Raw genomic sequence first — 137,610 nt, forward strand, 5'->3', positions numbered from 1 at the left:
AGTGCAGAAGGACTTTGGTCCATCCTGCCTCTGCTGGCTCTTTTAAAGAGCTATCCAATCAGTCTTGCTCCTGTGCACCCCCGCCCTCATTTGCCCATAGCTCGGCATATTAAGTTCCTTCAAGTGTCTATAGGGTTGCTGCTTCCAGCACATTTTTCAGGCAGTGAATTCCAGATCATGATAGCTCAGACATTGTGTCCACTCGGTCTGAGTGCTTGTTTGCCAATTACATTAGCAGAAACGATAACGGAACTATTTCTAATGCAGACCCTTAAAAAAAAAGGACTTCAGAGTATAGGTGTTCATGACTGTACTTTGCTCTCATATAGAATTCAGTTATTTTGCTTCTAGGTTCTAATTTTGCTTTTGAACAAGGCACAGAGGCCAAGTTAATGTTACCTTTGTCCTACGTGCTGCAGAATGCTTAAAGATTTTTGATTGTGTGTAACGCAGGTCATTTTTGAGTTGACTTTGTGTTTGTGACCAAGCCCCACAATGATTTATTAGGGCAGGTAACCAAAAGCTTGGCCAAAGAGGTAGGTTTTCAGGAGCATCTTAAAGGAGGAAAGCAAGGGAGAGGTTTAGAGAGGGAATTCCAGAGTTTTGGGCAGAGGCAGCTGAAGGCTCAGCACTGATAGTGGAATGATTAAACACTGAGATACTTGAGAGCCCAGATTTGGAGGATTGCAAAAATCTTGGAGGGTTCTATGGCTGGAGGGGGGATGGAGGGCCACGGATGGATTTGAAAACGAGGAAGAAAATTTTAAAATTGAGGCATTGCTTCACCAGGAGCCAGTATAGGTCAGTGAGCACAAGTGATAGGTGAATGGGACTTGGTGAATGTTTGGACATGGGTAACTGAGTGCCGGGTGACCTCAAGTTTATAGACAGTAAAAAGTGGGAGGCTGGCCAGGAGTTTGTTGGAACAGTCAAGTCTAAGGTAAGAAAGGCATGGAGAAGGGCTTCAGCAACTGGTGAGCTGAGGCTGGAAGGGAGTTGGATGGTGTTCAGAGTTGGAAGTAGGCTGTTTGGTGATGGTGCAAATATGTGGTTCAAATATTCGCTTAATCAGTTAATGTAGCCTAAACTTGTGACCATTGAATATTTTAGTGCCTGGAAATGTTTTTGTTGGAACACAGGTTAAAATGGACCTTTTTTGTTTTGAGTTTTGATAAAAGTAAACATAGCTGGTCTATATAGACTTTTCCTTTAAAAATAATTGGCAAAGGCACAATGGGCCAATTGGCTGCCCTCTGTGCTGGATCATTCAAAGATGTTGATCCTGTGATAATCCTTTTTATGTTAATGCAACCTTGAGGTGAATATATTAATCAAAATTTATATTGCATGTGATGCCATCTTGGATTTTTTCATGATTATAGATGGGAGCAGTTGATGGACATAAATAAAGTAGTTGTGTTCAGCGCACATTTCAGATTAACATATGCATTTTGATGCCCAATTTGAAGTATCAGCAATATGATGAGCCATGCCGATATGTTTGGCTTATGTGACTGCGCATTATAAAATATATGCAGCTCCTCTGTATGGATTGTTCATGTAGCTAGCTTGCCCTGATCACAGCCTGACATGTACCTCCTGTGGTTGAGGTAGAATGTTGGTAATGTGCAGCTCCCTATCAATGCTGTTTAGCAAGTTGCCAGAATCTATGTGGCACAATCACAGGAACAACTTGGACTGGGCTGGTTCAGGTAGCTGAGTGAGAGGAGATACAGCAGTGTAGCAAGCCTCAGTCACTCTATGGAGCTAGCTTTGATATGATTCTTAATAAGTTATTCATTTATTGAAATTCTGCCAATGTTTTCCATAATATGATGACTTGTCAAAGGTGCAGTAAGAGATGGAATTATGCCCTCAGTCTGCCATTGTGGTCAGAGATTTTTTGTGTTCTGAAGAAAGAGTCAGCATCTCTATACTCTCCTCTCAACCAGTGCCTCTTATTCCCAATATCATCCTGTGAATCTCTTCTCCTTGGTCCTGACATCCTTCCTAAAGAAAGGCATCCAAACAGAGCAACATATTTGCACTGTGACTTAATGAATGATTTGTATCAATGCAGTATTGTAACTAAGGATTTGTATAGGTTCAGCATTACTACTTATTGTTTGCATTAGTGCTCTATGCCCATATTTAATACCCCATGTGCTTTTTAAAACAGTCTTACCAATCTGTCACTCCAGTGAAAGGTTTTTTTTTACCTGAACCCTCTGCTACTTTTCAAGTTTTGCCCCTTTAGAGTATATATCCTCCCTATTCTTCTTTGTAAAACATATCACTTCATGTTTTTCTACATTTTGTTTTGTAAGATATTTATCTGCCTGACTGGCTGAGGTCTCAGTATCTTCCGGAAATTGATTACAATCCTCTTCAATTAACCACATTTTTTATTTGTGTGACATCTGAAAATTTTGATATTCATCACTAAATCCCCAAGTTCAGGTTATTGATATATGTATAATGAGAAGAGGAATGGTCCCAACGCTGACCCTTGGGATATACCACTGCTTGCTTAGATGAAATACTAGCATTGTCACAGCTTACAGCATACATACTGAAAATTTGCTGATGGTTAAATTACTATTCTTCTGGTTTTTGCTTTCAGTTTGGGTGATACTGTTTCATTTTTAGTACATTGGGGAGCTCTGTACCTTACAACAGCTTAGCTTGGCATGAATGTGGCTTTTGTTCATTATTACGGGTATGCTAAGACCCAAAAATCTTACGCATTATGTTTCTGAAATGAAAGGTAACTTTCATGAAATGAAAGGTAAACAGAATTACAGAAAATTTAATGTTTAGATTGACTTTTTGATACTATTATGTGTTTAGCGACACCAGGAGATTTTGTTTTCAGTGGCCTGTTGTAGAATGTGGTGCTATAAATGTGCTTCATTAAGATACTAAATCTGATTTGTTGTTTGATGTAAGATGAATACACAAACTTGCCAGTGTTTGTTTGGACAGGTAGTGAAGGAACCAACAGGCTCCTGAACAAGTTATTGTAACCCTCCTGGATGTTCACAAAAGCCTATTCTCAGATACCGAGACAAGTTCAGTTTGGTGTAGTCCACAAGTGCTTTCTTTCTTCCAGTTTCTGATTGCAAAATGGAAAGAAAAGGTCAATAGGCATTAACGTACCTTTAATGGTTTTTGGTTCTTAAGAAGAGGTCCTGGAGAAGGTGCAAAAAAGTTTTACCAGGATGATACCAGAACTGAAAGGACATAGCTAACACACAATATTGAACAGGCTTGGGGCAATTTTCTCTAGAAAAGAGGAGGCTGAGGGCTGACCTGATAGCTATTTAAGATTATGAAGGGCTTTGATAAGAGTTCACTTAGAGAAGATGTTTCCACTTGCAAGCAAGATCAAGACTGTGGGTCATAAATATAAGAGACCCACAAATAAATCCAATAGGAAATTCAGGAGAAATTACTTTACTCAGAAACTGGTGAGAATGTGGACTTCCAAAGGGAATAGTTTAGGCAAATAGTGTAGATGTATTTAAGGGGAATCTGAAATGAGAGGGAAAGGGATGGAAGAACGAAGTAGCGTGGGAGGGGATTCATGTGGAGCATAAACACCAGTACAGACCAGTTGGATGAAATGGCCTTTTGCTGAGCTGTAAATACGATGTAATAAGGTAACCCTAAATTCTGCTGGAAAAACTCAGCAGGCCTGACAGCACCTGTGGAGAGAAAGGCAGAGTTAACAGTTAAAGTATTAACGAGTCAATAGAAGAAGAGTCATACGGACTCGAAACGTTAATTCTGTCTTTCTCTCCACAGATGCTGTCAGACCTGCTGAGTTTTTCCAGCAGTTTTTGTTTTTGTTCCAGATTTCCAGCATTCGCAGTATTTTGCCCTTAACACTAAATTTTGTCTTAGATAAACTGATTTCATATGAAGTTATGTAAATATATGCATACTGTACTGCAAAATAAGAAATTGGATGCCAAACAAACATGATTTGAATTCAGCTTAAGTTGTAATGTTGTAAAGATATGTGCCCCAAATCTCATTAAATATCTATTGATGTTTTTTCCTGTTGCCTGCTAATGGAGGAGTAAGATGTAAAAATAAAATAAGGCTATAATTATAGTATAGGTTGCCTAATTGCGGTGTAAATACAAACTCTGAAACCCTAAGCTAGTATTTGTTTTCTGTTTTTTTTAAGTCAATGCTACATTGAGTTTGATTCACTTTCTGGTTGTTTCAGTTTGCCTGGTACTGAAACAGCGTAAGGCAACTTGTTTAAAAGAGGTACACAGCTCTTTAAGCTTGTAATCTAGACCAGCGAATCACTTGCATCCTCTATGTCTTCCCTTTCACGTGTGGCATTCACTTGTGTTCATTCACTCTCCCTAGATTTGCATTTGCTGTGGGATGCTTGTGAAGTTGGGATTGTGATTTTTCTCCCTGTCCATCAGCAATAAAATGAGTTAATGGCAAAGCAGAGTGAACTGAAATAGCCAGGTGGTAATTCCCTGCTGAAAGACAATTTATATAAATAACTTAAACCGAGACACAAAGGGGGTAATAAAGTTTGCTGATGGTAGCAAATATGAGGGCATGGTAAACTGTGGGTAAGAGTGAAAGATTGTGGGAGGACAGACTGGTTAGTGGGGTGAATGGGTATATGGCAGATGCAGAGAAATATTAGTCAATACATTTTGATATAGGGAAAGCATCTATACGAATGGGGAAACCTTGATTTGATTGCAGATACATGTAATTGTAAAGGTGAGAGTGCAAATAGAAAAAGTCAAGTTTAAATGAGATTCGAGATTTTATATTTGCGTCTGTTTGACAATAAGTACAAGGAAGTTTTCCAAGACATTGGTTAACAGCCAATTATAGGAATGCTATGAGATTCATGGAAAATGTAAAGCTTCACAAGAATGACACCTGGGATGAAAGTTGAGGGGGTTGCGGGGAAGCCTAGCTGAAACAGAAAGTTAAGGAGGACCGAATAAGAAATTCTCAGCATTATGACAGGGAAATAGTTTCTGCTGGTTGGTAAATTGAAAACGAGGAAAAAAAATAAAGGAAAATTGGAGCTTTTCTAAATGGGAGACCATTATGACATGGAATGCAATAGCTCGCAGAAAATATAACAACTGGAAGTGGAATCTTGACAAGGATACAAGCAAATGGCATTAGAATGGACAGCTGCAGTTGAATAGGTATCCCCCATATACACATTGGGCTAAATGGCTGTCTTCTGTGCTATATCTTCCGTGATTCTGTTTGAAATCAGGAGCTTACTGTGTGAGGAATGGTTGTCTATATTACTGCTTCCCGTGTTTACCCCCCGCCATCACCACTGCTCCAGCCAGGCATGTTGGAGTGTTTCTGGTAGTGACTCTGAATCAAGCCTCAACTCAATTCAGAACGATACCAGCGCTAAATTGGGAGAACAAGTTTCACAGACTTGCTTTGTATTTCCTTGAATAGATGATCAAGGGGTGATCTAACTGAAGTGTTCTGGATGGTTAAATAATTTGATAGGGTTGGTGGTGAGAAGCTATTCCCTCTGGTGGGGAAGTCCAGAACAAGGGGACATCACCTTAAAATTAGAACAAAGGCTCTTCAGGGTGATGTCAGGAAGCACTTCTTCACACAAAAAGGAGTGAAAATCTGGCACTAGCATTTCTTCATTTTATTTGTTTATTCTCCTCCCCCTCCTCTTCTACTGTCATTACGGACCGAATCTTCCAAAGAGTGGCAATCACCGTTGGATTGCCACTCCGCTTCTACTTTTTTTTACCCAAGCCGGAGCTTCACATTCCTGGCCCAGTCTTCCAAACCAGACCTCTTCAGAACTCACAGCGTACCTGTTCTGGGAGTCCTCCTTCGTTTGGCAGGATTATCAGGGGAAGCCAGGCTACACCACCTTTCTCCAGCACTAGCTGTCTTTGTAAGTCTTCATTCACTAACACAGTGCAAAGCTTTGGGACAGTTAAATAGCTTCTCATGCGTTAGTGAACGGGTGCGAGTGAGGTAAGTGGGTAGGGTGGCGGGGAGGGGGATCAGGAGAGGGGAGGGGAGTATCGGAGGCTCAGGGGAGGGAAGGGGAGTATAGGAGGCTCGGCACGGGGGCGTATCAGCGATTTGGCGGAGGAGTCGGAGGATCGGCGGTGGGGGTGGGTGTTCAATGGGGAGCCAGGGTGTCAGTTGTACAGTTACCCAGGAGTTAGTCATGGTTTTTTTCAGTCCAGTAACTATCTAGGAAAGTGAGTTGGAGGCTTTTTTGGACAGATCCAGACATGGGAATTGCCCATTGGAAGTTGAAACTTCCTGGATAATTCCCGCGGAATCCTTGCATTGTGACCTCTGAGGGGTAAGTCCCAAGGTACGACCATCCGGAGGTTGGAAGATCTGGGCCTGCATAATAGAAAGCTTGTTTTCTCATGTCCTTTCACATTTTAATTCCAATATACAAGTCCATTCTTCATTGAAGAAAGTTAATGTACTTTATTATCTCAGTCTCTTCATCGGCAGTTTTTATCTTCTGCCCTTTGTGCTGCAAATTTTCTGTGTTTCGATCCAAACATCATAATGGAAAGCAGAATTTTTTTTTGCTAATCATGGCATTTTCCTCCATGTAAATTTTTCATAATCAGAATTATTTATAGACTTGAGGCCTATTAATAAACATCACTTTTTTTTCTTCTCTGCCGATGCTGCCAGACCTGCTGAGTTTTTCCAGGTAATTCTGTTTTTGTTTTGGATTTCCAGCATCCGCAGTCCGCAGTAGTTTTTTGTTTTTAATCACTTAAATCTCCTCATTCAAATGTCGGATGTGAGCAATGCCATCGGAGACCCACCAATATTTTGAAAGCGTGACTTACATTTTTGAAGTGTGACCAAGTTTGACACCCTATGAATGGGCCAAAACTTTTTTTTTAAATTCTAGAGGTAGATCTGTGTAGAGCATGGCAACAGCATCTAGATACCTGTATACAGTAAGTAGATTCGGAGATTTGAATTTCAGATGGACCCTGACCGGTAGCTGAAATAAATTATTTCATATCCTTGCATATGGTATTAAATTTGGAATATAATTTTAAAATTGATGCTGCTGTCGGTTTCCTATGGTGAATGTAAGGGCCATTTCATTGTCCTTCACTAAGTCCCTTTGTTCAAACATAATACTGGAAAATAAATTTTATTTGGAGAAAAATTAAAGAAAAATCAGGGTCCCTAGACCCAACTAAGTTTCATTTTAGCTGTCAGTTGAAGCAAAATTACAATCAAGGGAAAGCTGTAACTCCAAGATAAGTTTGTGATTTTTGATTGAGTTGCTTTGTCTTTCTGTCTGTACAGCTCGGTGCCTTGTTGGGATGCCCTTCTGCAATGGCTTCAAGTCATAGCTCCCCAGCGGTGCTTCGACCAAGCAGCAGCGATGGAAAATTCAAAAAAGAAATGGACCCATCTAAAAAACCCTTCAAAGCTGTTCGATCATTGCCCGATGTCTGTCCCAAGGAACCAACAGGTAACCCAATTTTAGTTCTGATTTTTCCCTTCGCTGTCTCCAGTGTCTATTTGCCATGAATGCTCACTCAGAACCATATAGGTAATTTGGGGTACTCTGATGTTGGGAATTCCAGGCGTAAACCTGTTATGTTTCACAGAAATTTTAAAAAAGCATATGAAGGAAGGTGACATAGATCGTTTAAGTGAGTGGGCAAAGATCTGGCAAATGGAGTATAATGTGGGCAAATGTGAAATTGTCCATTTTGGCAGGAAGAATTAAAAAGAAGCTTATTATCTAAATGGTGAGAAGTTGCAGAGCTCTTGAGATTCAGGGGGATCTGGGTGTCCTAGTGCATGAATCACAAAAGGTTAGTATGCAGGTACAGCAAGTAATTAGGAAAGCTAATAGAATGTTATGGGTTATTGTGAGGGGAATTGATTACAAAAGGAGGGAGGTTATGCTTCAGTTGTACAGGGCATTGGTGAGACCACATCTGGAGTATTGTGTACAGTACTGGTCTCCATATTTAAAGAAAGCTGTAAATGTATTAGAAGCAGCTCAAAGAAGGTTTATTAGACAAATACCAGAAATGGGCAGGTTGTCTTGTGAGGAAAAGCTGGACAGGTTAGGCTTGTATCCACTGGAATTTAGAAGAATAAGAGGTGACTTAATTGAAACCTTTAAGATCTTGAGGGGTCTTGACAGGGTGGATGTAGAGAGGATGTTTCCTCTTGTCGGAGAACCTACAACTAGGGGGGTCACTGTTTAAAAATAAGGAGTCGCCCATTTAAGGCAGAGATAAGGGTTATGAGCCTTTGGAACTCTCTTCCTCAAAAGGCGGTGGAAGCAGAGTCTTTGGCTATTTTTAAGGCAGATGTGATATATTCTTGATTAACAAGGGGGTGAAAGGTTATTGGAGGTAGGTGGGAATGTGGAGTTGAGGTTACAATCGGATTAGCCATGATATTATTGAATGGCGGAGCAGGCTCGAGGGGCCGAGTGGCCTACTCCTGCTCCTAATTCATATGTATGTTCGTATGATAGGGGAATTGGAATAAGGGGACATCTGTTTCTGAGCTGGCACAGGACATCTGTTTCTGAGCAGGATCAACCTACTAAGCTGTAAAATTCAATGTATCGTTGGCTCTTTCAAAGAGCCAGCACAGGCACAATGGGCTGAATGGCAGCCTCCTGCACTATTATTCTATTCTGGTAATTTGTAGGTACTTAAAAATACAGCACTGCCCATGGCTATTCCATAAGCTTTCTTTGTGTAATTTATGTGGACTTACACTGAAGGAATCTATGTTCTTGAAATTCTGCAGTGAAGAAACCTTGAGAATTTAGATTAAATATTCATTTTTAATTAGCAGTCTTACTGATTTGAATCTATTGCTGTGTTTGCCAAGATTGGAAATTGCTCTAAAATTGACCCATGTTCGGTCTCATTCAATATAATTGAACTTGAACATGATACTGTAAACCAATCTGACCTTAGCCATGAGTTTGTAACCGTAGGTTGCCATGCCAGTACCTCTATTATATTTGCAGCCAGATGTATTACTTCTGTACTACTTATGTACTACATCTAGGAACAGTCTGACTGAGAGATCTGGTTATACCATCTGCACACTAACAGAGTGCCTACCTCTGTTAAAGCTGAAACAATTTTTAATCCATTATGATAGAAGTGCCTTCAATTAAAATTAGCTGATGGTGCGCAAGCACGAATATTTTCATTGTCAATATGACACTGTTCTAGTTTAGAGGTGTGTTCAGTGCTCATTAGTTTACAAATATTGTAATAACCCCAGTGAGACACACAATTCAATAATTTCTGATAAAGTAACTTGTATCCATTCCTTTGCACCAGTGTTGTTGCCTTCTATTTTAGTGCGTCCCAACATCAGATCCAATGTCATTTGCATAGGCCAGTTGAAAGGACCCAATTTGCATTCTTGCTTCAAATAAGCCTGCCTGTTCCCAGAGGAATGGTATAGTATGGGAAGCAAACGTGCTTTGAAGTGTGGGTGCAGCTTTCTTGTTAAAGTGCAATAATAGCTCCCATTTCTGATGGTGTCTTTATGTAGTGTTATTCAAATTCTTTACTGCTATCATTTGAGCAATGTATTCTGTCTTTCCAGGAGACTCTAGCAGCTTATGTGATAGTCCATCAGTGGTGGCAGATCAGCATAGGTGGACTGTTTATCATTCCAAAGTGAACCTTCCAGCAGCGTTGAATGACCCCAGATTGTCCAAAAGGGAATCTGATTTCTTCACAAAAACATGGGGACTGGATTTTATGGAGACCGAAGTTATGCCTTCCTTCTACCTCCCACCAATCACCAAGGAACACTTTGCATCCTATCTACAGGATATGACTTCTGTAAGGATTGGTAGAAGATAAACGTTACTTCAGCTTTTTGCAACACTTGCAGGAGAATTTTTCTCATTTTAAACATTACCATATTTTTAATCATCAGTTATTCGTAATCCACATCCTCCTGAATCATCCTTTTATAACTCTTTCTGAAAAGCCGTATATTTGATAAAAGTTGTAGGATGTTAATGAAGGCAGCTTGCTTGGCAGAATTGAACTCCATGATTCTTTTGAGCAATTCAAGTCCTAAGCCAAAAAAACAACTAAATATTTTTATTACCCTGTACAGTATTTCAATAATTTAAGTTTTGAGCATTGTTTCTTGCAATTGTTAAACCTCATTTAATGTGATTCTCATTCCTAGCGACAAAAGATTCATGAGAAGTGCAAGAAAACATGCCCGCTTAAGGATGGACTACACCAAACACTCGCACCTGTTGTACACAGCCATGGTGAGAACATGTCAATTCGATTTCTTTGTAAAATGTTTGAAAAAATCAGGACATTTGCTTTTCATGGCTGTGAATTCACTGTTTTTGCAAGTAAGCATTGAGCTGTAGAAAAGAGAGATAAATTTGAGTTGTCAGCTATGTTAGACCAGGGGTTGAAAATCCTTTTCAGGATAGCTGTAGTTTTATTTTGTTGTATATTACAACATAATGATTTTTAGAAATTTGTGAGGCATCCTGATTACATATTATGCAGACCATATCAAAATTAATTGAAATGTCAGCTTATGTTTAAATGCAGCAAGTTAAAGAAAGGCGTAATCTGGGAAAGTGTTTTGTTCATTCCTGACACAGGCTGATCTTTTGTTTAATTCTTGGACAGCTGCCTGTGCTGCACCCGGCAACTGGGAATAGGCAGGCTTATTTGAAGCAAGAATGCAAATTGGGTCCTTTCAACTGGTCTGCTGTTTTCAGTTTTTCTGCATGATATTCGTGCAATCCCAGTTACTATTTGATCTGTTTCAGCTGCTCTCTGAGCCAGTGCTTTTATTTCCACCCCCTCCCAATTATAGCATTTTTCTATTAAACCTGATTTCTCCTTTATAAAACACCCTGCATCAAACATGATTTATGGCCCCCAGTTGACTTGTGTTTCTCTCTTGTTTCCCTTTAAAACATATTTCTGTTTCTTCTCCCGTTTGCTTAACTCATTGTATGTGCTTAACTCGTTGCATGGGTTTTAAACTAAATAGAGGGGGTGAGGGTTCTGGAAAGGGGAAATGTAGGCTTACAAAGCAAAAGGATATGGCAGCATCGCAGGACAGGTATTTAGGTAATGATACACAGAGTGTGTGTGACAGAAAGGGACAGGGTGTACAAACGTTAAAAAAAAAAACAGCAGCAAATAGGGCCAAAGGGGGAAAAATTGGTAAAAAGCCAAACTTAATGCCTGTTTACTTAAATGCACATAATGTTCGGAACAAAATAAATGAATTAACAACACAAATAGAGGTTAATGGGTATGATCTTATAGCCATTATGGTTACAAGGAGATCAAAGCTGGGAACTAAATATTCAGGGTCATGTGACTTTTCGAAAGGGCAGGCAGGAAGGAAAGGCTGGTGGGGTAGTTTTGTTAGTACAAGATGGAATAAGTACGATAGCAAGAAATGATCTTGGATCGGAAGATGTAGAATCCATTGGGTGGAGGTAAGAAATAACAAGAGGAAGATGACACTGGTGAGAATTTTCTATAGCTCCCTAACTGTAGCTATATTTAGGACAGAGAATAAATCAGGAGATAATGAGGGTATGTAAAAAAGGCAGTACATTAATCATGGGTGACTTTAATCTTCATGTAGATTGGAAAAATCAAATTGGCAGAGGTAGCCACGAGCAAGAATTCAAAGAGTGTATTCGGGACAGTTTCCTAGAACAATATGTTGTGGATCCAACCAGGGATCAGGCTATTTTGGATCTGGTAATGTGTAATAAAACAGGTTTAATAAATGATCTCAGAGTAAAAGATCCCCTAGAAAACAGTGACCATAACATGGTAGAATTTAGCATTCAGTTTGAGAGGGAGAAACTTGGGTTGGAAACAACTGTGCTGAACTTAAATAAGGGTAATTACAAAGGATTGGGGGCAAAGTTGGCTGGAGTGGACTGAGAAAGGATTTTAGCAGAAAAGATGGTTGATGAACAATGGCAGACCTTGAAGAAAATAGTTCATGACTGACAACAAGATATACCCCAGTGAGGAAGAAGGATTCTACGAAGGGGATAAACCAAGCATGGTTAACCAAGGAAGTTAAGGATAGTATCAAATTGAAAGAAAAATATATAATGTGGCAAAGATTAGTGGTAAGCCAGAGGATTGGGAAAGTTTTAAAAACCAACAAAAGATGACCAAAAAATAATAAAGCAGAAGAAAATAAACTTTGATGGAAAACTAGCAGTAAAAACGGACAGTAAGAGCTTCTTTAAATATATAGAAAGGAAGAGAGAGGCCAAAGTGAATGTAGACCCCTTAGAGAATGAGGCTGAGGAAATAATAGGGAACCAGGAAATGGCAGAGGAATTGAATTAATACTTTGCATCAGCCTTCACGGTAGAAGACACTAATACCATTCCAAAAACACTAAATAATCAAGGGGCAAAAGTACCAGGGAAACTAATGGGGCTAAAGGCTGATAGGTTTCCTGGACCTGATGGGTTGCATCCTAAGATATTAAAGGAAGTAGCTACAAAGATAATGGATGCACTGGTATTAATCTTCCAAGAATCCTTAGATTCTGGAAACTTCCCAGAGGATTGGAAAATTGCCAGTGTAACACCCTTATTTAAGGGAGGAAGACAAAAAAACATAACTATAGGCCAGTTAGCTTAACATCCGTCATTGGGAAAATGTTAGAGTATTATAAAGGATGTAATAGCAGAGAGCATTTAGAACTGCATAATATAATCAGAGTCAGCATGGCTTCATGAAGGGGAAGTCACACCTGACAAATTTATTAGAATTCGTTGAGAAGGTAACAAGTAGGATAGATAAAGGGGAACCAAAGATGTAATATATTTGGATTTCCAAAAGGCGTTCCTTAAGGTACTGCACATAAGGCTACTTAATAAGATAAGAGGCCATGGTGTTGAGGGTAGTATATTAGCATGGATAGAGGATTGGCTAGCTAATAGAAGACAGAGTTGGGATCAGGGGGGCATTTTCAGGAACGCAACCTCCAACTAGTGGAGTGCCACAGGGATCAGTGCTTGGGCCACAATTATTTACAATATATATGAATGACTTAGATGAGGGAAGTGAATGTACTATCACTAAGTTTGTGGATGACACACAAATAGTTGGGAAGGCAAGTGGTGAGGATGACAAAGAGTCAAATGGACAGGTTAAGTGAGTGGGCAAAAACTTGGCAGATGGAATATAATGTGGGAAAATGTGAGGTTATGCACTTGGCAGGAAGAATAGAGGAGCTGAATATTATTTAACTGGAGGAAGACTGCAGAAAGCTGCAGCACAGAGGGATTTGGGGTCCTTGTGCATGAATCACAAAAAGCTACCATACATTTCAGCAGGTAATAGGGAAGGCAAATGGAGTGTTGGCCTTTATTTCAAAGGGAATGGAGTATAAAATAGGGAAGTCTTGCTAAAACAAGGCACTAGTTAGACCACACCTAGAATACTGTGAACAGTTTTGGTCCCCTTATCTAAAGAAAGATTTATTGGCATTGGAGGCAGTCCAGAGAAGGTTCACTAGGTTGATTCCGGATATGGAAGGATTTTCTTATGAGGAGAGGTTGAGTAGGTTGGGCTTGTACACATTGGAGTTTAGAAGAATGAGAGGTGACCTTATTGAAACATATAAGATTCTTAGGCGGCTTGACAGGGTAGATGCTGAGAGGTTGTTTCCCCTTGTGGGAGAGTCTAGAACCATAATCTCAGAGTAAGGGGTCGCTCATTTAAGACAGAGGAGGAGGAATTTCTTCTCTGAGAGTTGTTAATCTGTGGAATCCTTTACCGCAGAGGGCTGTGGAGGCTGGGTCGTTAAGTATATTCGAGGCTGAGATAGACAGATTTTCAATCAGTAAGGGAATCAAGGGTAATGGGGAAAAGTCAGGAAAATGGAATTGAGGATTATCAGATCAGCCATGATCTCATTGAATGGCGGAGCAGACTTGATTGGCCAAATGGCCTACTTCTGCTCTGACGTCTTATCATCTTTCTTTCACCTGTTTGCCTGAAGTTTAATTTCACTTAGGGCAGAATTTTACAGCCCCTCCCGCCAGTGGGATTTTCCAGTCCGGACGAAGTCAATGGACTTTTGAACGGCTCGCTGCATTTTCTGGCTCTGCCCCTGTAAAATTCTGCCCTTAGTACTACTGTCATGATATTTCTTGTTCCCTTTGAACTGTTGGTCCCTCAAGATTTATATATTAGATAAGCTTTCCATTCATTTTAACTTTCCTCCATTGTTCCCTTTGACCTTGATTTGCTTCTAAATTTAAACCACTGTACTTAAACCTCTGTGATAGTGATCTGCACTGTCATAGCCACCTTTCCCACACCCCTTGCAATGGCTATGTTTAAAATGGGCTGGAACAAAAACAAAAATACCTGGAAAAACTCAGCAGGTCTGGCAGCATCTGCGGAGAGGAACACAGTTAACGTTTCGAGTCCGAATGACCCTTCAACAGAACTAAGTAAAAATAGAAGAGAGGTGAAATATAAGCTGGTTTAAGGGTGGGGGGACGGTGGGACAAGAAGAGCTGGATAGAGGGCCAGTGATAGATGGAGATAACCAAAAGATGTTACAGACAAAAGGACAAAGACGTGTTGAAGGTGGTGATATTATCTAAAGGAATGTGCTAATTAAGGGTAGAAAGCAGGACAAGCAAGGTACAGATAGTCCTAGTGGGGGTAGGGTGGGGTGAAGGAATCGAAAAAGGCTAAAAGGTAGAGATAAAACAATGGATGGAAATACATTTAAAAATAATGAAAATAGATGGGAAAAGGAAAATCTATGTAAATTATTGGGGGAAAAAAGAGGGGGAATCGGAAAGGGCGTGGGGATGGGGGAGAGAGTTCATGATCTAAAATTGTTGAACTCAATATTCAGACCGGAAGGCTGTAAAGTGCCTAGTCGGAAGATGAGGTGCTGTTCCTCCGGTTTGCGTTGAGCTTCACTAGAACATTGCAGCAGGCCAAGGATAGACATGTGGGCATGAGAGCAGGGTGGAGTGTTGAAATGGCAAGCGACAGGGAGGTCTGGGTAATGCTTGCGGACAGACCGAAGGTGTTCTGCAAAGCGGTCACCCAGTCTGCGTTTGGTCTCTCCAATGTAGAGGAAACCGCATTGGGAGCAACAAATTCAGTAGACTAAATTGAGGGAAATGCAAGTGAAATGCTGCTTCACTTGAAAGGAGTGTTTGGGCCCTTGGACGGTGAGGAGAGGGGAAGTAAAAGGGCAGGTGTTGCACCTTCTGTGGTTGCATGGGAAGGTGCCGTGGGAGGGGGTTGAGGTGTAGGGGGTGATGGAGGAGTGGACCAGGGTGTCCCGGAGGGAACGATCCCTTTGGAATGCCACCGGGGGGGGGGTGAAGGGAAGATGTGTTTGGTGGTGGCATCATGCTGAAGTTGGCGGAAATGGCGGAGGATGATCCTTTGAATGCGGAAGCTGGTGGGGTGATAAGTGAGGACAAGGGGGACCCTATCATGTTTCTGGGAGGGAGAAGAAGGTGTGAGGGCGGATGCGCAGGCGATGGGCCGGACACAGTTGAGGGCCCTGTCAACCACCGTGGGTGGAAAACCTCGGTTAAGGAAGAAGGAGGACATGTCAGAGGAGCTGTTTTTGAAAGTGGCGTCATCAGAACAGATGCGACGGAGGCGAAGGAACTGAGAGAATGGGATGGAGTCTTTACAAGAAGCGGGGTGTGAGGAGCTGTAGTCGAGGTAGCTGTGGGAGTCGGTAGGCTTGTAATGACTATTGGTGGACAGTCTATCACCAGAAATTGAGACAGAGAGGTCAAGGAAGGGGAGGGAAGTGTCAGAGATGGACCATGTGAGGGTGATAGAGGGGTGGAAATTGGAAGCAAAATTGATAAATTTTTCAAGATCCAGACGAGAGCATGAAGCAGCACCGAAGCAATCATCGATGTACTGAAAAAAGAGTTGTGGGAGGTGGCCTGAGTAGGACTGGAACAAGGAATGTTCCACATACCCCATAAAGAGACAGGCATTACTGGGGCCCATGCGGGTACCCATAGCCACACCTTTTATTTGGAGAAAGTGAGAGGAGTTTAAGGAGAAATTGTTCAGTGTGAGAACAAGTTCAGCCAGACGGAGGAGAGTAGTGGTGGATGGGGATTGTTCGGGCCTCCGTTCGAAGAAGAAGCAGAGAGCCATCAGACCATCCCGATGGGGGATGGAGGTGTGGAGGGATTGGATGTCCATGGTGAAGAAGAGGCGGTTGGGGCCAGGGAACTGGAAATTCTTGCTATGATGTACGGTGTCAGAGGAATCACGGATGTAGGTGGGAAGGGACTGGACGAGGGGAGAGAGAATGGAGTCAAGACAGCAAGAAATGAGTTCTGTGGGGCAGGAACAGGCTGACACGGGACAGTCGTGTTTGTGGATTTTGGGTAGGAGGTAGAAGCGGTCCGTCCAAGGTTGGGAGACTATCAGGTTGGAAGCTGTGGAAGGAAGATCTCCAGAGGAGATGAGGTCAGTAACAGTCCTAGAAACAATGGCTTGATGTTGTGGTGGGGTCATGGTCCAGGGGGAGGTAGGAGGAAGTGTCTGCGAGTTGACGGTCAGCCTCTGCAAGGTAGAGGTCAGTGCACCAGACAACAACAGCACCACACTTGTCAGCAGGTTTGATGACAATGTCAGGGTTGGACCTGAGAGAACGAAGTGCAGCAAGTTCAGAGAGGTAGAAGCGGGCCGTCCAAGGTTGGGACACTATCAGGTTGGAAGCTGTGGAAGGAAGATCTCCAGAGGAGATGAGGTCAGTAACAGTCCTAGAAACAATGGCTTGATGTTCAGTGGTGGGGTCATGGTCCAGGGGGAGGTAGGAGGAAGTGTCTGCGAGTTGACGGTCAGCCTCTGCAAGGTAGAGGTCAGTGCGCCAGACAACAACAGCACCACACTTGTCAGCGGGTTTGATGACAATGTCAGGGTTGGACCTGAGAGAACGGAGTGCAGCAAGTTCAGATAGAGACAGGTTAGAGTGGATGAGAGGAGCAGAGAAATTGAGACGACTAATGTCACACCGACAGTTCTCAACGAAAAGATCAAGAGAAGGTAAGAATCCAGAGGGAGGGGTCCAGGTGGAGGGAGAATATTGGAGGTGGGTAAAAGGATCTGTTGAACGGGGAGAGGACTCCTGCCCAAATTTTTTAAAATGGGCTGGTGCTTGTATTGGCTAAAGGACAATGATCATTAACTATTGACATCAGTTCTAAACTTGCTGGTTATAGCAACTTACTCGTTCCCGCCTTTTTAAACTGATTATTGTATAAGTGAAGTGCATGTGAAAAACTGATGCATGTTTTTATAATTATATTTATATTTAACAAAAACCGCACCTTCTTGCAACATAATCGCAGCAGCTGAAATTTAGTACTTTAGTTAGGTGTTAGGTTGTTTAAATTACACAGAATTACATAGAATCTACAGCAGGAAAACTGGCCATTGGGCCCAACTAATCTGTTTCTACTCCACACTAGTCTCCCCCCATTCCATTTACCTACTCTGCCTTTCAGAATATCTTTCTATTCCTTTTCCTCTCATATGCTCATCTAGCTTCCTTTTGAAAGCGTCTTAGACTATTTGTCACAGCCACTTCCTATGGTAAAAAAAAAACAGAATTACCTGGAAAAACTCAGCAGGTCTGGCAGCTTCGGTGGAGAAGAAAAGAGTCGACTTTTCGAGTCCACATGACCCTTCAACAGAACTGTTCAACCAGTTCTGTTGAAGGGTCATGTGGACTCGAAACGTCGACTCTTTTCTTCTCCACCGATGCTGCCAGACCTGCTGAGTTTTTCCAGGTAATTCTGTTTTTGTTTTGGATTTCCAGCATCCGCAGTAGTTTTTTGTTTTTTTCACTTCCTATGGTAGCGAGTTCCACATTCTAAACATCAAATAAAGCAATTTCTCTGAATTTCATGATTGAATTTATTAGTAACTATCTTATATTTATGGCTTTTACCTTATATTTATAGCCCTAGTTTTGGATTCTCCCACAAATGACTCTGGAGCTTGGGGATCTTGGTCAATCTAGGGCCTGTCAGTAAAAAGATTCATTTAGGTAGTTATTTGGAAAGCTGCAGCAGCTGATGGGCGATGAAGATTCCTGCTAAATAATGCTACAACAATATTCCGGCCATTTGTGTTTTTTTTATATTTATTCTTTCATGGGATGTGGGTGTCACTGGCAAGGCCAACAATTGTCGCCCATCCCTAATTGCCCTTGAACTGAGTGGCTTACTTGGCCATTTCAGAGGGCAACCACATTATGGTGGGTCAGGAGTCGCATGTAGGCCAGACCAGGTAAGAACGGCAGATTTCCTTCCCTAAAAGGTATTAGTGAACCGGATGGGTTTATGCAAAAATCGATGATAATTGTCATGGTTACCATCACTAGACTAGCTTTCAATTCCAGATTTCTTTTTTATTTTTATTTAATTTCCATCAGCTGCCATGGTGGGATTTGAACCCACGTCACCAGAGTATTAGCCTGGGACTTTAGCTAGATTACTAGTCAAGTGACATTACCACTACACAACTGTCTCATCTCAAGGTATAAGTTTTATTGTAATAGTAGAGAGAATCTCATTGTTTTGAGAAATCCTTTGTGTGGATTTGGATTACCAGTGAATACATATATTGTGATTTTAATGGAGCTGCATTCATTTCATTGCAGACAGATCAAGAACAGATTTGGATCAAGTACCTAAGGTAACACACAGTATCCAGGACCTCTTTCCATAATGTCCTTTACTTCACTAATATGCAGAAACTGACATGACCAATACATTCCAGATGTGCATTTTATTCCCTTGAAATGACTTTAATAATACCACATTACTGCCACTAGGGCTTTGAAAGAGCAACTACTCACCGCACAGTGAGTGCTTTGCTATAAACAAGTTATATGGTGTTTGGAGGAGAAAAGGAATGATAATTTTTTTAATTGAAGAATATAAGCTGTGTTGCTATTTGATGTCACCTAACATTTAATTTACTTGTGGTCTATAGTTCCCTCACAGCCATTTATTATTTGTTATTTAAACAGAAACTGAACTGTTGGGCTAAAAGATTTTGAAAATGCTTTCTTTATTTATTTTACCTTTCACTTTACAGATATTTCTGAAGTCAGACTTTGCTCTGGAAGATACGCTAACATTTTCTACTGTCTTGCCCTGGTCACATTTCAGTGGCCAACATGGAGCTGGTGGAAAGGGGGCTCGTGATGGCACATCGTCAAGGTTATTGCAAGAAAAGGTATCCAAATCAACAGCTTATGTTTCTTTAGAGAAAATTCTGCCATTCTAGTGCTCTTGTTTTACTTCAGGTATAGTAGTCCGCATCAGCAGAAATTGGTAGTGACCCCCAACTCACCCACTCAGTATAATTAAAAGGTTACTGACCTGAAATGTTAACTCTGTTTCTCTCTCCACAGATGCTGTTTGAACAGCTGAGTATTCTCAGCATTTTCTGTTTTGATTATAGTGGAATGAGCATGCTACTTTTATGTAGAGCTAGCTTAAATGATGCCCCTGTAGTTCAATTTTTGTAAAAAGGTTAATGAAATTCAGTTGCATAATTATATATAAGTGTAGACAGCCGACGAGTTGCCAATCATTAAGGGCTCAGATGATCAAGACACAAAAGTCCTCCCCAATATGCATATTCAACAAAGCATCTAGGGAGTGATTTGAATCTTTTATAAGCCATTGTGCTATCTCATTCAGAAAGTTGATGGAAATGCTATCCAGAAATGGAAACTAAAAGAATGGATTCATTGAGTATTCATAAATTACTTTACGGCCTTTTCTGTTGCCTGTGACAATTCTCATTTGAGAGCAGGTGCAGGACCAATTCCTGGAACTTCCCTCAAGATCAGAACACAGTCTGTTTGACTATAAATTTATAATTCAGGCAACTCTTGGCTCTTGTTCACTGAATTTATTTAGCACTAGGTTTCCTCAGTATGTACTGACCCACCTCTTTGAAGGTCAGGCCTTTGCCTCAAAGTTGGAAGAGGCCCATTTTCATCACCCCCATAACTTGCTATATTACCCAAGTCTTTCGATGTAAAGTGGAAGATGTCCAATATCTGGGAGATTTAAGTTGTACTCTTTGATTATTCATTAGCACAGGTATTTAAAGATTGTAAATTTACATTTCACACCCTCCACCGGAGATCTCACAATTATTTCCAGAATATTTGGAACTAGAAAACTGCACACTAGTCAATCTCCTTGGCAGATGTGAAATCTGTGCTCCAGTAGCTGGTTTAGAGTTGAGGAAGTCCCTTTCTGTCAAAAGTGGAGGATGATGCCTAGGAAAGGCATTTACAGTTACAGATAGAATTGGGACGAGGAATGAAAACCAGCTTGGCAACAATTTAGTGGGAATGACATTGAGACAACAGGAGATGTAAGCTGTGGGTGAAGATTTGGGGCATGAGGGAAGAATGGAAATAAACTCGAGGGATGAGGTTCAGGGCTATATGGCTTGATTAGGAAGGGGAGGAAGAAGTATAGGCTACTAAATAGATGGCCTCCCTCTTGGTGAAAAGGAAGTTTATGAGCTCCTCTTGCTTGTTAGAGCTGAACAGAGAGGAGTTTAAGGAGGCGGTGGATAGTGGGTGAAAAATAAGTACCAGGTAGTTATCTTTTGTCTCCAGGGTGATCCTACAGTAGTGATGGTTGTGGCAAAGGAGAGCATAATACGATCCAATCAGATCTAGTAATAGCTCATCTAGTGTGCCAGACTTGTTCAAGTCTACAATTTCGGACTAAAAGGAGAGAAAGTGGAAGCTAAATCGTTGGTTCGGGTGTAGCTAGCACATTATGTCCAATTTTGGGTGCCCTACTTTAGGAAGGATGTCAAGGCCATCAGTTGAGATTTACTAAAGCTGGGGAGTGAGGGCTTTTTGTTATGAAGAGAGATTGGAGAAGCAGGGAAGGTTAACAGAGCTGATAGAGGTATTCAAAATAATGAGATTCCTAAAATAAATTGAGGAAAGGCGATTAACAGTCCAGGTCTGTTGGTCCCTAAGTCATTAACTAGAGGCAAAAATTTAAGCAGCAGAAAGGGGAAGCTTAGAAGAATTTATTTTCAATGCAGTGGAATATTAAGGCATGGAATATTCTACCAGAAACTGAAGGAGAGTCTGCAATCATTTTTAAAAGGGAACTGGATAGATATTTAAAAAAGAAACATTTGAAAGGGCATGGTATTATTTCAGAGTGCAGTTGTGATGGACCAAATGGCTGCCACCTTGTTGTAAAATTTTATGATTCTAATGGATAATGCATTTTGTTTTGCAGTTAACCCATTATTTGGACATAGTGGAAGTGAATATAGCGCACCAGATTTCTCTCCGTTCTGATGCCTTTTTCCATGCTATGACCTCTCAACATGAATTGCAGGACTACCTCACTAAGACCTCGCAAGCTGTAAAAATGCTTCGTGATAAAATTGCCCAGATTGACAAAGTAATGTGCGAAGGATCTTTGCAAATATTGAGACTTGCTGTGACTAGAAATAACTGTGTAAAAATGTATAATAAACTAAAGTTAATGGCCACCGTTCACCAAACACAGCCTACCGTACAGTTATTGCTGTCCACTTCTGAGTTTGTTGGGGCACTGGACCTTATTGCAACTACACAGGAGGTGCTACAACAGGAGCTTCAAGGGATTCATAGTTTCAGGTAGGTGATGGTACAAAGCTCACTTTTCGATAACCATATTGCATGTATTTTCTGCACACTTGGCTCTTATTATGCTTAGCTCTATTAAAAAGTAAAAATATGAATGCAGGAACTCTGATTTAAAAACAGAAAATGTTGAAAATGCAAAGCAGGGCCATTAGTATTTGAAAGAGAAAGCAGATTAATAGTCCAGGTGAGACCCTTCCCCTAAGAAATTCAGTCCGGCTGGAGAAGCCCCACGATAGAACTTGATTTAAAACTGGAGGGAGGCACCATCAGAGCTCGCAAATTCAGGCAAGCTGATGATGTTCAGAAAGATGCAGCTAATGGATGTAAAAGCCTATTAATGTGTCTATTTTAAAATGCAGGAAAGAGGTGTGGCCATGTATAATGGTCATGCATAGAAGGGAGACAGAAGACTGCTGCCATGGCTCACACCTGATTAAAATTCAGAGGATCAATTGATAGGAATAAGTTTCGATTGAAAATCTGAGGATCGACTCTGGAGGGGGGTAGTTGCTGTCACTTCATAAGGCCTTTGCGTAATAATTCTTTTGGTAAATACAGGAAATAATTTGTTTTTAAGTTGTGCTGTCAAGTCATCATTCTGTGTGAACACATTTAAGTGACCCATGAATTGGGCCCATTTCAACTTTAAGAAAACACTGGCAAGTATTTTTTAGTTCTGCCTCAGGCATTCTTGTGCATATTATTAATGACTACATTGTTACTACAGTGAAACATGGATAACTTTGTGGTAAGCATGTAAGTGTAGAATTTCAGTGCATAGCACCAATTTATTTACTGCTGTTAGCTGGTTTGGAATGTGCCCATGGTGAATAAAACTCGTGAAATTAATGAATTTGCTGTAGATTGGAATGTCATGCTTCATCCAAAGTCAGCTGTATTTGTCTAAGTTTTTTTCTTTAGTAACTGAAATTTCTACTGATTAAAGCAAGATTTTAATCATTTGCATGTTTGAGGCACAGACTGGTGCAGACACTAAAGTACTTGCAAGAACCCATCACAAAACACTAAATTTAATGTTTGCAGAGATGTTGCGTTGCTAGACCTAAAGAGCCTTCCTCTCACAATTATATGGCACCTCAAAGCTATAAATTTACCACATCTCACACCAGCCTCTGCCAAACCCCAGGCCACCCTCCACAATGGTGCACAACCAAAGAATCCCCCCTCTGGGCTCAGCCCCTTTGTTTCAGAACATATAAGTTCAGACATTCTCAGTGTAACCACCACTGGAGTGTGACCTCAACGGGCTGAGAGAGTTTGGTGAGCTGAGAGAATTTGGTGAGGAGGGGAGGGAGGTATTGCTTTGCTTTTTCTAACTTTTTCACCCTGTAGGAATCAATTCTTGCTCTACTTCAGGGGAAGAAGCTAGCTGTTTGGTGAGTATCCGGTAAGTGGTTAAGGTCTATTCTATTCGTAAGATTCAAAATAGTCCAGGAATTTTGGTAACATTAATAGCTACGGAAAAGAAAATAAATAGTTGAATAAAATAATTAAGTAATTAATTAAAGCACAGAAGTATGGCTGGACAGGTGATGTATCATAGCTGCAGCATGTGGGAGCTCCTGGATGCCAGGGTGAACCAGGGTGCAAATGTCTGCAGCTGAGGAGCTACGGCTCAGAGTCATTGAGCTGGAGGCTGAGCTGCGGACAATGCAGCACATCAGGGAGGGGGAAAGTTACCTGGATGCCTTGTACCAGGAGGTGATCACATCCCTTACATAGGGTCTTCTGATTTGGAAGGTGGTCAGGGGACAGGAAGGTGTGACTGCAGATGAGGCAGGCGAGGGGACCCAGGGTGCAGGAGTGTCAGCCTCTGCAATTGTCCAACACGTTTGAGGTTCTTTTTCAGCTTGTTGGATGGGAGAAGGAGCTGCAGAGTCGATGACCTGACTGGCCATGACACTGTGGTACAGGAAGCCATTCAGGTGGGGAAAGCAAAAAGGAATGTTGTGGTGGTAGGGGACAGTATGGTAAGGGGATTGGCACTTTTTTCTGTAGCAAAGAGTGAGTGTGCAGGTGGCTTTATTGCATCACTGGTGCCAGGGTTTGGGACATTTGCTCAGGTCTGGAGAGGAACTTACAGTGGGAGGGGGAGGATCCAGTTGTTGCGGTCCATGTAGGTACTAATAACATAGGCGGGACGAGGAAGGAGGTTCTTCATGGTCAGTATGAGAAGCTGGGCACCAAATTAAAAAGCAGAACCTCAAAGGTAATAATCTCTGGTTTGTTACCTGAGTCATGTGCAAATTGGCATCAGGCAAATAAGGTTAGGTGAAATGAATGTGTGGCTCTAAGACTTGTGTGGTAGAAGTAGGTTCTGGTTTGTGAGGCACTGGCACCAGCACTGGGGAAAGTGGAGGCTGTACCGTTGGGATGGTCTACACCTGAACATTGCTGAAGCTGGTGTTCTAGCGAGCCGCATAACTAGGAAAGTAGAGAGGGTTTTGAACTAAATAGTGAGGGTAAAGGATCAAATTTGGGAAGATGTAGTAAATCAAAGAGTGGAGACAATAATATGGGAAATGATAAACAGAACATGACAGGAAGGGACAGAGTGTACAAATCTAAGAGTAAATCAGCAGAAAAGGCTAGAGGTTACAAAAATAATAAAAGGACAAAACTAAAGGCTCTGTATCTAAATGCACATAGCATTTGAAATAAAACAAATGAACTGATGGTGCAAATAACAGGGCACTTAGAATAATTCAAGACAACTGGGCAGAGTCAACATGATTTTGTGAAAGGGAAACCATGTTTAATTTATTGAAGTTCTTTGAAGAAGTCACATGTGCTGTGGATAAAGGGGAACTAGTGGCTGTTCTGTGCTTAGATTTCCAGAAGGCATTTGATAAGGTGCCACATCAAAGGTTATTGCGGAAAATAAAAGCCACTGGTGTAGGGGGTAACATATTGGCATGGATAGAAGATTGGCTAGCTAACAGGAAACAGAGAATAGGCATAAATGGGTCTTTTTCTGGTTGGTGGGATGTAATGAGTGATGTGCCACAGGGATCAGTGCTGGGTCCTCAACTTATTACAATCTATTTAAGTGACTTGGATGAAAGGACCAAAGGTATGGTTGCTAAATTTGCTGCTGATGCAAAGATAGGTTGGAAAGTAAGTTGTGAAGAGGACTTAAGGAGGCTACAAAGTGACATAGATAGATTAAGTGAGTGGGCAACTATTTGGCGAATGGAGTATAATGTGGGCAAAGATGAAATTGTCCATTTTGGCAGGATGAATAAAAAAGCTTATTATCTAAATGGTAGAGATTGCACAGCTCTGAGGTTCAGAGGGATCTGGGTGTCCGAGTGCATGAATCACAAAAGGTTAGTCTGCAGGTACAGCAAGTAATTAGGAAAGCTAATAGAATGTTGTTGTTTATTGTGAGGGGAATTGACTACAAAAGCAAGGAGGTTATGCTTCAGTTACACAGGGCACTGGTGAGACCATGCCTGGAGTACTGTGTATAGTATTGGTCTCCTTATTTAAGGAAATATGTAAATGCGTTAAAATCAGTTCAGAGAAGGTTCACTATACTAAGGGAATGGTCAGGTTGTCTAATGAGGAAAGATTGGACAGGGTTAGGCTTGTATCCACTGGAGTTTAGAAGATTGAGGCAACTGGATTGAAACCTTTAAGATCCTGAGGGTTCTTGACAGGGTGTACGTGGAGATGATGTTTCCTCTTGTGGGAGAATCTAGAACTAGGCGTCACAGTTTAAAAATAAGGGTTCACCCATTTAAGACAGATGAGAATTTTTTTCTGAGGGCTGTGAGCCTTTGGAACTCTTTCCCTCAAAAACCAGGGGAAGCAGAGTCTCTGCTTTTAAGGCAGAGCTAGATAGATTCTTGATTAACAAGGGGATGAAAGGCTATCATTGAGAATGTGGAGTGGAAGTTACAATTAGATCAGCCATGATCTTATTGAATGGTGGAGCAGGCTTGAGGGGCCGACTCCTTATTCGTATATTCACATGCCAGCAACCCCACCAAAGATGCTATCAAAGCTCAGGACTGCTGCCAGTTGAGCTAAACTCCATTCCCCATACCCTGTTCTGCTAACTATGGACATCTAATTGCATCCAGCACATCTTGTAAACTTTTTTGCTCTGTATGCTCTTTGTTAGTGTATTTTCTATGCTGAATTAAGCATTGTCTGCCATGTTGGCTTGATTGCCGGGCTCGCTGCTAAGCTAGAACATTGAAAAGTATAAGATGAACTCCAGAACGTGAACGTGAAATTTAGATTGATGTTCCAGAGGAATACTGAGGTGCCCTCCCATTAGCCAGATGTTAAACTTGTGACCTTTCCAGTAGGTATTAAAGATGTCATGCTACTACTTGGTTAGTGAGTTTTCTAGGTATCTTCATTAACATTCCTGCCTCAACCGATTAACTGCTTAATTACCATTTTGTTTTTTGTGGGATCTTCCTGTGTGTAATATTTGCTTCCATAATTCACAATAATTAATTTAATTGGTATTTTGAGCTATTGAAAAAACACATGGTAAGCAAATGCAAATTTTTATTTAAAATTGCTGCCAAATAAAATATCAGACAGAATAACTTTTGGATCCAGTATTTTTTTCCAATGCTTCAGGAATTAATTTAAGGAGAGGGGGTAGGTGATATTTTGTGCTAAAATGGACTTGGTTTCCTGACAACATTTCAATGCTGCAATTTCCTGTTCTACATTCTGTCTCGCTACAGCTCTTTACAACTTTAAGAATTATCCCAAAGAACCATTCATTGATCAAGCACCTTGTCACGCCACCAAATCTCCCCCTTGCTGCTTCAGACAGTTTTCTTTGCCTCTTGTGTAGTGCCTTGTAATGTTTCTTTACATTAAACATACTGGGGGGAATGTCCTGATATTCTACATAAATAGATGTGTGTTTCTTACTGAAATAAGGTCGTGAGTGAATGCTCTCCTCTCGCCTTTCATTACTTTCTCCCACTCATTTCTGACGCTGCAGACTTGTGATGGAGGTTGATTCCACGGGCGACTGGGATCTTGTATCTTGTCCAAATGACCATTCTTTATATTTATTGTCAGTAGATTGTTTGACTGGAAGCATCACATCGGAGCCTGATTCTTTTCCCACATTTATGCACTCCTGGCAGGGATTGCTGAATAACAATCAGGATCTCTGGGTGATTTCTGTTTTCCTTCCTTTTTGTCAGATGGGCACTCTGGCCAGTTGTAGCACCCTTAATGCAGGTTAACTCACCATAAATCAGGGATTGAACTTGGTACCTTCCTATATTGTGTGACTCAGTACAATGGACGGTTGAGTATTTGAATTGAGTAGATGTCTTTTAAGGGAGTTATGAGCAGCTGTTTGCAGGAGATGAAGATGTAATCTTGTGTGTGTATGTTTGTACTTTGTTGCTAATCATCTCTCTGTGTTTTTCACCCTTGGGTTGGGTTTTTTAAATTCTCTCATGGGATGTAGAAGTCACTGGCAAGGCCAGCGTTTGTTGCCCATCCCTAATTGGGATTTTATAGGGATTGTTCACTTATTGAATCAGCCACGTTGCTGTGGGACTGGAGTCACATGTAGGCCAGACTAGGTAAGGATGGCAGATTTCCTTCTCTAAAGGGCATTAGTGAACCAGATGGGTTTCCGACAGTCGATGTCAGTTTCATTACTGAGACTAGCTAGTAATCAATTGAATTTAGAATCCGCCAGCTGTCATGGTGGGATTTGAACCCATGTTCCCAGGGCATTAGCCTGAGCTCTAGATTACTAGTCTAGTGACATTACCACTACGCCACCATCTCCCGTTGTAGAGTTTATTTGGAATAAGCGATTCTCTAAAACAAGTCACCTTCCTTAATTTTCTGCATTGTAAATCTTGACTCGGGATTGTACAGCTCAGGAGGAGACCATGTGGCCCTTTGTATTGTGCAGGGCTCTGAAAGCTGTCTGGTAGCAACCCCTGCCTTCCCCCATCTTCTATTTTTTGTTTTTCAAATATTTATGTGCTTTCCTTTTAGGGTTCTACTTTCTATGGGCTATTTTCAAATCCTATAAATCTTCAGATGTGTTTATTTTTGCACCATCAGGAGGTTACTGGTAAATATTAATATCAGACACATCCCTTGCTTCAGTTCCACATTGAGAATTCAGGGATGGGACTGGAAGGCGAGTGCCTTGTTCATGGTCATTGAGGCTGCTGCATCCATAATCATTTCGCTCATCTTACCAATGAAACAGAAAACTGAAATTCTAATAGGTTGTCGAATTCTGTATTTATTGTAAATTTCCTGATTTCTGCCAGTGGTTCTCATAATGGAAGTTTCAGAATGACCAATCAATTCCTTTGTGTCTACTGAAAGCTGCCTCACATCAGCATAGGGTGTATTAAATCTGTACAGGTTTATTGATGTGAATACCCTGTATATCCACTATCTTATAACCTATTATGTACTGCTGAGGGATTACCTTTTAATAGAAACATGATATACCGGTAATAATTTGTAAATTAAATGGACTTGGTTAAATTGTACATCACCCTTTCCAAAAGGCAGCTCACAAACAAAAATTGAAGTTGTGCAGATCATATTTTATTATATTAATTAAATGAGTTATAGACAGGGAGGTTTCTTATATAATTCTCTGGTGAATTTATTTGTGCTTGAGGCATGTTTGTTTCAGAAATATTTCCACACTCGCGTTGGTAAGGTTGCTTTCTTTCCATTTTTCAGGCATCTTGGTTCACAACTGTGTGAGTTGGAAAGACTGATAGATAAAATGATGATAGCAGATTTCGCTACCTATGCTCATAGTGACTTAAATAGACCGCTGGAAGATGACCAATTGTTAGAGGAGGTATGTGAAAGCACGTAATTTAGTTTTACTAAATTCTCCTTGATTTCACAACTAAATGTTTTAAGTCTTCAGTTATATTTCAGAGATTTGACAAAGTAAATGCTTCAGCCTGTTGGATTCCATATCCAGCAAGACTGCTGTGAGGCTGATAGAGTTGCTGAAATGTTTGATCAGGCAACAGCCAGTAATTTGGAGCTGGATTGGCAAACACATGGTGGAAATGTTGGAAAATGGTCAAAATGTCAGCTTTTCATTATAATCATTGCCTTCAAGAAGTGGATGCAGTAGTAAGGATATAATTTACCAGAAAATGCTGATGTAGGGGAGGACAGTTTAAAAGGTTCATAATCTTAGCTACAGACCTTTGTTCATGAAGGTGGGACTGCATTGTATAATTTTGAGAGTCAATAATTTGCAGGTTCTAAAAATAAAATGCCAGAAATAAAATTTTAAAAATCAATACACAGGATAAGGAAAAACCTGCAGTAGTAGTGGAGTTCTTCTGAGGTCAGATTCAAGAGACATTGTCAGGAATGGAGTAGAGGCAGTTTTATTTATTGTATAATTTACTCTCTGTCCGATCTGGGAATGCTTAAAGCTGACACATGGAGAAGAGCAAAAATGAGTTGTTCAGTCAGCAGCACTGGTGATCTCTCTCCTCAAGTGAACATAACTGCAACTGAATTTCACTCCATTTAACGGACAGTGGGGTGGTGGTGGCAGGGGGTGATGTCCAATATCCACCTGATTTATTTATCAAGTGACCAAATTAAATGGGCTGTTTATAATGAGATGAGTTTTTTATTATAATAATCTGCACAACATTTAAACTTGCCTTTTATCCCATAGGAAAGGGTGCAATATATGTAAGGAAGATTATACAACATCGTACTCCTGACTGCATATTAACTTGCCACCTTGATTGCTTTTCCCGTTCTTCCCATTTATTTCTTTTCTGAATGCTGGGTATAGTTCTAAAGACATTGGCAGATCTCCAGTATCTTCTTTGGGTGGATATCCTTTAATTATGTGCTTAGACAGTGCGTGTTATTTATCTGTTAAATTACCCAATGCACATCTGAGCCAATCCAGTTCAGCTGTAAGAAGCATTCAGTCTCTAGAATGTTTCAGGCATTGTTTCAGTTCTTTTAGATGGTGCTGTCCAGCAGCGTGATTTTTAGAAGGCTATGGTTGTAGTGTCGACGACCAGAATGGAGCAGTTACAGATCAAGATGACCCTTCTTTGTAAATGAATTTCAGCTTGAGGTTTTCCGGATTTCATCAAACTATAATTAATGATGTTTCATGCAGTGAAATTCCAAATATTGTCAACATTTCACTGTACTTTCTCCCAACCCAATAATTTTTTTTTTCCTAATGACTGCTTTTGCTTTTAATACATTTAAGGAAAGTTCTATCCTATCTCGAGCACGGTGTGAAGATTGAGAACTTTCGAGAACAGCCTGCTCAGTATAAGGCGAGATTAAATTGCCCAGTAAATATATTTATTCTTTTTTTAAGGAACGACTGGTATCTTTAGTATTTGGGTTGCTAAGACAAAGGAAGCTAGACTTTCTGGACATCTATCATGAAGAGATGATTGCAGCTGCAAAAAACATAATTAAACAGGTACGCTTTATTTCCGGTTACATCCTGCTGTTGTGGGATTTATGGTATCATAGTGTTTTAGACCTGGCCTTCAGTGAAAGGTATAACTTCTACATCGGGTCATGTGTATCTTATGTGTTGTATAAAAAAAAAATATTCTTCCATAAAGTAGCAAAATGTGCAGGTCAGTTGACGGATCACCAAAAACTAAACAAAGTAGAGCAATTTTTGTAGGAAATAATTATCGGTTTATTGTAATCCACCGAATAAAACTTGGATGCCCCAAAAGTACACAATCTGTTGGATTTTTTCATAACTTTTTATGTCTGCACACTAAAGCTACTTATAAAGTTAGATTGAGTTTATTGTGTTCTAACACTGCCAGTGACCAAAGTGTGGGCCTAGTGTAGCTGGTGGCAAACCCAAAGCAAACTCTCATAGCCACAGTGCTTCGAGAATCTGGCAGCTTTACTCTGGACTTGCTTCTGGCTGTACGAAGCAGTGTGAAAGACTGTATGAAACATTGTTCTGACAGCTGGCATCCCTATTAAACTCAACAGTAAAACAATTTTACTTGAGGGAACATACAATTCTTCATTTTCACGCTATTTACAGCACAAATAAGTCAGTCAATTTAAAGTGTCTGTTTTTTCTGAATATTTTAAGTATGAGGAGATCAGTTTCTGTCAGCATATGGTGGATAATGCCCTTTGTTCTGTTTTTACTGACATCTGGTGAGGCCACAGCCACACCAATCCACACAGTGCCCTAGACCTACACTATAAAAATCATGGTGTGTGTTGGGGCAGCTGTTCTAAAGTGTTCTCTGCTGCTTGTATCAGCCTTCTGCAGTTGGTTGTGTGATATCCCACTTAATCACCACCTCTACCTTTTTCTCTTGTTTGCTAGTCTTGTATAATTTATTACTGTTTAAAATAAAAATATATTCAAAATTCTTAATTTCAACTGACGCAATTTCGCTTCTTGAAACAAACAGGTAAAAGCTGGGAAGAACAAAATAGCATCTGTGGGCAGAACGCAGTCAATATTTTGAGCTTGTACCCTTCAGAACATAACTCATTTTGACCTCGACCTCGACCTCCACATCTTGCGTGCTGTTGAATTGGTTTTCAAAACATGTGCGCGGTGAGGAATGAACAAATTACTGCTGGGTTTTCATCATTCTTCAGATTTTATTAATCCAGCCCTTTGGGCCTTAGAGGGAAAATGCCCTTTTATTGATTGTTATCTCCTGCCCCTTGGTCTCATTCCTAAGAAAATGTTGATCACTCCTCCTTTGCTAGTGCCCTTTCTATCCCCTCTATTTGCTGGAGTCTCGAAGAATGAGAGGTGATCTCACTGGAACGTAAAATTCTTAGAGGGCGTGACAGGCTCGATGCAGACAGGATGTTTTCCCCCTGGCTGTGTCTAGAACCAGGGGACACAGTCTCAGAGTAAGGGGCAGACGACTTAAGACTGAGATGAAGGAGGATTTCTTCACTCAGAGGGTGAATCTTTGGAATTCTCTATCTCAGAGGGCGATGAAAGCTCTGTCATTCAGTATGTTCAAGATAGAAATCGATAGATTTCCAGATACGAATGACATCAGGGGATATGGGTTGGCGGGGAGAAATGACATGGAGGTAGGTGATCAGCCATGATCGGTTTGAATGGCGGAGCAGGCTCAATAGGCCGAATGGCTTACTGCTGCTCCTATGTTCCCTTCCACACTGAAGTGCCTTGGGATATTTTTCTATATTATAGGTGCCATATAAATGCAAGTTGTTAGTTTCATTTGAGGCATACATCAAAAGAATGTGGTGTTTCAAGATGTGACTAGGTTTTATGTAAGACAAAATAATAGAATCACAGAATCTTTACGGTGCAGAAGGAGGCCATTCGGCCCGTCGAGTCTGTACTGGCTCTCTGAAAGAGCAATCTACCTAGTCCCACTCCCCTGCCGCACCCCTGTAATCTTGCACATTCTTTTCAGACAGCAATCCAATTCCCTTTTGAAATCTCGATCGAACCTGCCTCCCACCACCCTCTCAGGAAGTTCGTAAGCACACTGATGTTGCTATTCAAAAGCACCAGAAACATCCATGGGGAAATCACTCAACATTTGTTTTCCCAGACCTTAAAACCAGTTCTGATGAAAGGTCATTAGCCTGAAACGTTAACTCTGTTTCTTGTTCCACAGATTCTGCCTGATCTGCTGAGTATTTCCAACATTTTCTATTTTTGTTTTATATTAAATCCCACTGGTTCAATTTTAGAAGTGTTTGGAGGTTACAGCGTTTCGAAAAGCAGAGAGCAGCCCAACAATTAGTCAATCTTTCCTCCTTCGTCTATCAGGAATAGGTCAACCCATGATTTTAAATTTTTTCCTGTTTTTTGTTCTGAATAAAGTAAGATTCATAGCTTTGAGCAGTAGAAGGATTTTTCATTGATAAGTTCATTATTTATTTGGGCATTGCATGAGGTTATAAAACAAACCCATGTGCACCCGCATTTAAGTGATATATTTTCTTGAAAAATTTACTGAATATTTTACTTTTACAGCACATTTATATATCAGTCATATGGTGGGCCTGTAAAAGCAGCTGCAAACTATTGAGTTTAAATTATTACCACTATTGAGTGGCATAGACTTTCAACAAGTATTTTGTATCTTTCTTAACAGTAGAACAACAAAATGCATCCCAAGAATGGAAGAAAACCAAGGGGCAAAAGGGAGGGAGAAACTTAAAACAATCACTATGACTAGAAAAAAAGTACTAGGAAAACTATTTTTCTAAATAGTTTTCTAAATAGGGCTAAAGGTTGACAAGTCCGCTGGACCTGTTGGCATGCATCCAAGGGTCTTAAAAGAAGTGGCTGCAGTGATAGTGGATGCAAATGTTGCAATTTTCTAAAATTCCCTGGATTCTGGAAAGTTCCCAGTGGATTGGAGTAAGGAGTAAGACAGAAAGCAGGGAACTATATAGGCCAGTTAACCTAACATCTGTCATTGGGAAAATAAGGAACTAGTAGCAGGCCATTTAGAAAATCATGAAAGAATCAGGCAGAGCCAACATGATTTGTGTAAGGGAAATCGTGTTTGGAAAATTTATTATCATTCTTTAAGGACGTAACAAGCAGGGCGGAAAAAGGAAAACTGGTAGATGTAGTGTAGTTGGATTTCCAAAGGACATTCAGTTAGGTGCCATGTAAAAGGTTGCTGCAGATGAAAAGAGCTTATGGTCTTGCGGGTAATATAGTCACCTGGATAGAAGATTTGCTAACTGACAGGAAACAGAGTCGGGATAAATGGGTCATTTTCAAATTGGCAGACGAACGGTCACACAGATCAGTGCTGGGGTCTCAACTATTTATGATCTATGTTAAAGACTTGGAGGAAGGGGCCAACTATATTTTAACCAAATTTGCTGACAGTACAAAGACAGGTAGGAAATCAAGTTGTTGGGAGGGTGCAAAGAGTTTGCAAGAGGATATAGATAGGTTAAGTGAGTGGGCAAAAATTTGGCGGATGGAATTTAATGTGGGTAATTGTGAAGTGTCTACTTTAGTGGGAAGAATAGAAAAGCAGAATATTATTTAAATGGAGAGAGACTGCAGAATCTGCAGTACAGAGGAATCCAAGTGTCCTTGTACAGGAATCACAAAAGGTTAGCATGTAGGCACAACAAGTGATTAGGAAGGCAAATAGAATGTTGGGCCCTTATTGCAGATCAGTGGAATATAAAAGTAGGGAAGTCCTGCTACAAATGTACAGAGCACTAGTGAGACTGCACCTGGAGTACTGTGTACAGTTTTGGTCTCCTCACTTAAGGAAGAATATGTTCTGCCTCGAATGTATGCTCTATTTCTCCATGGGAAATTAACCCACAATTTTAGTCACGTGACAGTGATTTCTGTCCGCGATGACACTTGTTTCTGTAGAGAATGTGAACATTTGGCGATCAGAACCATACAGATTTGCTGAGGACCAAAATAACTCTTGCATTTAATATTTGGATGCTGTTTCTTGGAAAAGTGAAATGTGCATCTATTTTCGGGTCTGCACAAATGGATTTTCTCCTTAAGCTTAACCCTGCTTGTTTTAATTTGTATTTGGTGATTTTTACTACCCCTAGTTATTGTAAGTTTTTCATCGAAAGTGCTAAATATAGCTCATCAGTCTATTTTAATACTTCTGTTTAATGATTGACGTGTACTAAAGTTACATTTTGAAACGCTTGATGACATTGGCTTTCTGTCTCATACTTTTTTCTTATTTATTTTAGAGTGTGATTGAAACTATTGCACAAATGGAAGAAATAGACACAGAGGTTGTACATAAGTGAGTCTATTTGCTATTCTTTGCAAAATACCATAACTCAATTTGCAAAGATGTGAAATGTACATATCAGTGTTTAAATCATTTCCCATCTACACAAGAGCACACTTTAGGAAGTAGTTGAATTTTTAAAAAAACTTAGAGATATCTTTATAGTTTGCAATGTTTAGTCATGATTTACGAGCAGTAACTTGGCAAAGTGCTTTTGTTATGGGCTAGTGTAACCTTGTAGCAGATATAAGTAGAAATAGCAATTTGACTGATTTGGCTCATCCTTTGGTAGAAGCTTATAATCTTCACGCTGCAGTAATTCTCAGCTTTACTTCTACCTGGAGTTCTGCAGTTAGCTGTAGCCGTAGTCAGAATTTAATCTATTACTCAAGGTGTGTGAAGCTTTGGCAATGCGCCTCAGTATTCTGTTGGCTGAGATGCTGCTACTCTAAAACTGGACAAACTAACTGGATCTACGACCCCTCTCCTACTGATCTTTACCACTTCAGTGGCCTTTAGTGGCCAAGTATGTTGCCCCATGTGTTTTTGTTCCCATTATATGTCTGTGCAAATTTACTTGAATAAAAGAGCTTCTAATGTGCCTATTTCTATTTACCCTTTTTGAGGCTTGCTGATCAGATGAGAATGCTGAATTTTCCTCAATGGTTGGATCTTCTGAAAAACATCTTTGCAAGTTTTATTAGCTTTTTGAGGAGGGTTAAGGTAAGCCTTGGCTATATTTAGGATGTTACTAAATTCTAAACCTGTCTTAGCAAATCATGATGGAGAGTATCAGTGAGGAAGGGACTACCTGACTGAGGGTGGCCCCTCACTAGGCTGACAGCATACATGGTGATCTTTCCTCTACCCGACTCTGCCAAGATTTGGACACTACTCCGTTCTGTCTCCCCTTGTCCGGTCTCTTCCCACCTACATCCGCGATTCCTCTGATGCCCTACGTCATATGAACAATTTCCAGTTCCTTGGCCCCAACCGCCACTTCTTCACCATGGACATCCAATCCTTCTACACCTCCATCCCCCACCAGGATGGTCTGAGGGCTCTCTGCTTCTTCCTTGAACAGAGGCCGAGCAATCGCCATCCACCACCACTCTCCTCCGTCTGGCTGAACTTGTTCCCTCACTGAACAAATTCTCCTTAAACTTGTCTCACTTCCTCCAAATAAAAGGTGTGGCTATGGGTACCCGCATGGGCTTCAGTAATGCCTGTCTCTTTATGGGGTATGTGGAACATTCCTTGTTCCAGTCCTACTCAGGCCACCTCCCACAACTCTTTCTCCGGTACATCGATGATTACTTCGGTGCTGCTTCATGCTCTCGTCTGGATCTTGAAAAATTTATCAATTTTGCTTCCAATTTCCACCCCTCTATCACCCTCACATGGTCCATCTCTGACACTTCCCTTCCCTTCCTTGACCTCTCTGTCTCAATTTCTGGTGATAAACTGTCCACCAATATTCATTACAAGCCCACCGACTCCCGCAACTACCTCAACTACGGCTCCTCACACCCTGCTTCCTGTAAGGACTCCCTCCCATTCTCTCAGTACCTTTGCCTCCGTCGCATCTGTTCCGATGATGCCACTTTTCAAAACAGCGCTTCTGACGTGTCTTCCTTCTTCCTTAACCGAGGTTTCCCACCCACTGTGGTTGACAAGGCCCTCAACCATGTCCAACCTATCTCCTGTGCCTCTGCCCTCACACCTTCCCCTCCCTCCCAGAACCATGATAGGGTCCCCCTTGTCCTCACTTTTCACCCCACCAAGCACCGCATTCATAGGATCATCCTCCTCCATTTCCACCAACTCCAGCATGATGCCACCACCAAACACATCTTCCCCTCACCCCTCCCCCACTGTCAGCATTCCATAGGGACCGTTCCCTCCAGGACACCCTGGCCCACTCCTCCATCACCCTCAGCGCCTCGTACCCTGTCCACGGCACCACCCCATGAAATTGCAGAAGGTGCAACACCTGCCCCTTTACCTCCTCCCACCTCACCGTCCAAGGACCCAAACACTCCTTTCAGGTGAAGCAGTGCTTCACTTGCACCTCCTTCAATTTGGTCTACTGCATTCGCTGCTCCCAATGTGGTGCCCTGTACATTGGAGAAACCAAATGCAGACTGGGTGACCGCTTTGCAGAACACCTTCGGTCTGTCCGCAAGCATGACCCAGACCTTCCTGTCACTTGCCATTACAACACACCACCCTGCTCTCATGCCCACATGCCCGTCCCTGGCCTGCTGCAATGTTCCAGTGAAGCCCAACACAAACTGGAGGAACAGCACCTCATCTTCCAATTAGGCACTTTACAGCCTTCTGGACTTAACATTGAGTTCAACAACTTCAGACCATGAACTCTCTCCTCCATCCCCACCCCTTTTCTATCCCTTTTTTCAAAATTAATTTTTATTTTTTATCCACTTATTTTTATTTTTGGTTATTTTTAATTTCATTCATTTATTCATTGTTTTATCCCCCTTTTCATCCCATTTTCGATCCGTTTTTTTCCTCCACCCCCAATAGGGCCATCTGTTACTTGTTCATGTTGTTCTTTCCAGAGTGCTTACCCTTGTTCTGCTATTATCACATTCTGCTTTCTAACCTTTATGCCACTGTCAGCAGCTTCTTTAGCCAGTACCACTATCATTAACACTCCCTTTGTCCTTTAGTTCATGACATCTTTGTCAATCTCTCCTTTGCCTCCACCTATCGCTGGCCTTCTGTCCAGCTTCACCTGCTCCACCCCCCTTAAACAGTGTAAAATTCATCACATTTTTACTTCTCTGTAGCTCTGAAGAAGAGTCATATGGACTTGAAACGTCAACTCTGTTTCTCTATCCACAGATGCTGTCAGACCTGCTGAGTTTTCCCAGCATTTTCTGTTTTTGTTTCAGACAAATAAATGTTTGTGTGTGGACTTTGGTTGGGTTCAGAGAATGAGGAGGACCTTGGTTAAATAGTTAACACTTTATCTTTATTAGTTCTTAACTGTTATTGAAAATGACAGTAATTGGGTAAACTGTTTAAAATTGCCCATTATTAATTTGCAATGTTCACAATCGCATATTCTTATTATCTGAAGCTACTATTGAAACTATATTTTCAGACCTTGAAAGTTGAAAACCTGCTTTATGTTGCTTCCATCCAAATTAACTGATTGTGAGTAGACCATAATATGATTGTGTTAATTTTTAATTTTAGGAGTGTTAATTTTTGTACTTTTACCCCAAAAACGTGTGCAGGCAACAGTAAGTACCATTCGTAATGTCATCTTCCTGGTGTTGGATAAAAGTCGGGAAAAAAGCAGGGAATTGGAAGCTGTATCTAGTCAGAAGAGCCCTGGTTTGGGTCACACGTTGGATACAGAAGTGGCCTATTTGACTCATGAAGGCATGTTTATTAGTGATGCATACAATGAGAGAGCACTCTCTTCGCCTGGAGCAGAAACTGAGCCACAGAGGACAGCTTATCAGAACAGTGACCCATGTGGCAGTGATTCTACGTCGGAAGCAGAGTGTGCCACTGACTCCTCCTCCAGTAAGGAGCAAACATCATCTTCAGCCACACCAGGAGGGTTAGAAATCATGTAAGTTCCACTCTGTAATTGTCACACCTCTGAAAGAGTCAATACTTGTAACAGTTAACTTCTTTCTCTCCTTTTAATTTCTGTAATTACTATTATGAGATGCTGTATATGGAAACCTAAAATATGATGACTTAGAAAATCTTACCGCAGAGAAGGAGACCATTTGGCCCATCATACCTATGCAAGCTCTTTGGAAGAACGGTTCAATTACTCCTATTACCCCGCTGTTGTTACTCTTATCTGATAGCCCTGCCAACTTTCTGCTTCAAATTAAGTCAAAATAACAACTTAATTATTTTATCGAAATATTTTTGACAGTAACAATGTGAAAACCATATCTGAACTTTACCAACAGAAGCAGTTGGAATTAACAGAAATCAGTCAAAGTTTCAACCCTAAAGATCCTTGCAGAGGATAGTTGACTGACTGACCCCCTCACTGAATATTTTCAACTTTTTCTGAGTTTGCTTCCAAATTCCTAACAAAGCAATTTTTTGCTTTGAGTTTTATAAGATTTCCCCTACAGTTCAACCTCTGAAAGTACTGTATATATATATATATATATCAATTCTTAAAAAGCAAACAAGAGACATAAACTGCTAAATCTCACTTGTGACAATCTAGCAACACCCTTTTCATGGCCAATGCATGTGGTCATTTTGCTGAACAGCTTAAGTAATGCATTTCCCAGCATAAGAAATAGGCATGAGAATAAGCCAGAGGAAGATGGCAGAGTAGTTTAGTTCAAAAGAGCAAAGATGTAGAATCAGTTTGGGTAGAGATAAGAAATAGGAAAGGTAAGAGGTCACTTGTGGGAGTAGTTTATAGGCTCCCTAACAGTAGTTACACTGCAGGATAAGGTGTACAGGAAAAAATGAATGGGGCATGTTAGAAAGGTACCACAATAATCATGGGTGTCTTTAATCTACATGTAGATTGGGCAAATCAGATTGGCAAAGGTAGCCTGGAAAATAGGTTCATAGAGTATTTGAGGCAATTTCTTAAGCAGTATGCTCTAGAATCAACCAGGGAGTAGGCTATTCTAGACCTGGTAATGTGCAATGAGACAGGATTAATCAGAATCTCATGGAAAAGAAGCCTCTAGGTGATAGCAATCCTAACATAATTGAATTTCATGTACAGTTTGAAGGGGAGAAGTATTGGTCTCAAACTAGTGTTTTAAAGCAGAATAAAGGTAATTATAAGAGTATGAAGGCAGAGCAAGCTAAACTGAAACTGTTTGAGAAGGATGCATCATCCGTGGCTAAATAGGGAAGTTAAGGATATTATCAAATTGAAAGAAACACTGCACAAATCTGTAAAGACTAGTGGTAGGTCAGAAGATTGGTCAGATTTTAAGAATGAGCAAAGAATGATGAAAAGAAAGAGGGAGAAAGTAGAGTATGAGAGAAAGTTAGCTAGTTATGTAACAACAGATAGCAAGAGTTTCTACAAGTATTTAAATAGGAGAAGAGCAACTAAAGCTAGTGTTGGCCCTCTAGAGAGAGGCCCTGGGGAATTGATAATGGAAAACAAGGAAATGGCAGAAGTATTTTGTGTCTGCCTTCACTGTCGAAGACTTAGAACACTTCCCAAAGATACTTGAAAATCAAGAGGTGAAAGGGAGAGAGGAATTTAAAACAATCACCATCACCAGAGAAAAGGTGCTAGGAGAACTATTAGACATAAAGGCTGACAAGCCTGAAGGACCAGACGTGGCTGCAGAGATAGCAGAGGTATTGGTTATAATCTTCCAAAATTCCTTAGATTCTTGAAAGGTCCCAGCAGATTGAAAAATAACAAATATATAACCCCTTTATTCAAGAAAGAAGTGAGACAGAAAGCGAGAAACTATAGGTCAGTTAGCTTAAAATCTGTCATACATAAATTGCTAGAATTCACTATTGAGGTTATAGCAGGACACTTAGAAAATTGTAATCAGATCAGGCAGCGTCAACATGGTTTTGTGAAAGGGAAATCGTGTTTAATTTATTCAAGTTCTTTGAGGAAGTAACATGCAAAGTGGATAAAGGGGAATCTGTAGATGTGATGTACTTGGATTTATGAAAGGCATTTGATAAGGTGCCACGTCAAAGCTTACTATACAAGATAAAAGCACATGGTATAGGAGGTAACATATTAACATGGATAAAGGATTGTTTAGCTAACAGGAGACAGAGTAGGGATAAATAGGTGTTTTTTGGGTTGGCAAGCTGTAACTGGTGGAGTGCCACAGGGATGAGTGCTGGGGCCTCAACTGTTTACAATCTATATAATTAACTTAGATGAAGGGACCGAATGTAGCTAAATTTGCTGATGACACTAATATAGTTAGGAAAGTAAGTCGGTAGAGAGTCTGGAAAAGGATGTAGATAGGTTAAGTGAGTGGGCAAAAATTTGGCAGATGGAGTAAAATGTGGGAAAGTGTGAACTTGTCCACTTTGGCAGGAAGAACAAAAAAGCAGCATATTATTTAAATGGCGAGAGATTGCAGAACTTTGGGGCACAGAGGGATCTGGGTGTCCTGGTATATGAATCACAAAAAGTTAATATGAAAGTACAGCAAGTGATTAGGAAAGCAAATGGAATGTTATTGTTTATTACAAGAGGAATGGAATATAAAAGTAGTGAAGTTTTATTGCAGATGGATAGGCCATTGATGAGACCACATCTGGAATACTGTGTACAGTTTCGGCCTCCTTATTTGAAAAAGGATGTAACTGTGTCAGAAGCAGTTCAGAGAAGGTTCACTCAACTCATTCCTGGGATGGAAGGCTTATCTAATTAAGAAAGTTTGGGCCTATACCCATTGGAGTTCAGAAGAATGAGAGGTGATCTTATTGAAACATATAAGATCCTGAGGGGACTTGATAGAGTAGATACCAGGAGGATGTCCCCCTTGTGGAGGAGACTAGAACTAGGGAGCAGCATTTAAGAATAAGTCTCTTGTTTAAGATGGTAATGAGGGGAAAATTTTTCTCTGAGGGTCGTTAATCTGTGGAATTCTCTTCCCCAGAAAGCAATGGCAGCTGAGCCATTGAATTTATTTAAGACTGAATCAGATGGATTTTTGATACACAAGGGATTGAAGGGTTGGGGGGTGCAGACAGGAAAGAGAAGTTGAAACCACAACCAGATCAGCCATGGTCTTATTGAATGGCAGAGCAGGCTCAAATGGCCGAATGACTTACTCCTGCTCCTTAGTCCGATGTTCCTATGTGGCCCCTCGAGCCTGCTCCACTGTTCTGTAAAATCGGTCATCTATCAGGAAAAAGAAATAACGTGAATAAGAAGAGTGCATCTGATAAACAGGCAGTTGATGGTATTTTTTTTACCCAGGCAGTTGATGGTATTTTTTTAAGACCACCTGACTCTAGAGGAATGCCAACAAATGGCACCTTTTAAACAGAAAAGATAATCTATTTACAAGAGCCCGGTGGATTATTGCAGCTTTACGTTAACGAGATTGAAGGGACACACACTAAGCCCGTTGTTACAATCTTCCTCGCCAACCCTTTTCATATGTAACCCAACTGGCTTATCAATTGACCTGCTACTCCTACCTCGTTTTAGAAGAATTGCTTGTTTAGCATGCTTCAACTTCATGATTTTCATGTTCTTGGATTTCAATTTTTAAAAATAAGTTTTTTGTTATGGTGGCTAATTTTAGTAATGCAGTTAAGAACAATACTCGATTTTAAATTCATAGAAACTTATCTCATGAATTCATAAAGACTGATAGACGTTTACAGTACAGAAGGAAGCCATTCGGCCCATTGTGTCCATGCCGGTCAACAAAGATGTGACTACACTAATCCCATTTTCTAGCGCTTGGCCCATAGCCCTGGAGGCTATGGCAACACATGAAATGTGATGCACTTTTATTTTAAGGAAAAATAATTTCAGATTATAGAACTAGTGGAATGTACCACACAATATGGCGATAATGATTCTGCAGTAGGGACAGCATTTGCCTCACAGAGGCCCCAATGCAGAGCTTTGATTTGGGGACCCAGCATTTTACAAGACGACAATGCTCAATGCTACCTACTTAACTTGCTGTCAAAGATGTATGGGTAAAATTGTGAAAAGGCACGTTTGTAAAAGGTAACATAAAGATAGTTGACAGACTATTCGGGGATCTGCGATTTTAAATGTGTGGGTGTCCTTTCACTGGATCTGCTCAGCAACTGCAGACGTTGCATGGCTCCAGCAAACACCACGTCTGTCTCCACTTTTGGTGCAAGATCTGTGCTGACCACTGGGTGGCAGTAGAATCACATTTCTCTATCCGATAGGCTGAGAGAGATCCTAGACAACTTTACTCAGCCTTAACATCAAAGTTCAAAAATTATTGCTACGTTTGTGTGCGCTGTATGTTTTATGCAGTGATAGTCATTCTATTTTTGGGTGAGAAATTCTTGTGTTAATTAAAGTAGGGTCTGCATGGGTAAATATTAAATGAAAGTGCTTTTGATGTACTCCAAATGGCTTGATTCTAATTCTTTATTTTCTGACAAATTAGGAGACTTAAGGTCACTTTCATAGAACTAATCATAGTTTCCTGATCAAAGAAGGCTTGCCCATCATAATGTGGCTGTTTTGTTTTATTTAAGAGAAGAGGGTTTTGGTAAAAACATTACCTCCCATTCAGCCTAGAAATGAACCACTACAGTAAAATGCTTGTCTTCTGAAAGCACCAACCATTAATTTCTCAGGAGACATGTAACGTATCCAAGAGTAGTAAACGTTTTGTGGTTGTGTGTCAGTAGGTCTACTGTCTTTACAGGAGCATCATCTGACTGGCTGGGAAGTGATCAATTATAGTAACCACTTTGATTAGGATTAATTGATGTTATTAGATGTAATTAGCCCGAATTCAATGCAAAGGAAGCATAAGTTCTTTCTGGAGCATGGTCCAGTGGGGGTTGACAGGCTCTTAAGCTTCAGAATGTATCACAGCTACACCCAATCTTATCCTTTGCTGACATCCATGTTCATGCACTTTCCAACAAGGATCAGCCATTAATGATCAGGACTGCTCAATAATAACACTGCACAATAATTGGATGTTGAAATTTCCAGAAAAGAAAGTAACCATTAGAACATAGGAACAGGAGCAAGCCATTTAGTGTTTCAAGCCTGTTCCATTATTCAGTAAGATCATGGCTGATCGCACCCTATCTCCATATACCTATCATTGGTTAATACCAAGCTGTCAATTTCAAATTTAGAATTAGCAATTGATCTAGCACCAATTGGCATTTGCAGCAAAACTTCTACCACTCTTTGTGTAGAAATGCTTCCTAATTTCACTCCTGCAAGGTCTGGCTCAGATTTTTAGACTGTGCCCCCTGGTCCCAGACTCGCCGGTCAGCAGATGTAGTTTGTCCCTATTTACTTTCTGTTCCCCTTAATATCTTGATGGTTTAGTACATCCATGTAATACAAAAGTTCTGTAGACTAATGAAAATATAGGTTGAGCTACTTCACCACATTCAGAATTGGTATTAGCTACCAAACAAAGGTTTTGCATGATTGTGTCTTGGGATCATGTCTCGTTGACAGTTGTGCCTCAGCTGAATTTCATTCACTCTTGTCTTGGTTTCTAGATAGAATGTGCATGAAAATCAGCTTCATGTGGCATTTCATTACTGGTGGTCAGTTGTGGAATACTAATGGCGTGGACAATTCCACATCCCCAATCCCCAGTCTCCAAGTTTTAGGTTGATGTGCGGTGGGTGGCAAGTTACCTCTGAGAAGAGAAGCATTTGGGGAAATAAGCAATCTTCCTAAAACAAAAATTCTTGGTGTTTTGTTGTTCTTCTGAAACCATTAGTTGGAGAATTTGCCAAATCCCTGTTTATTTTTAGGGTCAGTGATGATTTGCGACTGACGGAATTAGAACTTGGCAGAGTTGCCAATAACCTTCAAGAACTTCTCTACAGTGCTTCCGATGTCTGCCACGATCGCTGTGTTAAATTTCTTATGGCTAGAGCGAAGGTAAACTGAATTGTTTTCAGTTCCAATATGTCACTGTTCTATTTTAATGTGTAATTTGACCATGTGTGCTGTCTTCTGCTAATCTTTTGATTGCGTGAAGGCTTTATTTACTTAGCAAATAGTGTAAAAAGCCAGTTCTAAACTGCATAAATCTTCACGGCCCGAGCATCAAGCCAGTGGTCAGTTTTCCTGCTCTTGCAGGCTTTGAGCCTTCCTGATGTTCTTCTTTCTCTTATTGATTACTTTCTATTCAATCGACAACTGGAAAATCTTTCTGCTCAATTATTTCACATTTCCCCAAAATAAATTCTGCACAATTGCTTAGTAGCCATAAAAAGATTCCTAGTTGCCTTGGCCCTCACTATGCAGACTTAACCTGAGAGGAGGCTTTTGAGAGTTGTTTTAAGTGTGAATTCTAAGGTGAGTGAATTGTCATAAAGCTGCAAAGACTAAAATGATTAGATAGGTGCCCTCCTTGGAACCTGCATGTCCAGTGTAATTGTCTGGATCTCCACAAGCTTTTCATTGTCTTAAAGGAAGCTGCATCCCACTTCACTCTTGTTTTCGTCTGGACTCACCTCCTGGGCCTATCCCTGCTCTCATTCTCGATTGTAGATTATATTGATGCCCAGTAGCCAGCCCTGCCAGCTACATCCCTATGCTGCAAGCCTCAAACTGACGCCTGTGCTATTCCCTAAAGCTCGGTGTGCCAACTTCCTTCTAGACCACTCTGCCCTATTTCTCATCCTGCCAGCTTTTGTTTAAATAAAAGTTCATAAACTTCAGACCTCCTTATTCAAGACTTGCCTTCAAACATGAGTAATGGTGCTGTTATATGAATAATTTATTTCAAATCTTTGCGGTCTTAGATAAATGTAAATGAAAGAAATGCGACTAATGTAACCATTTAGAATATATTGGCAGATAAAGACAACGCTTCGCAGGTCACATGACAAGTTGAGACGGCCACTGACAGAGTACATGGCATCTGTGACTTTATAAACAGAGGGATAGAATTCAAAAGCAAGGAAGTGATGCAAAACCTTTATAAAGCATTGATTAGGCTTCAATTGGAATATAAGCCCAGTTCTGGGCACCACACTTTAGGAAGGATGTCAAAGCCTTGGAGAAAGGGGACGAGAGAAGATTTACCAGAATGATCCCAGGGATAAAGGCATTCAGCTATGTGGAAAGACTGGAGAAGCTGGAATTGTTCTCCTTGGAGCAGGGGGATTTAATAGAGGTGTTAAAAATTGAAGTTTCGCTAGAGTAAATAAAGAGAAACTGTTTCCATTGGTAGAGGGCGCAGTAATCGGGACACAGATTTAAAGCAATTGGCAAAAGAATCGGAGAGGACACGAGAGATTTTTGATCTGGAAGGCACTGCTTGAAAGGGCAGCGGAAACAACTTCATTAGTAACTTTCAAAAGGGAATTGGATAAATACTTGAAGGGGAAAATATTGCAGGACTAAAGGGAAAGAGCAGGGGGGAAGTTGCATTAATTGAATAGCTGTTTCAAGCACAAGCACAATAGGCCAAATGGCCTCCTGTACTGCATGGTTTTACACATTGTAATGTTCTGGCTCCACTCCTCTGTTACTCAGCTGTGCCTGTGTCCTGCTCTCTTGGTAAAAGCTGTTGTTGTTTGGGGAGATGATCATTTTGTTTTGAAAGTTACTTTAGAAACAATTGTTCGTGCTTCAACTTGCCCTGGATGTGCGTGAAAACCCAAATTCCAGTCGTATTCGCCACTTGTGAAAATGATTTCCCCAGTGGTTACATTGTGCAGTCATTTTCCAGGCTAGAGGTGTAGGGGTGGGGAGTGAGTGCGACTTGCAAACCAGAAGTCTTGCATGCTCTGTGACTGTCTAGTTCTGCTGAAGATCTAAAAATTCTGAGAGCAGTACAAATGTGTCTGGGGAAATGGGCATACTACCTTCCTGTGATTATTGAATTGACTGATGGGTCTCCAAAGTGACATGAATTCCAGTTGTAGGGCTTTGATGGGAAAACATTGCTGGAGGCATTTCTAATCCTGAATTGCTAAGGTATTGAAAAGTTTAATTTTCCGGTAAATTTTACAACTTTATCAACATTCTATGACAAACCTATTCTCAGTACTGTAATGAATGTATTGTTCTGAAATCTCTTAAGATTTCCAATAGGTTGTTGCACATATGTATTTTACCGAATCGTAAGTTGTGCTGTATTAACAAACATGTTCAAAAACCCATATTATGCAAGTTTGGTGTATGTTGTCCAAAATCTTCAAAGGGAGATTTAAAAATGAAAAATGCATTTAAATACTGTAGTTAGGACTGCAATCTGAATGTTATATTTAGGATTCTAAAAATGGTGCATCTTACATTCTTTTAAATTTCTAACTATTTGACCCTTTCAGATGTTGGTCCAGATCATTACTTTCAAAGTGAAACTCTCATCTGTTACTTGGAATGCCACATGTGGGCTCTCCTACAGAGGTCCACTTTCAAATCTGATTGTGCTTATTGAGTAATTTTTTTGTAATCTGTATTGTAACACAAGGTAGTGAAGCCTACAGAAGTAGAGTGCTGACCATCTAGGCTAGTAGAAACTGAGTTAGCAGCAGGAATGTCATAGAAAAGTGCTTTTTCTGTCACTCAAATGTGAAGCACTAGTGACCAAAGCCCTGGAGGAAGTCTGATAAAAGAAAGTAATGTTTCTAACTGTTGACGTTTTGTGCTCATCTATTGCCAAGCAATGGAATAGTTTGGCACTACAGACATCTTTTCTCAAAATCAAAAATTTCCAGGTATGGGATAGACCAGGTAGTTTTACTAGCCTCGAATTTCCTGGAAAGTTTTGGTGTAACTCAGGAGTGGTATTACACTGCAATTTTCCTCAATTGTTTCCTGAAACTCTTTGCTGCTCATTTCCTTATCCCTCCCTCCATGGAAAAGACCAATGCACGCAAGTTTTCTGAATTTATGTGACTAATGCGCTTGAGTACTGAGACCTACTTAACCAAAGTGCTGTTGGTCTTGGTGCATCTGAAATTTTTCAGGCACCCCCTGGCCCATTTCTGACTGTTCTGAAAGATGAAGCGGCTCAAATGGTCTTTCTAATGGGCATACCCCAGCAGCAGAGGCTGAGTGAGGCACTAAGGCAGCAGACAGTATGTCACTCCGGTTTACCCCTATTGATGACCATGTATTTGCACTTGTTTGATTCTACTTTTTAACAACATGGTGTAGGCGCATTAACTCTGTAAACACTTCCCATTGACGAAGTCGACTCAGAAATGGGTATGAATTTCTGCAAGCGAAATCCAAGAAACTTGGGGCCATTAACTTCTCTAAAGGCAGCATTGTGGATGTACCCTCACTATATATGGTTATGGAGATGTGCTCTATGCTTGCTTACTTAGCCATGGTTTGCTTACATATAATGTTAATGTCATCATTATGTAGAGAATATAGGTTGGGACCTTTTTAAATTGTTGAACTCATCAGATTATGCTGTATACAACTACGATAGGTGTAATGATGCTGAAATAATCGCCCTTTTGAAAATTAAACTCAAATTGTTCTTCCTCTCATTTGCTTCCTCCTTAATTGACTTACTGGAACGACTCTCATTTCCTTGAACTGTGTAAGTGCTGCTAATCTTAATTACATGATCTTTATGTATTGTTAAGAAACTATAAACAGTTTGAAATGGAAAAATAACAAATTGACACCTCTAAGGATTTTAATTGCATTTGCTATCAAAATGCCTACTAGATTTAAGTGGCCTGGAGGATAGTGAATTTTTACTAATTTCGCTATCTGAAATAATCAGAATCCGTGTTGTTGAAATGAGTTGCAGTATTCTCTACAGAGCAAGGCTATATCCCATCACTTCGGTGATATGCTTACCTGTAATGAAACATTGAGGCTGTTGCTATTGAAAACTCAGTGTTTTCCATTTGAAAAATTCACCAACTCCTGTGCACTGTCAATAATACTGGATGATGGTATGATAATTCACAGACTAATCCATCCTATGGCTTTTACTGGCAAATGATTACGTTTCGGTTCTACAATTTTTGATCTTATTGGGAATGCCATTGTAACGCACAGGCAGCTGTTAAGAACCTTTGGTATATTGTAAAATATAAGTACCCAATGTGATACAATCTGTTCTCTAGTTTATGTCAACTCCCTGTGTACAATTTAAATCCAGCAATACATGGGAGCTGAGGGAGGTAAATAATACAATGAGCAGCAAGGTAATAGTGGGTAAAGAAAGAAAACAGACGTTGGTAACATTCTGATGTTGTACTGTCCTGAGAAGGAGGCCAGTTAAACCCCACCACAATCCCAGTTCAAGATGACCTGGCTGAGCAGGGATTGAATTTGGTAGCGCTTAACTTGTGCTGAACTGTAGGGTTACAGTTGGTAGGAACATGGCTGAAAACGTACAAACACATTTCATTTAGGAACTATACTATTGTCGGGAAGAAGGGGGAGTTTCATTCCTCAAGACTTATCCTCTGGCCACTTTCCCATTAATTCACATTTACCAGGGTCCTCCTAGTCTGTTCTTTCTTCATAACTGATTATTATTCATCACCTGACATCCTTCTGTTGACAATCCACTTTCCATTCATCAGCCTTTTTTCAGATTGCAAACACTCGCTGCTCATCCCCTCCCGTTTTCCCAGTGACTCGATTGAATGACTACATTTTCATCTCTCTGGGCCCTTCAGTGAAGTAGTAACACTCTTATTTGTTTCAATTTCTCCAGGTCACCTGCATGTATTACCAACAGGTAATGTATCATTGGGGCCACCTTCAGTCCTCCATCAATCATCACTTTGTCGCTGATCTTTTCAGCCTTGTTGGTGCCTTGGCACTTGGCCTCAGTTTAAAAAAACTGGGATGGATTCAAACACAGCTATCATAAGTAAAAGGGCAGAATGCAAACCCACTGTCCTGCACAGTCCACTGTACAAGGTGGGACTAAACAAGTCACTAAGTACCAAATAAAAACAGAAAATGCTGAAAAAACTCAGGTTTGACAGCATCTGTGGAGAGAGAAACAGAGTTAACATTTTGAGTCTGTATGACTTTAAACGGCCTTGAAATGTTAACTCTGTTTCTCTCTCCACAGATGCTGTCAAACCTGAGTTTTTCCAGCACTTTCTGTTCTTATTTCATATTTCCAGCGTATTTTGCTTTTATCGCGAAGAACCAGGTTGGTTGAATGGAGGCTAATTCAAGAGGGAAAGAGATAAATATTCACTTTAGTTGTGTGGTAATGTGTCTGCGCCTTGTTATTTTAAGTTGTTTACAAGGTTTCTTTTCCATGTTTCCTTTTTTAAGGACGGTTTCCTCGAAAAGCTGAACTCCTCGGAGTTTGTGGCACTGTCGCGAACAGTAGAAACCTTTGTCCAGGAAACGGAGAAGGTTTGCAGCAGGCGAAGCATGTCCCTTCGCGGAGCCCTGCAAAGCCAGGCCAATAAGTTTGTCAACCGATTCCACGACGAGCGGAAGACAAAGCTGGGGTAAGCCCACCATCAGGGATGGAAATGCAGTTTGTAGCTGTTCGCAATGGAGATGAAACTGGTTTCCAGACCAGAGGGAATTAGGCTAGCCCCATCTTGCAGTGCATATTCCTGTTTCTCTGTTGTAAAGATGGGGTGAACAGACAAATTTACTGAGGCATATTAGGTTGGATGGGACAGGCCAAGAGGGAAGACAGCAAGGCATCAAAGCATGATGGTCATCAAAAGTATGAGACCTTCAAACATTGGGCATCAGGGGTAATGAGGTCAATCAGACATACTTAGGTGGAATAACCTCCCATCAAATTAAAGAATCATATTTCTATTAAATTTGCACTTGAATTATTATCAAAACTTATTTAGACTTGTGATAAATCCAAAATCCAAAGCTGTATTGGATTTTGAGTTTTTGAATTATTACCAATATAAAAATTTCTGTGTATGCGTCCACTAATATATCTCCTGTGGTGTTTCACACAGGTGCAGGAACAGTGGCCAGGAGCCGACAGGGTGGTAGTTTTAGGGTAGGGTGAGGAGTTAGTGTCAAATAGCAGGAGGCCATTGAACAAGTGGTGGTGGTGGTGGGACATAGGTAGTGTCAAGGACCGCAGGTGGCTGGGGAAAGGAGAGTGACATGGGCTATGCTGTTGTTTTAGATTCTGGAAATGTGATTAAAACCAGGTATTTATACGAAACTAATCCAACAGTGGGTGCCTTGTATTCTATGCAAACATACATTCTCATCATTCTTACAAATTCTAATGTCCAATTTTTAATTTGAAGAAATTACGTTTCTGTAAGGACAATGAAAATAGGCATTGGTCTGAGGATCTAAACTCTAAATGAGAAGCTAATGTGAGACTCCACTGGATACTCATTGGAGTTTGGAAGAATGAGAAGTGATCATCTTGAAACATATAAGATTCTGAGGGGGCTTGACAGAGTGGATGCTGAAAGGATGTTTCCCCTCATGGCGAATCTGGAGCTGGGGACACAATTTAAGACTGAGATGAGGAGGAATTTCTTCTCTCAGTGAACCATTAGTCTTCGGAACCCTTTTCCCCAGAGAGGAGTAGAGGCTGGGCCATTGAATATATGCAAGGCTGAGGTAAGATTTTGACCATCAAAGGGAGTCAAGGGTTATGGGGGTGGGGGGAGGGGGCACAGGCAGGAAAACTGAATTAGAATCAGATCAGCCATGATCTTACTGAATGGTGGAGTGGGCTCCATTGGTTGAATGGCCTACTCCTATTTTTGATTCTGAAAGAGGCACATGATAAAATCTAGGGTTATTGATGCAAATGACAAGCTGGATGCAAGGGAAGCAAAAAAAGGTCAGAAAGGGTGAGAGGCTATGAAGCAAAACTTTTAGATAGCTTAACAGAAAAGGATTTTTAAAAAGTGTTTTAATAGTAAAATAGTTAACAAAAGGTAGGATCAATTAAAGATATAAAAAGAAGCCTTATGAAAGATGAAGGAATGGCAGAGATAATAAATTAATACTTTGCCTTGATTTTTGGGGAAGCATGTAATGGTGGATGCGAAAGGGAAGAGGAACAGTGAACAGGAATACTAAAGATCAGGAAGTTGTATGGGGGAGAAAGACTGATGCAACTCAAGTAGACAGTGTGCTGGGCCCTCATGGCACACATTCTAAAATGCGGAAGTAAGTTAGAGAGGAAAGCAGAGCCTCTGACAGCAATCTTTCATATTAAATATTCACAGTCAATCATTACCGGTTATAATTGGGTCTTTTTCTGAATGGCAGGCAGTGACTAGTGTGGCACCACAGGGATCGGTGCTTGGGCCCCAGCTATTTACAATATATATCAATGATTTGGGTGAGGGAACCAAATGTAATATTTCCAAGTTTGCTGATGACACGGTTAGTTTGGTAGTGGTGAGGAGGATGTTGAGAGGCTTCAAGGCGATTTAGACCAGTTGAGTGAGTGGGCAAATACATGGCAGATGCAGTATAAAATGGATAAGTGTGAAGTTATCCACTTTGGTAGGAAAAACAGAATGGCAGAGTATTATTTAAATGGTGATAGATTGGGAAATGTTGATGTACAAAGGGACCTGGGTGTCCTTGCACACCAATCATTGAAGGTAAGCATGCAAGCAGTTAAGAAGGCAAATGTTATGCTGGCCTTCATTGCAAGAGGACTAGAATACAGGAGCAAGGATGTCTTGCTGTAGCTGTACAGGGCCTTGGTGAAACCACATCTGGAGTATTGTATGCAGTTTTGGTGTCCTTACCTAAGAAAGTATATACTTGCCATAAAGGGAGTGCAGCAAAGGTTCACCAGACTGATTGCTGGGGTGGCAGGATTGTCATATGAGGACAGGTTGGGCCTCATACTTGACCTGTATTCACTGGAGTTTAGAAGAATGAGAGGCGATCTCATTGAAACATATAAAATTCTGACAGGGCTGGACAGACTGGATGCAGGGATGATGTTTCCTCTAACTGGGGTCTCCAACAAGAGATCACAGCCTCAGGATACAGGGTAGACCATTCAGGGCTGAGATGATGAGAAACTTCGTCACTCAGAGGGTGGTGAACCTGTGGAATTCTCTACCACAGAGGACTGTGGAGGCCAAGTCACTGAATATGTTTAAGAAGGAAATAGATTTCTGGACTCTAAAGGCATCAGGGGGTATGGGGAGAGAGCGGGAGTATGGCATTGAGATAGAGCATCAGCCCTGATCATATTGAATGGCGGAGCAGGCTCAAAGGGCAGAATGACCTCCTCCTGCTCCTATTTTCTATGTTATAGGTTTCTAATTTCAAGTAAAGATTATCAAAGTGCAATAATCTTATAAAGGTCTGATTTTTTTGTTATCAGTAGTCATATATAATTACAGAAATCCTAATGTATGGGATTCTGATGTGTCAATTTTTGTTTTGCCAAAGCCTTCTGTTGGATAATGAACGTTGGAAACAAGCTGAGGTTCCAGCTGAGTTTCAAGACTTGGTCAATTCCATCGAGGATGGAGTGATTGCTTTACCCGAGAAAAAAACCACAGGTCAATTCTTCACAAATCTTTTTTAAAAATCAACTTTTTATCAGATTTTACTTGTTGGAGGAAATGTTTCTTTAATTTCTAAGTATGGAAATAAAGTTTTACAATTATATAGAAATATATTTTAAAAGTTTAAATGCTGAATGTCTGTTAGCCAGCATGTGAAAATTTTCATAGACTGAGAGATTTACACTAAACTGAGCCACCTATATGAGAGAAAAATAATAAGTCTCTTCCTATCTGATCTCATTAACCGAATGATGTCATTAATTCTTTATCAATTTTGCATAATCTTCAGTTATCAAAAAGCCATTCAAGTAGAGAGAATTTAATTCTGTGAATGTAGCGGATATTGCATTTTATTTGTATTAAAAGTGAATTGTTTACTTTTTAGCTCCACAAGAGCGAAAACCAGCTGATTTCTTATCTGTTGATGGACAGAAATACGCTGTAGTTGGGTAAGGCTGCCTTTCATTATAATACGGGCTGTATTTGGGTAAGGCTGCCTTTCGTTATAGTACGGGCTATATTTTGGTAAGGCTGCCTTTTGGTATAATACGGGCTGTAGTTGGGTAAGGCTGCCTTTTGGTATAATACGGGCTGTAGTTGGGTAAGGCTGCCTTTTGGTATAATACGGGCTGTAGTTGGGTAAGGCTGCCATTCGGTATAATACGGGTTGTAGTTGGGTAAGGCTGCCATTCAGTATAATACGGGTTGTAGTTGGGTAAGGCTGCCATTCGGTATAATACGGGCTGTAGTTGGGTAAGGCTGCCATTCGTTATAGTACGGGCTGTAGTTGGGTAAGGCTGCCATTCGTTATAGTACGGGCTGTAGTTGGGTAAGGCTGCCATTCAGTACAATACGGGCTGTAGTTGGGTAAGGCTGCCATTCGTTACAATACGGGCTATAGTTGGGTAAGGCTGCCTTTTGGTATAATACGGGCTGTAGTTGGGTAAGGCTGCCATTCGGTATAATACGGGCTGTAGTTGGGTAAGGCTGCCATTCGTTATAGTGTGGGCTGTAGTTGGGTAAGGCTGCCATTCGGTATAATACGGGCTGTAGTTGGGTAAGGCTGCCATTCGGTATAATACAGGCTGTAGTTGGGTAAGGCTGCCATTCGGTATAATACGGGCTGTAGTTGGGTAAGGCTGCCATTCGGTATAATACAGGCTGTAGTTGGGTAAGGCTGCCATTCAGTATAATACGGGCTGTAGTTGGGTAAGGCTGCCATTCAGTATAATACGGGCTGTAGTTGGGTAAGGCTGCCATTCGGTATAATACAGGTTGTAGTTGGGTAACGCTGCCATTTGGTATAATACGGGTTGTCGTTGGGTAAGGCTGCCTTTTGTTATAGTACAGGTTGTAGTTGGGTAAGGCTGCCATTCAGTATAATACGAGCTGTAGTTGGGTAAGGCTGCCATTCAGTATAATACGAGCTGTAGTTGGGTAAGGCTGCCATTCAGTATAATACGAGCTGTAGTTGGGTAAGGCTGCCATTCGGTATAATACAGGCTGTAGTTGGGTAAGGCTGCCATTCAGTATAATACGGGCTATAGTTGGGTAAGGCTGCCATTTGGTATAATACGGGCTGTAGTTGGGTAAGGCTGCCATTCGGTATAATACGGGTTGTAGTTGGGTAAGGCTGCCATTCAGTATAATACGGGCTGTAGTTGGGTAAGGCTGCCATATGGTATAGTCAGGTTGTAGTTAGGTAAGGCTGCCATTCGGTATAGTGCGGGCTGTAGTTGGGTAAGGCTGCCATTCAGTATAATACGGGCTGTAGTTGGGTAAGGCTGCCATTTGGTATAGTACAGGTTGTAGTTGGGTAAGGCTGCCATTCAGTATAGTACGGGCTGTAGTTGGGTAAGGCTGCCATTCGTTATAATACGGGCTGTAGTTGGGTAAGGCTGCCATTTGGTATAATACGGGCTGTAGTTGGGTAAGGCTGCCATTTGGTATAATACGGGCTGTAGTTGGGTAAGGCTGCCATTTGGTATAGTACGTGCTGTAGTTGGGTAAGGCTGCCATTTGGTATAATATGGGTTGTAGTTGGGTAAGGCTGCCATTCATTATAATACGGGTTGTAGTTGGGTAAGGCTGCCATTCGTTATAGTGCGGGCTGTAGTTGGGTAAGGCTGCCATTTGGTATAATACGGGTTGTAGTTGGGTAAGGCTGCCATTTGGTATAATACGGGCTGTAGTTGGGTAAGGCTGCCATTTCGTATAATACGGGCTGTAGTTGGGTAAGGCTGCCTTTCATTATAGTACGGGCTGTAGTTGGGTAAGGCTGCCTTTCATTATAGTACGCGCTGTAGTTGGGTAAGGCTGCCTTTCATTATAGTTACGGGCTGTAGTTGTGTAAGGCTGCCATTTCGTATAATACGGGCTGTAGTTGGGTAAGGCTGCCTTTCATTATAGTACGGGCTTTCTGTCAACTCTCTTGGTTTGTGCTCTGATTTCCAGAAGTAGAACAAATTTCACAAGATCCAAAACCTTTAAATATGTTGAGTGGGTTAACCTGCTATGACTAATCCCGATTTACTACATAAAGCTCTGGAGACTGGTGTCCAGCCCATTTCCCTGTCTTCTAATACTAAATAGACAGGTCAAAAGACTAAAATTAATTGGCTTATTCATGAGTAATGTAACACGAAGACAGTGAGCTACAGTAAGAGCATAGTGCAGAGCTTAAAACATATAGTTGAATCTATCCAAAAGTGGTTAAAATACTCCCTTTAGAATATATGCAGTCTTGTACACTGGATGAAGGTCCTTTGAAAGTTTTCCAATGTGAGATCATATATTAGGTGATTTAATTCCTATGTCAAGCTTGAATTCAACTTCCTAGTGTACGGAGCTGAACAAAGACCTTCATTTAGTCCAAACTAAAGGCTTCTATTCACAATCAAGTAGAGGGACACAATGAAGCATTCAGTATACATGGTGACTCGTGTGGGGGTGCCACTGTGAACATCCATCGTATACCTATTAATGTTTGATTAACACTGAGTCATAGCCCCCGTGTCCTAACTCATCTACTGATCTAACAACTTGACTTGTGCATTTGATAACTAAGCAACAGCCTCAGTTTTGAAATTTGCTGGTGGAAAGATCAGCTACCAACTTAATTTTTAAAAAGTGTATTGCATGAAGCACAGGCATTTTCTTGCTGAACAAATTGGAAGTGCTACTTTCATCATAGAATTCACTGTGGGTAGCAAAATATTCACCAAACCAGTTTTTGGTACTCTCAAGATCCCATGCATGGCTACCTAGATATATTTGTACTTATCCACAGACAACATGGTAAAGATATTTTGAGAGAAGTAATATAGATATAGCATTTTCGTATCAGATTGTATAAAAAGTAGTTTGGTAGTGCAGAGCTTGAGTATTGCTGAAAAAAGAGACTTGTCGGAGCTTTTCGTCTTGCACCCATCAAGACACTTTGCAAAAATACCAATATAAAGGGAAAACAACAATTTATACTGTATGAGAGGAGAGTGCTAATTGGTTGGCAAGTAGACTCTGATTGGTAGAGGTGTTGCCAAGGAGAATGCACCAGTGATGGTGGCTGACAGTTAACTGGCAAGCATTGTTTGAAATTTAAACCAGGCAGCTTGACCCTGATTGGTCAAGGCATTACCCTGAGGAATGAGACAGTGAATGGCTGTCACTTATTTTGTTTAGCTGGAACAGGTGCAATGTGTGTACGTGCTCTGTCTGTCTGCAAAGAACAGGGCCCTGTGTATTAATAGCCTCCAGTACACGCAAATATGCCACACTGCGAGTCTGACTGACAATCTTAAATTGGTTGTCAGTGTAATTTTTAGCACACTGAGGATTATTTAGCAAATCACGGAATCACATCTAATGTTGGACACTGTTTTGAGTTTTGCAAGCACGGGCTGGTTGGGTACGGTTTGTACCTTGCTCGTTGCGAACAGCTGCTGGGGCATGCCGTTGACGAAAAACTTTGACGTGTCTTCTTTCATCAGCAATACCCAAATAATATAAATTATATATTTAACTAGGTAGATTAATACATTAATGTTTTAGTGCTGCATTACTGTGTTGCCTGATGGGTTCAACAAGTGCCTGCATGTCATTAAAACTATGGCCATTTTTGTGGAATAAAGGAATGATTTAAGCAGGCAATCCACTAACTAACTAAGCATTAACAAAGTTGCATTGCATCAAAAATTGATCATTTATGAAGGAAACTCACCCCCTCCACCCCCAGCAATTCCTCACTGAGCATCTTCCCAATTTCACCAGAGCTGTTTGTGATGTCAAGGTAGGACAATCCAAGGACCAGTCAGGAAGCTGCGAGTAGATCACCAAGCTGGCCATTGGCAGAGATATGAGGAGCCTTAGAAAGCTGATGGGGCGGGGGTGAACTGCACAGGGTGTCAGAGTAAACAACTTGATGTGCAACAAGGTGCTAAGACGGCTCCACCTTCATATCTCTACACAATGTTAACTCCAACGCAGGAGTGCACCTTGTGATGGTGAAACCACTCCATGGTTGAAGAGGGAATTTAGATGATGAATCTCCTGGAGCACCTCATAGCAACTGTCTCAGAAGAAGCACAGCACGGTACGCGCAAGCAAGTGGAATAATTTTGGTATCAGATAGGGTATAGAAGGCTGAAAACTTTAGCTTTATAAGAAAAATATCTGTTGGAAGTTAGTATTAGGAAATAGAGACTGTTTAAGTAGATTATATTTGTATTTGTGAGTGTTAGGAATGAGTTTAGCTTGAAAGTTTGTTTGATTTGTATTTCTGTATTTGTGTGTTAAGAAAAGGTCAAGTTGAGTTTTAGCTTCACTTTTAAAGGTGAAACCTGGGACTTAGTTTCACTTTTGAGGGAGACAGCAGGTCTAAAGCTGTTTGTATACATGCATTTCTAATGAGTTTTGTGACTCTAGGGATGAAGTTAAAGCGAACACGAGTAGAAAGAACTGTGCAGTTGTGTACCGACGGGCCCAGAGAGGCAGGACCCACACACACACACACACACACACACACATACACACAAACTAAAGAGAAAGCAGTTGAAGTTCAATTGAAAGTATCTGCCAAGGAGAGACTGGAGCAAAGTCCCCAAAATCCAGGGAGTGGAACAGGGGAAAATCCCAAGAAGACCTTCTAGTCAAAGGAAGGACAGGAACCTGGAAAAGGCCCTGTTGTGAAGTTAAGAGTGAGGAGCAGAGAAAGGCTTCAAGGAAGAAAAGCTACAAGAAGCAGATTCAAAGCTATATAAAGGCTTGTGAGATGTCAGAAGGTCCAAAGAAACAACTGAAGGTCTGTAGCTTTCTGCTATGGGCATATGAAGCAGTGGCGTACTATTGATGGCTGAGTCAATGAGAGAGACTGCGTGGAAAAGAGCTTGAATGCATGTGGTGACCTGGGGAGAGGAATATCGAAAGGAGAGTTTGAAACCCTGGAGGTGGACCCATGTGGAAGGTGTCTGGGAGAAAACATCGATTTGGGAGAAAATTCCAAAGCGAATTCTTGGGGAGTGGAGATTGGAAACTCTCATGTGAAAGATGGAGTTCAATGCGACTGGTTGGTTCACGGTGTGACAAGCATCTGGGGGGGAGTTGATGAGTGATCCATAGCATATGTTTGGGGTGGCATCTGTCATTTGTTTTCAGAGTGTGGTGTGTCTGACCACAGGTCGCCTGTTGGTTTTCATGGACTGTGCGCTTACTGTGAACATTAGAGTATAAGATAACTTTTGTAACTTGTGTTATCCTTACAAATCTGTATATGTCTGTAAAGGTATAGTTGTGGGTGAAGGAGTATTGTAATATAGTTCATCTTTTCTTGTTAAGTAAATGTTTTATTCCTTTGTTAGAAGTTCATCAGCTGACTTCAGCACCTCTGTTCAGTACCTACTCTCCATGTATCTAAACAAAAAATTAAAATTAGGATCTATCAAGCCGGGTTCCATCCTGGGATCAGGCTTGTCCATGGGGTAATCTTAGCTGGGATTGTAACAGTAGAATTGGTTAGGGTGGTGTACTTTAACCTCTGGAACCTGGGTTTGAATGCAACCTGAACTGATAGAATGAAGGCCCCTCTTTCATTTGTAGCTTAACCTTGGAAATTGCCATCAGGGTTTTTATAGATGCAAAGTAATCCTCTCGTGCCATAAGGTCTGCCTGGGACCACAGCAGTGCATTCCATCTGATGTGCCAGATCTCTTTCATCAGGGTAATTTTATACCCATAGATGTATCCTATTTATTTGAAATGAGTTTGGTCTATCTGTACTTAGTTCATTGTGGTCAGCATGATAAAAATAATTTGAGGCTGCTCTCTAATGTACAAAGTGATGGTCCTTGACAGTACAATAAATGGTATACTTGCCTAATGGTTTGCTTGTGGTTTCAATTAATAGTCTTTAGCCTCCACAAGGTATTCTTCTGAGGTTTCAGCACAGATTTCAAACCAGGGAATCCCAAGAGATTGGGGAAGACTTTAGTTTTCCTCTGTCTGGACCTATATCCATTCCATTCCATGAGTGCTCTGCCCAGAAGCAGGACTTATTCATTGTCTGCTGGTGCTTCATCCTGAGCCATTTCCCCGGCAGTTCTTTTGTCAGTGATGCTTTGCCATTGCCTTCCACTCTCCGTGGCAGAGCAAGGAGGCAGATCCCAAGTCTACCTCAGCCAGAACGGGAATTCAGTCCATCCTGTTGGCAGTATTCTGACCCACACACTAGCCATCTAGCCAACTGAGCTAATCAGCCATTGTCTGGGCCGATAAATGATGCAAATGCAATCTTTTTGAAAATTCTGTACTTTATATGTTTTTCCTATATTGTTTTACTAGTATGTTTTTTTTTGCATCAGTATTTACTCAGGAAACTGGCATAGTGTATAAGGAAGGAAGGGAAACAAGCAATAGTGTCATGGAACATATAGAGATTAAAGAGGAGGAGGTGCTTGCTGCCTTACAGCGAATAAAAGGTAGATAAATCCCCCGGGCCTGACATGATATTCCCTCGGACCTTGAGGGAGACTAGTGTAGAAATTGCAAGGGCCCTGGCAGAAATATTTAAAATGACCTTAGCCACGGGTGAGGTGCCGGAGGATTGGAGGGTAGCTCATGTTGTTCCGTTGTTTAAAAAAGGCTCCAAAAGTAAACAGGTAATTACAGGCCAGTGAGCCTGACGTCAGTAGTAGGTAAATTATTGGAAGGTGTTCTGAGAGATCGGATATATGATTATTTGGACAGCCAAGGGCTGATTAAGGATAGTCAGCATGGCTTTGTGCATGATAGGTCGTGTTTAACGAACCTTGTAGAGTTTTTCGAGGAGGTTACCAAGAAAGTAGATGAAGGAATGGCTGTGGATGTTGTCTACATGGACTTTAGTAAGGCCTTTGACAAGGTCCCACATGGGAGGTTAGTTCAGAAGGTTCAGACACTTGGTATCAATGGAGAGGTTGTAAACTGGATTCGAAATTGGCTGTGTGGGAGAAGACAGAGAGTGGTAGTGGATGATTGCTTCTCAGACTGGAGGTCTGTGACTAGTGGTGTGCCTCAGGGATCTGTGCTGGGACCATTGTTGTTTGTTGTCTATATCAATGATTTGGATGATAATGTGGTGAATTGGATCAGCAAGTTTGCTGATGACACTAAGATCGGAGGCGTTGTGGACAGCGAGGAAGGCTTTCAAAGCTTGCAGAGAGATCTGGACCAACTGGAAAAATGGGCCAGAAAATGGCAGATGGAATTTAATGTGGAAAAGTGTGAGGTGTTACATTTTGGAAGGTCAAACCAAGGTAGGACATACACAGTAAATGGTAGGGCACTGAGGAGTGTGGAGGAACAAAGGGATCTGGGAGTTCAGATACATAATTTCCAGAAAGTGGCGTCACAGGTAGACAATGTTGTAAAGAAAGCTTTTGGCATGCTGGCCTTCATAAATCAAAGTATTGAGTATAGGAGTTGGTATGTTATGGTGAGGTTGTATAAGACATTGATGAGGCCGACTTTGGAGTATTGTATGCAGTTCTGGTCGCCTAACTACGGGAAGAATATCAGTAAGATTGAGAGAGTGCAGAGAAGATTTACTAGGATGTTGCCGGGTCTTAAGGAGTTGAGTTACAGGGAAAGATTAAACAGGTTAGGACTTTATTCCTTGGAGCGTAGAAGAATGAGGGGAGATTTGATAGAAGCTTACAAAATTATGAGGGGTATAGACAGAGTAAATGCGAGTAGGCTCTTTCCACTTAGATTAGGAGAGATAAACACGAGAGGACATGGCTTTAGGGTGAAAGGGGAAAGGTTTAGGGGGAACATTAGGGGGAACTTCACTCAGAGAGTGGTGAGTGTGTGAACCGAGCTACCATCTGACGTGGTAAATGCGGGCTCACTCTTAAGTTTTAAGAATAAATTGGATAGATACGTGGATGGGAGAGGTCTGGAAGGTTATGGACTAGGTGCAGGTCAATGGGACTAGCGGAATAATATTTCGGCACAGACTAGAAGCGCCGAATGGCCTGTTTTCTGTGCTGTAGTGTTCTATGGTTCTATGTTTTTCACTTTCCTGAACTCCATAAGTGAGGTGAGAATGGCTGTCCTTGACATCAAGGCAGCATTTGACCAAAAATGGCATCAAGGAGCCCCAGCAAAACTGGAGTCAATGAGGATCAGGGGGAAAACTCTCCACTGCTGTGAGTCATGCCTAGCACAAATAAAGATGGTTGTTGGAGGTCAATCACCTCCTTTCCAGGACATCACTGCAGGAGTTCTTCAGGTTAATGTCCTCGGCCCAACCATCTTCAGCTGCTTCATCAATAACCTTCCTTCCATCATATGGTCAGAAGTGGGGATGTTCGCTGATGATTGCACAATGATCAACAGCATTCACGACTCCTCAGATACTGAAGCAGACCATGTCCAAATGCAGCAAGACCTGGACAATATCCAGGCTTGGGGTGGCAAGTAACATTTATGCCACACAAATGCCAGGCAGTGACCATCTCCAACAAAAGAGAATCTAACCATCGCCCCTTGATGTTCAATGGCATTACCTTTGCTGAATCCCCCACTATCAATGTCCTGGAGGTTACTGTTGACCAGAAACTGGAATAGGCATATAAATACTGTGGCTACAAGAGCAGTTCAGAGGCTGGGAATTCTGCGGTGAGTAACACACCTCTTGACTCCCCAAAGCCTGTTCACCATCTACCAGGCGCAAGTCAGGAGTGTGATGGAATACTGTCCACTTGCCTAGATGAGTGCAGCTCCAACAGCACTCAAGAAGCTTGACACCATCCAGGACAAAGCAGCCCGTTTGATTGGCACCCCATCGACAAACATTCACTCCCACCACCGATGCACATTGGCAGCAGTGCGTACCATCTACAAGATGCACTGCAGGAACTCACCAAGGCCCCTTAGACAGCACCTTACAAACCCACGACCACTACCATCTAGAAGGCAAGGGCAGCAGACACATGGGAACACCACCATCTGGAAGTTCCCCTCCAAGGGACTCAGCATCCTGACTTGGAAATATATCACCGTTCCTTCACTGTCGCTAGGTCAAAATCCTGGATCTCCCCCCGTAACAGCACTGTGAGTGTATCTACACCACATGGACTGCAGCGGTTCAAGAAGGCAGCTCAGCACCACCTTCTCAAGGGCAATTAGGGTTGGGCAATAAATGCTGGCCTAGCCAGCCAGTCCAACATCCCATGAATAATAAAAATGCTTTCTGCAGCAATAGCAATGTCTATTGCGTCACTCAAACTGTCATTCAGAAATTAGTATATGGATGTCTCCAGGCGCGTATCAATATTTATTTACTGAGGATTTTCCGCCACTGAGAAAAATTTAATGGTCCAAATCGGAACACTATTCATTTGAGAGCTTCAATGTTTCATCAGCTGGGGTCAAGCTTGAGGCTAGTTTCTCTTTTTAAGAACTGCACATATATTGGTCTCTTAAACCTCTGAGTGATGTTCATTCACTGTCTGCAAGCATCACTGTTGCACCCTTGGTGTGGGAGCACACTGCAATATGTTCAGTACGTTTAACCTGCATGTGTTGTGGTGTATTTGTTTATGCGGCAACGCTACCGCTCAGCCATTCTTATCCTTCATTGACATTGTAACAACAAGGGGTTTATAATTCTTTGTTTCTTTTATCTTGACAGGACTGTTTTGCTGTTAATAAGAATAATATTTGAATACTGTCAGTGTGTAGATGATATCCCTTCAATTACTACTGACATGCTCACTCGTCTCTCAGATTTATTAAAGGTACTTATTTAAAAACTATTTGTTATAACAGTATAGCTTAGCTGTGATGCTGTTCATGGTTGATTAGCTTGCCAGCATTCACACACAGACTGATGAGCTGGGCAAGGTCTTGTGAAAGGGGATTTCTCTCTCACTTCTTCAAGTGTGGAGAAGTAAGGAGACCAAAATGAAAATGAATCTTTGTGGAAAATCTTTAGTTTTCTTTAATCAAATGTTTGTTCTTTTCAGGGTGAGACTTGCAGTGTTAGCGAATGACACACTAGTCCCATTTTAGGATCAGGAGCCCTCAAACCAGCTGCAACATAGATCGAATGCAGATTTAAAAGTCTCCCTACTCTGTCCCAACTATTTCTCTGTTCAATTTGAGCATCTGCTGCAGAAATATGTATTTTTCCATTTCTTGAACGAGTTACCCTGCTTGGTATCTTTGAGTCCGATTGACCGTGTCAATTCCTGTTTGGTTACAAGACAGTTTGTGCCATACAGCAAGGATCACAAGGAAAGAGTTTCAGGTTATTTTGTCCTTGCAGTTAGCAAAGAGAAACAAAAGTACCATTCCTCTGTTGTGGGGTTAATTAAACCCAGGGTGCCAACCTCAATCACCCAGTATCCCCAAAGGAATTATTTTAGAATTTTGTCACCCTTATTTTAATGTGGTTTGTGAGTCAATTATAATTTATGCCAATTAAGAAAATAAAATTTAATGCAAACCATTCCTTGAGCACTGAAATGCCTTTTCGCACCTCAAAGCTGGGCATTCTTTTCTTGAAACTTAGCAAATTGCTATTTTTATTACCCAGCAGTTGGTAAAGCTGAGTTATTTAAAAATCCCAGACGGAAACTTTAACCTATATTTTAAGTGGTATGTTTGAGATGCAACTCTAAATTCAGGAATCAGACCACCAATTCTCGAGAGGTTTTTATATCAAAATACATGAGACATTTATTAAGTTACAACACATTAAACACATACACATGGCTGCAAATCACTACTATCATAACTTTTAACAAATTCCCAAACTAATCTCCATTAAGGCAACAGCAACCCATAGACTTTTAGCAGACACCAGGCAAAGCATTTTCACCGTACAAATTCAAGATGAGGTTCCTCTCATTTTGGTTCCTGTGGAGACCGTTGTAGGCTTACAGCTGCTTTGATCTTGCATTGCCTCTACCCTGCACACACACAACTGCTGTCTGTTATACCCAGCACAGCTCATTGAATGTAAATTCGCATTGTGTCACTAATCCCTTTGTAGCCCAATTCTAACAATAAAACCCCTTATTAGTAATATAAACATTGCATGGTCTCTACTAGCTAGGTGCCAGGTTTCACCCCCTTGAATGCTCTATTCAAAAAAAAATGCAAATGCGCTCTATCACTCTTACATCTCAAAACTAGTACACATCAAAGCACCCAGACTAGCTGGCTTTAATCCAATTAAGACACACCCACAGACTAAACTTCTATTTTAAATGAAAAATATTTTCCAATAATATTATACACATTAATAGCTTCATGGCATTATAAAGGTTGAATGTTCTGAAATGGTGCTAGATCAATATAAGAGAGAATCGCTTTTTCTTGTGTTTTAAGAAAAAAATCTGATTTCTCCATTATTGTTCAGTCATGCCTCTGTATTCAAAGTTGTTGAATGGACCAGATCCCAAACTTGTTTTAAACACCAGTAAATTCACCAGTAGAATCTTGCAGTGTTTGTTGTGTATAGCTGTGGTTGCCTCATGTTAAAGAGCTGCTGGAATCAGTTGGTGCTTCTGTTTACAGACCTTCTGTACTCATGAAGGAGTATCAGCAAATTATGTTCACAGTGAAGCATTCTTTGTGTAACTCCTTTGTGATTTATTAATGGTTTGGAATTGTAAATGTTTATTTACGTATCATTTATTACCATCTGGAATGTTGCTCCAAGCAATAAATATGTAAATTCAGAGCCTTTTCAAAAAAGCTCTTAATGGTGTTCTTACTTATTTTGTTTTAGCATTTTAATTCACGAAGCTGTCAGCTTGTACTCGGAGCAGGTGCATTACAGGTTGTGGGACTGAAAACAATAACTACCAAAAACTTAGGTACATATTCTTTTTGTCTTCCTAACATAATTCATCTAGCTGATCTTGTGCATTTTTTTAATGTATTTAGTGAACCTGGCTGTACATCATTCTAAGTGCAGAATGCATGGAATCACTTATTAACAATCATGACTCAAGATTATAATGGGTACTGCTTTTGAAAGAGTTTAAAGAACACAAGTTTAATATGGTTAATGTTTCCTTGCTAATTAATAATAGCTTTATTAAATGTGAAAATTACAGTACTTAGGATATATAGTGTTTCGTCAATTTCCAGCAAATAAACTTGCTCAAAAAAAACTCCTTAGATCTTTGGCACTTAATTTTTCCACTCCTGGGATAATCCATAATTGTGACCCTTCTCATCAAGGAGTTGCTTAGCTGTCCCCAGCTGGGAAAGCAGATGAGGCAACAACTCCTGATCTGCACACTTGGCTTTGGTGGATCCTAGGGGAGAAGCTCACAAGCAGGATCTTCCAGCATCAGCTAGCCCGCCAGAACAAATAGTGCCTCAGCTGTGTTCCTGACAACACCCAGGGAAACATAACGTGGTCAGTGCTGCTGTGTAGAGCAGAGATCAGATATTTACTCCACTACTTCTCCTACCAGTGTAACTTCCCCATAGCCCTCCACACCAAATGCAATTTTAATTTTCCAAGTGTTATTTCTGCGTGTGCTGATATTGAGCCCAGAACCCCAGCAAATAGATTTAATACTGTTCCCTTTTAACAGGGAGGGCGCTATATGAGTTAGTGCTATTAGTAGAACTTTTTCATATCAGCCAGTACTATGACACGGATAAATGTCAGCTTTAAACCCACATCCTAGAATATAAAGGATATTACTTCTGATTTTGGCAATGCAAATGTTTGATTATACTCATAATATATGAACTCATTTGACTTCTTCCTACTGTGAATTGTGTGGTGCATGCTACACAACAATCTTGCATAAATTAGCTGTGTGAAATATAACTCTGGAAGGAGTCAGAGAGAAAGAATGATGGCAGGCAAAATTACTATGTCTGTACTGGACAAAATGAAATTAAAACAAGTCGGAGATTGTGATAATTTCTACTCTGTTAAATAATACACACATGATTTAGTTTTGAGTATAATACCTCTGACAAAGTACCACACAGAAGATTATAGGCCTATGGAATTGGGGCAAATACAGTAACTCAGTTAGAAGGGAGGAAACAGTGGGTGTAAGGGGCAGTTTCTCAGAGTGGTTGGAATTGAGTAACAGTGTTCCACAGGGTTCTGTTCAGGGACTGCACCTGTTCACTGTGCACATCAGTGATTTGGATATAGAGCTAGAGAGAGTGCTATCCATGTTTGTAAATGATGGTAAAATGGGTATAAAATCTGAGAACTTAAGGAGATTTTGGGTGAAATTTGATATCAGTAGCCATGGGGAGGAGCATGTTGATTTAAAAAAATACTTTGGAAGGATGTTAGGTGATATAGGGGAGCAGAGGGTTTTGGGAGGTCATGATCACAAGAACTAAAAAGCAGCAGCTTAACTGGACAAGGCAATTAACAACAGTATTGGAGTACACGGTTTTTAAGGCATGATGTGTAGAATATGAAAGTGACAGTGCAACAGTAAATCTCTAGTAAGATCACAGTTGTGTGTGAAGTTTTGGACATTATACAAAGGATGTTCAGGCAGTACAGGGGTTGGAGTGTAGATTCACTAATATGCTGCCTGGTCTGACTTTGAATGCTTGACGTTGTTTGTTTTTGTCAGAGCAGAGGAGATTAAATTGTGTTTTGAGAGAGGTGTTTAAAATTACGAAGGAATGGGACAAAGTACATAGAAAAAGTTTTCCAGTGATGCAAGGGGATATAGATTGAAGATTAACCACAAGATATTTATGATAGAGTGCTGGAGATGATTTTTTTTTTCCAGGCTGTGAGACAGGTTGCATTTCTACAAGTAGTGATTGAAGCAAAAACCATGTCAGCATTTAAGAATGGGCTATATAGGTGGCTGAGGGATTATGGAAACCAAGCGGGTACATGGCATTGTGATTACTGCTTTTGTAGAATATGAGCACCAGCACAGAATGATTAGGTCAAATGGCCCATTTCTGTTTAAGAATTTCTATTTAATTCATTGTCTTCCATCTCTTGATGTCCATTAAAAGGTTTAACGCTTCGTTAATAATCTTGCATTTCTCTTAATTTTATCTATGTAGCTCTTGCCTCTCGTTGTTTACAGCTTATTGTGCACTACATTCCCAAAATTAGAGTGCACTTTGAAGCTCGGCTACAGCCAAAGCAGTACAATATGCTGAGGCACTTTGACCATATAACTAAGGTAATATTGTTAAGCATCTTCTAAATCGTAATATGTTAAACATGAACTTTAAGCTGGATTGGAACCAGTGAGACAAAAATGATTTAAAAGTTCCTATTTAATGAGTGGGGTTTGCCGAAAACTTGTTTATCCCTAGTTTTGTTTTGCGAAGAACATAAGGACAATGAAGTTGAGGATTTTTTGTCTGTCCCTCTGGTATCCTCACTTTCCTGTTAAATATCTTGTTGTATTTTGAATGTCTGTAATGTTTTTGTCTCTTCCTGACATAACGTAAGAAATAGGAGCAGGAGTAGTCCATTCGGCCCCTCAAGCCTGCCCCACCATTCAATTAGATCATGGCTGATCTGCCCCAGGCCTCAACTCCACTTTCATGCCAGTTCCTCGTAGCCCTCAACTCCCCGATATTTCAGAAATCTATCTACCTCCTCTTTAAATACTTTCACTGATCTAGCCTCCACAACTCTCTAGGGTAGAGAATTCCAGACATTCACTACCCTCTGAGAGAAGAAATTCCTTCGCATCTCAGTTTTAAATGAGTGTCCCCTTATTCTGTAACTATGTCCCCTAGTTTGAGATTCCCCCACTAGCGGAAACACCTTCTCAACATCTACCCTGTCAAGCCCCCTTGTAATCTTGTACAATTCAATAAGATCACCCCTCATTCTCCTAAATTCTAATGAATAAAGGCCTAACCTGTTTTGCTGTTCTTTATAAGTTAACCCCTTCATCCCAGGGATCAGTCTAGTGAATTTCTTTTGAACTGCCTCCAATGCCAGCATCTCTTTTCTTAAATACAGGGACCAAAACTGTAAGCAGTACTCCAGGTGCGGCCATACCAACACCCTGTACAGTTGTAACAAGACTTCCCTATTTTTAAACTCCAACCCCCTAGCAATACAGGCCAAAATTCTGTTTGCCGCCTTAATTACTACCTGCACCTGCATGCTAATTTTTTGTGTTTCATGCACAAGAACACCCAGATCCCTCTGTGCTGCACTTTTTTGGAGTCTCTCTCCATTTAAATAATAGTCTGCCTTTTGATTCTTCCTACCAAAGTGCATGACCTCTCACTTTCCTACATTAAACCCCATCTGCCAAGTTTTTGCCCTCTCACTCAACCTATCTATATCCCCTTGCAGATTCCTCATGTCCTCATCACAACATGCCTTCCCACCTATTTTTGTATCGTCAGCAAATTTGGATACATTACACTCTTCCCCCTCCTCCAAGTCATTAATGTAGATAGTAAATAATCAAGACCCTAGGACTGATCCTTATGGTACTCCACTAGTTATGTCTTTCCAATCTGAAAAAGACCTATTAATCCCAACACTGTCTTCTGTGTGTTAACCAATCCTTGATCCATGCTAAGACATTACCCCCAATACTGTGAGCTCCTATCTTGTGCAATAGCCTTTTATGAGGCACTTAATCGAATGCCTTCTGGAAATCCAAATACACTACATCTACCGGTTCCCCTTTATCAACTCTGCTAATGTCCTCAAAAAAACTACAGCAAATTTGTCAAACATGATTTCCCTTTCACAAAACTATGTTGACTCTGTTTGATTGCTATAAGCTTTTCTAAATGTCCTGTTATTTCTTCCTTAATAACAGACTCTAGCATTCCCCATAGACAGATGTTAGGCTGACTGGCCTATAGTTTCCTGCTTTTTGTCTCCCTCCTTGCTCAGGGGCGTCACATTAGCGGTTTTCCAATCTGCTGGGACCCTCCCGGAATCCAGTGAGTTCTGGAATATTTCGACCAATGCCTCCACTATCTCTGCAGCCACTTCCTTTAAAACCCTTGGACGTAGACCATCAGATCCTGGCGACTTGTCCCGTTAGCTTGTCAAATACTTTGTCCCTCGTGATGGAGACTGTTACAAGATCTTTCCTCCCATTAGCTCATTGCTTATCTGATATCTTTGGGATGTTTATAGTATCCTTCACTGTGAAGACCGATGCAAAATATTGGTTTAAATTATCTGCCGTTTTCCTGTTCTCTGGTATCAGTTCTCCAGTCGCATCCTCTGAGGGTCCCACGCTCACTTTAGCCACTCTCTTCTTATATACCCATAGAAGCTCTTGCTGTTTGTTTTTATATTTCTTGCCAATTTACTTTCATAATCAATTTTCTCCCTCTTTATTAGCTTTTTAGTCATCCGCTGCTGGTTCCTAAAAAATTCCCAATCCTCTGGCCTTCCATTAGTTTTAGCCACTTTGTATGCCTTAGTTTTTGATTGGATACCCTCCTTGACCGCCTTTGTTAACCACGGGTGGTTCATCCTTCTCATCGAGTCCTTCTTTTTGACCAGGATAAATTTTGGCTGAGCGTTATGAAATACCTGCTTAAATGTCTGCCACTGCTCATCCACTGACCTTCCCCTTAGTCTATTTTCCTAGCCCACTTTAGACAGCTCTTTCTGCATACCTCTGTAATTGCTCTGATTTAAGTTGAGGACACTGGTTTGAGACCTGAGTTGCTCACCCTCAAACTGAATTTGAAATTCTACCACGTTGTGATCGCTACCCCCTAGAGGATCCTTAGCTGTGATATCTCTTATTGGTCCCACCTCATTACACATTACTAGATCTGAAATAGTCTTTTCCTGGGTAGGTTCTGCAAAGTATTTCTCTTAAGAAACAATCCCTGATGCATTCTACAAATTCATATATGTTACCCCTGCCAGTCTGATTTATCCAGTCAATATGCAGATTAAAATCATGCATGACAATTATAGCGCCTTTCTTACACGCTTCCGTTATTTCCTGATTTATACTTTGTCCTACAGTGAGGCAACTCTTCGGGGGTCTATAGACAACTCCCATCCGTGACTTCTTCCCCTTGCTATTCCATATTTCCACCCAAACTGATTCCACATCACGATCTATATCACTACTCGCCACCATCACACTGATACCTTCCTTTATTAACAAAGCTACCCCCACCTTTTCCTTTTTGCCTATTTTTCCAGAATGTCAAATACCCTTGAATATTGAGTTCCCAGTCTTGGTCACCCTGCAACCACGTTTCTGTAATAGCTATCAAGCCATGTTCATTTATTTCTATTTATGCCGCCAGCTCATCTATCTTGTTACAAATGCTGCATACATTCAGATAAAGAGCCTTAAGCTTTGACCTTTTACCATTATTACTCATTCTGGTTCTAATTTCTGCTGCACTCTTCTGCTTATATTTTCTGCCCCTTCCTGTCACACTTTGATTATCATTCACCTCTTCACTACCCTGCACCTCTGCTCTCTCGTTTCTTTTTGATTTTTTAAATTTCCCTTCAATTGAACCCTCTCCCCACTAGTTAGTTTAAAGTCCTATTTACAGCCCTAGTTACACGATTCGCCAGGACACTGGCCCCAGCATGGTTCAAATGAAGCCCGTCCCAATCGAACAGCTCTCTTCTTCCCCAGTACTGATGCCAGTGCCCCTTGAATCGGAACCCATTTCTCTCACACCAGTCTTTTGAGCCACACATTTACTCCTCTAATCTTATTTACCCTGCATCAATTTGCATGTGGCTCAGGTAGTAATCTGGAGATTATTACCTTTGTGGTTCTTTTTTAATTTTGCCCCGAGCTGCTCGTAGTCCCTCAGCAGAACCTCTTTCCTAGTCCTACCTATGTCGTTAGTACCTACATGGACCAAGACAACTGGATTCTTTCCCTCCCACTCCAAGTTCCTCTCCAGCCCAGAAGAGATGTCCTTAACCTTGGCACCAGGTAGGCAATACAGCCTTCAGGGCTCTCTGCCTTTGCTGCAGAGAACAGTATCTATTCCTCTAACTGTGCTATCCTCTACTACTACTACAACATTTCTCTTTTCTCCCCCTACTTGAATGGCACTCTGTACCACGGTGCTGTGGTCAGTTTACTCACCCCCCTGCAGTCTGTGCCCTCGTCCACATTGGAGCAAGAATCTTGTACCTATTGGACAAGGGCACTGGCTGAGGCTCCTCCAAAGCTAAATTTTGGATCCTCATTCCTGCCTCACTCGCAGTCACACCCTCCTGTCCCTGAGCATGGTCCAAATTTGATGTAATTAATCTAAGGGGTGTGACTGTCTCCTAAAACAGCATCCAGGTAACTCTTCCCCCTCCCTGATGTGTCGCAGTGTCCGCAGCTCGGACTCCAGCTCATCGACTCTTCTCTAGATGCTGCTGACTGCCTGTCCCAGGTTCCTCCTTTCACACTCTTCTCTAGATGCTGCTGACTGCCTGTCCCAGGTTCCTCCTTTCACACTCTTCTCTAGATGCTGCGGACTGCCTGTCCCAGGGTCCTCCTCTCACACATTCCTCTAGATGCTGCTGACTGCCTGACCCAGGGTCCTCCTCTCGCACTCTCGTCTAGATGCTGCTGACTGCCTGTCCCAGGGTCCTCCTCTCGCACTCTCCTCTGAGTGCTGCTGACTGCCTGTCTCAGAGTCCTCCTCTCACACTATCCTCCATTTTAAATTTGGTTTCTACTCATCTACATTTTTGTCCTTTGGTCCAACAGAATAATAAGAAAAATGCAAGAATACCAAATTTCAAAGAGAACAACAATTTATACCAAATGGAAAAGGGTGTTGATTGGTTGGCAAGTGGACTCTGGTTGAGGTATTGCCATGGAGAATGCATCAGGGAACCTTTGTTCCCTTTGAAATTTGATATTCTTGCTTCTGTTCTGATGAGTGCAAGACAAAAAGCTTCAACAGCATGTCTCTTTTTTCAGCATTTTGAAGTCCTGTACTATCAAGTGACTATTTAGAAGAATAATTATTAGGACTTACCTTTATATATGATTTAATATTTTAATGGTTGAATTTGGCTGTTTGTTAACCATTTACGTTCCGGACTGTAGAACTGGTTCTTCAATCTTTCCTTAAGACTGTGGTCAGTCTTGCACCCACCCTATCCATTGTTTATATATAAATATCCTTGATACATTGTGGTGTCAAAAATTGGGCACACTGCTCCAAGTGTAATCTGAATAATGCATTTTATGTAAAGTATTAGCATCATTTTAGTCAGCTTGTTCTGGCTAAATAGTTTAGTGTTCTATTTTTAATTGCTTTATCATATTGTGCATTGAAAATAATTCATGCAATGTTGCATCTAGGGTCCCCTTGTAAATCTCCTTATGCTAATTCAATTCCTTTCCTTGTGACATGTATTTTATTAATCTATATACAGTACAGGAGTGTGAGGATTGCATTGGTTGACAGCCTTCAGAGTGAAAACGATGTAGAATGAAAAAGAAAGATTTTTTTCACTCATCTACCTAGTTGTGTAACAAACTTATTATTTTACAAATCTCTAGTTCACATTAAGCTTTTATGGACTAAAATCGCTCAGTAATTTATGGGCTTGGGTCTAGAGATGGTTTCTTTCTCGTGGGGACCTTGATCCATTGGGTCAAAAAGCAACCCTATTCTAGTTCTGATTCTGTTCTCTCACTTGCAGTAAGCCGTACCCAGTTTATAGTCGGTTAACTGAAGTTTTCCATCATTACAAAATGACGGCCTTTACCTATCCTTGTTCATCACACGATGTATTGTACTTGTATTGTGTAACAGAACCTCCTGTTACTAAGATAAAAGCAAAATACTGCAGATGCTGGAAATCTGAAACAAAAACAAAAATACCTGGAAAAACTCAGCAGGTCTGACAGCATCTGCGGAGAGGAACACAGTTAACGTTTCGAGTCCATATGACTCTTCATCAGAACTGAGGAAAAATAGAAATGAGACGAAATATAAGACCAAACGCAGACTGGGTGACCACTTTGCAGAACACCTTCGGTCTGTCTGCAAGCATTACCCAGACCTCCCTGTCGCTTGCCATTTCAACACTCCACCCTGCTCTCATGCCCACATGTCCGTCCTTGGCCTGCTGCATTGTTCCAGTGAAGCTCAACGCAAACTGGAGGAACAGCACCTCATCTACCGACTAGGCACTTAGCAGCCTTCCGGACTGAATATTGAGCTCAACAATTTTAGATCATGAACTCTCTCCTCTATCCCCACCCCCTTTCCGATTCTCCCCCTTTCTTTCCAATAATTCATATATATTTTTCTTTTCCCACCTATTTCCATTATTTTTAAATGTATTTCCATCCATTGTTTTATCTCTACCTTTTAGTCTTTTTTGATTCCTTCACCCCACCCCACCCCCACTAGTGCTATCTGTACCTTGCTTGTCCTGCTTTCTACCCTTAATTAGTACATTCCTTAGATAATATCACCACCTTCAACACCTCTTTGTCATTTTGTCTAGGACATCTTTTGGCTAACTCCACCTATCAATGGCCCTCTATCCAGCTCTACTTGTCTCCCCCCCCACCCACCCCTAAATCAGCTTATATTTCACCTATTTTTACTTAGTTCTGTTGAAGAGTCATACGGACTCGAAACGTTAACTGTGTTCCTCTCCGCAGATGCTGCCAGACCTGCTGAGTTTTTCCAGGTATTTTTATTTTTGTTTTGAAATATAAGCTGGTTGAGGGGGGTGGGACAGGTAGAGCTGGATAGTGGGCCAGTGATAGGTGGAGGCAAAGAAGAGATTGCCAAAGATGTCATAGACAAAAGGGCAAAGGGGTGTTGACGGTGGTGATATTAGCTATGGAATGTGCTAATGGTGACATTAAGGGTAGAAAGCAGGACGAGCAAGTTACTAATCCTGGCCTCCAGGTGCTTATTGTTTCCAGCAGGGCTGTTTTATTTTGTGTCTTCCCCTGCATTACTCGCCTCAGTTTGCAGTTTCTCATGAATAACATATAAAGCTTGTTGGCCTCCAGCCACTTCTGCCACATCCTGTAAAATCCTTACAAAATTATTTGCTGAAAGAGATGTAAAATTAATCCTTTTTTTGGTATAGACTTAGGAGTTGTTCAATAAAGTAGAAAATTACAATGTTCTACAAGGAATCAAACATCGCAAAAAGCTTTGGAAAACTGTGAAGGTTTGAGAAACTGAGAGTAACACTGATATCGCTTGAGTTTTCCCCCCCCCCAAGTTCATGAGAGCAAATTGCCTCTGGGCTGTTGAGATATTTCCTCTTTTGGGATCAAGATGGAGGCATTAATACTGCATTTGAGTTGTTTACAAGATCAGCTTCTGTAGCTGCAGTTTCTGATAAATGCGCTGCAAGAGGGAAATATGAAAATATCAGCTTTTCTTCCACTACATATTGTCATTCATTTTCCCTCCTGGCTCTTTCTCCCCTGCACCCTTATTAAGGAATTTTAGAAATGAGCAGTGTAGCTGGGTTATTAAAGACAGCTTGGATATGTTAACATTCCACCATTTTAGATTATGCAAATCCAGCCCAGTGTGGTTATTTCAATCTTTTTGAGCAAAGCATGAAGTTAGGCCTAAGTAGCTAGTTTCTGCATATACGATATATTTGTACGTGAAATAAATGCAAAACCTTTTCTTTTAAAGGATTATAATGACCATATATCTGAAATCGTGGCAAAGCTTGTTGCAATCATGGACAATCTCTGTGACAAAACTTTGTCTAAGGTAAAATTAGCAGTTTTGGTTTTCTGGATATATTTTTGTTGTGCTCAAGAAACCACTGTCAGCTTCAAATGATTCTGTTAATTATTTTTCAGTCCAAGTTAGAAACTTAGTCTCGCTATAGAAACAGAGTTAGTTGTGCTTCTGTTGTCTTTTGTCGGGGTGGGGCAGTGGGGAATTGGGAGTGAATCAGCAATGAAGTTCTAGTCACACTTCATAATTAATTTCCTTTGTTAAAAAGGCATTCTGGGATCTGGTTCCAGATCACCCCCATTGCAATTGTTCAGTTGGCTGTTAAGGTCAGTGAGAGTTGTAACTCCAGTTTTCTTCCTCAAGAGTGGAAGACAATTTTTGAAAAGTTTGGACTGCCAAGAGTTGTGTAGGAGGTGGGAGACGATAATGTGGTGTGAGAGCTGTATCAGTGAGAAGAACGCAAGGTCTTTTGACGCCTCATGTGATAATGCAGTTCGGGGGTTGGGTAGGGGAGTTTACTGTTTGTTCTTGGATTGTGGGAAACACTGGCGAGATCTGATTTATTGACCATCCCAAAATAGAGAAAGAAGCTGGCAGTGAGCTTTCTTCAACCACTGCAGCCCTCAATGTGGAAGGTGAGGTTGAGGGATGTAAGGAAGGTGGGAAGTCAGTGAGGTTGGATGATCGGGGATGTTAGGGTGGCGCTTGAAATTGCTGAGGATAAGGAGTAGTTTGCTCAGAGGAGCAAGAGATTTCCTTGAGGGAAATGCCCAGTGATTTTGCTGGGTGATTGTTAGGTTGTAAAGCAGAGCTAGGCAGAATGGTGACATTTTTCTCTTGCTCTGTGGAATGTCTGGATTTTTGAGAAAATGTCCTTTATTATTACAGAATGATGGGGGAAGGGTTTTTTGCTGTAATTGGATCGAGTGCAAGAATCTCTGATGCAATGTAGCTGTGCAGAAAATAGAACCCAGGAGTTGAGGTTCTATGTAATCTGATGACTAATGGAATTAAAGAATAACCAGGCTAGGAGGATAAAGTAAAATCAGCAATGGAGAAGGAGGAAGTTGATGCACTGACTGGAGGGTCACAGAAAAGATCCACATAGACTTGTCAGTCATTGCAAATGGGAAAAATGTCAAAGCAATACTGGCAATGCTGGTAGTTTCTTCTTCCCCAAACTGAGAGTTTAAAATGCAGCTAGTTAGATTGTTTTAATTGCATGGTCCTGTATTATTGTAAATGGTAAATTTCCATTGATCTGTGAAAGTTACAGTTTTTATTTTGCCTACAGTATGAAGTGAAAGCACCTGTACCCTCTACCTGCTTCCGAAATGTCTGCAAACAAACAGCTAAGATGCATGAAGCTATACACGACGTCTTACCTGCAGAGCAAACACAGGTCGGCATTTTTATGTTATAAATGTATTTATTTTACAATGGGGAATTGTAAATCACAGCAACCCACTTTTCTGTAACATAGGAAAATATTCGCTTCTATCCTTACTCAAAGCAGCAAGATTTATTAATCAGTAAATTATCAATTTGCAAAATTTACAAAATGCCATGTTGATCCATTAATTCTTTTTGGTTGCCAAAAAGAAATTGTTATTTTACTTTTCTTAACAGAACAGGTGGAGGTTCACGAGCACCTGCTGCTCTGGTAGTGAACTATGGTGACTGTGAAGTGCTGAGATACAGAAGTTAGCCAGACTCCTAATTGGCCCCAGAGCAGAACTAGAGAGAAATCCGCCCAGGTTCCTGCAGCTGATTATAACCAGTGATTAAAGCTGGATGATTAGAAGTTGAAGGCAGAATTGGCTGTGGGTGCTCCATGGACATCTGGGTCTTGCTGCCTAAGCTGATACCAGTTGGGTTAAATACCCGAGTATGACCAGCTCACGGGGAACGGTATCTTGCACCAGTTGTTGCCTTTTGGCAAAGAGGCAAGAAAGGCCTGGTCGAATATATATATAATCTATATGCCAAAATAAATGACTGCCAGCAGAATTAAAGGTTCCTCAATAAGGGATTCTGTCAGCTGAAGATATTGTTCTACCTTCATCAACAAACAGCACTGAAACATGAATGGTGCTGTCAGAAGTTCTGATATTAGAATTTGAGGTATATTAATAATATAGTCAAAATGCTAAAATTAAAAAGTACTAAAACACCAAAGACATGATTGATATCTGACCTGAGATGGAAGCATATCGTCAAGCTATTTGGATGGTGTCCTGGCAGGAAGGCATGTTAGTTATTAGGAATGCTAATGTATCTGAAAATCAGCCTCTTGTGCTGTTTTTACACTGTTAGTATCTAGCCTCTGAGGATCAGTAACGCGAATGGTTTCTGTGTCTTACACATCCCAGTTCATATTCATTACTTTACCTGGTGCTGTTCTCTGTCGGCCCCTATGCAGGAAATGCTTGTGGGACTGGTTGTGGTTGTTGGAGGTCAATCATCTCAGTCACAGAACATCGCTGCAGGAGTTCCTCAGGGTAGTGTCCTAGGCCCAACCATCTTGAGTTGCTTCATCAGTGACCTTCCTTCCATCAAAAGGTTCAGAAGTGGGGATGTTCGCTGAATGCTTAATGTTCACCATTCGCGACTCCTCACATACTGAAGCAGGCCATGTCCATATAAAGCAAGACCTGGACAATATCCAGGCTTGGGCTGATAAGTGGAAAGTAACATTTGCATCACACAAATGCCAGGCAATGACCATCTCCAAGAAAAGAGAATCTAAGCGTCGCCCCTTGACGTTCAATGGCAACACCATCGCTGAATCCTCCAATATCAATAGCTTGGGAGCTACTTTTGACCAGAAACTGAACTGGACTATCTATATAAATACTGTGACTACAAGAGCAGGCCAGAGACTGGGAATCCTGTGGAGAGTAACTCACCTCCTGACTCCCCAAGGCTTGTCCACCATCTACAAGGCACAAGTCAGGAGTGTGATGGAATACTCCCAAGTTGCCTGGATGAGTGCAGCTCCAACAACACTCAAGAAGCTGGACACCATCCAGGACAAAGCAGCCCACTTGTTTGGTACCCTATCCACTACCTTCAACACTCACTCCCTCCACCACCAACGCTCAGTAGCAGTAGTGTGTACCATCTACAAGATGCACTGCAGCAACTTACCAAGGCTCCTTCAACAACACCTTCCAAACCCACGACCACTACCATCTAGAAGAACAGGAGGAGCAGATACATGGGAACGCCATCACCTGCAAGTTCCCCCACAAGTCACTCACCATCCTGACTTGAAAATATATCACTGTTCCTTCACTGTCGTTGGGTCAAAATCCTGGATCTCCCTCCCTAACAGCACTGTGGGTGTACCTACACCACGTGGACTGTAGCGGTTCAAGAAGGCAGCACACCACTTCCTCAAAGGCAACTGGGGAGGTGGTGGCATAGTGGTATTGTCGCTGGACTAGTAATCCAGAGATCCAGGGTAATGTTCTGGGGACACGGGTTTGAATCCTGCCATGGCAGATGGTGAAATTTGAATTCAATAAAAATCTGGAATTAAAACTCTAATGATGACCATGAAACCATTGTCGATTGTTGTAAAAACCCATCTGATTCACTAATGTCCTTTAGGGAAGGAAATCTGCCGCCCTTACCTACATGTGACTCCAGACCCACAGCAATGCGGTTGACTCTTAAATGCCCCTAAAATGGCCTAGCAAGCCTTTCAGTTCTCAAGGGCAATTAGGGATGGGCAATAAACGCTGGCCAGGCCAGCGACGCCCTCATGAATGAACAAAAAAATAGTTCACAGTTCAGTAGGCAGCTAGCCCTGCACCAGCTGGCAAAGTGCCTCTGTTGGCAAAACTCCAAATTTTATACTGCCTTTTTATATTTCAGAGTGTTCTTGTCAACTGGAGGCTGGGATAGAAGTAAGATAAAACCACCTTTAATTTTCCAGCAGAAACTCAGCTGGCATTATTGCCTTTTGTGCATTCTAACAAAAAAAGAGCAGCAGAATGCTGCTGGTCTCACAGGTAGAAGATATGGTAATGCAATGTGTAAATTGCTAATTACAGAGTATTGACAAGTTGTGAAGAATTTATTGAACTGCCCAAAATAGCTGGTGTGCTTAATATGCCCTAAGCGGTGTCTTTGTGTTGAGCTGTGCTACTGAGAAATGGTTAGTTCTAGTTGTGTGAGATGGGTGGCTGCCTGTGCTAAGCTTACTGTGGGTGGTGGGGACTGTATTGCACAACTGTTATGCATTTTCTGAGAGTCAAGGTTTGACACAGCAAACCTCTACCCATGCATAGAGGATGGTCATTACACATTGGGACAAGTTAGCTAAAGTGGAGTGAAGTTGCCAAACTTTAAACTCTCAGTGTTGTACATAAACATATCGCTGAAAAAGCAAAATATTCTCCTGTGTAATGGTTGAAAGGACAATGATGAAGCAGAGTTCCACCAACAGAAACTGAAACATGCTGCAGGACAAGTTTGCAGTGTTATCCATAATTATTCAAGTTTCAAGCCTCTGGTAAGTTGAAATGTCCCTCTGTACATTTTCTCTTTCTATGTAATCAGTTTATATTTATGTTAAATGAAGTATATTTAAGAAGTACCATGTACCATTGTTGCTTGTCACTGATTTACATGCAGACATCCTGCTCTAAGACAAAAACAAAAATACCTGGATAAACTCCGCAGATCTGGCAGCATCTGCGGAGAGGAGCACAGTTAATGTTTCGAGTCCATATGACTCTTCAACAGAACTAAGTAAAAATAGAAAAGAGGTGAAATATAAGCTGGTTTAAGGGGGGGGTGGGAGAGGTAGAGCTGGATAGAGGGCCAGTGATAGGTGGAGATAACCAAAAGATGACCTAGACAAAAGGACAAAGAGGTGTTGAAGGTGGTGATATTATCTAAGGAATGTGCTAATTAACGGTAGAAAGCAGGATAAGCAAGGGACAGATAGCCCTAGTGGGGGTGGGGTGGGGGGAAGGAATCGAAAAAGGCTAAAAGGCAGAGATAAAACAATGGATGGAAATACATTTAAAAAATAATGGAAATAGGTGGGAAAAGAAAAATCTATATAAATTATTGGGAAAAAAGGGGGGGAATCGGAAAGGGGGTGGGGATGGAGGAAAGAGTTCATGATCTAAAATTGTTGAACTCAATATTCAGTCCAGAAGGCTGTAAAGTGCCTAGTCAGAAGATGAGGTGCTGTTCCTCTAGTTTGCGTTGAGCTTCACTGGAACATTGCAGCAGGCCAAGGACGGACATGTGGGCATGAGAGCAGGGTGGAGGAGTGTTGAAATGGCAAGCGACAGGGAGGTCTGGGTAATGCTTGCGGACAGACCGAAGGTGTTCTGCAAAGCGGTCACCCAGTCTGCGTTTGGTGTCTCCAATGTAGAGGAAACCGCATTGGGAGCAACGAATGCAGTAGACTAAGTTGAGGGAAGTGCAAGTGAAATGCTGCTTCGCTTGAAAGGAGTGTTTGGGCCCTTGGATGGTGAGGAGAGGGGAAGTAAAGGAGCAGGTGTTGCACCTTCTGCGGTTGCATGGGAAGGTGCCGTGGGAGGGGTTGAGGTGTAGGGGGTGACGGAGGAGTGGACCAGGGTGAGTTTTTCCAGGTATTTTTGTTTTTGTTTTGGATTTCCAGCATCCGCAGTTTTTTGCTTTTATCCTTCTGTAAGAGATTTTTTGCTGCATGTGTGCTTGCATGTGTGAGTGAGCAGCTTTCAAAATTGTGCTTGAAGTCAATGTTCTCCTAACTCTGAGTTTGCAAACTGACTTTTGTTTCATTTTCACAGAAAAGTCATCATCCTCCTCCAGGTCAATTTACTCTTCTTCAAAGACCATAATCGTTTCAAAAGATAACAAGAAGGCACCTGGGGCCCTCCAGACACTTGCGAGTTTTGCACTGATTGATTAGGGGACCTATCAGCCACAAGAAGCTGATTATCAACCTTCTGCTAATCTCAGTCTTCCGCCCACCCCCTCAAAAAAAAAGCATGCCAGAGCTTTGCTGAGAATGGTAAATGTGTTGCAGCTCACGGTAGACTCAAACCATGCTTACATGCAAGCTGTAAACACTGGCTTGATTCACTAGCATACCGTTCTGCAGATTCAACTTTGTGCAGTTTGAGCAGATGGACTCTGTAGCTGATCTTCGCACTGTTCTAGTGTCACCACAACCCTGGTGAGTTGTATTGTGTCACCGCTGCATGTCCCCCTGTAGGGATGTGGGGCTGGACACCGCTCACTTTATCTAGTTAAACGTATTGCTCAGTCAGGTGAAGGCAAGAAAGAAGAGGATTAAGTACGTGGAATATTCTTCATCCACAGATCTTAGCACATTTCCTTAAATCTTTGAAGTTAAATACCGAAACTACATGAAACTCTTTTCCTCAAATGGATATATTCTAATAACAGCTTAGCAACTATGCTCCTTGTTTTTCACTTTTTATCATTTTCAGATATTTGTGCACTGGTATGAAATAATAGCTGAGCCTATTTTCTTAGTACAGCTCTGTTCGGTTGCACACAGTACTCCTACGAAGAGAGCTAAATGTTGAATGTTATTTTTTTTTATATAGAGTAATATTGTATTTAATATTTTTGTAACACAGTAAAAGCTGTCATTGTCACTTGTGTCTCCAGGTTTATATTTTCTTTCTCCAAAGCAGCCTTCCAAACTCACTTTGTGTGTAAAATTTGGTTTCAGCAGGTTGGCTCTCAACCTGCTGTGGTGAAAGTGTAACCATGCAACTTTCACTATTCATCGAGAGAGAGAGAGAATTGTAACAGTGCAAGTTATTCATGTGGTTCTAGTCAGTGCTTCATTCAGGATAATGCCTTCCTATGATACAATACAGAGTGAGTTTTTAGGAGATTTGGTATTACTATACGTATGAATCCACAATTCAAATTTGGCACACATGTCATCTTTATCTGCAGATGAGCATGTGATTTTATGTATGGAAAACTGCAGCGTGGCTAAATTCTTCCCCCTCCTTCCTTTTCCAATTCCTTAAGGCATTGACTTTATATTGGAATACAGTCCTGTGGGCCAGTCCCTGGCTCAGGTTGTCAGTATTGTGACGACATTTGACCAGTAGCAGTACGGTAAGGAAAATTTGTAATTTCTTTAAAAGGTCTGTGGAATCTGTAATTGTTTTGAAGAATATTTGAAAAGTACTTTTAAGAGTTTGCATCAATCGTAAAGGGATCAATTCTAAATTTCTTGGATAAGAAGAAATATTGGTCCATGTGACCTGGCGACCCTTGACCTGGAAGCAGCACCAACAGGAAGATTTAAAAAAAGAAGCCATGTAGCTGGCAGACACATAGGGAAGCTGCAGGTAGAGGAGCTGGAGGGTAAAGGCAAACAGCGTACAGATGCAGACACAAAGAGAGCAGACAGAGACAGAAAGAGGAACACACATTTCTTGTGAGGAGAAGCAGCAAATCACTCAGGAGGAAGAGATCAGTTTTTCTGTTCGGCAGAAAATGAGACAGGAGTTCTTGGAAGTACTGTGCAAGCTGGCTAAGAAGGTCTAAAACCTAGAAAGCTATGTGAATGGCTCAGAGATGCTAAAGAGCTCAGTATTTTCCCCAGAAGTGACCAAACTGTGAACTGGTGTGCTGTTGGTTGGTTGAAAAGGAGCTCTGAATAGCTACACCATTGGGACTGTCTTGACCTGAGGGAGAGAGGGTCCGTAGAAGTGTGCCTTGCTGATGATAATCGTACCCATGAAACTCAAAAGGTGAAAGCTGTTGCTGGGTAGGACTCCTGACGTATCCTGCATGAATAAAGAGCAGCATATTGTGGAACATTGTAGCTAGGTAGTGTCAGAATTGTGTGGGGAGTGATGCAGGTGCTTGTGGTTGTGTAAGATATATCTTTGTTGTATCGACTATTTAAAGTGAAATTTACCTTTTTTATTTTAAATTCATGTGTAATTTATGTTGATTATTATTCATGTTAAAGTAAAAGCTGCAAAAAAGTGAAATATTGTTGGTAACCTCTTCATTTGGAGGTCATTCAGTAAATTTAGTTATTTTGGTTAATGGTTTTGACTTAACAATGAGTGTCGGCAAACTATTGGACTATGAGAAGCCTAGAGCTAAACTCAATCCACTGCTCACCCCCATATCCACATTCTCAACTCCAGTAGGTGTCACAAATTTGCTTCCAGAATACACTACCTAATGTGGCAATGAGGTACAGTGGAGGTAATTATTAATCCTGGATTTAACACTTTCTTGGATTGGAAATTCTTGCCCCCTAATTCTTCTCTGGTTAGGGACGGTGTAGGGGTGGACGAGAGATGGAGGCAGGGAACATGACAGACTTCCCCTAATCTGGAATAGTCTGAGCTAATATGGAAAGATGCTACTTAAGGTATAGACTGTCGTGGAGTGAATCAGTGCTTTAAGGAGAAGATCAAAATTGAATGAAACATATTTTGTTCATGAATAATAGTATTATGTAAATTCAGTGAATACAATACAATAATAAAATAAAATCTTTCCACATTTTCAGAATTTTGTTTGAGAGCCAAGTTTTATCCTTAATTGAGACCAAATGGTAAAGATACCCAGTCTCATGGGTTTCCACACACAAATGGGCACTTATTCACCTTTAAACTGCTGAAACAGCAGTTCAAGGGCATTTTGGTCCTGGGCAACTGAAAATGAAAAGATTTGCAAGGATATTTCTCCAGCCTCCTTTTGAAAGTTGCTATTGAACCTGCTTCCACCGCCCTTTCAGGCAGCATGTTCCAGATCATCCTAACTTTCTCATTCCCATTCCCCCCGCCTGGATTTTTTGCCAATTGTTTTAAATTGGTATTCTCAGGTTATCAACCTTCCTTCCAGTGGAAAAGCAGTCTTTCTTTATCAAAACTTCTCCTACTTTGAAAACCTCTCTTCAATCTCCCCCAAGCATTCTCTGATCTAAGGACAATAATCCCAGTTTCTCTGGTCTCTCCATTTAACTGAAGTCCCTCAATCTGGTCAATCTGTCCAACGCCTTTGCATCCTTCCTAAAGTGCAGCGGCCAAAATTATCCACAGTACTCCAGCTAGGCCTAACCGGTGATTTACAGATTATCCACAGTACTGTGGCTAGGCCTAACCGGTGATTTACAGATTATCCACAGTACTGTGGCTAGGCCTAACCGGTGATTTACAGATTATCCACAGTACTGTGGCTAGGCCTAACCGGTGATTTACAGATTATCCACAGTACTGTGGCTAGGCCTAACCGGTGATTTACAGATTATCCACAGTACTCCGGCTAGGCCTAACCGGTGATTTACAGATTATCCCCAGTACTCCAGCTAGGCCTAACCGGTGATTTACAGATTATCCACAGTACTGTGGCTAGGCCTAACCGGTTATTTTAAAAAGGTTTTGTGTGATTTATTAGCTTTTGCAGTCATTGCCCCAGATTGTGACGACTTCGCAACTTGTCCGGCCGCCTTCAAAGATTTGTTGATCTTCCCCGCTTTTCTGTTCCTGGAGACCCTCCCAAATGAATGCAGAGGAAATTAAAAAGAGTGCTATAAAAGTACATTTTTATTTGTGTATATGGAGATTGTTTTAACTCAATGTATCAAGCCTGCATTATTTTATAGGGAAGAAATGTTACAGATAAATAGGTTAGGAATCTCAAAGCCATGGTACAATTAGTGACCAATTCAATGTTCCTAATAGTTGAAGTAATTTACACTTACAGTAATTACCAATTGAATGCAGAATCACTGCCCCATGCTGGGGTAAGTGTCTAGTTTTGATGCTATTAGTGAGTTTCACATCCTGCCTCCCAAAGGCCATTCAGTGACCTCCATTAACATGTTGATCTGAAGATTGTAGAGTTGGTGTTATCCACATGATTGTACTTTGCTGAACTGCTTTAAGAATGTTTAACACAGTAAATGTCACTTGGGGGAGATACAGTTCACCACAAATATTACTGTGAGTATTTACAAGTATGTTCAGTGGTGTGACTCTATCTTCTGCAAGAGATTTAACTTTGTATTCTTGACAAAATCTAGCACTATAATTCACACACATCTTTCTCTCTTTCCGCCAGATGCTGTTCTTGAGAATCAATTCAAGTTTTAAAATTCACCTGAAGAGGCAGCTGATACGTTTGAATGTTGTAAATGATGGGGGACCTTTGCATGGGTTTGTACAGTTATGTTAGCTTGCGATGTATCTCAATACAGTCAGGTACTTTCTGGTTTGAGCATAATCGGTGATCATTTGGGCCTACTTTGAGTTGTGTTCCCCCCCCCTCCCACCGAGTTTCTGCTCAAGCTCATTCACATTTTAAATTTATTCTTTCTTGGGATGTTAGTGTCCCTGGCTAGTCCAGCATTTATTGCCCATCTCTAATTGCCCTCGAAGGTGGTATTGAGCCGCCATCTTAGGCACGTCACCAAATGCAAAATCTGCCATGAACCAGCACAATTGGGCATTTTAAAACAAAACTAAAAAAACATTTTTTTGCTTTAAAAAAATGTTTTGATAAATTTGAGTGTTAATTTATTTGAGTGATATAGTTACATGTTTAAGAGTGATAATTTGGTGCCAGTCAATAAATACAACTGTAAATGGGTTTATCACAAATAAAACGTTTTAATCCGTGTCTAGACCAGCACCTGTGAGTAACCAGATTTTAAAAACTATACAGAACCATTTACTTGTTACATTGGGGTTATATTGGGATACCAGTTATGAGTTTTTAAATAACTAAAAAAAAATTAATACTTAAAACTTTTAAAACGTGTCCATTAGAATCCTTGCGGCAAAAGAACCAGCTTCATTTCTAGAGCTTGCACGTTGTAACTACTTAGCAGGGGGAAGAACGTGAGTGTTAATAATTAGCATTGAATTAAATTCTTTTGCTATAGACCTATGTGTATAAATATTGGCCACGGAGAGATATTGGGGGGAAGAGGGAAGAGTCATTCTAAGATTTATTGAATGTTGTATTAGCTGCGAGAGTCATGCCATGTATATGTGAAAGATAACCAGACAATCCATTTCATCTGCAGGCTTGTTGCATCAGATCTCGCTTTTTACACTGGAAACATACAAGCATTAAAAGGCCTTGAGAACTTGGACGTAAATTTGACAGAAATCTGGGAACCAAAGAGGTGACATTCTGAAGAAGACTGCTTTACATGCCAAGGTGTTTCATGATGATTCTAGATCTTCACTACCCAGAAAATGAAATATCTTAACGATGGTCCTTCACTGAGACAGTATCTGTAAAGACCAAATCGGGGAGTGATTTACAGCAAATGTCCTTCCGAGGGCAGTGATCAGCTGATTGGTCATCATTTTTAAAACCTTTCAAACTAGGCTCAAGTTTCTGTGGACCAAAACCAGGACTGTACATGACCTCTGGCTTTACTGGAAGACAGACTGTGTAGCACTAAAGGATGCTTTGCATCTTCTTATTTGTATGTTAAACCTCATGTGCAATCATAACACTATATGTTCAAAAAAATAGAAGCATAGCTAATGATGGTACAGTTTATAAAATACCTTTTAAACAGTTGTAAATTCTTGCAACATTAACAATTCATGAAAATGGGTTGGTTGTTTCTTATCCATGTGTGGGGGGGTTGCTAATAATCTAGGAGCTTTATTTTTTTACAGACCTTTCTATAGATTTTAAAAATCTTTTGGTGTGGTGGTTGCATATCAAATGTACATTTTCCGATACCCACAGCTTGCTGTTAATCCAGGCTTTAAAATCAAAGCGTTCAGGGTTTATTTTAAACTGTTAAATCTGCAGTGCACCTTCGGTAACAAAAAACAGAAGTCGGCAATGATGTTATATTTGTAATAAAAATATTTTTCCCTTGTTAGAGCACGTTAAGAACTTTTCTTTTGCCATATGGTAGATTCTAGTTTCTGTTCTGAAATATGTGCTTAAGGGAAGCACTTTTGTGTTTAAAATGCCTCACTGGGTTTTTATGTAATGCTTTGATTAAGATATGTTTTTTTTAATCAGTTTGAAACCTTGACAAAATTGTGTTAGATTGATGTTAGTTTCCATCATTTGTGTGGGAGTTTTGTGCCATCAGAAATCAAGAGTGAGCAGTGAATGTCTACAAAACATTCAAGTGCCTAAGTTTATTTCTCTTACAGTACAAAAAGCTACAGGTTGTGCTGTCAGGAGTCAAGTCCTTATTTACTGAGTGCCTAATAATACATTGGTGGCACTGAAGACTGACCACATCTCCCATTTTGTGCTGCTATGACAATTAATTTAAATCCAAGCTTGCTGAAGGGTTTATTGATATCTAATAGTAGTATCTCTCCGATCCTGGTGTTTTTAAATTGAGCACTCAAAATAAAAAAGTTACTTCGAAGTGATTTAAGTTTTGATTTTTTTTGTAGTTTTGTAATGAGATGATTTTTAGCTCCCACTGTGAATGTACAAGTTGTTTGTTCTCTATAGAGCGCTGATAAACTGGATAATTATATTTGCCTGAGTAACGTTTACATAGCCAGAACCCAGGTTTGCTTTCTCTTCAAACCTGCTAACTGACCTTTGGTTTACTACCAGTCTGGAAATGCTCACACAGTTCTCAAGTGGGAGTTACTTTGCAATTATAAGTTTATAAACAGACTGATAATTTAGACATCCAGGACAGTCATTTAGTAGAATTTAAACAACTACTAAGAATCATTGACTCATTGCTGTGCTGTATGCTGTAGCATTCTATCAACCAAATCAAGACTGCACTATATTTCTCCTACATAACGTAATCTCTCTCCATTACCCTTAATATTCTTTTTCAGATGATGATCAGATCCTCTCTTTAATTATTTGTGAACTCTGCTCAGTCAGTTTATGCAGAGAATATTCCATTTTGTAACTTTATCATTACTCTTCATAATCTTAAATATTTCTATTGGGTCACTCTTAAGCTCTTAAACTCACCTCTAGTCCAGTCACTTCACCACTCATTTATCATAGCACCTTAGTGAATGTACACTGCACCAGTGCTTTTATATCTTTGTTATAATAGAGGTCCCCAAACTTTGGAAGGGGTTTGGTGTAGAAGACAAGCTCCAAGGTTATCAAGGGACACAGAGGACAGGGGCTAGCTAAGAACAAGAGCTACCAATGTGGGCTGACATAGAGGAGGTGAACTATGGCACAGCAAACAGATGTTTAACTGTAAACAGAAATTGGACTAATCAGCGCTGCTTGTGCAACATAACTGAATATTGTTGCATCAAAACTGACTGATATAACCACTACCTCCTTCCAGAAAGGATTAAATATGTTGCAGTTCACCTTTAACTGAAGTAGCCTTGCATTGCTAAAGTGAAAGACATTTCAATGGCATCTCCTGATTGCTGCATGAATGTTCCCTAAACCAGTGATTCTCTAGGTAGTCCACAGGCTGGATCAAAATGCAAATCAATGGTGCGAAACACAATGTTGCAGGCTGTACGAGAGAACAGAGAACCAAAACTCTCATCCCCTTTTGTGACATCCCACAACCAGACTGGCTCCCATCTGCATGGTACGAGTTGTCATTAACACAAGCAACAACAGTGTAGTTACATAAGCAAGATTTCCATTACTATTAGAATGTACAATCGCAAGATCAGGTTTTCAACACTTGGGCTGAAAACAGAGGAATTTGCTGAACATGAAGACAGACATGAGACTGAACGCCCCCCAGCTTGGAAGAAATCATCACCTTGTTGATGTCTCATCAGCAGAATCACTTTTCCCATAAATTGGTTTTGAGGTGGCAAGTAAAAGCGGGCGGGGTAAGACTGGTAGGTGGTCCATGGGGTCTTTGTCCTGCCTAAGTGGTCCACCGATGCAAATATTTTAGACCCTCTGTCCTAAACCTTTGGTACTTTTCAGTCTAATGGGAACAAACTGGTTTCTGAACTCATGCTTATTGTAAACACTGCAGGCGTTGCTGAATTTACAATGTTTTTTTTTGGTCTCTAGGCGATATTTTGATTCGAGTTTCCTGACACCACTTTCGGTTTTGTGTTTACTGGTATTTCACATAGATAATGCTAAAAAATTGCAGCTGAAACTCCCTTGCAGTTAGCTTTGCAAATGCTTCTATGCATGGGGGAGGAGGTGACGGCATTGTCATTGGACTAGTATTCCAGAAGACCCAGGGTAATTCTCTGGGGCCCCAGGTTCAAATCCCACCATTTGCAAATGGTGAAATTTGAATTCAATAAAAATCTGGAATTAAAACTAATGATGCCCACGAAACCATTGCCACTATATACAAATGAAAGCACTTGAGTTTTGCTCTTAGAATTGGAATATCAATTTAAAATTATAGGGTTGCTTCCCTGTTCTGATGTAATATAGGTTTAAGTGCATTATACCAGTTGTTTGCCCAGAACTTTAACTCTGCTCCTCCTCTCTCCCAAGCTTGGAGAAGCACTCGAGAGACCTGACTGGAGCCAAGAGCAATAATTAGAGTACTGTCATTAGCATGACTGCACTGTTCAAATATTTTGAGCCCAGAGGAATGTCAGAATTCCTGTTCAGCCCCTCGAGCCTATTCTGACATTTGATTAGCTCATGGTTTTTTTATTCATTTATGGGATGTGGGTTTCATTGGCTAGGCCAGCATTTATTGTACATCCCTAATTGCCCTTGAGAAGGTGGTGGTGTGCTGGCGCCTTGAACCATTGCAGTCCATGTGGTGTAGGTACACCCACAGTGCTGTTAGGGAGAGTTCCAGGATTTTGACCCAGTGACAGTGAAGGAACGGCAATATATTTCCAAGTCAGGCCAACTTCCAGGCGGTGGTGTTCCCATGTGTTTGCTGCCCTTATCCTTCTAGATGGTAGCAGTTTAGAAAGTGCTGTCTACGGAGCCTTGATTAGTTCCTGCTGTGCATTTTGTAGATGGTACACACTGCTGCTACTGTGAGTTGGTGGTGGAGGGAGTGAATGTTTGTGGAAAGGGTGCCAATCAAACTGGCTGCTTTGTTCTGGATGGTGTCAAGCTTCAAGTGTTGTTGGAGCCACACTCACCAGGCAAGTAGCAGGTATTCCATCACACTTCTGACTTGTGCGTTGTAGATTGTGGACATACTTTGGGGAATCGGGAAATGAGTTATTGCTGAATTCCTAGCCTCTGACCTGCTCTTGTAGCCACAGCATTTATATGGCTAGTCCAGTTTAGGTTCTGGTCAATGGTAACCGCCCCCCACCCCCCCAGAATGCTGATAGTGGGGTAATTCAGTGAAGGTAATGCCATTGACCATCAAAGGGTGATGGTTAGATCCTCTCTTGTTGGAGATGGTCATTGCCTGGCACTTGTGTGGTGCGAATGTTACTTGTCAGCCCAAGCCTGGATATTGTCCAGGTCTTGGTTGATTACATCTTAACTCCATCTACCTTGGTTCTTCAACCTTTAATCCCCTTAACCAACAAAAATCTATCTATCTCACTTTGAAATTTTCAATTGGCCCACAGCATCAACAGCCTTTTGGGGAAGAGAGTTCCACATTTTCACTACCCTTGTGGGAGATTCAGCAATGTAATGTTTTTGAGACATACCACTGCAATACATTGACCAGCATAATCAATGATCAATCCAATGAAAGTCCATGGTCGCCAATGCTCTCTTAAGGTATGGTACCTGGAGGAGGAGGTGGAATGCTGTTGAACATGAGGGGAGATGGTTATATTTTCTATTGTTAGAGACAGTCATTGCCTGGCCTGAATGTTACTTGTCACTGAGCAGCCCAAGCCTGAATGTTGTCCAGCTTTTTGCTGCATGTGGGCATGCATGCACTGCTTCAGTATCTTGAGTGGTGAATAGTGTTGCATACTGTACAATCGTCAGCAAAAAATTCCCACTTCTGACCTCATGATGGAGGGGTCATTGCTGCACAAATCCCTCGGGTTAGAGTTTTAGGCCCAACTTGTACTTTCAACTGCTTCATCAATGTCCTGGTACTGAGATGATTGGCTTCCAATAACCACAACCATCTTTCCTTTGTGCTTCCACATTTCCTACAACAGTAACTACACTTCAAAAGTATTTAATTAGCTATAAAGTGTTTTGAGATGTATATGCTTGCAAAAAGCACTATATAAATGCAAGCTTTTTCTACATACACATCCAAAAAGTTTTGCTAGGGCTCCTTGATGCCCGACTCCGTCAAATGCTGCCTTGATATCAAGGGCAGTTACTCACACCTCAGAGTTCAGCTCATGTTTGGACTAAAGCTGTAAAGAGGAATACAGTGGAGTGGCTCTGACAGAAACTAAACTGAGCATCAGGTTATTGCTGTGCAAGTGCTGCTTGATAGTACTGTAGATGACTGATGGGGCAGCAATTGACCAATGGATTTATCCAGCTTTTTGTCGGATCAATTTGCTCCGTTTAGCATGCTTGTAGTTCTGTTTTGTAGCTTCACCAGGTTGGCACCTCTTTTGGATATGCTTACTGCTGCTCTTGGCATGCCCTTCCACAAGGACTGTGTACTCGTCACTCTGAGCAATACTGTCCCGGACAGATGCATTTGCAACAGGTAGATTGGTGACAGTGAGGTTGAGGAGGTTTTTCCCTGTTGTTGGTTCTCTCACCGGCTCAGTTACAGCCAGGCATCTGGATTACTAGCATCGTGCATGTTGCTGGACTAATGTCCCCCTTTGGCCTTCCTATTTGTAGAATAATTTATAAGTTTAAGTAGCCATTTGTGATGGGAGAATTGATAGGGCTCTTTCATGTTTGATCTCAATTTTTGAATGCACTAGCTCAGTGAACATACAGCTAACTCACAAAGACAGAGATCTCAGAATTAGCTTAGTATCTGTTGGACATAAAGAATTTTCCTGCCCGAGCATCTACATCCAAGGGCTTTTCAATATTGCTGACCCCCATGTGGTCTTGGAGCTTCAGCTGAGACATTCCAGCAGGTTGAAGCCAATGTTTGGAATCTCATCGCCAGTGACATCATCTGGGATAGTTGAACAGTTCAGTTGCTGCCTGTGATCTTGGACAGTGAAAGCTGGTAGCTGACTGCAGCAGGGAGGATATCAGAGCCAAACCCAGTTCTCTCCTTCCCCAACATCCATAAGCATGTTCTTGCAGGTATTACTAGATAGGAATCAGAATTAGGAACCCTAGCTAACCATGTGGAGGTGACAGAGGCAGAAACCAGTTGTACTATCTCTAATGTAGCCCTAATCAAATTCTTAGTCAGTTCAGAACATACGACATCCATCTTAGGCAGATAAGCTTTGCTTTCTCAATTGAAAGACAGCACCTTCAACCATACAGTCTCCGTCCTGTACTCGAGTGTCAGCATAGATTAATGTGCTCGATCTCTAGTTTACTTAAACCCACAGTGACTCAGAGTGCTAGCATCAAGTGAAGCCTGGTATTGAATGAGGAAGGTACTTAGGATAGTTCTCATTTCAGTTTGCACAAAGTAGCTTACCAGGAAAGTTAGCACAGGAGTTGCAATGCAGAATTGAAGATTGGCTTCCGTGCAAGAGCCCTGACAATTCCGCATTCAAAAGGTTTATTTCTTTAAAAAAAAAGTCTGGCGGCGGGGTGGAGAGAAACATGAGATCTATAGCAGGTCAATCCAGAGAACAAGACCATACAGTTTAAAAATCCTCAATATCACCAAACTGAACCATTATAAAATTAGTGGCAGAACAGATATGTAACACAACTCTAGGTGCCTGCCCTTCAACTCTGGTGAAAGCCAGTGTTGGCTGTATACAGACATAGGGGAAAGTGCTGAGAGAATAAGCTCTCTTAGTAAACTATATGCACATAGCTTCAATGCTTTGGCTGGTATAACTAACATGTCAGACAACTAAAGGAGAGAATTATAAACCCCTTAAAAATAAACAATTAGCAAACCTCAAGCAGAACAGAAAACACCAACAATTTTCACATTGCACTTTATTACAGTTCAAAGGCTCAGTGTAAAGTAGGCACTAGCTCTGAACATAAAACTTTAACCATGTGAGTGCTGGAAACAATTTATCACAAGGCTGAGTTATTTTTAAGAACTAGGTTGAATTTATAGCGTTGTTGAAAGAACAAAGTTAGAGCCACATTTCAATGTTGGGGTATATAAATGCAAGCACTCACTTTCTATAGGACATGGTTTTAAAATCTCCACAAGAAGCTGGCAACAATTTTAACGTGGTAAACCATGTTGAAAACAGCTATCCGGAAGAGGCAAGTCTTCTCACACCCAAAGTTAGCACATAAAATTATTTATGAATCACATTACTGTGCAACCCATCACATGATAAAATAAAGCACTTTCAACCAGTTAGAATCGCAAATCTTCCTTCTAGTGGTCCAGGATCCGCAGATTACCCGAAACAATCTTATTTTCCAGTACAGCACCTGGAGGTATGTCAATTCTATCCCCATGATTTGCGATAATTATAACCGTTCCCTAAACACAAAAAAAGTTTCATTGTTGGTGCACATCAAGATACAGATCAAATGACTCCAAATGTCTTAGAGGTTGTAATTGAAATTAATAGAAAAGAAGATGCTACTGAAAACGCCCTGAAAACATTTTACAATCTGCTGAATGTCTCTTTTTTGCACCTCACTGTCAACGGAAGGTTAGCGCACCAATGTAGCAGGATTTGAGCCCAGAAAATTATCAAAAGTTGTGTTACTATACATCTAATAATCTGCATTGTAATTTTTATTCATTTTTTGAAATTATCTACTCTATATTCTTTCTTGTTCTTCCATATGAGACATAAACCATCTTACCTCGCATGTGCACATAAAAGATCCCATTGCACTATTCAAACAGCAGGGAATTCTTCCCAGTAATTATCTCATCAAACATAGCTAAACAGATTATCTGAACATTGTTTGTGGGATCTTGCTGTGTGCAAACTGGCTGCTGCATTTCCTAAACTACAACAGTGACTACACTTCAAAAAAATACTTCATTGGCTGCAAAGTGCTGTGGGATGTTTTGAGATTGTGAAAGGCACTTCTAGAAATGCCTAATAAATGGCTACATATTAGTGAGCAAATTATTTGTATGAAATCAAATCAAAAGACACAAAGGAACATAGCATAAATCACCCATTATTGAATATGGAATATTTAGGATTATGACTGGATGCCAACAAAACCTGTTTGTCTAACATACCCACAGTCACTTGTTCATTGTTATGTCTAGACAATGTGCAAGTACTTGCATCTCTAACCTGTATAACAATTTACCTGAAAGTCTCAAATATCACTTAAAAACCTGATCACATTTAATACTTACAGAAACCCATGAAACTTCTAAAGAATACTGTAAATCACCACATATAAGTTGACCCATGAACAACCCCAGTTTTCTGGCCTCAAAAATCGTGTTTTTGCATATACTCAATGTATAAGTCGACCTTACTTTTCAGCCACGACGTGCTACACTCATATTAGTAGTCAGCCTCAATTTTTCACCCAACTAGTGCATGTTTTACTTACCGGTACCGTACAATTGGGTGCAAGGGATCAAACAGGCAATACAAGCTGTGTTGCAAAGATGCACGGGAGTTTAAAACATGCCCACTCTGTGGCAGATGCCGCTGACATTTCAAAATGGTAATTACCCTCGCCAGTAGTTCACTTTTATACTCAGTGTATAAGTCAACCGCCATTTTTGAAGCGATTTTTCAAGGCTTCAAAAGTTGACTTATACACTGATATCTATGGTAGTCTGTCTGCCTGAAATTCCTGTGAATTTCACTTTATAGTTGGTGTTTATTTTTCTAAAATCAGAAAAGGCTGAATTACTTTGTCTTCTAATGTAAGGAAAACTGATTTAGCATTATCCAATCAACTGAAAGACTGCCTATATTTAAATTTCTTTAAAAGTGAATATTGCAGTCACTGCTTTGGGTTATGATGTAGGATTTCATAAATTAAGCAATTCTGGAACAGTAATTTAAAAGAATTAAGCACATCGTTTACAATACAAAAGTACCAACACAACACAGGCCTTTACTAACCTTCAAAACAACATGCTTCCCAAAAGTAACATCGCCTGAAACAGTAAGGTGATCCAATTCCAATATATCTGGTATACTCTCCAACCTCTTCAGGTAATCTTGTACCTAGTCAAAACAAACAACAGCCTTTGTTTGCACTGCCTTCATGTGTCATCTTTTACCATTTGCGATCGATTCATTTGCTTGCTTGACGAAGTGCAAGACCCAACCTTGTAATGAGCTGCAATACCTGATACTTTAAACAAATATTGTACAGTACTTTATCCTTGGACTCGACTAATCTACACCTGATAATTCAATTTTTTAAACTAAAAATTGAATCTAATAATTTAAGTGAAAAGATATTTTCAGGTCATGATGAACTCCTCAGCTCCTATCATTTTAGGAGTTTTTTTGAACTACTCTGTATCTGTTCTCAATCTGTAGTTTTAAGTCAGATAAAATTTCCATTTTCCATCCAATTGAATGAAGATTCAATAACATTCCTGTCCTTCCCAATTCACAATTTTGTTTCCTCATTGTTTCAAATCAATCGTGGCCAAAAGCACCTACGATCTACTCCATGCAATTTGTATATGGCAGTGAATACTGTAGGGTTATAAAGCTCTTCATAAAGTCAGCCCAAAACAAGGAACGCAGCATTACCGCAGCAAGCTGGACTAGAACTGGTCTCCGCCGGACCTGGTATCCATCTCCGGAACTGGTCTATAACCAGTCCCTCCCAGAGGAGTACCAGTCCATTAACCAGCTGACCTCAGCTTTATGGCCCTTTATGTTCATACTTTCTCAATGTAAAATGCTAATCTACAGAAATACTTGATGAACAGGAGGCAATGGTAATGTCACTGGACTAGTAATCCATAGGCCTAGGCTAATGTTTTGGGGACATGGGTTCAAATCTCATCACGGTAGCTGGTAGAATTTAAATTCAATTAATAACTCTGGAATTAAATGCTAGGCTAATGGTGACCACAAAACCATTGTCAATTGTCATAAAAACCCATCTGGTTCACTAATGTTTCTTTAGGGAAGGAAATTTGCCATCCTTACCTGGTCCGGCCTACATGTGACTCCAGGCCCACAGCAATGCAGTTGACTAAGTGCCCTCTGAAATGGCCTAGCAAGCCACTCAGCTCTATCAAACTGCTACAAAGTCTAAAAGCAATGAAGCCAGACGGACCACTCGGCATCAACCTAAGCACCAGAAATGACGATGGCAAAATCAGTCCTGCAAAGTCCTCCTTACTAACATCTGGGGGCTTGTGCTCAAATTGGGAGAGCTGTCTCACAGACTAGTCAAGCAACAACCTGTAAAGTATGATTCCGTGAGTGTGACTACGTCCCAGACACCACCATGTCCCACCGACAGGACAGACCCAGCAGAGGTGGCAGCACAGTGGTATACAGTTTGGAACGAGTTGCCCTGGGAAGTTCTCAACATCGGCTTTGAACCCAATGAAGTCTCATGTATCAGGCCAAACATGGGCAAGGAAACCTCCTGCTGATTACCATGTACCATCCCCCCACAGCTAACGAATGGGTACTCCTCCATGTTGAACACCACTTGGAGGAAGCATTGGGGTGGCAAGGGTGCAGAATATACTCGAGGTGGGGGACTTCACCAAGAGTGGCTTGGCAGCCCCACTACAGAGCAAGCTGGCCGAGTCCTAAAGGATGGTTGTTGCTAGACTGGGTCTGTGGAAGGTGGTGAGGGAACCAACAAGAGGGAAAAACATACCTGACCTCATCCTCACCAATCTACTATCACAGATCCATCTGTCCACTGCAGTATTGGTAGGAGTGACCACCGCATAGTCCTTGTGGAGGCCAAGTCTCACCTTCACATTGAGGATACCCTTCATCATGTCGTATGGCACGACCACCATGCTAAATGCAATAGATTTTGAACAAATCTAGCAACTCAAAACTGAACATCTATGAGGCGCTGTGGGCCATCAGCAGAATTGTACTCAAACACAATCTGTAAACTTATGGCCCGGCATATCCCCACTGTAACATTACCAAAGCCGGGGGATCAACCTGGCTCAATGAGGGGTGGGGGGCATGCCTGGAGCAGCACCAAGCTTACTTAAAAATGAGGTGCCAACCCGATGAAACTATAACACAGGACTACCCGCGTGCCAAACAGCATAAGCAGCAAGTGATCGACAGAGCTGAGCAATTCCACAACCATCAAATCAGAGCCAAGCTCTGCAGTTCTGCCACATCCAGTCATGAATGGTGGTGGACAATTAAACAACTCACTGGAGGAGGAGGCTCCACAAATATCCCCACCCTCAATGATGGGGGAGTCCAGCACATCAGTGCAAAAGACAAGGCTGAAGCATTTGCAACAATCTTCAGGCAGAACTGCCGAATGGATGATCCATCTCGGCCTCCTCCAGAGGTCCCCAGCATCACAGACGCCAGTCCTCAGCCAGCTTGATTCACTCCACATGGTATCATGAAATGGCTGAAGGTGCTGGATTTTGCAAAGTCAATGGGCCCTGACAATATTCCAGCAACAGTACTGAAGACTTGTGCTCCAGAACTTGCTGCTCCCCTAGCCAAGCTGTTCCAGTACAGCTGCAACACTGGCATCGACCCAGCAACATGGAAAATTGCCCAGGTATGTCCTGTCCACAAAAAGCAGGACGAATCCAACCTAGCCAATTACTGCCCCCCCGTCTACTCTCGATCATCAGTAAAGTGATGGAAGGTGTTGCTAACAGTGCTATCAAGCGGCACTTAAGTCAATAATAACCTGCTCATTGACACTCAGTTTGGGTTCCAGCAGGTCACAACTCCAGAACTCACTACAGTCTTGGTCCAAATATGGACAAAAGAAAAGAGCTGAACTCCAGAGGTGAGGCGAGAATGACTGCCCTTGACATCAAGGCGGCATTTGACCGAGTGTGGCATCAAGGAGCCCTAGCAAAACTGGAGTTAATGGGAATGAGTGGGAAAACTCTCCATTGGTTGAAGTCATGCCTAGCACAAATAAAGATGGGTTTTGGTCGTTGGTCAGTACATGTATTAAGATTCTTACAGTCCCACATGCTATAAGATTGGCCTTACTGGCAACCGCATAAATAAGGTCCAGGCCATTTGCTCACCATGCAAGCTTGATGCTGAAATAGGGGCATCAAAGACATCCGGCAGGATAATGGATACCCTGATCAGATCGTTTCACGCTGTATGTCACACATACAAACTCATGAATGGGCCTAAGGCCTTCACTTTCGGCCCTGAAAAGTGCCCAGTCTACCTCAGATTACCCTCGAAGGGATCTAGCTGTTTCACGCTGTTACTATACAGTGGCAACATGAGTGCTATTCTCCACTAACAGGACACTGCCGTGAAGCCAAAAAGACATTCTGCCTATCACCCAAATGAGTAACGTGGTATATGAATTTCAGTGCCAGTGAGATGCTGGGTATGTAGGCCGTAGGTCCCAAAGACTTGTGGATCATATCAAACAGCATGTTCCAGCCACTGGTCACAACGGGCAGGGTACAGGCTGTACCCAACCAGCCCATGCTTCCAAAACTCAAAACAGTGTCCAATATTAGGTGTGATTCCACGATTGGACAACATTTGCTAAATAATCCTTAGTGTGCTAAAAATTACGCTGACAACCAATTTAAGATTGTCAGACAGACTCACAATGTGGTGCATTGCGTGTACTGGAAGCTACATATATTAATACACAGGGCCCTGTACTTTGCAGACAGAAAGAACAAGCACGTATATTGCGCCTGTTTCAGCTAAACAAATTAAGTGATAGCCATTCGCTGGTTCTTTCCTCAGAGCAATGCTTTGACCAGTCAAGCTGCCTAGTTTAAAATTTCAAACAATCCTTGGCAATTAACTACCAGTCACCATTAACTGATGCATTCTCCATGGAAATGCCTCTACCAGTGTCCACTTGCCAACCAATCAGCACTGTCTTCTCATACAGACATTGATATTCTTGTAATTGTCCTGATGAGTGCAAGGTGAAAAGCTTTGCCAAATGTCTTTTTTCAGCAAGACTCATCTTCATCCGCTTCATAAATGACCTCCCTTCCATCAGGTCAGTGGGGGTGTTCACTGATGATTGCACAATGTTCAACACCATTCACCACTCCTCAGATGCTGAAGCTGTCCATGTTCATATGCAGAAAGACCCGAATAATATTTAGGCTTGGGCTGATAAGTGGCAAGTAACATTTGTGCCACACAAGTGCCACACAATGACCATCACCAACAAGAGAGAATCTAACCATCGCTCCTTGACATTCAACGGCATTCCCATCACTGAATCCCCCACCATCAACATCCTGGGGTTACCATTGACCAGAAACTGAGCTAGACTAGCCATATAAATACTGTGGCTACAAGGGCAGGTCAGGGGCTGGGAATTCTGCAGCAAGTAACTCACCTCCTGACTCCCCAAAGCCTGTCCATTATCTACAAGGCACAAGTCAGGAGTGTGATGGAATACTCTCCACTTGCCTGGATGAGTGCAGCTCCAACAACATTCAAGAAGCCTGACACCATCCAGGACATCCAGCACCGCTTGATTGGCATCCTTTCCACAAACATTCACTCCCTCCACCACCGACACACAGTAGCAGCAGTGTGTACCATCTACAAGATGCACTGCAGGAACTCGACAAGCCTCCTTCAACAGCACTTTCCAAACCCGCAACCTCTACCATCTAGAAGGACAGGGACAGCAGATTCATGGAAACACCACCACCTGGAAGTTCCCCTCCAAGCCACTCACCATCCTGACTTGGAAAATGTATCGCCGTTCCTTCACTGTCGCTGGGTCAAAATCCTGAAACTTCCACACCACCATGTTTTTAAAGGCAATTAGGGATGGGCAATAAATGCTGGCCAACCCAACAATGCCCATATCCCATGAATGAATAAAAAAAAGAGACTACTGATAATTTATGAGGTGATAGTTAAATATTAACAGAGGAATCTGATCACAATTTAAACAGCTGTCACACTTTGGTTATCATACTTCAGTTTATTGGCAGCCCTGCCCTGTTTTGTGATGTGGATTGTCCTCACGTCAGAGATAATCCTACGATTTGGGATTTATAACCCACTGAAAGTCAGTCTATTGTCAGCAGTTTGTTAGACACTAACCAGGTCAATTTGCCAGTGTTAATAGTTTCTATACTGACCTCCAGTTTAACGGTCACTGTTCCACCTATCAATGCCTCCTCATTGCAAACAAGATCAAATGACTAGAATATAGGTCAAAGAACATTATGCACCCTCACAGTGTTTGTGAAACAAAATCCTTCAAGATATGGTTTCCTTTTTGTTGACTGCTGCAACCAGGGAATGCAAGAGCATAAACATGCTTCTCCAGTGTCTGCATAAAGAAGCACAGTCCAGCTTTATACTAGCATCCAACGCTTCTTACCCACCTGCCAATTTCTATCCTCTCTTTCCTTTTTCAGCACCTCAGCAGTTAACTGCACTGTGTATTGTGGTACTGAGACACACCTATAAGGAAAATCCCAAGTTCAATCTTTGGCTTTAACTGGCTCAGCCTGGCTTGGCCCAGGATGTAGAGAGGAAACTACGGTTCATTCAAGTGTCGCCTATGTTTGGGAAGGTGGCTAGGAAATACAATTAATTGGGATTTTCCACTCATGACAATCCAGTAGCCCCTGTTGGAAGGAGATTGTGCACAGGTATCTGGCAAAGGTAGGATCAAAAAGATTACAGAGCTGAAACATTAACTCAGTCCCTCTCTCCACAGAGAGGCTGACTGACCTGCTGAGTATTTCCAGCATTTTCCGTGATGTCACCAATAGCACAGAGACCAGCTGATTTACGAAGCTATTTAAATGAAGACTTTGTCACAACAAATCCTGGTATTCAGAAACATTAAATTATAATCCTCAAGTAAGAGTTCTCCATTTAATGAGGCAAAGTGAAAAGCATTTTTCTAAACTTTGAACACTGAATCATTTCACAGGAAGGGACAAGTTATTTAAAATACCAAAAAGTTTTACAAAAATACTAAGTGCTTGTTTAAAATTCTCTACATTTACTTCTGCTTCCAATTTAGTGAACAAGTAACAGCTGGCACTTTATTCACATAAATATCTGCAAGGCATCCAGATTCTAACCATGCAAAGTTTGTAATATGAGCCGAAAGTTGAACAGGAGAGAGCAGCTAAAATGGCACTAAACGAACAGATGATTCATTGTAATTAATTGGCATCTGCAAAACTCATTACCTTAGTAAAGGAACTGCCCAACTTGACCAAAGGCACAGTTCGGAATTCTCTTTTGTCACTCATTGTCAGGGATCCTGCATGAAGGCTGTACAGGTTGGACATCACTAACATCAAGTCAGAGGTGGTCTTGACAGGCAAGAATCGGCTGCGTGGCACATTAATACCCAGGGCATTTTCAAAACACTTAATGGCAGCACCAACGGCTGTCTCAAGTTGAATTACATTTCGGCCATCACCCAATATCTATTGGAAAGAAAAACAATTTGTATTCATATAACACTTCCAACATTAAGTAACTTCCTACAGCCACTTCACAAAAGCATAATTAGACAAAATGTAACACTGAATCAAAGGAGGAGCTATTTAGATAGGTGATTAAAAGTTTGGTCAAAGAGGTAAGTTTAAGGAAGATCTTAAAGGCATGAGAAAGAGATGTGGAGAATTCTGGGGCTTAGGGCCAAGAGGTCTGCAGTCACAGCAACCAATGGTGAGACAAAGGCATTGAGGGCAGCACAAGAGGCCAGAGTTGGAACAGAGCAGATATTAATGAGGGATATAGAATTGGAGGAGGTTAAAGAGATAGGGAGGGTTGAGGTCAGGGAGAGGTTTGAGTACAAGGATGTGAATTTTAAATGTGAGGCATTACTGGGTTTAGACAGCAGAGGTCAGTGAACACAGGTTGATGGGTGAGTGGGTCTTAATCAAGAGCATGATGGGCTGCAAAGCTTTGGGTGAGCTCAGGTTGATAGTGGGTGGAATATAGCATGTTGGCTAGGTGAGGATCAGAATAGTCTGGATGTAACAGAAGCATGGCTAACAGTTTCAGTAGCAGATAGACTGAAGCAGCAGTATAGGCAGGTGATGTTACAGAGCTGGTTAGAGGTAGTGTTTGTGATGGAGAGGATAATGGTGTTGGAAGCTTAGCTCAGGTTCCAATAGGGCGGTGAGATTATAAACAATTTGGTTCAGAGTCAGTGGTCAAAGAGGACAGTGGAGTCAGAGGAACAGACAGACAGGTAGACAGAGGCAGTGGAAGGGGTTTTGGAGGAGCAGACAGACAGGGAGTGGAGGGAGTTTTGGTGGAGCAGACAGACAGAGGCAGTGGAGGGGGTTTTGGAGGAGCAGACAGACAGACAGTGGCAGTTGAGGGAGTTTTGGAGGGGCAGACAGACTGAGGCAGTGGAGGGGGTTTTGGAGGAGCAGGCAGACAGACAGAGGCAGTGGAGGGGGGTTTGGTGGGGCAGGCAGACAGTGGCAGTGGAGGGGGTTTTGGAGGAGCAGACAGACAGACAGTGGCAGTGGAGGGAGTTTTGGAGGGGCAGACAGACACAGGCAGTGGAGGGAGTTTTGGAGGAGCAGACAGACAGGCAGTGGAGGGGGTTTTGGAGGAGCAGACAGACAGAGGCAGTGGAGGGAGTTTTGGAGGGGCAGACAGACAGAGGCAGTGGAGGGAGTTTTGGAGGAGCAGACAGACAGAGAGGCAGTAGAGGGAGTTTTGGAGGAGCAGACAGACAGAGAGGCAGTGGAGGGATTCCTACCTCACCCCACCCCCAAACACAGAAGTAGCATCAAAAAGAAAAATGGGGAAAATCTATTAATCCTGTTTGTTCCAAAGATGTTCCTGTCACCTCAATTAACAAACAGCTAAAAATCATACATTTCCTTGGAGTAACATTGGATAAAGTTAAAAATTCTACTTTGTAACATAGAAATCTAGATACAAATCTGACCTGTAAACTGTTACCGAGCATTAATATTTCTGTAATCTTTAGAAGTACAAATTAATGTAGAAAGAAGCTGCATTCATACATCACATTCCATAGACTGCTGATATCCCAAAGGACTTCACAGTCAGTGAATTATTCTGCGTATAGTCAAGATCCCAAACAGAACAGAGATAAATGTCTAGTTAATTTGTTTTTTGGTTGTTTTTATTGAGGGATGTAGTAGCCAGGACACTCTGAAAACTACGCTTCTTTTCATCTTTTGCTTTCAGCAATATCTCATCTGAAAGGCAGCACCTCCAGCAATGCAGCACCCCCTCAGTACTGTTCCGACAGTTGGCCGGATTAGATGCTGAAGTCCACATGTGGGGCTTCAATACACAGCCTGTCATGTCGGAGGAGAGTGCATGAGCACCAAACAAATAGAAAACAAATAAGCAACTCAGCCTGACCCAACCTCAGAATTGGGATTCATTAAGTGATAGAAAATGCTACTGTCTTTTTTAAATGGTTTGAAATATTTAAAATCAATAGAATATTCAAAATAGAAAACTGGGGTAAAAGAACCACTGTGAACCCGAGTGTTTAATTGTATTAATCCAGATGGTAGTGCCGTGTAGGAGAGGGGTTGTGGTGAAAGGGGTCATCTTTTGGATGATAAATGGGCAAAGAGGTGTTTAATTTAAGTGAATCGTTAAGATTCCATGGCACAATTAGAGGGGTGGGGTTTGAGTATAATGGTCCAAATTGTTTCCTCAACCATCAGCAAAAACATAGTTCAACCAGTTACCTGATTTAATTGCTATTTGTGGGATATTGCAAAACACAAATTGAACAACGCCCGTCTTACTGTCATCAAAACTAATTCGTGAGAATTTAAGACAGATGGGATAGGATGTTACATCAATGCATGTACTTACATTTATCTTTAGGACTTGCATATCTGCAGGTATATTTTATAAATGACATTACCTTTGGGTTTAAAATGATTTCCATGTTAATAGCATTTTGCTTTTGTAGCCTTTCAATTGCAGTCAAAGAAATCCATAGATTATTGGTGTTGAAGATCTTGAACTTGGTGACCGATTTAAACTCATCAACATGTGTTTTTGGCACTTGAGCTATTTCCAACAATCTCAGTTTACCATCATACTGAATAAGGGTACCCCCCTGCAGAACAAAGACTTTATCAGAATCAAAGTGCAAAAACATGTAGCCACTTATTCAGGAAGCAGACATTTCAAGACTACAATTATTCCCACCCTCGAAGAATACAAAATACCAATTTTCATAAAGATGGTAAATCTGAGTTACAAACTCAGTACAATGAGACCAAGCGTGAATCAGAACATCACCGAGGCTACATGCAACATGTCCTGGATGATTCAGAAAATGCAATACCCCACTTATTCCTGTACAGTTCAGATTAGGTATCACCATTTAAAAGAATGAATTCAGTGTTGGCCATATGGCAGAGTGAAGGACATGTATTTAGAAATTATAGTTCAATATTTTACATAATATGTGAGAAAACCCTTTAAAATTAAAAAACTTTCACTCACAATATACCACACTTTTGCCAGTGACCTCTACCAACTAGAAGGACAACACCATCACCTGGAAGTTCCCCTACAAGCCACCCACCTTGGAAATATATCACCACTCCTTCACTGTTGCTGGGTCAAAATCCTGGAACTCCCTCCCTAATAGCACTGCGGGTGTACTTATACCACATGGGCTGCAGCAGTTCAAGAAGGCAGCTCACCAGTACCTTCTCCAGGGTAATTAGGGATGGGCAATAAATGCTGGCCTTGCCATCATGTATTATTTGCATCACATTGCATTACAGCATCAGGAAGTGCTACATTCACATTATTTAGATCCACTCACAACCTTTAAAACGTGAATATTTTCTTGAATGCACTCAGGCTATATGCTTCTGTTCAACGTCCAGTTCTACAGTACCATCAGGAGGTGGTGACTGGATGGCCAAACGTAGGAGGCCATGATGGGGTTTACTGGCAAGCCAAAATGGGTGTCCAAAATCATGAGGGGGCTGGATAGAGTAGATAAGGAGAAACTGTTCCTACACGTAAAAGGATCAAGAACGAGAGGGCGCACAGATTTAAAGTAATTTGCAAAAGAAACAAACATGATGAGACAAAAAATCCTTTTCACGCGGCAAGTGGTTCGAGTCTGAAATGCACTGCCTGGAAGGGTGGTGGAGGCAGGTTCAATTGAAGCATTCAAGAGGGCATGAGACGATTATTTGAATAGAAACAATGTGCAAGGGTACAGGGAAAAGGCAGGAGAATGGCATTAAGTCATAATGGCTCATTTGGAGAGCCGGTCCAGACATGCTGGGACAAATGGCCTCCTTTTGTGCTGTAACAATTCTGTGACTCTGTAATGGCATTCAGGGTCTTGCCTCATCCTTACTATGGGGTAATCCCTTGTTCATTAATATGTCAGAAAGATGACAATTAACCAGGAATTTTATTGCATAAATAATGTGATGTTCATGAAATAGAGCAACTTGCTAATTTGATTCTGAACAGCTTTTACATTATATTGCCAGCAAATTACCTTAACATCTGCTCTGGTCTTGTCAGTTACTTCCATAAGAAACTCACATTGTTTTCCATTTGGTGGATTCAAAAGATGATGGAGTATATTCAGATCAACCGTTGCTCCAAGATTATCAATGTTAGACACAAAAATATATTCTTTCCCGTCTTGCAGAAAGGTACGCAATAAACCAGAATTGTAGAAGCTGACATAGATGTCTCCATGACCTGGTGGATACCAGGCCTCTGCACTCTCCTCAGAGAGAGATAAACCCTTAGCTATAGGAAGCAAGGATTCTTTATCAATCCGGGGATACCTGAAGAGCAATTCAGAAAAATCAGACCACTTACTAAAAAAAAATCATCTCTCAGGATCTGGAATACCTGGATTATGGGAACTATATGCCAAACCAGGACTACCAGCCATGATTGGGCAAACATTAAGGTATTTTGGTTGACAATACCGTGTTAAACAATTACATTGATAGCAAGAACACAAAAACACAGTCGACACTCACACTGTGTGTTTATAAGTCATAGATGGATAGTTTGCATTAAATCATAGCTTGTTTTAGGATTACTTGTGTAGCTCTGACCCACAGGAGTGTGGGGCAAGCCCCCTGGGCACCAGCAAGGGAGAGCGGGGGGGGGGGGGGGGGGGGGGGGGAGAACCGCTGCAGGCAGTGCATGGAGTGGGGGGGGAGCAGGGGAGAAGAGAGGAAGTGGGCAATAATGTACATAGTGTAAATGTTGGCAGAATCTTGATATTTTGAAAAAAGTATCCAAGGAGGTCCAGTGACCAGCAAAGTATTTTTAAAAATAAATAACTGGCTTAACATTGCATAAGAGTTGTATCCTACATTGTGGTGTTATTTGGAGGCAGGTGATTTTATAGCTGGTAACCAAAAGTTTGACGAAAATGTAGGATTTAAAGACTCTCAAAGCAGGAAAGAGGGGAAGAGACAGAGGGGGTTAGGGCAGGAATTCCAGAACTTTGGGCCCAGGCAGCTGAAGATCTGGCAGAATGATTAATATCAGGGGTACTTAAGAGGTCAGAATTGGAAGAGGGCAGATATTTTGGAGGGTTGTAGGTTGGAGGCGATTACTGAGAATGGGAGCGGCGAGGCCATGGAGGGATTTGAAAACAAGGATGTGAATTTTAAAACTGAGGCAAACCAATATAAGTCAGCCAGCACAGGGGTGATGGATGAATAGGACTCGGTGTGAGTAAGAACACAGGAAGCAGAGTTTTGGATGATCTCAAGTTTATGGAGGGCAGAATGTCTGACACCAACTGGCTGTACAACAGATCATTTTGTATTTACATCATAGCATCAGGAAGTGTTACATTTACAATGTTTACATGCAAAATCTAACAGTTTTTGGATGGTGTTGAAGATGGGCAGCATATAGAGGATAAACAGGAGGCAGCCATGTATAGGTTAGTGGGGGGTGAGGGGGGTGCATGGGAGCAGAAAAGTAGTAAGTGATTCTCTGGGTACGATTAGGCAGATAAGAACTCAACCAGACAAGTGTAGTTCCACCTAGCTGGATGACAATGGAGAGGTGCAGGAGGAGGGTTGTGTGGGTTAATCTAAAGACACAGGCAAAAGGAAGGAAGGATAGTTTACCTTTGTTACATTCACACAGAATGTAATGTGACTGCACTAAGAACTGTTTCAGTACTGAGGAAGCATAGGAAACCTGTTTGGAAGAATTCAAATATGGAACTTCAGGAAAGATGGGCACAGTTTCGGGAGGCAACAACACATTCAAGGACTTTGGAGAGGAAAGTTAGAGATGAGGTGGTAGTCTGCAAGGGTGGAGTGGTCAAGGGTCTTTTCCAAGGAGAAAGGAACATTTAGTGACGTCAGCTAACATGAGAGTAGGAGGTGGCTTCATGGACAAGATGAGCATAGAGAGAGCATGAGGAGAGATGGGAGAGAAAGTTCAGGGCTAGGGCAGGAGGAGGCTTTAGAGGATGTTTGGCCCAGTGGGATAGTGGGAAGGAGGAAACTGGCAAAGGCAGATTGATGATCTCAATATACTACTGATTAACACGTTCCTTATGACGGCAAGTCCAAACTGTGCAAAATTATCTCCCGGAGGGGTTTTCACACTGCTGCAGTGAGTGAGACTGGGAAAGACATCGGATAAATGCTGCTCCCATTGCAGTCTCATGTGGAAGCTGAATTGTAATTAGATGAACTGACAGCCTGTGGGGTGATTGTTGAAGCACTTATTTACCTGCTTTGATTAAAGGTATGAATCTTCACTTGAGACTGCTTGTACTTCTGTAATATCTTCTTAGTATCCTCATCGGTGTTGAATGAGTTCATCAAGACCAAGGGGACATCAGCGTGATAAGTTTTGTTCAAATGCTGGCAAATCAAGATTAATTTACATTTGCTAGGAAATTAATGTTCAGTTTTAATCACCATTTAAATGCATAAATGCTGTGATACTTCACTGGTATTAACACCCCGCACCCCCCAGCCCCACCCCAAAACATGCAAAGCTGAGCTAACATTCTTTAAGTAGAATTTGATCTATAGACCAGAATTCCAATGATTTTAGCGAGAGGCTTTTTAGTTATTTTGTGTTTTTCCTCCAATGATTGTGCATTTTCTCTAGAGATCCAAACAGAATCGTTTTTATTCCCAGTTATGGCCACACAAAGGCCAAATACAAAACAAGTGATCAATGAGGGAAAGGAGGGGCTATTAGCAAAAAAAAGCATCTTGATCTGAGAAGTGGGTTTCAAACAGGAGGTGCAGAGGCACAGAGAATTAAGGAAGAAATTCTACAGCATGCCATGGAGCCTGGACAGCTGAAGGCACAACTCATCAGCATTAGGCACGTGAGGGAAGATGCACAAAAGGCCAGAGTTGGACAAAGAAAATAGGCTCCACCTGCCCTTCAAACAACTCCCTCTATGGCTATTTCCTTACCTTGAAACGGACTCATGGACATTTCAGTTGACTCAAGAATCATCGCGAGTTTAGAACTTTATTTATCTTACTTTTCAAACACAGATTACAGTCAAAATTTGCTGATCATAGTTCAGCTGTACTCCAATGGCAACTTTAATCTCAAAGATGACCTCAGACACTGAAGGCTGTTCAGGGATCTAGCCAAGGAGCCACACAGCTTCACCTGATATCTGCACATGCAACACCAAGATCAACTGTAACGTCTCACCACAGCTGCTGGTTAACTCTATCTAGGTTAGGGCTCAAATCTGGAACCTTAACCTATTATATGTGGCTGAGTACAATACAATAGCATGGATGCCCTTGCGAATGGAAAGATATCTCAAGTGGTGTTCCACTGGGCTTGGTGTAGGGACCCTTGCTGTTTGTGTTATATATTAACGATTTGGACATGAACGTGGGGGGCACGATTGGGAAACTTGCAGATGACACAAAGATTGGCCGAGTAGTGGATAGTGTAGAGGACAGCCATAATCTCCAAAACGATATAGATGGGTTGGTGGTGTGGGCGGTAAAGTGGCAGATGGATTTTAACATAGAGAAGTGTGAGGTCATACATTTCGGGAGGTCAAACAGTTACAGGGATTACACAATAAATGGGAATATACTAAGAGGGGTAGATGAAGTGAGAGATCTTGGCGTACAAGTACACACGTCCCTGAAGGCAGCAGTTCAAGTAGACAAGGTTGTAAAGAAGGCAATTGGAATGCTCTCTTTCATTGGCAAAGGTATAGAATATAAAAGTAAGGATATAATGTTGGAATTGTATAAAACACTGGTGAGGCCACAACAGGAGTATTGTATGCAGCTCCGGTCACCACATTACAGGAAGGACATAATAGCTCTGGAGAGAGTGCAGAGGAGGTTTACCAGAATGTTGCCAGGGTTAGAAAAGTGTAGCTACGAGGAGAGATTGGATAGGTTGGGGTTATTTTCCTGAGAACAAAGAAGTCTGAGAGGTGACTTGATTGAGGTGTACAAAATTATGAAGGGAATAGATAGAATGGACAGGATAAAATTGTTTCCCTTGGTGGAGAATTCTAGAACCAGGGGACATAGATTCAAGATAAGTGGTAGAAGGTGTAGGGGGAACATGAGGAAGAACTTTTTTACGCAGAGGGTAATGGGTGTCTGGAATTCGCTGCCCAAGTTGGAGGTAGAGGCAGAAACTCTAAACTCTTTTAAAAAGTACCCAGATCTGCACCTTAAATGCTGTAAACTGCAGGGCTATGGGCCGGGTGCAGGAAGGTGGGATTAGAAAGGGCACCTGGGTGTCCTCGGGCTGGCATCCTTCTGTGCTGTAACTTTTCTATGGTTCTAAGTAAATGCATCCTATCAACAGAAGCCAACAGCAAAACCAGCTAGAATACGAAGTTTATTCTGGTCTGCTCTGGCCTGGCTATATTAAACAATATAAATTTGTCCTTACCTCTATCTGCAGAACCGTGAGGTCCAGGAAGGTATTCTCATTGCGTACACTGATCAGGCTTTTGGGGCCTTTGCAGCCCATGCTAGTGCCAAGTCCTCCATTCAGCTTGACCACCACTAGTTTGCTTAGAAGTGAAGACACATCATTCGACAACCCTTGGACCTGTATTTTATCATATGACTGAAGCTGAAAGCAGAAAATGTCCTCCATCAACCATCACGATACTGTACTCAAGGTAACCTGTGTCAAAATCTGCTAGAAATTCAAAGACAGCTGATGAACAGAGTGTTTGAATGTTGTGTTTTTTTTAAATCCTCATTTTTGTCACTTTTTAAATACTTTTAAGTCAGGATGAGTATTTCTTTTTGCATTTCTCTTGAGATAAGTCATCCTTAATCCTCTAATAGACAATATCAGCTGTGGTTCTGTGGGTAGCACACTCACTGCTCTGTCAGAAGGCTATGGTCTCAAGTTCTCCTTCAGAGACTTGAGCACAAAAAACCCAGGCAGTACTGCAATGTTGGAAGTGCCATCTTTCAGATGGAACATTAAACTGAGGCCGTCTGCCCTTTTGGATGGATGTAAAGAGTCACACAGCACTGTTCAAATAAAGGGCAGGGGAGTTCCCAACTGTGCCCCAGCTGATATTTATCCTTCAGGCATCACTGAATAGATTATCTGGTCATTATTGCATTGCTGCTTGTGCCATAGTTCCAACACTGAAACAGTGACTGCTCTTCAAATTGCACCTTGTTGGCTGTGCAGCATATTGGGGCTTGCTGAGGTTGTGAAATAGAAATCCAATCTGAAGATAATAATAAAAAGACTTACATTTAAACGGCACCTTTCACAAACTTGGGATATTTCAAATTGCTTTACAGCCAATTAAGTACTTTTAAAACACTATTGTAATGTAGGAAACATGCCAGTAATTTGCACACAGCAAGATCCCACAAACAGCAACATAATAATGACCAGGTAATCTGTTTCAGTGATGTTGACTGGGGGCTAAATGTTGGTCAGGACACTGGGGACAACTCCCTTGCTCTACTTTTAAATAGTGCCATGGGATCTTTTACATTCATCTGACAGCACAAACAGGACCTTGGTTTAAAAGGTTATCTGAAAGACGACAACTCTGAGAGAGCAGCATTCCCTCAGTACTGCATTGGGAGCGTCAATCTGTACGTGGTGCTCAAGTCTTTAAAGTGGGACTTGAATCCACAACCTTCTGACTGAGGAAAAAGTGCTGCCAAATGCTTCCTCTAACTTCTATTTGTTATGCATGGCTAGCTTGCTGCACTGCAAAGTCCATCAAAGATTGGTGTGTGGCCACACGACTGCATCTTAATGCGAACATCGCTTGTACCGAATGCTTGTTCCCTGTGAAGCACATTCCCAATTGCTGCGCAGCTGTGTGCCCATGCAGCTTAAAGGGAACAGTGCTGCTCCCCTCTGAGCCATGACTGACACTGGCAATGGCTTTGGTTTTCCCAATGTTTAATCCTAAGGAAAATGTATGCACCCAGAGTAACATGTTCCAGCACATATTTACTTAAAATATAATTGTTGCTCAACTACTTTCCGCTTACTCTCGCCAAACAGCTTCTGGTCAGTTTGCGTTTTATTTTCAATAAAAAGCTTTGCTAACCTGACCGTTTTGAAATGTTCTGCTGGAAGTTTACATTATTATCTCTAGATAACAGCTATTTGCCTTTGGTGTATTGGGATAAAGTTGACCTGATAGTTAATAGTTTCAGTTGCTGCCTGATTGGGAGTCTTGCTATTTAATTTTAGTGAAGTTACATATGGACATACGAATTAGGAGCAGGAGTAGGCCAGTCGGCCCCTCCAGCCTACCCCGCCATTCAATAAGATTATGGCTAATCTGAATGTAACCTCAACCCCACATTCCTGCCGACTCCCGATAACCTTTCACCTGTTTGTTAATCAAGAATCTAGCTAGCTCTGCCTTAAAAATACTCAGACTCTGCTTCCACCATCTTTGAGGAAGAGAGTTCCAAACACTCACAACCCTTCCGAGAGAAAAAATTTCTCCTCAGCTCGGTCTTAAACGAGCAACCCCTTATCTTTAAACAGGGGCCCTTAATTCTAAATTCTCCCACAAGAAGAAACATCCTCTCCACATCCACCCTGTCAAGACCACTCAGGATCTTGAAGGTTCCAATTAAGTCGCCTCTTACTCTTCTAAATTCCAGTGAATACGAGCCTAACCTGTCCAGCCTTTCCTCATAAGACAACACGCCAACTCCTGGTATTAGGCTAGTAAACCTTCTCTAAACTGCTTATAACACATTTACAACTTTCCTTAAATAAGGAGACCAGTACTGTACACAATACTGCAGATGTGGTCTCACCAGTGCCCTGCACAACTAAAGCATAACCTCCATACTTTTGTAATTAATTCCCCTCACAATAAATGATAACATTCTATTAACTTTCCTAATTACTTGCTGTACCTGCATAGTAGCCTTTTGAGATTCATGCACTAGGACTTCTGGGTCCCTCTGAATCCTCTCACCATTTAGATAAGAAGGTTTTTTAATTCTTCCTGCCAAAATGGACAATTTCAAATTTGCCCACATTATACTCCATTTGCCAGATCTTTGCCCACTCACTTAAGCAATCTATGTCCCTTTATAGCCTCCTTATGTCCTCTTCACAATTTACTTTCCTACCTATCTTTGCGTTTCCAGCAAATTTAGCAACCATACCCTCATTCCCTTCATCCAAGTCATTTATATAAATTGTAAAAAGTCGAGGCCGCAGCACTGATCCCTGTGGCACACCACTCATCACATCCTGCCAACTCGAAAAAGACACATTTATGCCAACTCTGCCTCCTGTTAGCTAGCCAACCTTCTATCCATGCCAATATGTTACCCCCTACACCATGAGCTTTTATTTTCCGCAATAACCTTTGATGTGGCACCTTATCAAATGCCTTCCGGAAATCTAAGTACAGTACATCCACCAGTTCCCCTTTAATTACAGCAAGTGACTCCTTCAAAGAGCTCCAATAAATTGTTTAAACATGATATACCTTCCACAAAGCCATGTTGACTCTGCATTATTACCTTGAATTTTTCTAAGTGCCCTGCTATAACATCTTCAATAATATCTTCTAACATTTTCCCTATGACAGATGTTAGGCTAACTGGCCTGTAGTTTCCTGCTTTCAGTCTCCCTCCCTTTTTGAATAAATGAGTTACCTTTGCTATTTTCCAATCTAATGGAACCTTCCCTGAATCTAGGGAATTTTGGAAAATTTAAAAAATGCATCAACTATCTCACTAGCCAATTCTTTCAAGACCTCAGAGTGAAGTCCATCTGGACCCAGTGATTTGTCAGCCCACAGCCCCAATTTGCTCAATACCATTTCCCTGGTGGTTGTAATTTTCCCGGGTTCCTCCCTCCCCTCCATTTCCTGAATTACAGCTATTTCTGGGATGTTACTTGCGTCCACTATAGTGAAGGCCGAAGCAAAATACCTGTTCAATTCATCTCCTTATTTTCCATTATCAATTCCCCAGATGTACTTTCTATAGGACCAATGCTCACATTTTAAATTCATTTCTTATTTAAATATCTATAGAAACTCTTACTACCCACCTTTACATTACTAATCAGCTTTGTCTTGTACTCTAATTTTTCCCTCATTAATCTTTTTGTCATTCTGACCCATCACTCTGCTTTGCATAATTATATTCTTTTTCTTTAATTTTGATACGGTCTTTTAACTTTAGTTAACCATGGATGGAATTTTTCTCTCTCACTGGAATGTATATATTGTGTATTCTGAAACATCCATTTAAATCTCTGCCACTGAACCTCTATTGACCTAGCCCTTAACCTCATTTGCCATTCACTTTAGCTAGCTTTGCTTTCATACCCTCATAATTGCCCTAAAGTTTAAAATACTAATTTTGGACACAATCATTTCTCCCTCAAAATGAATGTAAAATTCAATCATATTATGATCGCGGCTACCTGGAGGTGCCTTCACTGTGAGGTTATCAATTAATCCCATCTTGTTGTTCAATATCAGGTCTAGTATAGCCTGCTCTCTGGTTGGCTCCAGAATGTGCTGTTCTAAGAAACTATCCTGAAAACATTCTATGAACTCACCTGCGGTATCTTTGCCCATCTGATTTTTCCATCTATAAATAGATTAAAACCCCCCACGATTACTGCTGTACCTTTCTGACAAGCTCCCATTATCTCTTCTTTTATACTCTCTCCTACTGTGTAGTTACAATTAGGGGGCCTGTACACCACTCCCACAAGTGACTTCTTGCCCTTATCATTGCACATCTCAACCCAAACCGTTTCTACATCCTGGTTTTCCGAACCTAGGTCATCCCTCTCTAACGTGCTAATACCATCATTAATTAGCAGAGCCACCCCTCCAACCTATGCTAACTTCCTGTCCTTCCTAAATGTTACATACCCTTTAATATTCAGGTCCCAATCTATGTCATCCTGTAGCCATGTCTCTGTAATGGCTATCTGGTCAGACTTATTTATTTCTATTTGCACTATCAGTTCATCTGTTTTGTTTCAAATGCCACGTTTACATACAGAGCCTTTAGTTTTGTCCTTTTATTATTTTTATAACCTCTAGCCTTATCTGCTGATTTACTCTTAGATTTGTACTCTTTGTCCCTTTCTGTCATGCTCTGTTTATCATTTTCCATATTAATACCTTACTCTCTTACCTTGTCTCTACTCTTTGGTTTACCACATCTTCCCAAATTTGATCCCTTACCCCCACTATTTAGTTTAAATCGCTCTCTACTTCCCTAGTTTTGCAACTCGCGATGACACCAGCCCCAGCACAGTTAAGGTGTAGACGATCCCAACGGTACAGATCCCACTTTCCCCAGCACTGGTGCCAGTGCCCCACAAACCGGAACCCACTTCTCCCACACCAGTCTTTGAGCCACGCATTCATTCCTCTAATCCTATTTGTCCTATTGTCACGATCCCAGCTGATGTTACTATTGTACAAGCCTAATTCCAGGGTGGAACCCAGCTTGATAGATCCTAACTTTTATTTTTTTGTTTAGACATGTGGAGAGTAGCTACTGAACAGAGTCCCAGAAGTCAGCTGATGAACTTTCAACAAAAGAATAAAACATTTATTAAATAAGAAAAGATGAGTTTTACTCCTTCACCCACAGATTTACAGATGTATACAGATTTGTAAGGATACACAAGTTACAAAAGTTATCTTATACTCTAATGTTCACAGTAAGCACACAGTCCATGTAAACCAATAGGCGACCTGTGGTCAGACACACCACACTCTGAAACCAAGTGACAGGTGCCACCTCAAACAGATGCTATGGCTCTCTCATCAACTGCCCCCCACCCTCCAGATGCTTGTCACAGCATGAGCCAACCAGTCTCACTGTAGTCAATCTGTCACACGAGGGTTTCCAATCTCCATTCTCCAAGAACTCACCTTGGAATTTTCTCCCAAACCGATGCTTTCTCGCAGACACCTTCTGCAAGGGTCCACTTCCAGGGTTTCAAACTCTCCTTCCGATGTCTCTCTCCCCTGGGTCACCACACGCATTCAAGCTTTCTTCCACGCACTCTCTCTCTCTGACTCAGCCGTGCCAACAGTGCACCACTCCTTCACGTGCCCATTGTAAAGAGTTACAGACCTTCAGCTGTCTCTTTGGACCTTCTGACTTCTCACAAGCTGTTCTCACTTTAAATCTGCTTCCTGCAGCTTTCTCCCTTTAAGCTTAGAGCCTTCCTCTGCTCCTCACTCTTAACTTTATTTAACAGGACCTTTTCCAGATTCCTGTCCTTCCTTTGACCAGAAGGTCTTCTTGGGACTTTCTCCTGTTCCACTCCCCCGGGTTTTGGAACTTTATTCTTTAGTTTCTTTGGGGAAACCTGTTTCTGCTGGCAACTGCTTCCAACTGAACTCAAAGTGCTTCTAGTGTGTGTGTGTGTGTGTGTGTGTGTGGCCTCTCTGGACCCCTGTTGCTAGGCAACATCAGTTTTTTTCTACTTTTGTTTTTCCTTTAACTTCACCCCACCCCACCTCCAAGAGTGGTAAAACTCATCAGAAATGCAGGTACACAAACAACTTTAGACCTGCTGTCATCCTCAAAAATGAAACTAAATCCCAGGTTTCACCTTTTAAAGTGAAACTAAAACACAACTTGACCTTTTCTTAACACACAAATACAGATATACAAATCAAACTTAAACTTTAAAGCTAATACTCATTCCTAACACTCAAGTACAATTTAATAAAACTGTCTCTGTTTCCTAACATTATGCCAATTTGCACGTAGCTCAGGTAATAATCCAGAAGTTATTACTTTTGAGGTTCTGCTTCTTAATTTGGTGCCGAGCTCGTCATACTGACCATGCAGATCCTCCTTCCTCATCCTGCCTGTCGTTGGTACTGACATGGACCATGACCATTGGATCCTCCCCCTTCCACTGCAAGCTCCTCTCCAGCTGAGCAGAAGTCCTGAACCCTGGCACCGGACAGGCAACACAGCCATCTGGACTCTCACTCTTTGCCACAGAGAACAGTGTCAATCTCGCTCACTATACTGCCTCCTGCTACCACGACGTTCCTCCCCCCACCCCCAATCAGGTGGTTTTCTGTACTACGGTGCCTTGGTCAGTTTGCTCATTCACCCTGCAGCCCCTGCTCTGATACAAACAACCCGAGAACCTCAATCCTATTGGATAATTGCAGAGGCTCACACTCCTGCCCTCTGGGTCCCCTATCTGCCTCACTCTCAGTCACACCCTCTGTCCTGACCACTGACCAAATCAGAATACCCTATCCTAAATGTGTGACTGCCTCCTGACTTAAAACATCCAGGTAACTTTCCCTCTCCCTGATGTGTCGTAGTGTCTGCAGCTCAGCTGCCAGCTCAGTGACTCTAAGCCAAAGTTCCTCAAGCCACAAACACTTACTGCAGATGTTTTTTTCCCTGGATCACAATGTTATCCAGGAGCTCCCAAATGCTGCAGCCTTGACATGTCACCTGTCTTGCCATCCTTAATGTGTTTTAAATAAATGATTAATATAACTAAGTAATTATTTATGTCATTTTCTTATTTATTTCATTAACTTTACCACCAATTTGTGTACTATTTTAAATCTTAACAATAGAATAGAACTTATGCACTTACCAGATACTCACCAACAGCTAGTTCCTTTCCTTGTAGTAGAGCAAAAACCAATTCCTACAGGATGAGAAGATAGAAAAAAAGAAACAAACACCTCCTTCCCCCCCCTTCACTGAACTCCCCCTCTCACCAAACCCCAAGAGCAGGATTTTGCCCTTGGTGGGGGAGCTCGGTAGGGGCGGTTGGGAAGCTGACCGCCGCCCGCGGGCCAATTAAGGCCCGCCCTGCGTGGATCACGAGCAGCAGCGCTGAGCGCTGCCTGTGCAGGCGGGGGAGCGCCGGACCTAATGAGCACTTCAATCTCCCTGAGGCACGGAGTTGCCTCAGGGTGATTGAAGTGCTTTTTAAAACAATTAACAAAGACAGTAAAAATTTAATAAAACATGTCCTCTCGTGTGACTCTGTCACATGAGATGGAACATGTTTTTAATTCCAAAATAAAGTTTTTATTTAATGTTTATTTGCTTTAGAAAACCTCATCCCGCTCATGGATGAGGTTTCCTAAAAAATGTAAAGACCGCTTGGTCTTTTCGCCTGCCGCCAACCATAAGGTTGGATGGGCAACGTAGATTTGAATTTAATTAATGGCCTTATTAGGCCTTTTAATGATCGGCGGGCACGCAGCCGACTTCTGCACGCACCCACCAAATGAAATATCGCGCGATGACATCGGAACGCATGCCCTATGTCATCGCGAGTCATTTTACGCTCGGGTGTGACAGGTGCGTGCCCACACACCGAGTGCAATATTCTGCCCCAAATCTTCACTCAGTTAGCTCAGCTGATGTGTTTTGTGGAAGACTTTTGCTTCCTCATGAAGATGCTGTAAATTTTCAAGAGACAATTCCATGTTTGCCCTGCAAAATCTAAAATGCAGTGTGATGAGTTGAACAGAGTCAGCCATTCAGTCCATTCCTTGCAAAGCTCCCACAACCAGGTCAAGCCCAGGCCCTGGGTCATCTGCTGAGTGACAGTCCCCAGCATACAGCACACAGCATAACGATTACAAGGAAACATTTCCATTATTAATGAAGCTTACCTCTCTCCACAATTCTACAGCACCACCATCCCTGGGGATAATGCCAGACTGGTCATTGCACTTCCTTCACCCCAATTTATAGAGCTACATAACTGTGTTCCTCAATGTATTTATCTTCAAGTGTTGTGAATTTGCACTATGCCATTTATGCCAGTGTGTAAGTTTTGAGATATTACTACAGAAATTGTATATAATCAAAAACTAAACCAACCAGATGCAGTGTACACAGGATTTAGTATAAGGTGAGCAGTACTGACAGGTTTTTTATACATATTAAAAAGGACACAAGCTACTTTTCATAAATTATATTTAAATTGTTCAGCATTTTTCTTCTGCTTCCTGACCTGTCAGCCAAAATTAAACCAGAGAACATTCTTCAGGCCCCACTACAAATCATCCCCTGTTCACTGGTGCACTCTAAGAATACAGGTCCCTTGTTAATGAACCAATATGCAAGTCTCAACGTAGAAAGTCTGGTAGCTCGACAAAATTAACTCCTTTGCTCCTGCAGCTTATTAGAAGGTCATAGAACTGGAAAAGTGACCCAGACTCAAAATAAATCCTCAAGTTAAAAAACTTTAATCAAGGAAATAATGTACAGGTTTATGATATATTGCATTTAGAATTGTCTGTAATTATAGCATTGTGAAAGCCACAAAAAAAACTGCTCAGATCCACTGATTTTCAAAAGAAACCCAATGTCTGGTGACAAACTCCATAATGATTTTTCACCAATGAAATAATTATTTAGGTAGAATGATTAAAATCTGATCAAATACGTTTAATTCATTTTTAGCTGAATATAGATACTAATATTCTGACAAAGCTACCCAAAAATAAAAAATGGATTGTCATTTAGCTCCAGTTTAATTTGGCAAGGCACCACTGGCTGCAAACTCATTTTAGAAATAATGATTATGCATAGAGATATTGCATCAAAGAGATATTAGGAGTCATAATTGACAGTCTGCTTCAAGGTTGTAGCCCATCTAAATCATTCTTGCTGTGCAAAAAAATGATGCCCGCTCACATAGACATTTAAAGAATGTATATAAGGAATGCACTGCTACTCTTAGTGATAATCTGGCTGTTAACTAGAAACGCCCTGGAATTTGTCAGAGAGCTAGAGGCCAATACTTTTTTTTTTTAAAAAGTATATTTCTTTTTATCAAATCTTTCAAAAGATGATAATTTTTACTTATTCTAAAAGTTGAATTAAAATAAATAATCTCAAGGTCATACAGTGGTTTCATCCAGAAATATTTTTCTGCCAGTCGCAATGTATTTTTTTTAAAAACTAGACTAAAATTCAACAGCTCTATCCCAAATGTGTCAAGCCTTCAGAACATGAACACAACCAGCTAGGTAAAAGTAAGGAACATGTTTTCACCTAATGTCTACTTCCAGCATCCCAAACGATTACTCACAGCAGTGAACAGCAAAAGCACTGTTAGCCAAACCTAGCAAAGAATATTTCCATCAAAAAAAACAGCAAGTTGGCTGACCTCCAAAATGTGATCCCAGCCACATTATAGTGAATTTATTCCCTTGCCTTACTTATACAACACATTCTATTATTCATTTTCTTCATCTGGGCTACTCGTTTAAATTAATATTGCAAACAAATTATCTTATTCCCAAGAACTGGAAAGGAAATTCACTCAATACCTGGATTTAAGGGTAAGGAAGAAATGCATTATATTGAAAATACTCCCATCTGCTATAATTAGTTGGCTTGTTTTTATATAAACTATTAAAAGTTCTGTATCTTTTGAAGGATTTTAGTTACAGTGCTTTTTAGAAACAGGGACAAGTAAAGCTCAAAACATTGGCAAATCTACAAGGGCGTTTTCAAATAACTGAAAAGGGCAGCAGGAACAACTCCAAACAGTTCTCACTTTATCCACTGAATGATAGTTACGTTGATCGGAATGGCCCTGATCAATCCTTAATTCTTGTCAATTTAGATAATCTTATCCATAGATCCACGGTACACTGTGTTTCAATGAATCTCACTGTGCATTGATTTGGAAGCCCTGTGTGGATGTCAAGCCAGGAGAGGATGAAAATAAAATCTGTCTTCAGTGGTCAGACAGCCTGGTAACTTGCACCCTCTGGGAGAATGGTCAACCAGACATACTGGAGGGTGACCCATGCTTATGGAATCATAGAATCACTAAGGAGGTCACAGCTGGGCACTTAGAGAAACTCAAGATAATTGGGAAGAGTCAGCATGGTTTTGTGAAAGGGGAATCATGTTTAACCAATTTATTGAGTTATTTGAAACAGTAACATGTGGATAAAAGGGACCCTGTAGACACACTGTACTTGGATTTCCAGATGACATTTGATAAGGTACCACATCAAAGGTTACTGTGGAACATTGTGTAGGGGGTAACATATTAGCCTGGATAGAAGATTGGCTGTCTGATAGAAAACAAAGTATGCATAAATGGGTCTTTTTCTGATTAGCAGGATGTGACAAGTGGAGTCCTGCAGGGGTCTGTGCGGGGGTCTCAACTTTTTTACAATTTATATCAATGATTTACATGAGGTGAGTGAAGGCATGATAGCTAAATTTGCAGATGACACAAAGATAGGTAGGAAAGTATGCTATGAAGAGGTTGCAATGGATATAGATAGGTTGAGTGAGTGGGTAAAAATATGGCAGATGGAGTATAGTGTGGGAAAATGTGAAGTTGTTTGCTTTGGCAGGAAGAATAAAAAAAAACAGAGTATTATTTAAATGGAGAACGACTGCAGAATTCCAAGGTGCAGAGGGATCTAGGTGTTCTGGTGCATGAGTCACAAAAAGTTAGTAAGCAGGTACAGCAAGTAATTAAGGTGTCAAATGGAATGTTATCCTTTAATAGGAGGGGCATTGAACATAACATCCTTACTTTTATGCTTCAGTTATACAGGGCATTGGTGAACCACATCTCAAATATTTTGAGCAGTTTTGGTCTCCTTAAATAAAGGAAGGATGTAAATGCGTTGCAAGCAGTTCAGAGGAGGTTTACTACATTGATACTTGGGAGGAGAAGAAGGGGAGAGACTGAGAGCAGAGTCAGAGAGTTAAAAGAGCACAAGAAGGGACGAGACAGGGCAGAGTCGGAGAGTTAAAAGAGCACGAGAAGGGGCGAGACTGGAGGTCTGCATTGGAGTGCTGCTTTGGGCTGCATTTGAGTGCTTCAGTTGGAGTTTGATGAGAGGGACTTTTAAGAGTTAATTTCTATCTAAAGTGTAAGGTTTCTTTAATTTAGCAAAGGTTTTCAGAAGCTAGATTCAGACAGCATAATAGCAAGCCATCTATAGTGCTGCTTTTGTCTGCACTGGAGTGCTGCTCTGGGCGGCATTAAAGTGCTTCAGTTGGAGTTTGGTGAGAGAGGGAAGGAGGTGGTCCTTTCATTTTCTACCTTTCCTCAGTAAGAGTTGCAGCCTTGGCAAGTAGGACCTGGTGAGTATTTCCCTACCCTTAACATTCTCTAAACTAGAGGAAGTAAAAGTAAAGGGAGTGATTTAAGGGTAAGTCATGGCAGGGCAGCTCAGCCAAGTGGAATGCTCCTCCTGTGTGATGTGGGAAGTTAGGGACACTTCCAGTGTCCAGGGCAACTATGTGTGCAGGAAGGTTTTTCCAGCTGCAGCTACTCGAAATCAATGTTTCAGAGCTGCAGCTGTGCCTGGAGTCACTGTGGAGCATCCACAAGGATGAGATCTTCGTGGATAGCATGCACAGTGAGGTGGTCACACAGCAGGTAAAGAGTGCACAGGCAGAAAGGGAATGGGTGACCACCAGAGTAAAAGCACTAGGCAGGTAGTGCAGGTGTCCCCTGGGTCCATGCCTCTCTCCAACAGATATTCTGTTTTGGGTACTTCAGGGGAAGATGGTTTCTCAGGGGAATGCAGCAAGAACCAAGTCCTTGACACCACGAGTGTCTCAGCTGCACAGCAGGGGCGGGAGGGCGGGACAGGAGAGTAAAAGAGTGGGAGAGCAATAGCAATAGGTAATTCTATCGTAAGGGGAACAGACAGACGTTTCTGGGGCCGCAGATGTGACACCAGGGTGGTATGTTGCCTCTCGGGTGCCAAAATCAAGGATGTCACTCAGCAGCTGCAGGACATTCTGACTGGGGAGGGTTAACCGCCAGAGGTTGTGGTCCATATCGGTACCAACAACATAGGTAAAAAGAGGGATGAGATCCTGAAAGCAGAACAAAGGGAGCTAGGAAATAAATTAAAAAGCAAGACCTCAAAAGGTAGTAATCTCAGGGTTAGCCCCAGGGCCACGTGTGAGTGAGATCAGGATCAGGAGAATAGACTAGATGAATGCATGGCTAGAGAGATGGTGTAGGAGGGAGGGACTTAGATTCCTGGGGCATTGGGACCGATTCTGGGGAAGATGGGACTTGTGCAAGCTGGATGGGTTGCACCCCAGCAGGACCGGAACCGATATCCTTGCAGGATATTCGCCAGTACTGTGGGGGAGGGTTTAAACTAGATTGGCAGGGGGATGGGAACCTGAGTAGGGAGACACAAGAGAGGAAAATAAAGATAGGAATGAAAGACAAAAAAGTAGAAAGTGAAAATGAAAGGCAGAGGATATAAGGGCTAGCAGAAAATAGGGCCATAGTACAAAAAAAGATGTGCAAAAATGTTGAAAAGACAGTGTCTAAAGGCACTGTATCCAAATGCACGGAGCATCCGCCATATGATAGACAAGTTAGCAGTGCAAACAGATGGAAACAGGTATTATATGATAGTGATTACGGAGACATGGCTGCAGGATGACCAAGGCTGGGAATGAATATCCAAGGGTACTCGATATTTAGGACAGACGGGCAAAAAAGTAAAGAAGGTGGTGTTGCGTTGTTAGTCAAGGATGAAATCAATGCGATAGAGAGAGGGGATATTGGCTCAGAAAATCCAGATGTAGAATCAGTCTGGATGGAGCTAAGAAGCAACAATAGGGCAGAAAACATTAGTGGGAATTGTCTATGGGCCTCCAAACAGTCGTGATGAGGTAGGGGACGGCATGAAACAGGAAATTAGAGATGCATGTAACAGGGGTGCTACAGTAATCATGGGTGACTTTAATCTACATATAGACTGGGCAAACCAAATTAGCAATAATATTGTGGCGAATGAACTCCTGGAGTGTGTATGAGATGGTTTTTCAGACCAATATGTCGAGGAACCAACTAGGGAACAGACTATCCTAGACTTGGTATTGTGCAATAAGGGTTTAATTAATAATCTTGTTGTGAGGGGTTCTTTAGGGAACAGTGACCATAACATGATGGAATTCTTCATTAGGATGGAAAGTGAAGTAGTCCGAACTGAAACTAGGATCCTAAACCTTCAAGGAAACTACGAAGGTATGAGGCGTGAATTGACTTAGATTGGGTAACTTAATTAAGAGGCATGACGGTGGATAGGCAATGACTAATATTTAAGGAATGAATGTATGCATTGCAACAGTTATACATTCCTTTCTGGCGCAAAAACACAACAGGAAAAGCGGCACAACCATGGCTAACAAAAGAAATTAAGGATAGTATTAGATCCAAAGAGGAGTCATATAAAGTTGCTAGAAAAAGTAGCAAGCCTGAGGATTGGGAGCAGTTTAGAATTCAGCAAAAGAGGACCAAGAGACGACCAACAACTACTTTAGTTCTATCTTCACGCAGGAAGACACAAATAACTTCCCAGAAATACTAGAGAACCAATGGTCTAGTGAGGAGGAGGAATTGAAGGAAATTAGCATTACTAAGACAATAGTGCTGGAGAAATTAACGGAACTAAAAGCCAATAAATCCCTAGGGCTCGATAATCTACATTTCAGGATACTAAAGGAGGGGGCCATGGAAATAGTGGATGCATTGGTTGTCATCTTCCAAAATTCTGTACATTCTGGAACAGTCCTGGCAGATTGAAGGGAAGCAAATGTAACCCAATTATTTAAAAAAGGGAGGGAGGGGAAAAAATAGCCTAACCTCAGTAGTACGGAAAATGCTAGAGTCTAGGATGTGATAACATGACACTTAGAAAATCAATATGGATTTATGAAAGGGAAATCATGTTTGACAAACCTACTGGAGTTCTTTGAGGACATAACCAGCAGAACAGATAAGGAAGAACCAATGGGTGTGGTGTATTTGGATTTTCAGAAAGCTTTTGATAAAGTCCCACATAAGAGATTAGTGTGTAAAATTAAAGCACATGGGATTGAGGGTATGTATTGGCATGGATTGAGAATTGGTTAGGAGACAAGAAACAAAGAGTAGGAATAAATGGGTCTTTTTCAGAATGGCAAGTGTTGACTAGTGGGATACCGCAGGGATCAGTGCTTGGCCCCAGCTATTCACGATATATATCAATGATTTGGATGTGGGAACTAAATGTAATATTTCCAAGTTTGCTGACGACATGAAACTAGGTGGGAATATGAGCGATGAGGAGGGTGTTAAGAGGTTTCAAGGCAATTTAGATAGGTTGAGTGAGTGGGCATATATATGACAGATGCAGTATAACGTGGATAAGTGTGAATGTCCACTTTGATAGGAAAAACAGAATGGCAGAGTATTATTTAAATGGTGATAGATTGGGAAATGTTGATGTACAAAGGGACCTGGGTGTCCTTGCACACCAATCATTGAAGGTAAGCATACAGGTGCAGCAAGCAGTTAAGAAGGCAAATGTTATGCTGGCCTTCATTGCAAGAGGACTAGAATACAGGAGCAAGGATGTCTTACTGTAGCTGTACAGGGCCTAGGTGAGACCACATCTGGAGTATTGTATGCAGTTTTGGTCTCCTTACCTAAGAAAGGATATACTTGCCATAGAGGGAGTGCAGCAAAGGTTCACCAAACTGATTGCTCGGGTGGCAGGATTGTCATATGAGGACAGATTGGGCCGACTGGGCCTGTATTCACTGGAGTTTAGAAGAATGAGAGGAGATCTCATTGAAACATATAAAATTCTGACAGGGCTGGACAGACTGGATGCAGGGATGATGTTTCCTCTAACTGGGGTCTCCAACAAGAGATCACAGTCTCAGGATACGGGGTAGACCATTCAGGGCTGAGATGAGGAGAAACCCTCTCACTCAGAGGGTGGTGAACCTGTGGAATTCTCTACCACAGAGGACTGTGGAGGCCAAGTCACTGAATATATTTAAGAAGGAAATAGGTTTCTAGACTCTAAAGGCATCAAGGGGTATGGGGAGAGAGCGGGAGTATGAGATAGAGGATCAGCCCTGATCATATTGAATGGCTGAGCAGGCTCAAAGGGCAGAATGACCTCCTCCTGCTCCTATTTTCTATGTTGTATGTTTCTAATTTCAAGTAAAGATTATCAAAGTGCAATAATCTTATAAAGGTCTGATGGGATGGCAGGATTGTCGTTGAGGAGAGATTGGGCCAACTAGGCCTGTATTCACTGGGGTTTAGAAGGATGAGAAGAGATCTCATTGAAACTATAAAATTCTGACAATGATGGACAGACTGGATGCAGGGATGATAGTTCCTCTGGCTGGGGAAGTCTTGAACAAGGGGTCACATTCTCAGGATACGGGGTAGACCATTTAGAACTGAGATGATGAGAAACTTCTTCACTCAGAGGGTGGTGAACCTATGGAATTCTCTACCACAGAAGGCAGCTGAGGCCAAGTCACTGAATATACTTAAGAAGGAAATATATTTCTGGACTCTAAAAGTGTCAAGGGGTGTGGGGAGAAAGCAGGAGTATGGCGATGAGATAGAGGATCAGCCATGATCATACTGAATGGCTGAGCAGTCTCGAAGGACCGAATGACCTACTCCTGCTCCTATTTTCTAGGTTTCTATGTTTCTAAATGAGGAAAGGTTAGACAGGCAGGGCTTGTTTAGGAGTTTAGAAGAGTGAGGGGTGACTTGATTGTCAATATCATTCAGGATCTTATATGCTTTAATGTGGACATAGATAGGATGTTTCCTCATGTGGGTGAGTCTAGAACAAGGGGGCACTGTTTTAAAATTAGGGGCTGCCCTTTTAGGACATAGCTGATGAGAATTTTTTTCTGAGGGTTGTGCAACTTTGGAACTCTCTGCCTCGGAAGGTGGTGGAGGCGGGGTCATTGAATATTTTTAAGGCAGAGGTAGATTGAGTCCCTTGCCTATCAAGAATCTAAGGTTATCTGGGGTAGATGGGAATGTGGAATTCAAAACACAAACAGATCAGCCATGATCTTATTGAATGGCAGAGCAGGCTCAAGGGGTCGAGTAGCCTACTTCTGTTCCTATTTCGTATGTTCATGAACCACAAGTTCAGATGGCTTTAATCAACATTCAACCAAAGACTTTAATTAGGATTACCATTTTACAATGGTAAATTCTGGGTAGTCACAACAAAAATGTCAAGTCAAAGCAATCATAAAAGATCACTGAAAAGGCAAAATGCTGAATAAACGAACGATGCGATAATAATTACCTGACCCTGCCTATTCCAATCTTGAAATTATGTTTGAGGGCAAAAAATAGTTTAAACACCCAAGAAAACATGGGTACAAAAAGGAAAACTTGAATGTGTAGTACACTTTTCAGAATACTAAATTTTAGCTTTGTACATATAAATCAGGAGGAAATGGTTTATTCCCCCCTATGAAAATAGTATCTATTTCCTATAAGGGACATTCATTTTGTTGCAAAACTTTGTCTAAGTAATCAAGGTCATGTTAAATCCCTATTTATCACCTAGATTAATTTCATAACACAAGAGTGAAAAATATTTCCGTTTTACTATTTACATCATTGTACTTATTGATCACAGGCATACTATTTCCTATATACTCACTTTAGTAACTGTTGTCTATAATTGTGCTATATGCACAGAACTTACAGAATCTTCAGGTGCTTTTTGGATCTTCTCCCATTCTACTGAAGGACCTTTCCTCTCCAGTAAGCTGCGAAACAGTTTCTGGAATCCCTCGATTTCATTCTTCATTTGCTTGAAATACAACACAATGAATATTAAACATTTCCAGGCACACTGTGACATACATACTGTAATCACAAAAACAAAATTCCAAAGGATAAATTCTATGGCACAGAATTGTTGATTTCTTGACGTGTTATTCTCTACCGGAGGTGGTGTTGTGTTGTAGTGGAGTGGGTCTCTGCCTGATTCAGAAGTTCCAGGTTTGAGTCCAACTCTTGGGACTTGAAGGCCAAGTTCATAATGTGGCCAAACAGGTTGACCATCAACCTGAAAATCCTTCCATCATGCCTACGGCAGGTGGTAAGAGCAAGAGATATTCCTGGTCAGCTATGTTTGATATGGAGTCGCACCCCTCGAGTTATGACTTCAGGCTAGTGGCCTATCCCAGGAAAAACAAGCTACAGAAAACGGTAAACGTGTGCTTTGTCTATCTGACCTAATCTAATCTAGTCTAATCTCTACCCTCATTAATTCTCTGAGTGGAAGGGGTGGGGAGAGGGGGATGAAAGTAGTGTACTAAAAGCATTTAGCATGTCAAATGTGCTGCAGAATTAGCAAATTGTATGTCATTATAACCAAGCATCCTGTAAGACACAAAGGTTTAGAACATCGCAAACTGATTCAATCGATGTACGAATTGGCTGGACAGTATCGCCCCATTTCAAATCTGAATGATTAATAAACATAGGTCTTAGGAGTAGGCCATTTAGCCCCTTGCCTTGTAGTGACATTTGATAAGATCATGGCTGATCCAATGGGGTCTCAAACTCCATCTTCCTGTCTGCCTCCAATAACTCTAAACTCCCTTGTCAATTAAAAATCTGACCCTACCTTGAATAAATTCAATGACCCAGCCTGCACTTCTTTCTGGGGAAGACAATTCCACACGTTTATGACCCTCAGGAAAAATTTCCCCTCATCTCCATCTTAAAAGGGAGACTTCTTAGTTTTAAACCGTGTTCCCTAGTTCTAGTCTCTCCCACAAGAGGAAACATCCTTCTGTATCCAACCCAACAAGTCACCTCAGGATCTTATATGTTTTGATAAAACCACCTCTCATTCTTCTAAACTTGAACTGGTACCAGCCTAACCTGTTCAACCTGTCATCATAAAGATAAGCCCTTCATCCCTGGAATGGATCAAGTGAACCTTCTCTGAACTGCTGCTAACACAATGATATCATTTTTCAAATAAGGAGACCAAAACTGTACACAGTATGCCAGATGTAGATTCACTAAGGCCCTGTGCAGTTGCAATAGAACATCCCTATTTTTATATTCCATTTCCGTTGCAATAAACACCAACATTCCATTTGCCTTCCTAATCACTTGCTGTACCTGCAAACTAACTTTGTGATTCATGTACCAGCACACCCAGATCCCTCCGCAATCTTTCTCCATTTAAATAATATACTCTTTTTCTACTCTTCCTGCCAAAGTGGACAAGTTCACATTTTCCCACATTATACTCCATCTGCCAAATTTAAAATAAAAATAGAGAGTGCTGGAAAAACTCAGCAGGTCTGGCAGCATCTGTTTGGGCCGAACCAGAGCTTTAAAAAGGTTCAGCATAACCTCCTGCTTTTGTACTCAATACCTCTATTTATGAAGCCCAAGATTCCACATACTTTGCTAACCACTCTCTCAATTTGTCCTGTCACCTTCAAAGGTCGATGCACATGCACCCCCAAGTCCCTCTGTTCCTGTGCACACTTTAGACTTGTGCCATTAAGTCTATATTATCTCTCCCCATCCTTTCTGCCAAAATGCATCACCTCACACTTCTCTGTATTAAATTCTATCTGCTACTTATCTGCCCACTCTGCTAGTCCTATTGCAGACAATTTGTATCATCCTCACTGTTTACCACTCCTCCAAGTTTGCTGTTTTTGGAAAATTTTGAAATTTAACTCCATAATCCAAGGTCCAAGTCATTTATATATAGCAAACAAAGCTGTGGCCCTAAAACTGACCACTGGGGAAAATCACTGTCTACCATCCTCCAGTCCGAAAAACCATCTACCACAACTCACTGCTTTCTATGCCTAATCCAACCTTTTATCCAATTGGACACTGACGCTCCTATTCCATTTGCAGTACCAAAATTTAATGGTAGACAACCAACAACTTCTAACAAACTCACTTAAGTTCTGACGAAAGGTCATCGACCTAAAACATTAACTGTGTCTATCTCCACAGATGCAGTCAGACTTGCCAAGTGTTTCCAGCATTTTCTGTTTTTAATTCACTTAAGTGAACTTTGAGTCAAAGCACAAAATTAAAGGCAGCCAAGTACTTTGTTCATAAACAGATAAAGTTTTCTTTTGATTTTCACTTAACACACAGGAACACAAATAAAACATTTACGATGCACTCTATGTTTTTGACTCCTGACTAGTTTTTAATTAGGAAGCAAAGAAACATTCAAAGGTCTTAAGAAGAAAATGTCCAAATTCAACCTCTGATTTAAATCAGAATTGAGTGAATGAATTTGAATCTGTGAAAATGATTTGTCATTTTTAAAAAGCTACTATAATATTAGACTATCCATTATGAATCTCTAATTGTTAGAAATTAATTTTTAATTACAGTCACAAACAATTGTTCACGGAAACCTTGAAAGTGTGATGGCCAGATTATGTGTATAGTCAGCAGCGAAGTGACAGTGTTCCCCATTCACAATATTGACACCCAAGCACATGATTTTCATGGGCTTTTGAATGGAAGCTCGCTGTCATTAGGTATCTGATCCAATGCGGTGTCCTCCACTGGGTATCTGTGGTGTTTGAGAGTAGAGAAAGCAACAACGTGACACTTCACCAGATTGAAAAGTCCTCACTGAGACAGAGTCTAAATGTACAGAAATGAAAAAGATTGCAAAAGATAGGACAGAGAAAGAAATTAAAGTAATTTTTTTTTTCAATTTCCAACTTTAATTAAATTGTGAAGGAATGAGACTTCACAGACAAAATTAAATTTTCAGGGCCAGAGGGGTTATTTGGCAGTAACTATGACATATCAGGTCATTAAAATTTCACTTACACTTAATGCACCGGCCCTACAACTTCAAACCCTTATAAAGGCTCAGCATTGATTCAATCAACAAGGTATTGCAATGATACTCTCTGTGGAAGGGCAGGTAATTTTAGACAGCAGCCTCCGGAATTTCTCCAGTAACCATGTATGTGTGGACTCTGGAAGTCGCTGTTTTGACTAACTGCACTGATAACCTCACCATTATTCTCTATGCGAAATACAGGCCAACATCAACTACTTGATAAACAATTTAATAATTCTACTCATTCAAAGGATGCGAGCTTCACTGGCAAGGGCAGCATTTGTTTTTTAATGCCCATCCGTCATCACCTACCCAAGATGCCTTCACTTATATTGAGAATATGCCTTCACTTATATTGCAGTTTAAATATTTTAATGGAACCAGATTGCAAAACTCGGCAGCAGAGGGATCTGGGAGTCCTGGTACATGAATTACAAAAGGTTAGTATGCAGGTACAGTAAGTGATTAGGAAGGCAAATTAAATGTTCTTGCTAATTGCAAGGGGAATGGAATATAAAAATAGGGAAACTCCAACAACACTCAAGAAGCTCGACACCATCCAGGACAAAGCAACCCGTTTGATTGGCACCCCATCCACCACCTCAAACAATGAATCCCTCCACCACCAACACACAGTGGCAGCGGTGTGTACCATCCACAAGATGCACTGCAGCAACTCACCAAGGCTCCTTCGACAGCACGTTCCAAACTTGTGATCTCTATCACCTGGAAGAGCAAGGGCAGCAGATGCATGGAACACCACCACCTGCAAGTTCCCCTCCAAGCCACACACCATCCTGGCTTGGAACTATATCGCTGCTCCTTCACTGTCACTGGGTCAAAATTCTGGATCTCCTTTCTTAACAGCACTGGAGGTGTACCTACGTCATGTTGATTGCAGCGGTTCAAGGTGGCAGCTCACCACCACCTTCTCAAGGGCAAATTAGGGATGGGCAATAAATGCTGGTACAGCCAGCGATGCCGACATCCCATGAACAAGTAATTTTTAAAAAACATTTTGCTACAATTGTATAGGGTGTTGGTGATTCACATCTGGATTCCTGTGTACAGTTTTGACCTCCTTACTCGAGAAAGGTTATAATTGCATGAGAAGCAGTTCAGAGGAGGTTCAATCAACTGATTCTTGGAATGAAGGACTTATCTTATGAAGAAGGGTTGGACATGTTGGGCCTGTACCCATTGGAGTTTAGAAGAATGTGAAGTGATTTACTGAAACATAGAAGATCCTGAGAGGACTTCGTAGTGTGAAGGGTGAATGCTGAGAGGATGTTTCCCTTATAGGAAAGACTAGAACTAGGGGGCTGTTTAAAAATAAGGGGTCTCCCATTTAAGGTGGAGATGAGAATTTTTTTCTCTCAGAGGGTTGTTAGTCTGTGGAATTGATGTTCCCAGAGAATGGGTCATGGAGTGTTTTTAAGGCTCAGTTAGATAGATTCTTGACTGTAAAGGGAGTCAAAGTGTATAGGGAGTAGACAAGAAAGTCGAGTTGAGCCCATAATCGATCAGCCATAACCTTATCAAGTGATGGAGCAGGCTTGAGGGGCCAAGGGGCCTACTCCTCCTCCTAATTTGTACGATCGTATGTTCATTTACAATAACACCTCAAAAATGACTTTGGATGCTTAATCACCTATTTTAGTGACAGGTATAAATCTTTTATATACTTTTGAGGCTGACAAAAAAAAATACAAATGAATTGCATTCTTGAGAGTTTAAAATCAATGTGGTATTTATTGCTTTTGCTTCCTTCCAACACCATTAATCTAGCCTTACTGACCTACTTTGTCTCCAGTACCAAATGCATCATGTTAAATCTTCATCTACAAAACACTCCACAGCTTCGCCTCATACATCCTACTTCTGTAATCCTCCCCCAGCTTTTCATCCCCTTCAGACCTTCAACTATTAACCTAATGTGTAATCCCTACCCTTGGCCACACCACCTCCACCTCACTAGCGGTGGAACCTTTAACTGTCTCAGGCCTACTCCCTGGAACTACCTCTTGAAATTTTTCACCTCCTGCTCTTACACGAATGGTAAAAATCCACCTCTTTGCCCAAGCCTTCAATCAAAAACTCCCCCACAATTATTCAGCATCCATTCCTTTCACCTTTGGGCAGCTTCTTGAGGCGGGTTCCTATGTTAAATTATATAAAGTGGTAGCTGCTGTAATGAATAAAATACATACTTCTTGCTCACTTCTTGTAGCAGTTGCCAGTAACTGATCGAGCTCCTTCGCCATGGTGTTCTCCAGCTCCTGGCACTCAAACTGGGATGTCACAGTTCCTGACATGGTTGTGGCAAAATGTGGGGCTATAGAAGCACCTAGAACACAACAAGAAAACAAAGCAATTCATCCAAAAACATGCCTTTGGAAATGCATTACAATAATTTTGGAGATGGTACCCTGACACTGAATCATTGATCAGTAGAAAGTAATCACATTACTAAATTAAATATGGATTACCATATACTAAAGTCTGGGATGGATGCTGATTAAAGTCTCAAAATCTTGAACCTCCATGCCCTGAAGAAGCCAAAAAGAGCACAATTGACTTCCGATGGTTCTGAATTAAGGATGAGCAGCAGCCTGGAAGGATTAATCTTCCAGATGAATGAAAACAATGACAAATCTGATGCAATGGGGATATAGGTGTAGTGGCTGCTGTTTGGTTTCTGTGCTCAAGCAAAGCTAAGGGAAACAGGTCAGATACCCTTGATCCAGACTCTCAAATAATGGATTCTTGGGTGAGATACTACAGGTCACCATTAACGCATGCAACCACACCAAGGCATGGAGTTGTTTCCAGGAGAAGGAAATCTGTTAAGTCTGTCTAGGCCTACTTTAAGATTCCAAGGCCTGTGCAAGTTCCAGGCAAGGAGGCTGCTCCCCAAGTGCAACATCATGGTTGCAGCCCTAAATATGGCTGAGGAGAGATGGTTTTAAGAATTAATGACTCAAGAAACGTTTGAACGACCGGACATGTAACATTGCATACATATCCACAACAGGTAGAGAACGGATGAGATGCAGGTAAACTTCACTGCGCAATACATTTTTACATTGCGGATGATACAAAACTTGGAAGCTTTGTGAACTTTAAGAATAGTGTAGAACTTGAATTGGACATAGATAAGTTGGTGGTATGGGCAGACAAGTAACAGATGAAATTTAATGCTGAGAAGTGTGAACTGATTCATTTTGGTAGGAGAACACTTGAGAGATAATATAAAATAAAGGATACAATTCTAAAGGAGTTGCAGGAGCAGAGGAACCTGGATGTATATGTGCATAAATCACTGAAGATGGCAGGATAGGTTGAGAGTGGTTAATAATAAAACATACTTCATGCCTAAGAATGTGGTGGAGGTAGGTTCAATCCAGGCATTTAAGAGGGAACTGGATTATTATCTGAAAAGAAAGAATGTGCAGGGCAACCAGAAGGCAGCGCAAGTAAACCGCTCCTTTGGAGAGCCAGCACAGACACAACAGGCTGAGTGCCCACTTTCTGTGCTGTAACCATTCTGTGATTGTGGCATTTAATGAAAAAGAACACTTTCATCAGACTGGCGCAACATCACTGTTTCACAAACCAGGCACCATTGTGGCCAAACCAATTACTGTTGAATTACAGGGATATCTATGGCAGGCTCATTAATTAACAGCAAGTTTTTAGACCAACACAAATTTACTGAGGTAAACTGTGGTGTTAAATGATTCAGTGTTGTTATGACGTGGCAGATGATGTGTGCCAGGTGGACCAAATCCATGAGGGAAACTTGGTCTTGCCATCACAACGGTTTTGCAATTTGTATTTATTACGAGATGTGTGCACTGAATTCAGAAGTATTAAGTCCACCAAGACCTTTAGAGATTTTAAAAATTACATTAAAATATTTATTGACAAAATATAAAAGATTTCAAGCTCATAAGACTACAATTACTGCTCTAATAACTTCTAAAATTCCTAATTAACCTGGCCCGCAGAACACCCCCTTTAAAGCAATGGTCCAAAATAGGTTTTAGATTTAAAACAAACTCAGAAAGTTAACACAATACTCTGGACAGTGGAATTCCAAATGGCTTTCCCCAACTTCAGTTCTGTTATATAGAAAACTTATGCACACATGCTGGAGGCTTCATTAGGGTTATGTCACACACTCCTGTTAGATCTTACATGGCCTTCTGACACACAGCCTTTCATTCTCCCTTACATATGCTTCTCTCTTTTTAATATGTAAAATCTATTGTTCCATATGTCTTTGAAACTGTATCTTTCTCAATATAAAAATGTTCATGTTGCCACTATATATTGTCAGTAACCTTTGGAAAAAATAAACATTCCTTAGCCTTGCTTATCTGGCTAGTTGTAAAACAGACTAAGATCCCTTTGAAATCCAAATATCCCCTCATTTATCTAAAAATGTAAATTCCCTTCACATCTTACAAGCTAAGACAGCATCCATGTTTACTCATTAGCTGCCAAGCACTAGCTTCTTTTGATGATTTCTAACTTGCAGTCTACTTGGCTACAAAATGTAATTAAATCACATGCAGGCCCAACTATATTTACCCCCATAAACCTACTTCCCAATAAACCAGAAAAATATTATGAAAATTATTATACTTTCATCACAGTGGTGATTATGAACTAACAGAATCTCGAGGTCTTTCTATTCATTTTCAATTTGTCAAGCTACTAGAAATTTGTTAAATTCCAGATCTCATTTTAAAAGTTCAACCTACTTCCATTCAAACAATTGGGGGTAAGTTCATAATTGTATGATTTCAGTAACAAGTTGTCCATTAATACCTTAAACTGCTACTTTGACACTACATTTATGCCTTTACCTCTTCTGCTGTACAGTAGTTTACAATTAAAGTTAAATATTTTCAAAATTTGAAATGTCTATTCTGCCAATTAACCTCATTAATTTTTTTTATACAGTATCCTCAGAATTATACAGTCCACTGTGCCTGTGCTGTCTCTTTGAAAAAGATATCCAATTAGTCCCAATCCTCTGTTCTGTCCCTGTAGCCCTATAATTTCCCCCTCAAGTATTTATCCAATTTACTTTTGAAAGTTACTATGAAACCTTCTTCGGCAGTGCATTCCGGATTATAACAACTGGCTGTTTGAAAAAAAATTGCCAATTACCTTAAACATGTGCCCTCTGCTCACCAACCCTCCTCCCACTGGAAACAGTTTTTCCCCAATCTCTACCCCAATGAAACCCTTCATAATGTTGAACACCTTTACTAAAATTTCCCCTTAACCATCTCAGGTATAAGGAGAACAACCCTGGCTTCTGTAGTCTCTCGAAATCCTCATCCTTGAGAGTGCAGAAGTGACATCCCAGAGTTTTCTCCAAGACTTTGACATGATCCCTTGGCTTTAATCGGATTTGTTTTCTCAGTTTTCATTTGCAAAGGCATTTGTTACTTTTTTCACTTCTTCAGGAAATGCAATTACTGTAACACACCCTTTAACAGAACAGGACACAACAGTTTACAATAGCTGATATTTTTTAACTTTTGGTTTCACCATTGAACTTAGAGACCAGTTTTAAAGTTAACATGCAAAGTTTGCATTTCCAAAATTCTGCATTGCAAAGTTGTTACTTAAATATAACAAGCCACAGTAATTAAGCTATTACAGTAAAAAAAAAGCCACAATGCAAAAAAAACATTTTAAAGTAAATCATATACACAATTGCAACCTTGCAAAGTAAACAGCCTGGATTTCTAACTTGCCTCAGTTGATACACCATACAATCTAAAAACTGAGAAATATGCTGCTACACGATGGTGATATTTTAAGCAGGATATTGAGTCCTTATGCTTGTCATGCATGACGTTACAGCAGAACAGATCTGTCCCAATTCACAATTGTGAAGAACCCTATCGGACCCTGAACAACATTCAGCAAAATCCTGCACACGTTGCAGTGTGCCACATGAATTAGTGAAGATGGTGCAATATTCACCAACCAAATTAATCACCTGGACCATTAAAACTGACAGCGACCGAGAGTGATCCCGTCCCGGGACAAAGTACAAGCAGGGACCCGAGAGTGATCCCGTCCCGGGACAAAGTACAAACTGGGACCGAGAGTGTCCCAGGATAAACTACAAATCCAAGGAAATGCTGGAAAACACCAGCTTTGCCTAATAGAAATGACAGCTTACATTTCCTAAATTCCCTAACAAATAGCAGCAGGGCAGGGATAAGCTGGTTGACGGCTGGGGCTGGGGCTGCTCCCTCCCTGTCCGCGGCCCCTCACCCCCATCTCTGGCTCTCTCTACCACACTCACACATATTTACCCCACTCCCCCCTCCCCTCCGTCTCTTCCACCAACACCCCCCCCAGTCCCCAGTTCTCCTCGTCCTCCCGCCCCAATGCCCCCCACCCCCAATTAACCTGTCCCTCCCCTGCTGCTTCCCCTTGACCACCCCCACCCCCCGTCTTCTCCTCCACCCAAACCCAACCCCCCTCCCCCCAGACCTTCTCCTCCCCCCCAAAACCCCTCAGATCATCTCTTTCCCCCCCCCAAATCTCCTCCTCCCCCCCCCCCAAACCCCCCAGATCATCATCTCCTCCCCCCCCCCCCCCAATTCCCCAACCCCCCCCCCCAAATCATCTTCCCCTCCCCTCTCATGAACCCCCCTCACCTGTCCACATTGTGTCGAGGACGCGGCTGACTCTCGTTCACTCAGCCCGGTGTTTGATGCCGTCCGGCAGGCAGAGGGAGCGGGAGCGGCTCCGCCCCCAGCGCCCGCGCGCAGCGCGCCCCCCACCCCACCCCACCCCACCCCCCTCTCCCGCTCCCTGCGCGCGCCCGCGCCTCGATGGATGCGCGCGCCTATTCCGGCCTCAGGCCCCCCAGATACGCCATCTGACACTTTGTCCCCACAGTCCCCCGGCTGAGGGAAGCGAGATGGTGTCTGTCCCGGGGTTGGGTCGGGGAACGGGTCGGTCCCGGGGTTGGGTCGGGGGTCCCGATCTCGCGCTCGCACCCACCTTCAGGCTGAAGCGGTCAGGGAGTGTTGGGCTGGGACAGCATGACAACACGTTCCGATTGGTCCAGGGCGGAGACTGACAGAAAGGGTTGCCAATCAATAGCTGCGTATGGCTATGTGACGTCTGCGCATGGTCAGACAGGACTGGAGCAAATTCAAGAACTTTCCGAAGGGCGGAGAGGGGGGAGGGAGGGTAAAGGGGAGGGGGAAGGGGTAAAAGGGAGGGGGGAAGGGGGTAAAGGGGAGGGGGGATGGGGGTAAAGGGGAGGGGGGATGGGGGTAAAGGGGAGGGGGGATGGGGGTAAAGGGGAGGGGAGGTGGGGGTAAAGGGGAGGGGAGGTGGGGGTAAAGGGGAGGGGAGGTGGGGGTAAAGG

General features: G+C 41.4%; 2 protein-coding genes across 4 annotated transcripts; one reads left to right on the forward strand and one right to left on the reverse strand.

The window, feature by feature from the left end:
* The first annotated feature begins 6,563 nt into the window (after nucleotides 1-6,563).
* Nucleotides 6,564-87,325, forward strand: vps54 (VPS54 subunit of GARP complex). The gene is made up of 22 exons (XM_078556528.1): nucleotides 6,564-7,516; nucleotides 9,643-9,884; nucleotides 10,243-10,330; nucleotides 18,760-18,794; nucleotides 19,200-19,340; nucleotides 21,395-21,780; nucleotides 28,525-28,648; nucleotides 30,170-30,277; nucleotides 34,543-34,598; nucleotides 35,213-35,309; nucleotides 37,853-38,196; nucleotides 44,070-44,199; nucleotides 49,546-49,727; nucleotides 52,645-52,757; nucleotides 53,149-53,212; nucleotides 62,932-63,037; nucleotides 65,038-65,125; nucleotides 67,329-67,450; nucleotides 74,889-74,969; nucleotides 76,234-76,341; nucleotides 85,026-85,120; nucleotides 85,993-87,325. The coding sequence occupies exons 1-22, from the start codon at nucleotides 7,378-7,380 to the stop codon at nucleotides 86,096-86,098; spliced, it is 2,955 nt and encodes a 984-aa protein (XP_078412654.1). The 5' UTR covers nucleotides 6,564-7,377; the 3' UTR covers nucleotides 86,099-87,325.
* Nucleotides 87,326-92,864: 5,539 nt separating this feature from the next.
* On the reverse strand, nucleotides 92,865-137,365 carry ugp2b (UDP-glucose pyrophosphorylase 2b). Of its 3 annotated transcripts, none has more exons than XM_078556525.1 (10): nucleotides 137,238-137,365; nucleotides 132,404-132,540; nucleotides 127,038-127,145; nucleotides 109,931-110,116; nucleotides 107,756-107,889; nucleotides 105,528-105,825; nucleotides 103,914-104,111; nucleotides 101,218-101,460; nucleotides 94,964-95,068; nucleotides 92,865-93,390 (listed from the first exon to the last, which is right to left on the reverse strand). In XM_078556525.1, the coding sequence occupies exons 2-10, from the start codon at nucleotides 132,506-132,508 to the stop codon at nucleotides 93,283-93,285; spliced, it is 1,485 nt and encodes a 494-aa protein (XP_078412651.1). In that variant the 5' UTR covers nucleotides 132,509-132,540; nucleotides 137,238-137,365; the 3' UTR covers nucleotides 92,865-93,282. The 3 variants fall into 3 exon arrangements, with proteins under 3 accessions (XP_078412651.1, XP_078412650.1, XP_078412652.1); XM_078556524.1 differs by lacking the exon at nucleotides 137,238-137,365 and adding an exon at nucleotides 136,889-137,022; XM_078556526.1 differs by lacking the exon at nucleotides 137,238-137,365 and adding an exon at nucleotides 136,889-136,987 and having other exon boundaries at nucleotides 126,993-127,145.
* Between the last annotated feature and the right edge of the window lie 245 nt (nucleotides 137,366-137,610).

This window comes from Cetorhinus maximus, chromosome 14 (genome assembly GCF_964194155.1).
Source record: "Cetorhinus maximus chromosome 14, sCetMax3.hap1.1, whole genome shotgun sequence".
Classification (NCBI taxonomy): Eukaryota; Metazoa; Chordata; class Chondrichthyes; order Lamniformes; family Cetorhinidae; genus Cetorhinus; species Cetorhinus maximus.

Excerpts from the sequence above, each read along its gene's own strand:
- vps54 (XM_078556528.1), top strand. The coding sequence starts at position 7,378 with ATGGCTTCAAGTCATAGCTCCCCAGCGGTGCTTCGACCAAGCAGCAGC. Across the intron at positions 35,310-37,852 it reads GCTTTTTGAGGAGGGTTAAG|GCAACAGTAAGTACCATTCG; the intron begins GTAAGCCTTGGC and ends AAACGTGTGCAG. Across the intron at positions 49,728-52,644 it reads GAGCGGAAGACAAAGCTGGG|CCTTCTGTTGGATAATGAAC; the intron begins GTAAGCCCACCA and ends GTTTTGCCAAAG.
- ugp2b (XM_078556524.1), bottom strand. Across the intron at positions 107,890-109,930 it reads TCACGGTTCTGCAGATAGAG|CATTTGAACAAAACTTATCA; the intron begins GTAAGGACAAAT and ends TTGATTTGCCAG. Across the intron at positions 101,461-103,913 it reads AAATCATTTTAAACCCAAAG|ATATTGGGTGATGGCCGAAA; the intron begins GTAATGTCATTT and ends TCTTTCCAATAG.